The following is a 144,179-nucleotide window of genomic DNA, read 5'->3' on the forward strand; positions in this document are numbered from 1 at the left end:
AGTTATTAGCTAGATGGCTTCTTCTCTCTGTGGATCTCAATACAAAGTTCTCCTCGATTCTCTTGGAGATCTATTTGATGTAATTCTTTTTGCGGTGTGTTTGTCGAGATCCGATGAATTGTGGGTTTATTATCAAGATTATCTACGAACAATATTTGATTCTTCTTTGAATCTTTTATGCATGATTTAAATATATTTGCAAGTCTCTTTGAATTATCTGTTTGGTTTGGCCTACTAGATTTATCGTACTTGCAATGGGAGAAGTGCTTAGCTTTGGGTTCAATCTTGCGGTGTCCTTTCCCAGTGATAGCAGGGGCAGCAAGGCACATATTGTATTGTTGCCATCGAGGATAAAAAGATGGGATTTATATCATATTGCTTGAGTTTATCCTTGTACATCATGCCATCTTGCCTAATGTGCTACTCTATTCTTATGAAGTTCATACTCTAGATGCGTGCTGGATAGCGGTTGATGTGTGGGGTAATAGTAGTACATGTAGAATCATTTCGGTCTACTTGTCACGGGTGTGATGCCTATATACATGATCATGCCTAGATATTCTCATAACTATTCGCTTTTCTATCAATTGCTCGACAGTAATTTGTTCACCCACCGTAGAAATTGCTATCTTGAGAGAAGCCACTAGTGAAACCTATGGCCCCCGGGTCTATCTTCCATCATATTATTTTCCTATCAATTTGCTATTTCTATTTTGCAGTCTTTATTTTCCAATCTATACAACAAAAATACCAAAAATATTTTTCTTATTATCTCTATCATATCTCACTCTCGTCAGTGACCGTGAAGGGATTAAGAACCCCTTTATCGCGTTGGTTGCAAGGTTCTTGTTTGTTTGTGCAGGTACTAGGTGACTTGTGTGTTATCTCCTACTGGATTGATACCTTGGTTCTCAAAAACTGAGGGAAATACTTATGCTATTGTGCTACATCACCCTTTCCTCTTCAAGGGAAAACCAACGCATGCTCGAGAGGTAGCAAGAAGGATTTTTGGCGCCGTTGCTGGGGAAATCTACGCACAAGTCAAGACATACCAAGTGCCCATCACAAACTCTTCTCCCTCGCATTACATTATTTTACATTTTCCTCTCATTTTCCTCTCCCCCACTTCACCTTTGCCCTTTTCTTTCGCCCTTCTTCCGTTCGATCTTGTGTTACCATGTACCTTATTTTTGCTTGCATCTTCGCTTGCTAAAAGTTTATCGATCCTCATCCTCTTGCTAATCTTTTTAAAAGATCCAATTATGATGAACCAATTGCTAGTGAGTTGAGTGCACTAGATTATCTTTATGAGGCTTTGCTTGAAATTCGTGAATCTGAAAATTGTGATGAAGTGCTTTATGAAGTGATTCATGATAGATCTTTCAATAAAAAGCATGATTGCAATGATGTTATTATAAATTCTATGAACGCAAATTGTGATAATAATATGCAAAACCCTAAGCTTGGGGATGCTAGTTTTTCTATGTCCGCTACTTGTTGCAATGATCATGATTGGGGTGATTCTTCTTATGATCTTGAAAATTTATTTAAGCCCCGTGATGAATATGAGATTGATAATAGTGGTTGCAATATTATTGAAAGTGGGTTTGGAAGAGTGTCAACTTTAGATCCCACAGATTTGGGGAATGTTCAATCTTATGAATTTTTTGATAAAAGTGGGTTTGGAGAGGTCATGACTTTAGTTATTGTTAATCCCACTATTTTGGAAGAGTGTCAACTTTGCATGCATGTGGATTATGTTGAGAATATTTTATATGATAGCTATATTGTTGAATTTGATTATGATCCCACATGTAATTATTATTATAGAGGGAAATATGGTTGTAGAGATTTTCATGTTGCTAAATTACCTCTCGGTATGTTGAGATTGCTATTGTTTATTTCCTCTTCCTTGCATATGCTAGTTTTTGCTTGCTATGATAATTTATTTGCCTATAAGATGCCTATTCATAGGAGGTATGTTAGACTTAGATGTGCTTTTCACATGCTATATGATACTCTCTTTTTGCTTCAATTCTTGTCTTTCATGTGAGCATCATTGAAATTATCAATGCCTAGCTAGGGGCGTTAAACGATAGCGCTTGTTGGGAGGCAAACCAATTTTATTTTAGTTCTTTACTTTTTGTTCCTGTTTAGTAGTAAATAATTTATCTAGCCTCTGTCATGATTGTGTTTTTTATGTTTTAATTAGCGTTTGTGCCAAGTAAAGCCTTTAGGATCTTCTTGGATGATTGTTGTTTGATCTTGCTGAAAAAAACAGAAAGTATGCACTCACGAGAATAATTTTAATTTTTAACCAGAGAGCGATAGAATACCAATTCCAACTGCAGTAGATCAATATACAAATTATTCAGGTCGTCCTAATTTTGTAGGATTTTTTGAGTTACAGAAGTATTCGAAACCTACAGATTACTACAGACTGTTCTGTTTTTGACAGATTCTGTTTTTTCGTGTGTTGTTTGCTTATTTTGATGAATCTATGGGTAGTATCGGGGGTATGAACCATAAACAAGTTGGAATACAGTATGTTTAACACCAATATAAATAAAGAATGAGTTCATTACAGTACCTTAAGTGGTGATTTGTTTTCTTATACTAACGGAGCTCATGAGATTTTCTGTTGAGTTTTGTGTTGTGAAGTTTTCAAGTTTTTGGGTAAAGATTTGATGGATTTTGGAACAAGGAGTGGCAAGAGCCTAAGATTGGGTATGCCCAAGGCACCCCAAGGTAAAATCCAAGGACAACCAAAAGCCTAAGCTTGGGTATGCCCCGCAAGGCATCCCCTCTTTCGTCTTCGTCCATCGGTAACTTTACTTGAGGCTATATTTTTATTCACCACATGATATGTGCTTTGCTTGGAGCATCTTGTATGACTTGAGTCTTTGGTTTTAGTTTACCACAATCATCCTTGATGTATACAACTTTTGGGAGAAACACACATGAATCGGAATTTATTAGAATACTCTATGTGCTTCACTTATATCTTTTGAGCTAGATAATTTTGCTCTAGTGCTTCACTTATATCTTTTTAGAGCATGGTGGTGGTTTTATTTTATAGAAATTATTGATCTCCCATGCTTCACTTATATTATTTTGAGAGTCCTTTATAACAGCATGGTAATTTTCTTTGGTTATAAAATTAGTCCTAATATGATAGGCATCCAGGATGGGTATAATAAAAACTATCATAAAAAGTGCATTGAATACTATGAGAAGTTTGATACTTGATGATTGTTTTGAGATATGAAGATGGTGATATTACAGTCATGCTAGTTGAGTAGTTGTGAATTTGAGAAATACTTGTGTTTAAGTTTGTGATTCCCGTAGCATGCACGTATGGTGAACCGTTATGTGATGAAGTCGGAGCATGATTTATTTATGGACTGTCTTCCTTATGAGTGGCGGTCGGGGATGAGCGATGGTCTTTTCCTACCAATCTATCCCCCTAGAGGCATGCGCATAGTACTTTGTTTCAATAACTAATAGATTTTTGCAATAAGTATGTGAGTTCTTTATGACTAATGAGTCCATGGATTATACACACTCTCACCCTTCCACCATTGCTAGCCACTCTAGTACCGCGCAACTTTCATCGGTACCATAACCACCATATAGTTTCCTCAAAACAGCCACCATACCTACCTATTATGGCATTTCCATAGCCATTCCGACATATATTGCCATGCAACATACCACCGTTCCATTTATTATGACACTTCATCATTGTCATATTGCTTTGCATGATCATGTAGTTGACATCGTATTGGTGCCAAAGCCACCATTCATAAGTCTTCCATACGTGTCACTCTTGATTCATTGCAAATCCCGGTACACCGCTGGAGGCATTCATATAGAGTCATATTTTGTTCTAAGTATCGAGTTGTAATTCTTGAGTTGTAAGTAAATAAAAGTGTGATGATCATCATTATTAGAGCATTGTCCCAAGTGAGGAAAGGATGATGGAGACTATGATTCCCCCACAAGTTGGGATGAGACTCCGGATGAAAACAAAAAAAAAGAGGTCATAAAAAAGAGAAAATGGCCCAAATAAAAAAATGAGAGAAAAAGAGAGAAGGGACAATGTTACTATCCTTTTACCACACTTGTGCTTCAAAGTAGCACCATGATCTTCAAGATAGAGTCTCCTTTGTTGTCACTTTAATATACTAGTGGGAATTTCACATTATAGAACTTGGCTTGTATATTCCAATGATGGGCTTCCTCAACATGCCCTAGGTCTTCGTGAGCAAGCGAGTTAGATGCACACCCACTTAGTTTCTTTTGTTGAGCTTTCATACACTTATAGGTCTAGTGCATCCGTTGCATGGAAATCCCTACTCACTCACATTGATATCTATTGATGGGCATCTCCATAGCCCGTTGATACGCCTAGTTGATGTGAGACTATCTTCTCCTTTGTCTTATCCACACAACCATTCTATTCCACCTATAGTGCTATATCCATGGCTCACGCTCATATATTGCGTGAAGATTGAAAAAGTTTGAGAACATCAAAAGTATGAAACAATTTCTTGGCTTGTCATTGGGGTTGTGCATGATTTAAATATTTTGTGTGGTGAAGATGGAGCATAGCCAGACTATATGATTTTGTAGGGATAACTATCTTTGGCCTTGTTATTTTTATGTTAATATTAAACTTTTGTCTTGAATCTTTCGGATCTGAACATTCATGCCACAATAAAGAAAATTACATTCAGATTTATGCTAGGTAGCATTCCACATCAAAAATTCTGTTTTTATCATTTACCTACTCGAGGATGAGTGGGAATTAAGCTTGGGGATGCTTGATACGTCTCCAACGTATCTATAATTTTTCATTGTTCCATGCTATTATATTATCTGTTTTGGATGTTTAATGGGCTTTAATTTACCTTTTTATATTATTTTTGGGACAAACGTACTAACCAAAGGCCCAGTGCAAATTGCTATTTTTTTGCCCATTTCAGTGTTTCGCAGAAAAGGAATAGCAAACGGAATCCAAACGGAATGAAACCATCAGGAGAGTTATTTTTGGAACAAACATGATCCAGTAGACTTGGAGTAGCCGTCAAGAAAGAAGTGAGGACGCCACGAGGTAGGGGGCGCGCCCAAGGAGGGCAGGCGCGCCCCCCACCCTTGTGGGCCCCTCGCAGCTCCACCGACGTACTTCTTCCTCCTATATATACCCATATACCCTAAAAACATCCAGGAGAACCATGAAACCGTATTTCCACCGCCGCAACCTTCTGTACCCGTGAGATCCCATCTTGGGGCCTTTTTCGGCGCTTCGCCGGAGGGGGAATCGATCACGGAGGGCTTCTACATCAACACCATAGCCTCTCCGATGATGTGTGAGTAGTTTACCACAGACCTTCAGGTCCATAGTTATTAGCTAGATGGCTTCTTCTCTCTCTTTGGATCTCAATACAAAATTCTCCTCGATTCTCTTCGAGATCTATTCGATGTAATTCTTTTGCGGTGTGTTTGTCGACATCCAATGAATTGTGGGTTTATGATCAAGATTATCTATGAACAATATTTGATTCTTCTCTGAAATCTTTTATGCATGATTTAAATATCTTTGCAAGTCTCTTCGAATTATCAGTTTGGTTTGGCCTACTAGATTGATCGTTCTTGCAATAGGAGAAGTGCTTAGCTTTGGGTTCAATCTTGCGGTGTCCTTTCCCAGTGATAGCGGGTGCGGCAAGGCGGGTATTGTATTGTTGCCATCGAGGATAAAAAGATGGGGTTTATATCATATTGCTCGATTTTATCCCTCTACATCATGTCATCTTGCCTAATGCGTTACTCTGTTCTTATGAACTTAATACTCTAGATGCATGCTGGATAGCGGTCGATGTGTGGAGTAATAGTAGTAGATGCATAATCGTTTTGGTCTACTTATCGCGGACGTGATGCCTATATACATGATCATGCCTAGATATTCTCATAACTATTCACTTTTCTATCAATTGCTCGATAGTAATTTGTTCACCCACCATAGAAATTGCTATCTTGAGAGAAGCCACTAGCGAAACCTATGGCCCCTGGGTCTATCTTACATCATATTATTTTCCTATCAATTTGCTATTTCTATTTTGCAATCTTTATTTTCCAATCTATACAAAAAATACCAAAAATATTTATCTTATTATCTCTATCAGATCTCACTCTCGTAAGTGACCGTGAAGGGATTGACAACCCCTTTATCGCGTTGGTTGCGAGGTTCTTGTTTGTTTGTATAGGTACTAGGTGACTTGTGTGTTATCTCCTACTGGATTGATACCTTGGTTCTCAAAAACTGAGGGAAATACTTACGCTACTATACTGCATCACCCTTTCCTCTTCAAGAGAAAACCAACGCATGCTCAAGAGGTAGCACATCACGATGGTGTACACGCTCAGAAACTCAGACGGATGAGTCTTGCCATCGTACTTCTCCGGGACCTCTGGTTTGAATGTGCGGGTAGTGGGCCAATGGAACTGCCACAGCTCACGGGTGAAATCTCGACAACCTACCTCGCAAGGCAGGTCATCTGAATCCCCCGACGCAGGCCTGTATTCAGTGGGCCCTCCACGCCTATCAGATTGATGGCGCGCTTCTCGTCTCCGCTCGATGGTAGTTCGAGCGTCCTCTTTAACCCGCTTCCGGTGGACTTGACATTGGTTGCGACGAGCTCGTGGATCGGACGACGCCGTGGATCTATCATCACGGCCATCGACCCGCCGAGGTGGCAACCGTTGCTGTCGTGGTGTAGGGGAGTGCACCATAGTTGCGGCTCCCCTGGCCCATCCGCCGCCAGCGCGCGCCGGCTCGATGGACCGACGAAGCGAAGGGCCCGCCTCCTTATATCGATCCTTATTGGTGCGGCCAATAAGGCTTTGGATGGCAGCACTGAATTCCTCTTGCTTCTCCGCGGTAGGAGGGAAGTCGAGGAGTAGCTGCGCTCACGCTAATGCTTCTGCTGGCGTAGGTGGCAGCGACAAACGCGAGGAACGAGAGGTGCTCGGACTTTTAACTATGTTAGAAGGAGCAGCTTCACGGTTCCGCGGCCGTGCGCCATCTTGTCTAGCATCTTGGCATGCATGCCGGCCCGGCGCATCTCGAGAATGACGCAGAGGGCTCTTCCCGTGGCGGCGCCGAGGGTCACCAATGTCGCGGAGCTGCTCATCGCGTGCAACCTGGGAGGACCACGGCGCGGGCACCGTCGGGGGTGTCTTGGAGGTCACCGCGCCGCCCGTAGGGAGCACGGCTCCGCCCTTGGAGGTCCCCGCGTCGCCCGTAGGTGGCACAACTCCATTCTTGGACGCGGCAGCGTGCGGCTCGTCGTCTCGGGCACGAACGATGCCTGTGATCCGCACCTCCACCACCATCCGCGACTATCCCGTCGCCCGTTCGTGCTAGCATGGTCGGAACGGCTCCAGACGAACCGATCGCCGTGATCCCCTTCTTCTTGGAAGCCATGGTGCTCAAGGAAACGACGTGCTAACCGCTAGATCAGGTTTCCCGAACTCTTCACCCCTGCCTGGCGCACCAAAGATGTCGGTGGAAACGACACCTATGGGATCACGTGGATCTCTTCTACGGTTTGGCAGGGAAGAGGGGTGTGAAAAAAGCAAATCTAATGATCAACACGACGGATTTTTACCCAGGTTCGGGCCGCTGAGCAGCGTAAAACCCTAGTCTTGCTTGAGTGTATATTTTGTGTTCTTGAGCTTCGGCTCCCTGCTATGCATGCAAGCTGGGCCGAGAGGTTCAAAAGTATGAATCCTCCTCCAGTACACCGTGGGCCTCCTTTTATATGTCCAAGGGGTGGCCACAGTGGCATACATGAGGTGTAAAGCAACTACAGTGTCTATGTTTATCGGCGTCTTAGGACAAACGCATTAAATGTGCTGCTTACGTGCCCCTCAGCTTTATCAGGGACGGGAACAAAGCCCGTCCCGTCAGTCGCCGCCCCACTCCGTCTCGACACGCGTCTAGGGCAACGAGGCATGCAACACCAAGTTGGTTGGCCAGCTGTTGTGCTATAGAGGCGGGAGGGTCTTCATGAAGATCTGCATGCCACCACACAGGTGCTTGCTAGGCTGGCAGGCCTGCCATCGCGCCAGAGTGGTGATTGGGTGGCAAAGTCTTGTCGTGGCTTTGCAACCGTCCCTGGCGAGGGTCTTGCCAGGGCCTCGCCGTCGTCCCCGGCAAGGACCTTGACGGGAACTTCGTCTTTTAGTCTTCATAAAGATCTCTATGACACTGTGCATGCACCCCTGGGTCTTGGTCTCGACATTGTCGATGGTGTTAGAGCTCCCAACCTCAAGGGTGGTGGTTTTGTTAGTGCTTCGCAAGGCGTCCTGGCAAGGATCTTGCCGGGGTCTCACAAGCCGTCCCAGCAAGGATCTTGCCAGGAGTCCAGCTTGTCTTCTGCTCTCTGGTCTCTGGCTTAGACGCTGCTTCCCTAATGATCTTATTTTTATCTTTGATTGCCCTCTTCAGGCCTCGCCACGGGTGTGGCTACGACTGCCCGTGTACATGTATGGGGTGCTAAAGGGCCCAAACTTTAGTGCACCGACATTCTTTCAGGAATCAAAGCGCAGATCAAGAAGACCAAGACAAGCCAAGGGCATGAGATGTCACTAAGAAAATACCTGCCTTACCAGGGAGGCACTACAAAAAATACATTTCCGTGATGATACGTGTTTGTCACAATAGGTCACGTTTTTTGTCATGCATGTACATCCATAACGATTTTATGACAGAATCAAGATAGTTATACATGTGCTGTCGTAGAAGTGTTCCATGACATTACCAAAATTATCATCACGGAAGTGTCCACTTCCATGATGATAAATCACGCGTCACAGAAATGCTTTCGTCAAGGGTGACCGACACGTGGCATCCACCATAATGGGTCGCTGTTAAGCTACCGGGTTCCGGTTTGGATCCGATAACCCGTTAGCAGCCCAGACCAATGGGGATTTTCCATGTGTAAAATTCACAATGGCTAGAGGAACCACGTGTGGGCTCACTGTTGGTACAGATGTCATCCACTCATTGGACAGAAGTCGCCTATGATTTGTCGACACGTGGCACAGCCAAACAGAGGCCCATTCCAATAAAAAAGTCGGCATGTTTGACTTGGACAAAAGGTAGCGGGCCAGCCCAAGGAAAGCCTGTTAACGGCCTGTTCGCATATAGCCCATTTACAACCCGCTAACATATTACATCCACTGGGCATCAAAGTTCGCCATCAGTGCAAATATAGGGAACAAAGCAGCATATTACATACACTGGCCATCTAAATTGGCCACGAGTGTAAATAAACACGGCATCAAAACAAGTCCATAACTGAAACAACTTCAGAAGAGCTTAAGAAACGTTATCCTAGGTATCCACCATGCTGGTAATAACCTTAGCAAGCTTATTAGCTTTGTCCTATTCAGCGCTAAAATCCTCCAACGCTTGCTGTTGCACCAGAAACTATGCATCTGAATGCTCCAGGGACTTCCGCAGTCCTTTTGCTTCTTGTCGCAATACAGCTGATCGATGTTTTTCAGCTTGTAGTTGAGACTCAAGAAACTGAACTGATTCAAGCAGTGAGTTTGAATAGCTTGTGCCAGTGGTAGTGGCCAGTAACTCGAACACTAAACCAAGACATGACTTTGGGGTTGTCTCACTTTCTTCAAGATAGTTTTCCTTAGTTGTTTTATCAGCTCTGTTGGAGACCAACAAGGATGTCTCACTATCCTGAACCTTGTCTCCATTACTTCCTTTACCATTGCTTAATAAGGCACTCTTCCCTAATATTCTGTCATCATTCTAAAAGAAGAAACAAGCAGACACATAACAGGTTTAGCATGTACTAGTATATGAAATTCATTTCGGTGAACCAGTTCATTAGTAAGGTGGACAAGATTAAACTACCAAGTCTTCTATTTCCAAGTAGTACATTATAAAAGCATCAAACAAACATATATCTATGTCCTATGGTCATAGCTTTGTCTTGCCAAATCAAAATAGAGACACGGTTCAAATCATATCAGTTCAAGACAAAGCAGCACTGAAAGAATACAAAGTGTGGGAAACTACACGGCACAACAAGATTTCAGATGGGTACCATGCGTCTACATGTACAACAATACTATTGGCTCTATTGTGATGCTCGTAATGTGCGTGATATGAGAAGTCAACTGTATACACAATTGAAATTGAAATCAACAGAGGTATTTATAAGAGCAAACATGTTAAAGAAACATGCGTAAACATACCCATTGTGCCGTTGGAGTTTCGATTGGAACCTTCAATTTGAAAATAAGTTACTATGAGTAAATACCATGATACAAGAGCAAAGCAATATGCATGATAACAATGGAATCTTAAATGAGAATAGTTTTTCTTTAGGTTTAAGCACTTGTTCTACATGAACAGAGTACAGTAAGACACAAGCATATAGTACTTTAAAATAAAAATGAGCTAATAGACCTTACCACATTCTTGGTTCGGGAACAGTACAGAACAAGGCATTCCCAGTCACCGTCCAGTAAATGTGTCTCGGGAGAACATAAGGGAATTTGATGAATTTCTTTGCCAGTGAAGTACATTTTCTTCAGGTAATTCCAATACTACCACAAAGCATTATTTAAGATAGCAGAGGTATTAGCACAGGTTACCACATCCTGAGTTTCCAAATTGGTCCTTCTCTATAGAGAAAAATGGGAAAATTTGCTGTATTGTAACCTTCATGGAGGTAGAATGTATGGGACAAAGCAAAGTAATTGCCATGAATAACATTACTTACACATAACTCCTGGACATACACCTGCAACTGGCATTTTCCTTCATCTTCAGTATAATATTTCCATGATGGGAAGATACACACATATGATTTAACAACATCAAATGTGATAGATGCTAAACTACGAATGGCTGGTTGTGCTTCCTCCACAGGAATAGGTGTACTAACCGGTGGAGTTGGGTTTCGACATGGTAGTACTGGCGCTTTGGGCCCTGGATCTGCCGTACTAACTTTTGTTGTTTTGGAGCTCTGTGGTGGAGATGGTGTTGTGTCAACAAGAGCTGGGTTACTGTCTGCTGGGGGTTGGGTTAGATTGGGTGAAGCTAGTTCTCTGTCCATCGTAGTAGAGGTACAATCTGCGAGAGTTTGGGTTATGTGTGGTAGGGCTGGTTCTCGTGCATGTACAACTGGGGTGCTATCTCCACCAAGAGGTAGCACTATTTTTTTTGAAGACTGTGTTTTTACTCCACTAGATACTGCCATCACCTGCTCCAATTCAAATGGCTGATAAACAGGAAACATAGTTGAATGTACATTGTATGAGAGACATATGCAATAGATAGTGTGGAAAAAAGAGGGCATGAAATAGTTGACATGTATATTGTTTAATTAAAACAGATAGCATGACATAATTTCACATATAATATGTCTATCTAAACTGGATAGCATAGCATGACATAATTCAAAGATATGATGTCTAACTAAACATGATGGCATGAGATAATTATATGATGTCTTCAGTAAACAGGTTTGCATGACATAATTCACATACATGTTATCTAAGTAATCAGGGTCACATGAATTAATTCGCATATGTGATTTATATGCTAAGTAGAGGGCATTCGCATATATGATGTCTGAACTAAGAACATGGTGTTGAATATTGTGTATATGATGTCTAAACTATGCAATGCAAGACACCATATGCATGGTATGAGCAGTATAACCATGCCAGGTTAGAGCATACACCTCGGTGGGGGAATAGGACTGGTCATCTGTCTCTGAATCCATCTCTGAGGACCTATCAAGACCCAACAAGAGATCTTCTTGGACAGGTAGCACAGTTTGCTCTAAAGGCCTTGTTTTCACTCTAGATTTTTCCATCACTCACGCAAATGGCCGATTCATAGGAAGAGTAGTTTCATGTACAAACATTGTCGACAAATGGAAATGTAATGAAGAAAAGTATGGGCAAGATATCATTCAAATATATGATGCCTGGTTAAACAGGATGGCATTGCATATTTCACATATATCATGGCTGGCTAAAAGAGATGAGACTGCATAATTCCCATATATGATATAGAAACTAAACAGGTGGCATTATAGAACATGTCCAAACTAAGCAGATGACATATATGATGTCGAAAGTAGGCACTACAAGGCAACATATGCATGATATGACTAACATCATCATGCGAAGTTAGAGCAAACACCTTGGGGGTAAATAGGAGTGGCCAGCTGCGTCTAAATCCGCCTTAGAACAAATATCTTCCTCTGGATTACAATCTGGAGAGGGGGAGGGTTTGTCATTGAATCCACCATGGAGCGATGTCTGCATTTTGTATTGCCACACAAAACTGTTCTCTTTTTCTCTACATGTTCAGCATAACTGTGTACAATATCTGACATGCATATGAACAAAATATAGTGAGATTATGTAAGGAGAGCATGCAGAAATCTAGAGTGATGGTAACAACCACTGGATGGATCCAAAAATAATGATAGCAGGCTGATGATTGCTTAAATTTACTAAAAAGACTGATGATGATTGCTTTACTATTTGTTTCCCACCCAAGATGAACAACACACGCATACCCTAGGTCAACCGGATATTAGACAGAGATACTATTCATTGCTGCCTCGATATGTGCCCCACAACTAATTTTAAAACTCAAGGTTGAACATTAATTTGTACCTGACTTGGAGTCTAAGAGGTGAACATGACCATAAAGTAGCAGGTAATGTTAAGCAATGCATAACATAAGCAGAAACAAAAGAGTGCGACCTCTCTTTTGGAACCGTGTACTCCTCAGGTTCATCTGCTGAGTCGATGATGGTGATGCCATTGCGGTGGGTGCCAGCGGCAGGGGAGGAGATCTGAGGCGGTGATACGTCTCCAACATATCTATAATTTTTGATTGCTCCATGCTATATTATCTACTGTTTTGGACATTATTGGGCTTTATTATCCACTTTTATATTATTTTTTGGGACTAACCTATTAACCGGAGGCCCAGCCCAGAATTGCTGTTTTTTTGCGTATTTTAGGGTTTCGAAGAAAAGGAATATCAAACATAGTCCAAACAGAATGAAACCTTCGGGAACGTGATTTTCTCGCCGAACATGATCCAGGAGACTTGGACCCGACGTCAAGAAACAAAGGAGGAGGCCACGAGGTAGGGGCGCGCCTACCCTCCCCCAGGCGCGCCCTCCACCCTCATGGGCCCCATGTTGCTCCACCGACGTACTCCTTCCTCCTATATATACCTACGTACCCCCAAACGATCAAATACGGAGCCAAAACCCTAATTCCACCGCCGCAACTTTCTCTATCCAGGAGATCCCATCTTTGGGCCTGTTCCGGAGATCCGCCGGAGGGGGCATCCATCACGGAGGGCTTCTACATCATCACCATAGCCTCTCCGATGAAGTGTGAGTAGTTTACCTCAGACCTTCAGGTCCATAGTTATTATCTAGATGGCTTCTTCTCTCTTTTTGGATCTCAATACAATGTTCTCCCCCTCTCTTGTGAAGATCTATTCGTTCTAATCTTCTTTTTGCGATGTGTTTGTTGAGACCGATGAATTGTGGGTTTAGGATCAAGATTATCTATGAACAATATTTGAATCTTCTCTAAATTCTTTTATGTATGATTGGTTATCTTTGTAAGTCTCTTCGAATTATCAGTTTGGTTTGGCCTACTAGATTGATCTTTCTTGCAATGGGAGAAGTGCTTAGCTTTGGGTTCAATCTTGCGGTGTCCTTTCTCAGTGACAGTAGGGGCAGCAAGGCACATATTGTATTGTTGCCATCGAGGATAACAAGATGGGGTTTTTATCATATTGCATGAATCTATCCCTCTACATCATGTCATCTTGCTTAAGGCGTTACTCTGTTTTCATTAGCTTAATACTCTAGATGCATGCTGGATAGCGGTCGATGAGTGGAGTAATAGTAGTAGATGCAGGCAGGAGTCGGTCTACTTGTCTCGGACGTGATGCCTATATACATGATCATACCTAGATATTCTCATAACTATGCTCAATTCTGTCAATTGCTCAACAGTAATTCGTTCACCCACCGTAAAATACCTATGCTCTTGAGAGAAGCCACTAGTGAAACCTATGGCCCCCGGGTCTATATTCATCATATTAATCTTCCAATACTTAGTTATTTCCTTTGCTTTTTACTTTGCTTTTATTTTACTTTGCATCTCTATCATAAAAATACCAAAAATATTATCTTATCATATATATCAGATCTCACTCTCGTAAGTGACCATGAAGGGATTGACAACCCCTTATCGCGTAGGTTGCGAGGAGTTATTTGTTTTGTGCAGGTATGAGGGACTCGCGCGTAGCCTCCTATTGGATTGATACCTTTGTTCTCAAAAACTGAGGGATATACTTACGCTACTTTGCTGCATCACCCTTTCCTCTTCAAGGAAATCCAACGCAGTGCTCAAGAGGTAGCACGCGGCGAAAGACGGTCAGGAGTCATTATGTCTGGTTTGGTGGATGCTTCTATCAATGGAGCAGCTCAGGTGAGGTGGAAGATGTCGCGACAGGAGTAGGACACACTATTGGAGATATAACTATTGAGTATAAACCGCCCAGGAGGGCTGGGTTATACCCATAAGGAGTTATCAATATTAAAAGCCCATGAAGACAAGGAGAGTGATGATTTATTATAAGAGATCTAAAGGCCCAGGGCCCAAAGGCGAATTAGGGCCCGTAGACATAAACCGCCATAAGGCATGTAACTTGTGTTGTAAGATAGGAAAGGATAGAAACCGAGCCGGACAAGTTTATGAGCCGGCCGGGATTCTATAAACCGCCGGGCGTCAACCTGTGTATATAAAGGGACAACCCGGCGGCGGTTCGAGGACAAGAAACAACAACTCGAGAGCCAGGCAAAGCGTATTCGCTCCCTGGTCATTGAAACCCTAGCAATACCATCATAACTGGAGTAGACCTTACCTTCTCCGCAAGGGGCCGAACCAGTATAAATCATTGCATCCTTTGTCCGCTTTAACCCCTTTAAGCTAACTACGTTGCGATGGCTCCACGACTAAGTCCTCACACTAGGACATCTGTCATGAAAATCCCATCACAGTTGGTGCCCACCATGGGGCTATCGCATGATGGTTTCAGGTTCTTAGAGGGCAGCTTCGATGGGCTCAAGGGATACGTTGTGGGCCGGATGACCAAGAGTCGTCGCGGCAAGCTCTACATCGACGATGAAGGCTTGGGCCCCGAGGCCGGTTCAATTGAGTATGGATATCGGGTCCCCTTCGGCGGTATTCACGTCTTCATTGGCAAGATTGGCTAACCGGCCCTGAGCCGGACATCTGCACCGACGTCGTTGAAGCGGCTCAGCATGCGAGATCCGCCTGGGTTCAGCCTGCCATAAAGCGTGCCTTCGTGGGAGTCATCCACAGAGTAGAATCTGAGGATAGATTGGTATCTGGTGGTGAAACTGTCATTTACTCTGATGACGAGTCATCTACTGGAGAGACCGAGTCATTGTACCAATTGCAAGATGGCCGGTTTGGGGGCTCTTCCGATGGCGACAGTATTCCGGACCCCCTTGATCCGCCGAGCCGAGTTGCGATCTTCATGGCCGGTACACAGTCAGCACAACATTCTTCAACTGCGGCAGCAATGATCTCCGGTTCAGCAGCAGCGATAGCAGCTGGGGCAGGAGGCCCTGCTCCACCGGCGGCTCAGGTTTGTCCGGTTTGTTCGACGCTTTGTCAACACTGCTGGCAGCTGAAGTTAATGCGGCGAAACAGGATCAGCATAACGCAGAAATTGCAAAAGTGAAGGATCAGATAGCTCAAGCCAAGGCAGACCTGGCAGCCGAGAACACCTGGATGGCTACGGAGTGGGCTGAGTTGGATGCCCAGGCATATCGGCTTATGCTGGATCAGAACGCATCAAATGATGTAATGAGGAGAAGGTACCGGTCCCACCTACCTCCAGTTTATGAGCCAAGGAATCTCTTTAACACGCCAGGAGCAGGAACCAGTAACCAGCTAGTGGTAAACCGGGTAGAAGCACCTAGAACGGGGGCGCCGGTTCAGCCGCGTATAGTGGATCCGCCTCGTCAGAATATCCCATCCCAGCGCGTGTCAACGCCTCCGGGACATTACTCCAACCCCCTGGATAACATAGTCGCCGCCGCTTCACGATTGGCAGCTCTCCCAGTCGAAGGTGAGTCCCCCGTAGCGGTTGAGACGCGACGGGCTAGGGAGCTCCTTCAGACAGCTTTGACTCAGAAACAGGCGTATTCACACAGCCGCGAGAGGATTCATTCCACTCCCCGCCCAAGCCGGAGTTACAACAGGCACTTTGATGAACTAGCCGTGTCAAGAAGTGCGCGAGACCATAACCCGCCTCGAGGGCATAATCCGGCAGGTGGTGCTAATGCTCAGGATTTGGTGGACCAGGGTAGAGCACGTCAAGAAGCCGAGTTAGCGGTGCAGTATGCGACCCGTCAGCTTACTCCGGTTCGTCCAACAACTTTGGTTGAGCCAGGAGTTACCTCCAGCTCTTTGGGGGTGTCGTGTCTCGTCTCAGCTCTATGTAATGTACGGGTGCCCAAGGATTTCAAAGGTCCCCGCAAAGTGCCCAATTACACTGCCGATTTACCACCCGAGTCATGGATCAAAAGCTATGAGATGGCAATGGAGATGCTGGATGTGGATGATGCGGCCTGTGCTAAATACTTCACCATGATGTTGGAAGGAACAGCTCGCACTTGGCTAAAACATTTGCCAGCTAACTCCATTGGGTCGTGGGCTGCGTTAAAGGCCCGGTTTATCCAGAATTTCAAGGACATGTGCGCCTGTGTCCAAGAAGAAGGTGAATCGACAACTCATTGAGTGCGCCGGGTTTCAGAAATCTTGCATTCATCGAACCGCATTAACATTGATATAGCAGTCTTAACGTTGGAGGGCAATTGCCGGTTCATGCCTTTGAAGCTGAAATTGGGACAGCTCAAGCGTCACTGCAATGACATGGGAACGCTTATGGCGGCTCTGGTTAAGTATGCCGACTCTGATAGTAGCAAGGACCCCGAGTCTGATGATGAATAGTCGGGGAAGGGAAAGAAGAGTGGTGGTAATAAGGGGCAATAACATAACCCGGCGAGTCATGGAAACAATGGTAAGCGTAAAGCGGATAACAGTTTGGATTTTGTGGCTAACACCAACACGCAGAATAATAATCAGCGGCGTAAGGGTAAACCGCCCTCGCGCAATGGAGGATTAGGTATCAATCTGGTGCGTATGTTAAGCCAACCTTGTCCAAGGCACGGGACGCAAGAGAGACCAGCCACACACCTTTGGAAGGATTGCTTTCTAATGCGGGAGTTCAAAAACTCGGATCTTTTCCGATACGATCATGGACCGCCCGACGGTTCAGGAGGCGGTTCTCATGGGCCGGTTTATGGTGGAGGTAGTTCCGGTTCGGGATTTTAAGGCAGCCAAAGCGGATATAGAATCAAGGCAGTCATGGCAACCAGGGTGGTTATAATCATCAGGGGAGTCAGCAGCAGCAGCAATCGGGTTACCAGAGCAATCCGAAGCAGTTGAATAGTGGACAGTATCACGTCTTCACCACTAGCTTATGCAAGCGCGATCAGAAACTTCATAAAAGGGTAGTAAACTCTGTTGAACCGGCAGTGCCCCGTTATCTGTGCTGGTCTGAACAACCGATTTTGTGGAGTCGAGAGGATCACACCCCGGGTTGATAATCCGAGTCATCTGGCATTGGTGGTGGCGCCTCAGGTTGGAGGATATGAATTTACCAAGGTGCTCATGGATGGAGGGAGCAGTATCAATATCCTTTATTATGAAACCTTCCGTCACATGGGGCTGATAGCTAAAAATCTTAAACCGCCAAACACTATTTTCCATGGTGTGGTACCTGGTAAATCGGCATATCCATTCGGTAAGATAGCTCTGGAGGTTGATTTTGGAGATGATCATGATTCAAGATCAGAGACATTGATGTTTGAAGTGGTGAAAATCAAGAGCCCATATCATGCCCTGTTTGGACGGCAGGCTTATGCTAAGTTCATGGCAAGGCCCTATTATGTTTATCTGCAGAACAAGATGCCGGGTCATAAAGGGACCATAACGGTGCATGGGAGTCATCGGATTGGTTTGGAATGTGAGGAAGGTGATGCGGCTTATGCTGAGTCGGTTTGTGCAACAGAAGAGTTGAAGTTCTACAAGGACAATGTTGATCCGGCGGATATGACTTCTTTGAAAAAAGAAACTATAGAGCATGAGCCAGCCTTGAAGTTTAAATCGGCTGATGAGAGGAAGCTGGTTGACTTTGTTCCTAGCGATTCATCCAAGCAGTTTAGCATCAGCACTAACCTGGATCCAAAATAGGAAAGCGCGCTCATCGAGTTCATCCCTGAGAACCGCGACATCTTTGCATGGAAACCTTCTGACATGCCAGGTGGACCGAGGGAACTCGCTGAGCACACTCTTAATATTGATCCTAAGTTTAAACCGGCCAGGCAGTTTCTCTGCCGCTTCAATGAAGAAAGGCGTAAGGCTATTGGTGAGGAGGTAGCCTGGCTCTTGGCAGCAGGGTTTATTGTGGAGGTTTTTCACCCTGAGTGGTTAGCTAACCCAGTGCTAGTGCTTAAGAAGAACGGCACTTGGCGGATGTGTGTGGACTACACAGATTTGAACAAGGCTTGTCCAGCGGATCCCTTTGCTCTCCCTCATATTGATCAAATCATTGATGCTACGGCGGGCTGTGAGCGTTTGAGCTTTCTAGATGCTTATTCTGGTTATCATCAGATCAAAATGGCAGTTAAGTACCAGGAGAAGACATCTTTTATAACTCCCTTTGGAGCCTTCTTCTATGTATCTATGCCTTTTGGGCTTAAGAGTGCCCAAGCGACTTATCAGCGCTCTGTGCAGAATTGTCTTCATGACCAGATTGGGCGCAATGTTCGTGCTTATGTGGATGATATTGTGGTGAAGTCCCGAAAGGAGGTGACGTTCATAGCTGACTTGAAGGAAACCTTTGATAATCTTCGGGTCTATAAGATGATGCTTAATCCGGGCAAGTGTGTTTTTGGTGTTCTAGCAGGCAAGCTCTTGGGTTTCCTAGTGTCTAACAGGGGTATTCAAGCTAATCCGGAAAAGATCAAAGCTATTACGTCTCTGGCTAAACAGGCGTGTATCAACGATGTTCAACGTCTGGTGGGCCGTATTGCAGCATTGAGACGGTTTATCAGCCGTTTGGGAGAGAAAGCAATCCCTCTATATCATATGATGAAGAATACAGACAATTTTGTCTGGAGTGATGCTGCTAATGTGGCGTTTGAGGATTTGAAGAAGCAGTTAGCCGAACCACCTGTTCTTGCTGCTCCGGTCGATAAAGAGCCGTTGTTGTAGTATGTGGCAGCTAATGCATGGGCTGTTAGTGTGGCCATCATGGTAGAACTTAAGGAGGCTGGCAAGGAATATCCGGTTCAATGGCCGGTTTATTATAACAGTGAGGTGCTCATTGAGTCCAAACAGAGGTACCCACATTGGCAGAAACTGGTGTATGGAGTCTTCATGGCAAGTCGGAAGCTTAAGCAGTATTTTCAGGGTCATCCCATTACTGTGGTTAGTTCTGCCCCTTTGGGAGATATCATCCAAAATAGGGAAGCAACAGGCCAGGTTGCCAAGTGGGCTATTGAGCTTGGACCCCATGGGTTAAAATATATGCCTCGCACGGTGATCAAGTCCCAAGCGCTTGTGGATTTTATCAATGACTGGATAGAGTTACAGGCACCGGAAGAAAAGCCGGATCATACTTATCGGACTATTCATTTTGATGGGTCCAGGCAATTGGAGGGCTTAGGGGCTGGAGTTGTGTTAACTTCCCCATGAGGTGATAAGTTTTGTTATGTTCTCCGTTTATGGTTCCCTTGCACTAACAACGCAGCTGAATATGAGGCTTTAGTCCATGGTCTTCGAATGGTGAAGGAGATGAATCTAAGCCGGGTAAAGTGCTTTGGTGACTCAGACCTGGTGGCTCAGCAAGTATCTGGTACTTGGGATTCTAGGGACCCACTCATGGCATCGTATCGTCGAGAGGTAGATATTGTTGCAGGTCACTTCAAGGGTTATCAGGTTGACCATGTGGACCGGCGAAAGAATGAAGCGGCAGACGCTTTAAGCCGTTTGGGTTCCCAACGTAAACCGGTTCCACCCAATGTTTTTCTGGATGTTTTGCATAACCCGTCGGTGAAGCTACCTACGGAGGAGGATTTGGCTGTTCCTGACCGGGAGGCTCAGTTAGTGGCAACTCTTCATGTTATCCCGGATTGGACGGTCCCATATTTGGCGTATATTAACCGGGGCGAGTTACCGGAGGATGAAACTTTGGCCAGGCAGATAATCCGGAGGTCCAAGTCAATGACCATTATCAATTGGGAATTGCATCATTGCAGTGCAACAGGGGCATTTCAGCATTGTGTGTCCCCTGAAGAAGGCTGTGAGATTTTGTGTGAGATCCACGAAGGAGATTGTGGTCACCACGCCGGTTCAAAATCCTTGGTAGCTAAGGCTTTTCGTCATGGTTTCTATTGGTTGACGGCTCATGTTGATGCTGAGGACTTGGTAAAGAGGTGTGATGGTTGTCAGAAGTTCACACGCCGCGCTCATGTTCCGGCTCAAGAATTGAGGATGATTCCAATCACTTGGCCATTTGCAACTTGGGGGCTGGATATGGTTGGGCCCTTTAACAGGTCCAAGGATAAGAAGACCCACCTTCTGGTGGCGGTTGATAAGTTCACTAAGTGGGTGGAGGTAGATCCAGTCAGTAAGTGTGATGCAGCCACGGCGGTTCAATTCATGAAGAAGGTGATTTTCTGGTTTGGTTTTCCACACAGCATCATTACAGATAATGGTACTAATTTGTCCAAGGGTGCTATGGAAGAATTTTGTCAACGTGAGCACATCCGGCTTGATGTGTCATCAGTGGCTCACCCTCAATCTAATGGTCAAGCGGAGAGAGCCAATCAAGAGATCCTAAGAGGCATCAAGCCCAGGTTTATGGCTCCTTTAAAGCGGTCGCTGGGTTGTTGGGTGGAGGAGTTATAATGTAGGGTAGAACCCTAATCAGCCGATCTTTCATGAAGGGAGCGGATCCCACGATGAACACGAAGAACACGAGGAGGGAAATGAGGGAAAACACAAGGGGAAACACAAGAGGACCACTCAAACTAAAAAGAACAAGTCACACATGTGATAGATCCTCGTATACATAAGGAAAGATACATGATCCACGGACAACTAAGGACGATACAAGGGTAGCCAGTCTTCTCCGTGAGGAGGTCTTGAGTTCTTCTCCACGAGGAGGTCTTGAATCCAAAGGCTGCGGTCTCTCTCGAGGAGTAGATCCGATGTGGATGAGCAAAGCTCTATCTCTCAAATGAGCTACACCAATGCTAACCCTAGAAACGAGGAGCGAGAGGTATATTTATAGTGTTAGTGCAAATGGGGGGTGAATTGAAGGGGTCATGCGCTGCGGCCCAACGCATGGCAGCACACAGGCGCCGGTTGTCTGACAGGTACCGGACGTCCGGTGGCTCGCGACGGTTCAGTCATCCGATACTTGTCGGACATCCGGCGTTTTGGCTCGGTTGAGGTGGCGCCGGATTTCCGGGGACGATCGGACGTCCGGACGGTGGAGTGTGTCGGACATCCGGGACTTGTCGGACGTCCGCTCATTTGGCTCGAGTGCGGGATCGCTGGTCGTCCGGTCCAGGCCGGTATTCCGGTGGGTCTTCAGGCGTCGGACGTCCGGTGGCTGGAGCTTCTTCCGCAGCTCTTCTCCTAGTTCCTCGCGCTTGGTGTCCTCGCCTTCTTGTCCATGGGCTTCCTCTTGGTTCCTGGTCATGCATACACACATGTTTGAGGTAGTAGCCATGTCTCACATATGGAAAGTGATGGTTCAAAGAGGAGTGAGTTCACCTTGTGTCCAATGGTGTATAGTTGAGGTCTCGTCTTATGTTCTCTTAGGGCTTGGAGAGTAGTCGGAGTGTACATGGGAATGAACGTGGGATGCTCCGCATCATCTCCCCTCCCCCCTTGGGAAAGATCCGACCTCGGATCATGATTGTCATAACCATGGAAATGGTTGTCGTGGACGGACTTGTAGTTGGACGAAGTGGAAGTCATGGCGCAATCCAAGTACTCCAAGGTGTCGCCGGAGGAATATACATACAAAAAGAGCAAACACAAATGACATTCGGAAATACAATGGTTAGCGCACACAAAGTGTCCATCATGTAAGAATGATTTCGTGAGGCAAGATTGATCATGACAAGGTGCATGAAGCTTATCCAAAAGAGATGGAATAGTATGCAAAGCATTCATGGGATCAAAAAAATTCATTGTGCACACAAATGTGTTCTGAATATGATCAATGCAACCACAGTGCAAAATGATGTCATAGAGAGACGGTTTATCAATATCATGAATATGGCAATGGATGCTCAAGATCAGTATGTGATAATGCAATTGATGATGGGCAATATTATTATGATGTATGAATATGCCATCAAGAAAGATCACAACAAATTTGCTAAGGAAATGCACAAGCTCATATATCATGGATGACATGGGAATACAAGATGCAACAAGGCAATCATGATGTGAGTCAATCCATGCATAAGATGCAAATTTGTCATGTGTATGATATGTCCATCGAGCATGACATGTGTGAGCACAATCAACAAATATGGAGGTGTTGGTGTACCAATGCTCGATGTCATGGCATGAGTGGAGGTTCGAGGGTGCATCCAATAAGTCTGAGCGCTCCTCAACTTGAAGGTCCATAGAGCCAATCTCCCATGCCGCTCCTCCGTTCACGAGATGTATCATGTAGACAACAAGAAGGAGACAACAATGAAAGAATGACCCATCCAATATGCGTAATTGAGGATGGCTCAAAGGGAAGGAGTTCACCTTTAGGAGATTGTCGGAAATTTTGGTGTTGCACATCGTGTATGCCTTCCCATGACCAAGTTGTGTCATGACGGTATCGCCTTGTGAATCCTTCAACATGAAAGAACATGGCAAACACTCGGAATAACAAATGAGGTTAGCGGAGATGCAAAACCTATCATTCGTGTGGTAAAATACCCAACAAGTGGATGCATCATGCTCATCATAAGAAAGGACAAGGGAGCATTTCATAGTATGGAGGCATATGATGCGAGGACAACCAAATGCAATAGGCTCAATCAAACAAGCGTGCATCACAAGTAAAGTGTCCAAGTCTTCATGATCAATAAGCATAGATGCAACAATTGGAGGCAAGCGACAATGAACAAAATATATCATGTGAGAGGCATGAACATATACGTCATCAACCCAAGAAAGCAAGCAATAATGGAACATGGGTGATGCGACAAAGCAAGCAATCATATGAATCAAGGCAAGCAAGCTAGTAGTGCAAAGATGCAACGTACTAGAAGGAATCATGTCAAGTATGTCATGTGTGCAAATAGTGGGCATGAATAATGCACAAGACATATCACAAGCATGAAGGCAAGATATGAGCAAAATAGCATCAATAGCATGAGGCACATGATAAACATGGCAATAGCAACAAGGATCTCTACCAAGCATGCAAATACACATAGGATTAGCATAATGGTGAATCATGGGTAGATGCAAGCAAGGGTCACACTTGCATGGCAAAGGCATAAGCATAGCATGAAAAGTGAACACGGTAAAATGAGCATGAAGCGACAAGCGGTATATAGCCCATAGCCGTGTGAGAGCCAAGTGAGAGAGATGCGCATAGTCGTTGCGTGAAAGGAACAGTGGTAAGGATAGTCCACGAGATCCCAAATCATTGTTGCTCTCAAGAGCTCGTTTCGTCAACTCTTGGGATTGAGAGGTTGACGAGTATACGTGAGTACCTACACAAAACAAAGACAAAGGGAAAATTATGTATGCGTGGTAGATGTACACATCATCCTTCATGATGCGCACGTGCTTGTGTCGGTTAGCACAAAATATCCAATGCTCAAATAAATGAGATGTGTGATATAAAAACATGTCATCCATCATGATTGGTTTGTTGTTATGTATAGCATAATGGAGACTCAAAGTGTGTAATGCATCACAACAAATATGTAGAGCATTGTTATTCATGGAATGCATACGGTGCAAACAATTATGACAACATCCAAAACAAAGCATATTTGGTACAATGTGATCATGGCATGGCATAGTAGATGAATTGCACAAATCATGTAAAGGAAGCATGGCAATATCATCACATGAAAAAAAAGCCAATGACCATCATCTCGTCATCTATGCCATAAGTGCAAATGGGATTTATTGTAATGGGGCATGCATAGCTACTATGTTGAGATTGAAATGATGCAATATGGGATATCTCACTCATAGTATATGACAAGGTTAACGGATTGTCAAACATGATGTGACCAAAAGAATTTTCACATGATATCCTATGTAGCATAGCATCACAACTAGGCAAATCAACATGCTCATCGTCATATTCATCATAAATTGGTAAGTCATGACATGAAGAATTCGCACTAGCATGAAGCATGGGAATATGTGGATCAACATCATGCAAAAAATCATTCATAAAATAGTCCACTAGTGGGACAAGAGAAGCACCATCACCTATGTTACCTTTGGAGCATCGCTCATGTGTTGTAGGTGAGGTGTCGAAGACCAAGTCGTGGTCATCTTCATCTTCGATGTAACCATGTGAGGGTGCATCTTCTTCCACCATGGCCATCATTGTCTCCATTGGAGATATGGACTCGTCGAGGATAGGCATGTCATCATGTAGGAGACCTAGCAGCAAAGAAGAAAACACACTCGGAGTAGAGGTTAAGTCGTTAGAAATCATAGTGGCCTCACGTGCCGTGTCAACTACCTCACTCACTAAGTGTGGTGTCTCCCTCACTCCCTCTTGGATGCTCTCAAGTGTGGGGCTAGTGGTGGTCACACTCATCCTCTCATAGGAAATGCACTCAATGTCACAAATGGTGGAGTCACTCATATCACTCATGGTGGGGTGGCTCTCCTCACATGGGAATTGGGGCATCTCTTTATATGTGGGTGTTGGAGAGATGTTGGTGCAAATGTCTCCATGCTCAATGGAACATCATCACTCTCCTCTAAGACCAAAGATAAGGTCTCATGTGCGGTCTCGTAGCTTGACTCGGAGTATGAGTCCAATATGGGCGCCGTCGTCATGTTGTTGAAGAGGTTCGTGCTCGTCGTCGTGGTCGAAGGGGATGGCCCTTGCTCGATCGTCTTTGTCGCCGTCTTGTTGTTGGAGGCCCATATGATGTGGCACCTCGTAGCTCGTCTCCATGACCGAAGGGAATTTCCCATGCTCGGCCATCTTCCTTGAGAGGCTTCCGAAGATGGAAGTGTCGCCCTCGCTCGTAGGTGGTCGCCTTGTACTTGATGATGTCGATGTAGGCGAACTCACGCGAAGTAGGCAAAGATGCCGTAAGTCCAAAGGCGAACATGCCTTGAGAATACTTGGCAAAGATGATGAAGTGGTTGGTGTAGCCGTAGCTCCGTCGTGGTGGTGCTTGTCTCGCGGTCTTCTCTTGTGCTCATGAAGTTTGGACTTGGCGTGAAGTAGGGCTTGTTGGGACTTGTAGGTAGGTGCTTGGTGAGCATCGTCATGATGATGTTGGCGTTGTCGCACTTGAGCTCGTAGGAGATATCGTTCGTCGTCGTCGTGCACATGTTGCTTGGAGGTGACTTGCCCTTCATGACGAGGTGGATCACGAATGTGATGGTGGTTGCCATGGAGATGTGTATGTGGACGACTTTTTCTTGCATCATTTTTGCGCTCTGAAGACTTATGACTTGAACGTCGTCGCCTTGAGGATGATGATGGGGAAGAATTGTTGATCAACAAGGTCCGAATCTCCTCCATCCTTGCATCTTGCTCCTTTTTTGCGGAAAGCTTGTTGTCGATGTAGTCCCTTTTCTTTGTTTCGGAGTAACGAATGTCGATGGAGAGGTTCTCGATGCGCTCTCGCAATCTTGATTGTGCGCCTTGCATTTGTCATTGTAGATCGAAGATTGGTGCTTCGGTGATGTAGTTGTTCACGCCGTCGTCGTTGTCAAAGACAAGAGATGAAATGCCTTGCCTATCCATCACTCCAAGAGAAAAATGTGAGTGGTAGAAAGAGAAGAACGAATACCAAATGTACATTGACCGAAGTTGAAAGTGGATCAATGATCACTCCAATGTGGACAAGGAAATAGCACAATTGGTACCAATTCTTGTCGGTTTCTCACACCTACACAAATAAGGCTTATGGTGGAGCTCGGTGAGGATAGTGGCACAAAAATTTAATGGAAAATGTTAGCAAGAGTCAATAATGTTGAAAGAGATTCACAAATTCGCAAGTGAAACAAGTAGACCAATAGCTATATGTGGCACACGGAAACACACACACGGATAGATAAATGAGGTCGTGCAACCAAGGAATGAGCTCAAAATGTGGAATCCATAGAAAACGCTCGTGTTGCACAACTCAAGAGAGACGCTAGCACGATTGCTCTATAGGCGGATACGACACTTGTGCACAAACTATAAGATGCAAAATGTATGAACTTTCTATCCCAAGTATGCTATGTATGTGTGGCTCCCGGTGTTATGATCCAAGATGATCTTATATGCAATGTGGTATGATGCTATGGCACTTGCTTACAAGATCTTTGTTCACTCTTTTTCTTTCCTTAAAAGCTTATTCTTTTTCTTGTATGGCCACTTTGCGAAATGCACAAACCAAGATAGTAATTGTGTATATGCAAGAACAAACTTGAGGCACAAGAGATGATATGCTGATACCAATATGATATGGTATGTATGCAATGTATGGTGTAGATCACTAATGTGCACAAGTAACATTGCCGGCAATACTCAAATGGCTAGTCTCGATAGGCAAGTAACGCAAAATGGGCTAGGGGTTATCAATGCAATGGCAAGGGAATAAACAATGGAGGGATACCACGATACCAAGATGATATGGAGGTTACCGTCCTTAACGATGATGATTGGCGGTGATCTTGATGGAGATACCAAGATGATGGAGACTCGTCCCTAAGTAGCCGAAACACCTTAGGAAACGGAAAAACCGCGAACTAAAAATCTCAAATGTCAAATGGTGGTAGCGGAAGATCAATGGGATTGCGGAAATGGATGGTATGGTGGTGGACTATACACGGGTGTCGGAGTTGAAAGCACGGTCCCTAAGTAGCCGAAACACCTTAGGAGACACAACTCACAACACAAACCAAATTGGGTTAAGTTGGGGTGGCGGAAGTGTATGGTGGGCAAGCCTATGCGGAAGTTATGGTGGTGGGGGTGGTGGTTGATGAAGAAGCAATCATCCCTAAGTAGCCTAGACACCTTAGGAGACTCAAATCACTCCTCAAGCAACCACTAATGCGATGGGGATCAATATTGGTTATGTTGCAGAAGTCGGTGGTGGAGTAGCAGATGATGTGGTGGAAGCCCTAGGCAAAGACCAAAATTGTCAAACTTTGATGGATTCAAAAGATATTGGTGGTATTTTTGTGGGAAGGGGGATGTCAAGAGATTTTCAACGAGCTAAAGAATGCAAAAATCGGACTCCGGATGAATTAGTTATGGCCGAAACAAAATTTGAGCGAAATCAGTTTTTACAGCTTACGGACGTTCGGACAAGGTCGGATGTCCGGGGGCTGGACGTCTGGGCGGGCTCGGAAATCCATAAATTCGGCTCAGGTTAGGGGTTCCGGTTGTCCAGAAAAGGTCGGACGTCCGGTCGTTCCAGGGGCTCCGGACGTCCGGAAAGTGACGGTCGTCCGGTGGGTCGGGGTCAACGCGAGATGCGAGTTTCGGGACGCGATTTTGGGCAGAATTTGGGGATTTGGGGGTTAAAATAGAGGGGATTTCGTGGATGAAAGATGGGGAAACTTGGGGATATGCTAGATCCACTTGAAACCAAGCAAATCCATGGATCAAATCCAACAAAACTTCGTCAAACCAACAAATCACAAAAAAATTGGGGCTATTTTTGGTGGGGATTTTCGAAATTGGGGAAGAACACAACAAAATTAGGCTAGAAAACGAAGAGGGGAGGCTCTGAAATCGTGATCAATGTGGCTCATTATACCAAGATGATGTAGCGTAGAACCCTAATCGGCCGATCTTTCATGAAAGGAGCGGATCCCGCGATGAACACGAAGAACACGAGAAGGGAAACGAGGGAAAACACAAGGGGAAACACAAGAGGACCACTCAAACTAACAAGAACAAGTCACACATGTGCTAGATCCTCGGATACATAAGGAAAGATACACGATCCACGGACAACTAAGGACAATACAAGGGTAGCCTGTCTTCTCCGTGAGGAGGTCTTGAGTTCTTCTCCGCGAGGGGGTCTTGAATCCAAAGGGATCTTCTCCGAAGAGGCCACGGTCTCTCTCGAGGAGTATATCCGATGTGGATGAGCAATGCTCTATCTCTCAAATGAGCTACACCAATGCTAACCCTAGAAAGGATGAGGGAGAGATCTATTTATAGTCTGAGTGCAAATGGGGGTGAAGTGAAGGGGTACATGGGCTACGGGCCAACACATGGCAGCGCACAGGCGCCGATCGTCCGACAGGTACCAGACGTTCGGTGGCTCACGAGGGTCAGGTCGTCCGGTACTTGTCGGACGTCTGGCGTTTTGGCTCGGTTGAGGTGGCGCCGGATTTCCGGGGACGGTCGGACGTCCGGACGGTGGAGTGTGTCGGACGTCTGCTCATTTGGCTCGGGTGCGGGATTGTCGGTCGTCCGGTGGGTCTTCGGGCGTCGGACGTCCGGTCCCGACCGGTCGTCCGGTGGCTGGAGCTTCTTCCGCAGCTCTTCTCCTCGTTCTTCGCGCTTGGTGTCCTCGCCTTCTTGTCCATGGGCTTCCTCTTGTTCCTGGTCATGCATAACACACATGTTTGAGGTAGTAGCCATGTCTCACGTATGGAAAGTGATGGTTCAAAGAGGAGTGAGTTCACCTTGTGTCCAATGGTGTATAGTTGAGGTCTTGTCTTATGTTCTCTTGGGGCTTGGAGAGTAGTCGGAGTGTACATGGGGATGAACGTGGGATGCTCCGTATCAAGTTACCTTCTGTGTTATGGAGCATCAATACCACACCCAACAGATCTACGGGTTATACATCTTTCTTCATGGTTTACAGAGTAGAGGTGGTTCTCCCTAGTGACATGCGTCATGACTCACCCCGTCTGGCGGCTTATGTTGAAGCTGACAATGAGATGGCATGTCAGGAAGCACTTGACCTGTTAGATGAGGAGCGTGATATAGTAGCAGCGCATTCGGTGATTTACTAGCAAGATCTGCGTCGTTATCACAATCGTCGGGTTAAAAGAAAAACGTTTAAAGAAGCGGATCTGGTGCTCCGGCTCATCCAGGATCAGATTGATATGCACAAGTTATCCCCTCCATGGGAAGGATCCTTCATGGTCAGCAAGAATCTGCACAACGGGTCATACAACCTTATCGATGTTCGAGAGCACAAAGACTCACGTAAATTGGAGGAGGAGACCCACCGGCCATGGAATATAGTTCATCTTCGGCCTTACTACACCTGAGCCATAGGCTCCTCTTATGTACATATTATTGACAATGTATATATTATATCAATATAATAAACTGGCATCCTTGTTAAAGCGGGGCCTCTGATGTTATTCCTTGAAAGGTTTTCAATTACATGGGGGCTTCTGTTTATAAAGCGGAGTTCTAATTACCCATTGATCCGGCTAACAAGCAACACATAAAAAACACTTGGGGACTTGCCACCCAAGGTCAAAGGAGCCAAAGAGAGTCTGTTGCAAAGCACAACTCAAACATAGGCACCCATTGAGCACAACTCAAAATATTATTAGGGGGCTCTTTGCTTCTATAAGAACCAAGAGTCTATAACCTTGTAATAGGCTATAAAATCCAGGCTTGGAAGCCAGGTGTATTCATCTAAAACCCCGGGTTATCCTGCCTTTTTTAAGTAAGCCACTCCTTCCAGGTAATCCTGGTAGACCCGTCGAATGTTTGACAAGTCAATCTTATAAAAACCCTGAACTTGTCTTAGTTAAAATGATGATTGGTTGATGTGAGGTCCATCTTATAAAGGCTTTGTAAAATGGTTAACTCAGTGGCCTGGCAGCCCATGAAAAGCCTCGCCCTTTTATATATTTTCTTCTGAAATCTTTCTTTTTGATATTTCTTTTGATGAGTTTTATACTAAACCGGTGTTTATTTACCCGGCCTTGCTGTTGACTATAAGTTGGCCAAACAAATTGAGAGTATTATTGGTATCTATTGATCCGGCTTCACTGTCGATTATAAATCATCAATATACAATCAGATATAAACCGGAATTGATTGACCCGGTCTAGCTTTGACTACAAATCACTAGTATGATATACGAATAAACCGGTGTTTATTACAACTCGGTCTGGCTTTATTATAAACCGGTGTAACAGGGAGGAGTTATCAGTATTCAAGATTTAGGTTATCACCTTTACTACAGGAGGTTGGTGAGCCAACGATGTGATTCAATATCATAGGTATGATGTATTTCATATTTGATTGTCATTCAATACATCCTGGTTATAAACCTGGATTATATGTTGGGCATTATGACCCATCCGGCAATAAACCGCTAGGACACTTCAAACTTGTTATTTGCAGAAACAGGTCAAATAGAGATGCGAAAGGATCATAAGCAGACATCACATAATCATAACGGATTAACAGTATCATGCAGAAGTGAATACGCACGATGGCATAGAGACCAAGTGTTTCAACTGGCCTATTACAAGGCGTTTTTGATGCCCAAAAGGATAATTGTCTTTTTAGCAAATATTGCAGTGTGCAGAAGATTAAACTGGCCTCCGGATCATGATTCTTCGCCAGGCTGACTTGACGGCTGCGGGTCATCCTGCGCCGGTTCATCCTCCTCCTCTCCACCCAGCGGCTAGAAGTCAATGGTGGTCCAGTCGATTCCAGTTAGGGCCCTGAATACAGCCTCGTGGCTTATAAGGGTGGAGGGGTCAACGTCAGGGGCATAAGTATGCTTACGGATTGGCGGGATAAGATCTTCCACATCATGAGTTGGCGTAGGAAGCCGTTTGTTCTCAACATCATAAACCGGCTGATAGTGTGAAATATCTGTTTCTTCGGCCAATTTGCTCGCTAATGGGCGCATTTCCTTTGTCAAAGCTCAAAGATCATCATTATCAAACTCTGACCCGTCCTCCTTTATGCTCGGATAGTTGTGTCCTATGTCAGCCGAGTCAAGATCTGGTATCTAGGCCTTAGCCCGGATTAGTGCAGTCAGAGCACCTGCTCTTGCAGCTGATCTTTTTAACTGGTCCAACCGAGCAGGCAGCATTGACAGCTTTTCTAGTGTTTCCTTGATAAGGTTCGGGGGCGGTTTGTTATGAGCGACAGTGCAAATGATCCGTTGTGCGCCGGTATATAACTGCTCTATAAGAGTATAGGCAGCCTTTAGCTTCTTCTGCATATCCGAGCCCAGCTGGGTAATGCGAGATCCTGCATCATTGAATATATTGATAAACCGGCAGTTTATGGGATAATACATGTTGAAGATTATCATAAGGGTACTTACCAAACATAGCAGTGGTCATGGCATTGATTTGCCGCTTCAAGCGAGACAATTCCTCTGCTACCGGTTTAAGAGCGGTTTCAGCGTCCTCTACCCGCTTTAGCAGAATTGCTTTTTCAGCATCCCATCCTGCCCGTTCGCTTTTAAAGCCTTCTTTCAGTTGTTCCATGGCTGTTAAAGCGCCAGTCAGCTCTTCTTTAGCTTTGGAAGTTTCTGCCTGCTGGGACTTAATGTTTTCCTTAAGGTCGGCGATTTGAGATTCTTTTTGGCTCAGATCGGCCTGCAAGCGACATGAAAGGAGTTAGTAGTGCATATTTGAAGTCCTAAGCACATAACAGGTTATACAGTTGGCACTTGGGGGCTAATGCATAAGGCTTTTATCAACTGGCATTCTCAAGTCCCAAGCACATGACAAGTTATACACTTGGCACTTGGGGGCTAATGTATATTTGCTCAAGACACAAGTATGGATTCTTCTTCATCAATCGGTTTACACAGATGGTTATCACGCATTTTAGAAGGTTTATGACAGAAATGTACCGATTTATCCTAAAGGTAGAAACCAGTCCCTGGGGACTACACAAGCAAAAATTGCAAGATTCATCCTTTAAAGTCCCAGTTCATCATGTAACGATAAACCGGCCCTTGGGGGCTACGTAGGCAAAGTTGAAGTATTACAAAGTCCCGGATCATGTTGATATCATAAACCGACCCTTGGGGCTACGGGAGATGATATTAGAAATTGAACAAGAGAAACAATCATGAAGAGTTAACAGTGTTTACCTCATATCGCTCCTTCATCAGGCCTACTAAACCGGCTTCATAGTCGCGGCTGGTAGACAGGCGGTTCAAGAAGCCGGAATGAATCTCTTGGGCATTGAGGTGGGCATAGCTGGATAAATCTGTTTTCCACTTGGCCTTATCCATAGAAGAAAACTCTTCCCTGGCACTATGCTTTGATAAAGTGATAGGATTGCCAGGGGTGGTGTGGCCAATGCTAGTGACAACGACATCATCCGATTGGTCTGCATCTGCTGGATTTGGTGGTTCATCAGCTGCTTTGGCTGGGCTTGGCGGTTCATTTGTAGCTCTAGCCGGGCTTGGCGGTTCAGCAGCCTGACTCATTGGATCTGTCTCCACTGGTTCAACAAAAGTATCCTTAACTTGAGGTGCTAAATCATCTAAGTTAGCATCAGCATTTGGATCTAGTGGTTCAGGGGTCTTCTCCCGTTCAGACGCCGAGTTATCATCAGTCGGTGTATTCATTTTGGCCTTTTTACTGGCTCTGGCCTAGGCCATAAAAGGAACATACATAAAGGTTAGCATAGCAAACCAGTATAAAGCGTCAAGAGTTAAGTTTAAAAGTGCCCACCCAGGAACAGTCTTGACAGGAGGGAGTTGTGTGGCCATTGACTCGCCGGATGATGAATGAGGTGTTCCCTGATAGTTTGAGTCAGACGGATTAAGAGGTTGCCTGAAATAACCCACCTTGGGATAAGAAGTATCAGAAATATATGAGACCTCTGATCGACGTTTCCGGGTTGGCGTGTTCGGTAAACCAGCTAAAGTAACTACTTGGCCGCTGTGCCAGGTTGTGCAGCGAGCTTCATGCTGCTGTTTCTTCAAAAGAAAGTTGCGATCTAGTTAAGCTAGAGGGTGTGAAAATTTTACTTTCCGGATTGCTTGACGGATTTTCTGTGTTGGCTGAGGATCTGAACCGGAGGAAAGAATATTTACCTCTACATATTCAGCCCGGCTAGCTCCAGCGTCCTCCTGATAAGGGTCATTGTCAATGAGGTGTACGAAATATGAACCAAGAGAATCAAGTTCTACCTCTGAGTCTGGATTATCAAGCTCCTCGTCGAGGTTTAGCCCGGTGGTTTCAGCTGTTTTCTTCTTGGCAGGTCTTTTAGTAACCTTGGTCTTGGGGCGAGGCGTCTTTGCCGGTTTATCTGAGGTTTCTTCTTCCAGAACAGATCATCACCCTGCCAAAGATTGACAAAGGTTATAAGAAACAATTAAGAATATCGGGTACAAACAGGAGTTAGGCAATTCTTACAGCTGGCGGTTTATTCAAAACGTAGAAGGGACTTAACCCTGTTTTGCTACAGACAGCCACCGATTCATCCAATATCTTTTTAATAGCTTCAGTGATTTCAGCGTCAGTCAACTGAATGTCAGTGTGTCGTTGAGGGTCTTTGGAGTCCCATGTGTACTCACACATTAAACCGGGGCAACGGCTCAAAGGCAAAATACTCCAAGATATCCAGCAACGAACAAAGTCAATTCCTGTCAAACCATTAGCCACAAAGGCTCTGAGCTTGGCGAGTTGTCGGGCATATTTGGCCCGTTCCTTTGCAGTCAGCCTTTGGGGAAATGGATGTGCGTTGGTAAGCCGGTGAGGACGATAACCAGGCAGGGGGTTCTCATCTTTAGGGGAAGTATCTTTGCAATAGAACCAAGTTTGGTTCCAATCCATAGGATGACTGTGATGCTTGGCATGAGGGAAGCTGACGTCTTTCCTTTTTTGAATTGAAACGCCGCCAAGTTCAGTATTGGGTCCATCTACAAATTCGGTGCGGCAGTTTAAGTAGAAAAAGTCCCTGAACAGTTGTAACGCCCTCGATGCGGCTATATCTCCCACGTGTCGAAGCACGACTTAGAGGCATAACCGCATTGAAAGCAATGTCGCAAGTGAGGTAATCTTCACACAACCCATGTAATACATAAGGGAAAGAGATACATCGCTGGCTTACAATCGCCACTTCACACAATTACATGAATAAAGCATTTCATCATCGAGATACAATCAAGGTCCGACTACGTTACCAAAATAAAAGAAGACTACCCCAAATGCTACACAGATCCCGGATCATCCCAACTAGGCTCCACTACTGATCAACTGGAAACGGAACAACATAACGAACACGATCTTCATCGAGCTCCTCCTTGAGCTCAGTGGCGTCACCTGCACGGTATCATCGACCACCTGCAAACTGGTTTTGGAAGTATATGTGAGTCACGGTGACTCAGCAATTTCACACCCTCGCGATCAAGACTATTTAAGCTTATAGAAAGGGTAAAGGTATGATGTGGAGCTGCAGCAAGCGACTAGCATAAATGGTGACTAACATGCACAAATGAGAGCGAGAAGAGAAGGCAAAAGCACGGTCGAACAACTATGATCAAGAAGTGATCCTAGAACAACTATGTCAAGCAGTACTCCAACACCGTGTTCGCTTCCCGGACTCCGCCGAGAAGAGACTATCACGGTTACACACGCGTTTGGTGCATTTTAATTAAGTTAAGTTTCAGGTTATCTACAATCGGACATTAACAAATTCCCATCTGCCCATAACCGCGGTCACGGCTTTTGAAAGTTCAAAATCCCTGCAGGGGTGTCCCAACTTAGCCCATCACAAGCTCTCACGGTCAACGAAGGATATTCCTTCTCCCAGGAAGACCCCATCAGGCTCGGAATCTCGGTTACAAGACATTTCGACAATGGTAAAACAAGACCAGCAAAGCCACCCAGATGTGCCGACAAATCCCGATAGGAGCTGAACATATCTCATTCTCAGGGCACACCGGATGAGCAAGACGTCGGGTAGGCCAGCCCAGAGATGCCCCTCGTAGCCCCGAACATCGCTCAGTTGGACCAACACTTAGAGAAGCACTGGCCTGGGGGGGTTAAAATAAAGATGACCCTTGAGTCTGCCGAACCCAAGGGAAAGAAAAGGCTAGGTGGCAAATGGTAAAACCAATGTTGGGCCTTGCTGGAGGAGTTTTATTCAAGGCGAACTGTCAAGGGGTTCCCATTATAACCCAACCATGTAAGGAACGCAAAATCAAGGAACATAACACCGGTATGACGGAAACTAGAGCGGCAAGAGTGGAACAAAACACCAGGCATAAGGCCGAGCCTTCCACCCTTTACCAAGTATATAGATGCATTAATTAAATAATAGATATTGTGATATCCCAACAATAATCATGTTCCAACAAGGAACAAACTCCATCTTCACCTGCAACTAGCAACGCTATAAGAGGGGCTGAGCAAAGCGGTAACATAGCCAAACAATGGTTTGCTAGGACAAGGTGGGTTAGAGGCTTGACATGGCAATATGGGAGGCATGATATAGCAAGTGGTAGGTATCGCATCAAAGGCATGGCAATAGAGCGAGCATCTAGCAAGCAAAGATAGAAGTGAGTTCGAGGGTATGGTCATCTTGCCTGAAATCCCGCAAGGAAGAAGAATGAGTCCATGAAGAAGACAAACGGACGTAGTCGAACAGTTCCTCACAAACGCGACGTTATCGGAACCAACCCGAAGAAGCAACACCGGAAAGAAGCACACAACATAGTAAACAACCACCACATAAGCATGGCTTGATGAACAACCAAGTATGATGCATGTCCGATTTAGAGAAACATGGCATGGCAAAGTGCACAAGCAAAACTACAAGTTAAGTGGAGCTCAATATGCAATGAGTTGCATATTGACGAAACACCACATTCGACTATTTAGTTCGATCTCGTTTATGTACCCAACAATATTAAATGTTGTTAAGCATGTCAAGAGGTGAAACATAAAGGAATTATCTATCTAAAAAATTTAAATGGGGCCGGATATAGCAAACAACAAATCGGTAATCCCCATATGCATTTAGCAAATTAATGCAAACAACAATTTTAAACATTCTTGATGTTGTTAACATGATGCGGATGACATATGTAAGTTTATGCAATTTTTATGAAAATGTTGGCATGATAAGATATGAGGCATTTGTCATCATGTCGGAAACAAAAGGGGTGCCACGGCGGTGATAATGAAACGGTGCCACGGCTACGTTCCGGTTCCGACAACTCATTGAGACGTCAGTGCGAAAGAAAGTGTGCGGGACATGCTAGAGATAGAGGGGTGATCCCGGTTATAGGGTGTCCCACATGACGGCGGCAAGGAAAACGAGGAACGTGCAAGTATCAATTCGGGCATGACGCAAACACGAGCATCATCTCGGGGTTATACCTTCCAAGCGTGCAAACGGGACGGTTCGAGTTCATCGAGGGGAGTAGAGGAAGTAGTCGTTCCGTGGTGGTAGTAGAAGTTGTGGTACTATCGGTCCACGCCGGTAGTGGTACACGTTCACGAAGTAGTCATACACGTCATCGGTAGTTTATTCACTCGACGGCCTTCAACGGCAGTAGTTGTTCTCGTATCATCATGGAAGTAGTTGTACATGGTTGCGACGGTAACCGAACTTGGCGATCCGACGGGGTACACTCAAGTCATCGTGGGAACTTGGTGAATCCGAGGTCTTCGGGGTCGACGGTAGTTGTACATCTCGTAGTGGAACTTGACGGATCCGAGGACTCCCGGCATCGTGGAACTTCACAAAAGCCGGGGCGGTCTTGACGCATCTGACCCGAGGGACTTGGCGTGTCCAAAACGTAGCAGCACAACTGTCTCGGTCGAGAGCACTCGTTCGGGCATCGTTGGTCTTGCGGGTCATGGTACTTGGCGGTCTTGACGAATCCAAGGGTACTTGGCAGTTCAAAATTGCTCCTGTCCGGGGACGTTTAGTGAAGGCAGGGTCGCGGGTGGTCGAGGCTGGTCGTGGTCACCGACGAGAAGCAGGGCGTGGGAGGAGGAAGGCCATGGCGCGACTGTAGTTTTTCCGGCGCCGGGAACGAGGTGCAGGAGAGGAGAGGGAGACGAAACGAGGGCGTTGCAGCGGCTCAGAGATCCTGGTGGGGCTCCTTTGTGGGACGGGGCGCTCGCCGGCGGTCACTAGTTGCCGGAGGCGCGGGAACCAGAAGGAGCTCGAGGACGGAACCTCCTCTGCTCGGGCGCGGGATCCATGGAGGCATCTGTTCGAACAGAGAGAGAGAGGGAGCTCGAGGTGAGTTGAAGAAGAGAGAAAACAGAGGGAAATAGGAAGGAGAGGGCGACGGGGTCCTGCACCGGTTGAGGCGCCGGTGAGCGGCGAGGTCTTGCGGGCACGGAGGCCAGATGGCGGGGACGAGGTGCTCGGGCGCCACGAGATGAGCGTGGGACTAGGTGCTCGGGGCCATCCATGGCGCAGTGGCGGAAGCTCCGGCCTGGTTCTCTTCTCCGATGAGGGTGGAGCGCGGTTCTCGCACTGGAGGAACGAGGGGAGCGGGTCGAGAGAGAGCGAAGGGATCGCGGGCGAGAGATGGGGGTCGGGCAGAGGCGGCGCAGAAGGAGAGCGAAGGGAGAGGGAGATGGGGTCGAGGGAGCCCGCTCCCTGGCGGCTAGGGTTGCCTGTAGGGCGACTGGGCCGGACCGGCTAGAGTGGGGAGGCCCAAGTGGGCTGGGGTGCGGTCTGCTGCTGCTGGGCTGCGGCGGCTTGCGCGCAGGGAGGCCGACCCAGGTAAGCAGAGGTGAGCCCTTTTCTTTCTTTGATATTTTCTCCAAACGGAAAATAAACTGAAAAGGCCAGGGTCAAAGGAAACGGGCACAATAAAAATAAAAATAGTCTCATGAACCTGAGATAGTGCTCTATTTGAATAAATTGTCTTGGATATTTTTAGAGGTAAGAAAATAAGTCAAGTGTGAATATAGATCAAACTTGAGCTATTTTAAAACCTAACTAAAATAACTTAAAATTTGATGGAATTGGCAGGGGGTTTAGAACAGGTAGAAAGACTTATGAGGAAGAAATGGGCATTAATGGGGTGAGGATATATGATCTTTCAAAAAAATCAAGGAATGGATAGAAGATGGAGGTGATGATGCAAGATCAAATGCATGAAGCATGCAACAACACAACATGTATGAACTCACACCAAGCATAATGCAACATGTGAGGAGGCCATGATGCAACAATTAAAGACAAGACAAGACAATGCAATGAGAAACAAAACAAAACCCAAATAGGAAACCGAAAGGATGACCACTAGGAATTGATGACGAACAAGATGGATATCTGCCAAATTGGGAAAAGTTACATATGGGGTCTTACAACAGTTCAACAGTCGGTTCTTCTTGCAGGTAAGCCTCGCAAAACACTTGAAAAATACAAATATTGGATACCGAGTTAGGTCCAATATCTTGAGGGTGGATCTGGAAGCTAGCAAGCACATCATGGAATTTTTTTGACCCGGGAGGTTTGAAACCACGGCTCAGATGATCAAAAAATACCACTATCTCGCCATCCTTGGGTGTAGGAGGATTTTCCGGAGCAGGGGTTCGCCAGTGGATTTCATTCTACTTTGGTAAAGTGCCGGTGATAACACATCCTTTCAGATCTTCTTCCTTAATCCAGGATGGAACCCAGTTACAAGCATAGAAGGTCTTGGCCATTTCTTAAACAGCCTGAAGGAAGGTTTGTGCCGGTTTAAGAGTCACGGTTGGCAAGCATAAAGCATTGTAGGTTAAGAGACAAAAGGTTTTCCAGCATGCAAGAATTGTTAAACCGGTGGTTCATGCTAGTATAAAGGATAAAGCGATTGGCAGTTTACAAGGGGACTAATGGCATATGACAAGTTATTTTCTAAACAGATAAATCACCTACATGGAGAATCAGAGTATAGATCTGAAGCCGAAAATTACTAAGTGAAGAAGAACAAGTTTCATAGTTTCATATTAGAATTTCAGATCTATCGCATGTCAGGAAAAAAGAAAATATTTAGACCTAAAATTTGGTGCTTGAGCAGTTCATGAAGTTCCAGATCAAGCTTTTCTGCACAAAGGAGATGATCTGATGTCAAAAGAGGGACTATCATGGCTACCGCACAAGAGTGTATCATGTTTGGAGTTTTTCATACATGCTATAATGAAGAACAAGGGAAGAACACAGTGAAGCTTCCATGAGCCTGTACGAACCCTAAGCGGATCTACTGAGTAAATAAAGAAGAACTCATCGAGGTTCTTGAAGAGCGGAAAGGCGCCGCAGTTCTCTGGTCGAGTCAGGTTGATGCAGCGGCCGTTGTTGGGGTAGATGAGAAGGTCGACGGCGGCGGCAGTGCTCGAGTGCTAAGGCGACGCGAGGAGTAAGAAACACGAAGGGGAAAAGGGAGAAGAAGAAAGGGACCCCGGCCCTATTTATAAGATGAAGGGATAAGCGACGGGCGCAGGAATCGAGGAAGCCCAAAAAATGGATATGTCCTAGAGTTGTCGCCTCGATTTTCGGAGGCTCGTTAATAAAAGTAAGGTATATACGGTTTTTTAATGAATAGGTGATGTCATGACAGTTTATTATAATCACTGGAAGATGACGTCATGGCGGGTTACAAGGTTTACTCGAATGTACTGAAGAGGGAGTTTTTCTAAGTGTTGAAGATTGACATGAACATATTCAAACCAATCTGGGGCCTAATGTTGGAGATATAACTACTGAGTATAAACCACCCAGGAGGGGTCAGGTTATACCCATAAGGAGTTATCAATATTAAAAGCCCATGAAGACAAGGAGCATGGCGCTTTACTATAAGAGATCTAAAGGCCCAGGGCCCAAAGGCGGATTAGGGCCCATAGACATAAACCGCCATAAGGCGTGTATCTTGTGTTATAAGATAAGAAAGGATAGAAACCGAGCCGGACACGTTTATGAGCCGGCCGAGATTCTGTAAACCGCCGGGCGGCAACCTGTGTATATAAAGGGACGACCCGGCGGCGGTTCAAGGACAAAAAATAACAACTCGAGAGCCAGGCAAAGCGTATTCGCTCCCGGATCATCGAAACCCTAGAAATACCATCATAACTGGAGTAGGCCTTACCTTCACCGCAAGGGGCCGAACCAGTATAAATCCTTGCACCGTTTGTCCTCTTTAACCCCTTTAATCTAACTATGTTGCGATGGCTCCACGACTAAGTCCTCACACTAGGACATCTGCCGTGACAATCCCACGACACAAACCACACAAAGTTTCTTCGACACCTACCTATAATTGAAGTAATTCTGTAAGGGCTCCTTTGGCTTGTAGGATTCTAAAAACGCAGGGATAGGAAAAACACCGGAATAAGATAGGAATGCATGTGGGAAACAGAGCATTTCTAAACAAATGATTTCTGTTAACTTGGGTGTTTGGTTCAGAGGCAATGGAAGAGCATACGAATGCAAAGAAACATGGCCAAATTAAAGTGAAACCATATGAAAGTGTGTACAGTTAGAATGTTATTCTCCCACTAATGCACTTGGTCTTGTTTTCATGCATAGGATTTTGAAAAGTAGGTCCAGGTGGATGTTTTGCACCATTCCTTTCAACAAAATGCATGAACAATTGAATAGTAGAGTGCCATAGGAAAATTTCCTATTTCTATGTTTTTCTTCTGTTTTTCCTTTGAACCAACATAGCCCTAATGGATCGACATGATTGTAGATTAATAAGTGATGCGACAAGTGCACAACCTCTTTGCTGTAGTCGTGTCGACCTCGGCATCATTGGGTTGGTTGCTGAAGAAGTTGAGGCAGAGGTGGCTGTCGGAGGTGTGGAGGAAGATCTGAGGAATATGTAGACGGCGTCCAAGGTACTGCTCTCTTATGATGGATGGTTCCATCGTTGGACCAACTCCAGCGAGCCGTAAGACGTCGAGGCTGAAGCAGTACAAGATAGACATCATTAATCTCAAGTGGGATTCTAATAGCATCTCCAATAGATGTTGTAAAACACATTACCACAAAGTGATAGATGTAAAATTTACATCACTAAAAACACCTGACTGCAAAAGATGAGGTAGAAACTGTTGACTCTAGACTTAACTATCGAAACTAAAATTTACTACGGAATCTGAATGTTACTGTCAAAACTCAACGCACTTGTAGCACAAAGGCACTTCACATGTAGTTTAGGCCGCTTGAGCACTAGTAGTAGAGAAAACAGTGACCTAAATCAGCAGGCCATCGGCGGGGAACACGGTAGCAGATAGCAGCTGGAGCAGCAACGCCTGGAGGAGAAGCATGAACTAGAGCCAGAGTAGCACCTCGTGTAGCTGCAGCAGCCCGTGTACTAGCATCAGCAATGCGAGCGAGAGAAAGAGCAGAGCAGCATCACGAGCGAGGGGGAGCATAGCAGCAGCGCGAGTGAGCGAGTGAGAGGCGGAGCAGTAGCAGTAGCGCGAGCGAGCGAGTGAGAGCTAGGGTAGTAGCAGTAGATCTGGCTGGTATGGACGCCGCTGCCGAAGGGGCCTTGCACTGGGGGAGAGCCACCATGGAGATTTAGCCCGTGGTGCCGGCTTCGCGGTATCTGCGCCATGGGGATGCGGGATGGAGCACCGTCGGCACCGGGAGGTCAAATTAAGGAGAAGGCGCGATGCAATGAGTGTACAACCTCTTTGGTGGCACCGAGTAGGCCTCGACTTCGTTCGAGGAATCGGTGAGGATGCTGTGGTGCCAGTGGAGCAGGTTAAAGGCGACACTGTCGAGATGGAGCAGCCGCGATAGACGAGGCGATCGTCCGAGCAGCTCCTTGGAGGTGGAGGACGGGCGGCTGAACCGGCGGGACGACGGATCCTCATCCAAGGAGGTGGATGAGGGACGTCGAGTAGTTGCGGTGGACGATGTTGTCGGGGAAGAGGCTCCGGCTGGGCAGCGGTGAGGTAGCGGACGGAGGAGGGTGGGATTTCACGGCTGGAGCAGAGAGGTTATGGTGGCCTGGGATTTCAATTGGCGAAAAGGATGCGATGGGAGGGGTAACGATGACTTTAGGGACGCGCTTGTCCAAAATGTAAGGTGTGTTACAAAAGTACCCCACCGATTTGAAGTAGCGGCCCTTTCAGCTCAGGGTTAGAAGGGGGATTTCGCGTGCCGGGATTGGGCCGCTGGAGGGATTTTTCACGCACGTTGTAATTTTGGGATAGCAAGGCGCGAGTTTTGGGAGCACGATATCTGAATTTTCTAGATATAACAACATGCAGGTTGAATTTTAGGGACAAGCCTAATGTGTAATATTGTACTTGTACGTACCAAATCAATTCGCACTCCCCTCAACAAAAAGAAACAAAAAATAAAACTATTCACACGACACAAAGAGAGAGTCTTGTCCCGTTTTACTATACAAATGCTATTCAAAGCTATGAATGCATGTTGTGTCCAATAAATTTTTTTCGCTGGCTGTATAATGCATGTAACCTACTCATACCAATATTTTAGTGCATTCCAAATGTCTATACTACCGCTGCAATTCAAAGTAAATTTGAATTTGTTTCTCTATTTGAATTGGAATCTACAATCATGATTGTTGCCAACTTAGACCATCATTCATGTATTACCTTAACAACACACCACATGATTACTATAGAGATAGATATGAACTTTGTGTACTATATGAACTCGAATTCAATTTTTTGAATACACTTGATGTTGATTCCAAATAATAGTACATTTGATGTACTAACTAGATATTCATAATCTAAACCATGTTCCATACGTACACTGTGTTTATCACACAAATTATAGTACCCCAGCCCCTACGTTATGACAAGTATTTAGCCCTGAGATGCAAAAGCTACACATTATAACAAATTATAATCAATGTTCTATATATTATATGTAGTACTAGCAAGATGCCCATGCTTTGCATGGAACATCAAGATGATCGAGGGAAGGCCCTATTTGCAAATGTGGAGAGGGGGTGGGTATCTTTTTTCAAAATTGCCATAGTTTCCTTCCTATCCGTCAGATATAAATCGGGCGACCTATATTGCAGGATGGCAGGCACACCATCATCACCAACTCTGTTTTTTATATATAAAATATATTATATGTAGTATAACATGTTCATAACTACACCATGCGTATCACTGTTATATATATTCACGCATGCATCGGTTTAAAACACTATGATAAATTCTTCAAATATCCGAATTCACTTTTTATAATGAATTATGATCTTTATTCATCTTTTACACCCACACAATCCTCTTACCTTTGTAGCTAGTGCTAACTTTCTCTCGTGCATGCACACGCCCGCCTCCCTCTCACCCTCCCTCAACATTCTCTATCTCCATCGCGCAAATTCATCTTTTCACTTTAGGCCGTTCACCCATGGTGTGTGTAGGCCCCCAGCTCCTTCTTTATGGCACACACTGATCGATATGCCTCTGTAGCCAGGTGTGCCTACCACAAACACAAGCTTTCCCTCTTCTCTTCTCACTGTCCATGCCTCACTCTCGTCCCTCTTTTCATTGATCTCATACTCGCACACTCCTTCCCCCTCAATATAGTGTGCCACTCGCACCACCTCCTAGCTGCATCCCTCTCTCTATATCCTTCTCTCCGGGCCTTATTTACTTCTAACACATACATGCATGTATACCGATCGATCTCCCTACATATACCTAGGTTGACTTTAACTATTTCCCCCACCCATTGATCGACGTACCTCACAAGTTATGTCTATCCTTTCTCTGACAAAGGACGATTGATCTTCCTATGTAGTTATGTCTGCTTACCACAGCCATATTGTCCCCCCTCATCATTCGGGCATGCCTCCTGACCCGTCTCTCACACGCACGTGCACAGATAGACAGGCATCCCTTCTCTTACTGATATTGCAGGCGAGCCCTCCATTTGTCTAGCAAGCCTCTCCCATCATTTGTGAGAAGAAACTCCACCACCAACCCCTCCGACACTCTAGCTCTTTCTCTCTCCCAACCTTATTCCTCTCCTACACATATGCTTGGATGCCGATCGATCTCCCTCAATACATAAGGTAGGTCTCTCTCCTCCTCCTCCACACATATACTAGCCATTGTACCTCTATAGTCAGGTCTCTCCCCCACCCCCCACACACCGATAGTCGAGCGTCGTAGGTAGGTATCCATGCCATAGAGACAAACTGCACGTGTCCCATCTCATATTCCAGTAGGACAGCCACCCTATATCTTTGATGTGGGCACACACAAATTCATGGCACTCTTTATCGATCGCGCGCACGTGCGCACACACACACATCATCCCTCTATTCGATTCTATGGATACCTCATGTCGATGATACCTCCACTCTCTTCTCGTGGACCGCCCCCTCTATATATATGATATATACAGGCCTCTATTTCACACACATTGCATATGTTACATTTTTTGATTGAAACATCATCGACACATATTCCCTGTCTATCCCTCACGCCCACCCCCCGAAAAACACTCATGAACCCACATGGTATATCTCTCTACATTTGTATCTCTCTCACACAACCCCACATAGGTGGTGTATGTACACGAAGAGAATAGGGGCACGTACTCACGCTTCGTGCCTAGCCACACCCGCGCAGGTACATGGTGGAGCTCATTTATGTACGAAATGACAGCCCATGTGCTAATTTGAGCGTGTGTAGCGGTTGTTTACCTACGGATGTCGTGTACCATGTGTGCATGAAACAAAGTTCAACTTGATGCGTTGGCGCGTTATTTTTAAATAAAGTTATATCACCCAATGGCACGTACACAGAATGTAAAACGATTTTTATGGAGAAAAAGGTAGTCCGCTAAACTATATGCAAAGGTTGTCTCTCTTCAAACTATCTCACACAAGATGGCGGTGGCCTCTCTCTCTCACCATTGGTCACTGATCCGGCCGCATCCGTCCGCCGGCGGAAAGGGAGGATGTGCATCATTTCTCCATTCGACAGTGCCGAGGCAGCACATTTCGATCTGTGGTACGCGTCATTCTCTCTAACCAAGCTCCGACGCAGTTGGGCCAACGCCACTTTCTTTCTGCCGTAGAATGGGTAGATCCCACCCACCGCCGCTCTCCTAGTTACATACCGAGGACCCCCAGGTATCCCCTCTAGCCTTGCTCCACTGCCCGTCTTCCCACCTCGCTGCATGTGGAAAATCCTGCATCTGGATCTTCCATAGTTCTTTGCCCAAAACATAGCTCGTCTGGCGTACTTTCCATCTTGCAATCTCATCCTCACACCATTTTAGACAAACACAACCATGTTATTTGTCATCGGATGTGTCATCAACTGTTATTGGCCAGTAATTGTTTCCTTTCTACCTCTTTTTTGCAAACAGGGCTATCCATTTCACCTCGTTGCTATTGCGACTCTTTGGTGAACTGCACAAATCACTTTTTTCTTAAGAGTGTTTTGTGCAGTTGTACTAAAATGTCACACGGGCAACTGATGTCTACTACGAAACTTTATTCTTGTAGACACGTATTGGGCTTCCAAGCACAGAGTTTTGTAGGATAATAGCAATTTTCCCTCAAGTGGATGACCTAAGGTTTATGAATCCGTGGGAGGTGTGGGATGAAGATGGTCTCTCTCAAACAACCCTGCAATCAAATACAAGAAATCTCATGTGTCCCCAACACACCCAATACAATGGAAATTTGTATAGGTGCACTAGTTCGGTGAAGAGATGGTGATAAAAGTGTAATGTGGATGGTAGAAATATATTTTTATAATCTGAAAATAAAAAAACAATAAGGTAGAAAATAGTAAATGGGCACAAAAACGGTATTGGAATGCTCGAAAATGAGGCCTAGGGTCCATACCTTCGCTAGTGCAATCTCTCAACAGTGCTAATATAATTGGATCATATAACCATACCCCAACGCGCAATGAAGAATCACTCCAAAGATCCTATCTAGCAGAGAACATAAGATGGAATTGTTTGTAGGGTACGAAACCACCTCAAAGCTATTCTTTCCGATCAATCTATCCTAGAGTTCATACTAAAATAACATGAAGGTATTCTTTCCGATCGATCTAACCAAGAGTTCGTACTAAACTAACACCAAAGCAAATTCAGATTCATAATATTCAATCCAACACAAAGAACTTCAAAGAGTGCCCCAAGATTTCTACTGGATAAACAAAGACAAGAACATGCATCAAGCCCTATGCATAGATTACCCCAATCTCACCTCGGAGATCCGCGAGTTGGGTGCCAAAACATATATTAAGTGAATCAAGATGATACCCCATTGTCACCACGAGTATTCATATGGAAGACATATATCAAGTGCTCTCAAATCCATAAAAGTATTCAATCTGATAACAACGAAATCTCAAAGGGAAAAACTCAATTCATCACAACAATATAGAGAGGGGAAAACACCATATGATCCAACTATATTAAAAAAGCCCGCGATACATTAAGATTGTGACATCTAAAGAACACGAGAGAGAGAGAGAGATTAAACACATAGCTACTGGTACAAACCCTCAGCCCCGAGGGTGGACTACTCCCACCTCATCGTGGTGGCTGCCGGGATGATGAAGATGGCCACCGGAGATGACTCCCCCCTCCGGCAGGGTGCCGGAAAGGATCAACATTAGTTTTCGGTGGCTACAGAGCCTTGCAGTGGAGGAACTTCTAATCTAGGTTAACCCCGAGGGTTTTCGAAATATTTGGGTATTTATAGGGTAAAGAGGGGGTGCGGGAGGCCACCGAGGTGGGCACAACCCACCTTGGCGTTCCTGGGCCCCCAGGCATGCCCTGGTGGGTAGTGCCCCCCTCGGGGCACCCCCTAGGTGATGCTCTGGCCCATTGGTGGCCTTCTGGTCCATAAATAATCCAGAAAAAGGTTTCACGATGTTTGGACTCCGTTTGATATTGATTTCATGCGATGTAAAAATATGCAAAAAAACAGCAACTGGCAGTTGGCACTATGTCAAGAGGTTTGTCCCAAAAAATGATATAAAAGGATTATCAAACATCCTATAATGATAATATAACAACATGGAACAATAAAAAATTATAGATACGTTGGAGACGTATCAGCATCCCCAAGCTTAATTCCTTCTCGTCCTCGAGTAGGTAAATGATAAAAATAGAATTTTTGATGTGGAATGCTGCCTAACATGTCACCTCATATTCTTTTCTTTATAACATGGACATTTGGACTTTTATATGGTTCAAAGCAATAGTCTAGTTTTGACATGAGACTTAAGTACTCAAACATATCAAAAATCAACCATGTCTTTCACAATATCAACACTAAAATAAGTTATCCCTAGCCCATCATGCTCAATCATTGATCCATTCATGAAACACACTCGCATATTAGCTACACCCAATGCTCAAGTACGATCATAGTGCCTCCTAGTTGGTGCTTTATAAGAGAAGATGGAGACTCAAATTAAACATAAAAATTGCATAAAGTAAAATAAAGGCCCTCCACAGAGGGAAGTAGGGATTTGTAGAGGTGCCAGAGCTCAAATCAAAAACTGAGAGATAAAAAACATTTTGAGAGGCATACTTTTCCCACCAACAAAAATGACTTAGAGCTCCCAACACTTTCTATGCTAGATATATCATAGGCGGTTCCCAAACAGAAACTAAAGTTTATTCTTTTTTCCACCATACTTTCACTTTCCATGGCTAACCATGTCCACAAGTGCCCTCCATACCAACACTTTCCAAGGAATTAATTATTTGACAACATAAAGTAGATTCATTTTTCATTTCGGGACTGGGCATCCCTAATACCTTTGCCTTGCTCTCGTGCAATGACAAGTGAATAAACACTCATCATGAGAATAACACATCTAGCATGGAAAATATTGGCCATGCCTCACCGCCTCGCGAGTGGTACGAGCACACAAAAGAGAAATTTATTTTGAAAATTACAGATGGCACATACAAATTTTCTTAGAACGGCTGACGGTGTCCTGGACTAGGGGGTACTCACCACGTCGTCTCCCGATCTATTAGATTGGGCCGAGGACCCCCATGGCCGTATACTCATGGGCCAGTTCGGATGGCTACCGCATACAAGGAAGATTCCACAAGACTTGGCGATCAAGACAAGGACTTCTCCCCACCGGCGTATTCGGTTAGGACTCTTGTTATCCTAAGCCTCCGGTGCATTATATAAACTGAGGCCAGGCTAGTCAATAGATATACAATATATACAATATATACAACAATCATACCATAGGCTAGCTTCTAGGGTTTAGCCTCCTTGATCTCGTGGTAGATCTACTCTTGTAATAGCCATATCATCAAGAATAAATCGAGCAGGACGTAGGGTTTTACCTCCATCAAGAGGGCCCGAACCTGGGTAAAACTTCGTGTTCCCTGCCTCCGGTTACCATCGATCCTAGACGTACAGTTTGGGACCCCCTACCCGAGATCCGCCGGTTTTGACACCGACATTGGTGCTTTCATTGAGAGTTCCGCTGTGTGATCAACAAAAGGATCGATGGCTCGCCTGCAGATCAACTGCGACTTCGGCATCTTTGTCACCAGCTCGACTGGTCACCTTGGTTCGTGATAGAGGCAAAGGTGTCCCGATGTTTCGATGAAATGGTGGCTATCGTTTTCTATGGGAGTCGACCTTGACGATCCGACTACGAACGTGCGAGAGGTCGCGCCTTAGCAATCGCTAAACCAACTTCCGAGGGGTTATTGACCACGCCGGAGCACGATCAACCTGACCACGAGGGCCTGTTTCCTGCGAGCAAACGAAGAACAAGCAAGAAACTGAGATTGCAATCTGGATATTGCGAATATAAGATGAAAGCTTTATTGATCAAGGTGGGGTTCTGTGACGTCGAAGTACGCGAAGTTGCAGCTATGGCGAACTTTTAATCTAAACAAAACCCAAAGTCTAAACGACGCCCTAAGGGCTGTATATATGGAGGAAGAGAGGGGAATTTCGTGGCCCTTGAGGGTGGGGTCCGAAACCAACCCTAACTCTTGTTTCCCCACACATACGGACTCTAAAAATAGCCTATACTTAAGTATTTCGAAATTACATGGGCCTGGCCCATTAATAAGGTGACGCAGCACCTAGAATAGCCTATGGACGAATATTATGAAGTGGCATCTTGTATATTTCGTCCATGGCTTCATGCACTCCTTATGGCGGCTTCAAAGTCCTGAAATCATCACTTGTAACTCCGTTCTTGATCCCCTTGCGCATGCCATCAACTTCATGCGTGTTCTTGCTCCAATGTTCATCCTTCTCCAAGCTAGGCCCTTCATTTGAAAGCAAAACAAATGTATCCAATTTAGGCAGCATCATAATCTCATGAACATTAGAATCATTACCAAGAAACGAAAGTACCTGGTAATTTAATTGCCATGCGCGAGCTCTAGTAATTGGTCCAGTATATGTAACAGTAGGGGCTGTGGGTGTAACAATGGTATTGATGTCCTCATCATCCTCCCCTTCTTGAAATGAAGTCGTCCTCGACGGAAGCTCATCTCCCTCACCCAAATAAGGCTTCAAATCTGCAATATTAAAAGTGGGACTAACCCCAAAATCTACAGGTAGCTCAAGTTTATATGCATTATCATTTATTTTCTCTAAAACCTTAAAAGGACCATCAGCACGTGGCATTAGCTTTGATTTGCGCAGATTAGGAAATCTATCTTTACGCAAATGTAACCAAACAAGATCTCCAGGTGCAAACACAACATGTTTTCTACCCTTATCTCCAGCAAGTTTATATTTAGCATTCATACGCTCAATGTTTTCCTTAGTTAACTCATGCATTTTTAAAATCAAGTCAGAACGTTCTTTAGCATCAAAATTAACCTTCTCCGAAGATGGAAGAGGCAACAAATCAATAGGTGCACGAGGTAGGAAACCATACACAATTTCAAAAGGGCACATCTTAGTAGTAGAATGCAATGAACGATTATAAGCAAATTCAATATGAGGCAAGCATTCTTCCCACATTTTCTTGTTATTCTTCAAAACAGGCCTAAGCATAGTAGACAATGTTCTATTGACTACTTCAGTTTGTCCATCAGTTTGGGGGTGACAAGTAGTACTAAAAAGCAGCTTAGTCCCCAACTTAGCCCATAAACATCTCCAAAAGTGGCTAAGAAATTTAGTATCACGATCTGAAACAATAGTATTTGGCACACCATGTAAGCGAATAATTTCACGAAAGAACAAATCAGCAACATTAACAGCATCATCGCTTTTATGACATGGTATAAAGTGTGCCATTTTCGAGAACCTATCCACGACAACAAATATGCTATCCCTCCCCTTCTTTGTTCTAGGTAAACCTAAAACAAAGTCCATAGATATATCCTCCCAAGGAACACTAGGTACAGGCAAAGGCATATATAAACCATGAGGATTGAGTCGTGACTTAGCTCTTTGACATGTAGTGCAGCGAGCAACAAAACGCTCAACATCCCGTCTCATCTTTGGCCAAAAGAAATGTGTAGCAAGTATATCCTCCGTCTTCTTGACGCCAAAGTGTCCCATTAATCCTCCTCCATGCGCCTCCTGCAACAACAAAAGACGAACGCAGCTAGCTGGAATGCATAGCTTGTTAGCACGAAACACAAATCCATCGTTAAGAACGAACTTGTTCCAAGTTCTCCCTTCCTTACAATTCTGCAATACATCTTTAAATTCAGCATCATTAACATATTGATCCTTGATGGTCTCCAAACCAAATATTTTAAAGTCAAGTTGTGAAAGCATAGTATAACGACGAGACAAGGCATCAGCAATAACATTTTCTTTACCCTTCTTGTGTTTAATCACATAAGGGAAAGTCTCAATGAATTCAACCCATTTAGCATGTCGACGGTTCAGTTTTGCTTGACTTTTAATGTGTTTCAAAGATTCATGATCAGAATGTATAACAAATTCCTTGGGCCATAAATAATGTTGCCATGTTTCTAAGGTCCGAACAAGAGCATATAATTCTTTATCATAAGTAGAATAGTTCAGACTAGGCCCACTCAATTTTTCAGAAAAGTATGCAACAGGTTTTCCATCTTGTAATAACACACCTCCTAATCCAATTCCACTAGCATCACATTCAAGCTCAAAAGTCTTATTGAAATTAGGAAGTTGGAGTAAAGGAGCATGTGTCAACTTATCTTTCAATACCGTGAAGGCTTCTTCCTGTGCGGTACCCCAAACAAAAGGTACATCCTTCTTTGTAAGCTCGTTGAGAGGTGCAGCAATGGTGCTGAAATCTCTCACAAAACGCCTATAGAAACCAGCGAGGCCAAGGAAACTCCTCACTTGTGTGACTGTTTTGGGCTGCGGCCAACTCTCAATAGCTTCAATCTTGGCTTTATCAACTTCAATTCCCTGTGGAGTAACAACATAGCCAAGAAAAGATACTCGGTCGGTGCAAAAGGTGCACTTTCCAAGGTTACCAAACAAACGTGCATCACGTAGAGCAATAAAAACAGCACGTAAATGTTCCAAATGTTCCTCCAAAGATTTGCTATAAATCAATATGTCATCAAAGTAAACTACCACAAATCGTCCAATGAAAGCACGTAAAACTTCGTTCATTAACCTCATGAAAGTACTAGGTGCATTAGTTAACCCAAAAGGCATGACTAACCACTCATATAATCCAAACTTAGTTTTAAATGCTGTTTTCCATTCATCTCCCAATTTCATACGAATTTGATGGTAACCACTACGCAAATCAACTTTGGAGAATATTGTAGAGCCACTCAATTCATCAAGCATATCATCTAGCCTAGGAATAGGATGACGATAACGAATAGTAATATTATTAATGCCTCTACAATCAACGCACATACGCGACGTACCATCCTTTTTCGGCACTAAAACGATAGGAACAGCACAAGGACTAAGGGATTCGCGTATATAACCTTTGTCGAGCAGTTCTTGTACTTGACGCATAATCTCCTTCGTCTCCTCTGGATTGGTACGGTATGGTGCCCGGTTGGGTAATGATGCACCGGGAATTAAGTCAATTTGATGCTCAATCCCGCGAATAGGTGGTAATCCCGGTGGCACGTCTTGTGGAAAGACGTCGGCGAACTCCTGCAAAATGTTAGTGACAGCAGGAGGCAAAGAGGAAGGCACGTCCTCGAATGAAAATAATGCCTCTTTGCACACAAAAGCATAGCAAACAGATTTGCTAAAATCTAGATCATCAATATCAGATTTGGTGGCAAGTAAACATGCACTTTTCAATTTAATTTCAGAAGCAACACTAGATTGTTTATTATTATTAGGCTGCATTTGTTGCTCAAATTCTTTTGCCACAATCTGATTTTCACTCTTAGTTTTCTCCTGTTTTGCTTTATTAGCTCTATTAATATCATCTTTCAAAATGGAATCAGGAGTCATAGGAAGCAAAGTAATATTTTTATCCTTATGAACAAGAGTATACTGATTGTTTCTACCATGGTGAATAGAATTTTTATCAAATTGCCATGGTCTACCAAGTAATAAGGAACATGCTTGCATCGATACCACATCACAATCAACATAATCAGCATATGTAGAGATACTAAAATGCACATGAACAGTACGTGTTACCTTAACCTTGCCGCTGTTGTTGAACCATTGGATGTAGTAAGGATGTGGATGTGGTCTTGTGGTGAGAGATAGCTTCTCCACCATCTCGATGCTAGCCAAGTTGTTGCAACTCCCTCCATCTATGATCACGCGAACAGAACGTTCCTTCACAACTCCCTTTGTATGGAACAAATTATGCCTCTGATTTTGCTCAGCTTGTGTAACCTGCACACTCAAAACACGTTGAGCAACTAAACATTCATACCTGTCAGCATCTTCAGGAGCCATGTATTGCGTCTCATGATCAGAATCGTCTCCACCGTGTTCGTCACGTGTAATAAGAGCCAAAGTCTCCTCATCATAGTCACTAGCGGACTCATACCCACCATCCTCAGTAACAATCATCACACGCTTAGATGGGCATTCTCTCGCATAATGACCTCCACCCTTGCAACGTCGACAAATAATATCATGTGTTTGCCCTGTTGATGCCATGGATGAAGAAGAGCTCTTTGCAGGCCCAGAAGGTGTGCTCTTGGCAGATAGTGGTGATTGTGCCTGCTTTATTGTATCACGGTTGGAGGTGGCAGCCGACGGAGGCGCCGGTGAAACAGAACGTGTGGAAGTAGATGATGCACGTGGTGTCCATGAAGAAGGTCGACCTGCAGAAAAGTTAGTCCGCGCCAATGCCTGTCGATCCTGCACTTCACGTTCAGCTTTACAAGCAAGATGGAATAAACTAGTGATATTAGTATACTCCTTATACTCTAGAATCGTCTGAATCTCTCTATTTAATCCACCCATAAAACGTGCAAGCATAGCTTCATTCTCCTCAACAATACCACATCTAATCATGCCAGTTTGTAATTCCTGATAATATTCTTCTACAGAATTTTTTTCCCTGTCTTAAGCGCTGCAATTTTTGAAGTAATTCACGTTGATAATATGGTGGAACCCAACGAGTACGCATAGCAGTTTTCAAAGCAGCCCAAGTAGCAGGAATGGGATATAATCTACAATGCTCAGACCACCAAACACATGCAAAACTAGTGAATGCACAAACAGCAGCAGGAACACGTCTCTCCTCGGGATATTGTAAACATGTAAATCGTTGTTCAGTTTCTAACTCCCAAGTAAGATATATATCAGGAACATATCTACCCTCAAATGGTGGAATATTCAATTTTAGTTTAGGGAGATGGTCATGATCTCGTACCTGAGGGTGAGCCCTACCATTGCCATTATTTGCATGTGGATGACCTGATGGTTGCTGTGCTGGTGGTGGCACGTAGTTCTGATTTTGATCAACCTCATCCTCGTAATCGCCAGCAAAATCATCCTCCTCCGCATCAGCAGCAGGAGCCACAGAAGTAGCAACAGCAGCACCCACAGTTTGGCCAGGTGCAAGAGGGAGACGGCTCGCTCGGCGGAGGGCTGTTTCACGATGTGTAGGTAGTCATCGTTGTTGTTGTTGTAGAGGTGCGTTAGGTGTAGCCGGTGGTGGTGGTGGAAGACGCGCGAGCAATTCATTAAACCTGTTAGCGAGCTTTGTTTCGAACGTCTTCTCCATGTCATCTATCTTCTCCATGGCCTCTTCAAATCTGTTTAGCACATCCTGCACCTGTCCATTCATCATTTGCTGAAATTTATCATGCAACTCCTGATTCGTCATGTTCTCCCAGTCAGTCTCGTCGGCTTGTGATCCTGCCATGGTTAGCAACAATAGAAAACACACAAGAATATGATCCTACAGAATACTAACAAGAGGTGGTGGTGGCGGGTGTTACAAATCCGTCAAGCAAATCTCAAATTCTTACCAGTTCTTACCCAGCAGCAGGCGGTGATCAGCAACCGTTGTAGTCAAAACTCTCAAAAGCTTGGATAGAGCGATTGCCAGGGAGAGTCAAACGCACGACGTAGAGGTATGTGGAGCTGGGAAGGCTTATAGTATGGTAGCAAAAAGGGTCAGCAATAATCAATTCAGAGATGCAAAGTTGAATAAACGCTCAACGATGGTACTGTGCTGGTCCTAGGCTAGACCGTGCTAGAGACGCGAGCCTAGAACACTAACAAAATCACGGCGCTGCACGTAAATAAGGGAAAAGCACACTCTGGAACTTTTTTTTCGCTTTTTTTTGCGCTCCTCTTTTTTTTGCGAAAAATTACTATAATGGCGAGTGTCTCAAAACTCTTCCCTCTGCAAACTGATAGGATGGGCACGAAAAAAAAATTTCACTTTTTTTTCGGAAATCAGGGCAGCGACGACGAAAAAGTGCGACAAAAAATCACTATGATGGCACGCGGCTCAAAAGACTCAGAAAAGCCCAAAAATAGGATAGGGAAAAAATATTTTTGCCCGTGAAAATTTTGGCCTAAAAATGGTATTGATGTCCTCATCAGTTCGACCAAGAATTGCGCCCCGTGTTCGGATCACCATGTCCGGACGAGGGCCTTCATCAAACATCAACTCCGATCTCTATCAAGATCACGGAGGAATCATCTATGGAGCTCGGGGGCTCAACGTCAACATTGCCCTCAAGCGACCGTGCTATTTTTCTGGACAGCGAACTCGTATCTGCCACCACCACCTCCTCGAGTATCGCTTTGATGATCGCTTTGGTGGAATTGTGCAGAATTGAGTCTGCAACAACCCTGGAAAATTTCGTCGAGTTCCGATGGAGGAATCTCTGGCAATCCACGATATACCGGAGCCCTGTCAAATCTGGACGAGAATTTGGATGAGTTTAGGGCGTGGTGTCTAGCTTCTAGCTCGGACGTCCTTTGGAAGATCCAACCGTTGATCGTCTGCGGAATTTCTATATCTACCACCTCTCAAAATTTCGGCTCGATCCGGCCGTCCAAACTCCGGGAACCTTACGATTAGTGCATCACTTTTCGGATCTGTTTTCTGCGCGAAAACGAATCCGACCCGAGTTCATCTTTTTTATGAACAGGATTTCGGACATCCCTTTTGAAGGAAGTTTTGTATGGGGTATTGTGTTTTGTTCCCGAACACATCCCACTAACTGTAAGATCTTTTGAACATGATCTTCAATATCATGCTGGTGTCAAACCAGTCCGGCAATATTACTCCATGGCTGCCGACCTGCGCTAGACACGGCGTCACTTTGTTGAGCCGAGCTCAACTTCTTCGGATCATCATCTCGGCAAGCCGAACAAGAGTCCGGCATCGCAAAGGATAAATCATCATCAACATCGCCGCCCCACGGATTACACGGAGCGGGCATACCGGCATCGCCGCACGGTCGCTTCATCAAGCCGGCATCGACCACGTCACGACCTGCATCGACAGGGCCGCACTATTGCTTCTTCAAGCTGGTGTCCGTCACACCAACCTACTTCGACTCATCGGCTGACGTCGAGGCTTCGACATCTTGGCTGGACCGGGGGCTTCGCCATCTCTTCATCAACTTACTCCGGACACTTCGGCGTCACTAGCCGACCAGCTCCGTCACGTTAGCTGAGCCGAGGGCTTTGCCTCGGCGAGTCAACCTTTACCAGCATTGCCATGCCGTCGTTTTATCGCCCATCAGGCAATGGGTGTGCGGAGCGAGTCCCAATTTTGGGAATCACCTTCCTTCGGATTGCTACAACAAATAAACCAGGTGCTATTAATCCCAGTATTTTTTTTTGTTTGGGTTCATTTTTCCCAAGGAATTATTACTCTGGTTTGTCCATGATATGTACACAGGTCTATCAAATGGTGACCGCATTAACGACGGTCATGTGGTGGTTCGATCAGTTTTCGTACATAGTTCTACGAACGCCGCATCCGGAGGTCGGACCGACCTGTGAATTCAGGCTTTGCCACGCCTTTACTACATCACGCCGACGCCCTGCATCGACATTGACTTCGGTGCCAGGCCATATTCTTCTATTTCTCACTTTGCATAAATTATTTATTATGCAACATTTTTTTAATTATCATTATTACTATTATCTCCGGTTTGCACTATTTTTTGTGCACAGGAAAATGATCCGGGGACTTCAGCGTCACCCTGCCGGTCTGCATTGACCGTTCTATGTCACCACTTCGGCGTGTCGAGCTCTCTACTCTGCCATCTTGGGACCAGCTTGGGGGATGGAACCTTGCCCCGCATCAAGCTCGGACCGCGTCATCAATACCGAACGCATTAACCAGCTAAGTCGCTTTCATGCTCAAAGCTTTAATTTCTAACTTGTGTTCGGTTCGACCAAGCATTATACTTTTTTGGAAAAAAGTTGCTTCTAAGAAATTTCCTTGTCCAAACTTTGTTTGTGACACATAAATTCAAATACCCCGTTTACTTGGGGACCCCGTTTACTTGGGGGCTTCCTTTATGAAGCTTTTCCTGTTGCCTATGATTATACTTGTACGGCTTCGTTCCTTGTTCGTGTATTACGCCACAATATGCACCACATTGACTTAAGCGATTTGCAAGCTGGGTTGCCTCGCTCCTGTGTTTACCCCTACGTTCCCGATTGTTCGGCTAGGGAGTAAAGGGAGCACCTCTGCGATTGTTACGATCGGGTCACCCGAGCCAGACCTCAGACTGGGTGAAGCCGAAAGCTAGCGCTCTTATAGTTATTCAATGATGGTCGGCACACAACGGAACTCATGAGTACAAAAAATCTATTGCACAAGTCTCATAATAACAATGAGCACCGAAGAAAGGTATCGGTGGGGGTACTATTTTCTTCGAAGATGCTTCTTACTCTTCGCAGTAATATAGCATAAGTTCCCTGAGCGCGCTTTGTGTGTTACAGCCTTATGGCCTGATTGCCTGGTTATTCGAAACACCGTCGATATTCTCGACCGATGGAGTACATAACACTTTTCGGTCCTTAACCGAAGAGGGAGAAGCCGACGGTTGGTTAAGACGCGTTTAAAGTTCGGTTGAACATAGATATGATATAAGTACTTCGGTACATGCAATCATTCTTCTACCCAAGTCACTTGGGGGCTCTTAAGTTTATTTGAGCCATTTTATAATAAGCGTTCTTCTTCTCAGTCATTGCAAAGTTCTATTATTATTATTTATCACTCCTTTTTTCGACGCGAGTGTGCGGTCACTAGCCGGGGAGCCTAATTTCTCTCTCAAAGTCGCTAGAGTTTAGTTTGCTAAACTGGCCTAATGAGAAGTACTCTGCCCTCGGGATAGGAGGTTGAAGCCGTAGGCTGACCCGCTCGAAGTCTTGAGATAGGATGTGTCATGTTAAAGGACGACAGAAGCACTTCTTTTTTCTAAGACCAATTTTCGGATTGGCACCGAACACTTGATCTTGTTCGGACGTCATGCTTTTACTGACGCTTCTTGGTTTTCCAAGCTTTTTGGCACTTTTAAACTATTTGTGCTTTTCCAGCATTAGTCTCACAGTGCAACGCCGGACACCTTTAGGGATTTGGCAAAAACATTCTCAGATATTGCTATATATGCATCGGTTTCGAATTGTGTCTTTGGTCAATAGTTGGGTTGCCCGGCTCCTGCACTTGCTTCCTATGTTCCGTTTTGTTCGGCTAGGCGTGCAAAGGGAGAACCACTGGGATTGTGCTTCCAGCTCACATGGTTAAGCACCTCAGTGGAGAAAGCCGAAAACTGACTTTCACAATAAGCGTAAACTGGTTAGTGATCCGATGACTATGTTAAATGATGGGCCGTTCATAACATTGGCCGAAGTGTTTACGGCTTGACCCCGACTGTCGCCGAACACTACCGGGGGCTATTAACTGGCCTCCCAAACTAAATCCTCAATATTTTGCTCTTACATTAAAGCTGAGGTGTGGCATAAAAATAAACAAGGCATTGATAAAGGCCGGAAAATTAAAGGGGCTCCTCGGATACCCGACATGTAAACTCGTCGAATGCATTTCGGTGATCCTCAAGATCGAAGATAAAGAAGATTTGTTGAACCAGTTTTGAAGACCGGCAACCGAAGATGAAGAACAGTTCGGAAGAATCGAGGAGCGTCCCTAACTTGAAGACCGGTTCATGGGGCTACTGACGGTGTCCTGGACTAGGGGGTACTCACCACGTCGTCTCCCGATCTATTAGATTGGGCCGAGGACCCCCGTGGCCGTATACTCATGGGCCAGTTCGGACGGCTACCGCATACAAGGAAGATTCCACAAGACTTGGCGATCAAGACAAGGACTTCTCCCCACCGGCGTATTCATCTAGGACTCTTGTTATCCTAGGCCTTCGGTGCATTATATAAACCGAGGACAGGCTAGTCGATAGATATACAATATATACAACAATCATACCATAGGCTAGCTTCTAGGGTTTAGCCTCCTTGATCTCGTGGTAGATCTACTCTTGTAATACCCATATCATCAAGAATAAATCGAGCAGGACGTAGGGTTTTACCTCCATCAGGAGGGCCCGAACCTGGGTAAAACTTTGTGTTCCCTGCCTCCGGTTACCATCGATCCTAGACGCACAGTTCGGGACCCCCTACCCGAGATCCGCCGGTTTTGACACCGACAACAGCAAAAGAATACCGCATATAGGTAGGTATAGTGGACTCATGTGGCAAAACTGGTTTAAAGGATTTAGGATGCACAAGTAGTGACCATACTTAGTGCAAAATGAAGGCTAGCGAAAGATTGGGAAGCGACCAACCAAGAATCAAATAATCTCATAAGCGAGCATTAAGCATAATTAACAAATACCGAATAATGCACCACAAGTAGGATGTAATTTCATTGCGTAACTATTGACTTTCATGCTTGCATAGGGAATCACAAACCTTAACCCTAATATTGTTACTAAAGTATAATTACTCATCAATATGACTCACATATCACATCATCATATCTCAAAACTATTACAAGGAATCATGTTTTTTTGTCCAATGATCTTCATGGAAGTTTTTATTATATCCTTCTTGGATATCTATCACTTTGGGACTAATTTTCATGTGTTGCTTTTGATAAGCTCAAACAAATATAAGTGAAGATCATGAGCATAATATTTATTTCTTTCAAATTAATTTAAGTGAAGCAAGAGAGAATTTCTTCAAAAATACTAAAGCACACCATGCTCAAAAAGATATAAGTGAAGCACTGGAGCAATTCCATGGAAAAGAGCTTCATTGACGGGATGTGAATGCCGCTTACTTAGCCTCCCTGGCAACTATTTGAGGGCTCTATTCTATTAAAGAAACTTTCAGGTCTAAGTATTTTATTAAAACACCAAGCAAAATAAAATAAAATGACATTCCAGCAATAGCACCACTCATGTGGAGAAGCAAAAACTTAGGCTCAATCGATACTAACAGATAATTGTTGATAAAGAAAGGTGGGATGTGAAAGTGCGTTAAGTTGAATAGAGGGGGGTGAATAGGCGATTTTTATGAATTCTTCACTGAGGAAATTCAGGGTGAGGAAATTCCTAAGAGAAGAACTACTTGCAGCGGAATAAGTACTCAGAAGTAAACATAACAGAGCATGAGCATGGTCTTCATGGTGAAATGAAAACAAGCATAGAGTACCGAAAGCGTAAACACAGGATAAACAAAGTGAAGACAAATAGACTGAAGAAATTGAGCTAAGGAAATAGAGAAAGTCTTCAGTCAAAGTCTTCAAACAGATATGAACAGGCACACAATACAAAAATGAGGAAATGGAAGGGTTGAGGAAATGGAACCAGTTAGCTCGGTGAAGACAATGATTTGGTAGACTAGTACCAACTGTTATGATAGTTGTACGTCTGGTTAGGGCGGCTAGATATTTAAACCTGAGGACACACAGTCCCGAACACCCAGTCTTGAACACGCAGCTCAGGACACTTAGTCCTCACCGTATTCTCCTTGAGCTAAGGTCACACAGACCTCGCCCAATCACTCGTGGTAAGTCTTCAGGTGACTTCCAAACCTTCACAAACTCGGTCACTCGGCGATCCAAAATTTCCTCTTGGATGCACTAGACCATGATGCCTAACCGTGTGGAAGATGCACATTCTTCAAAGGTAACAAGCGTCGGATCCACGCAGGATCAATCTCTTCAGTGATGCTCAATCACTTTGGGTTTGTAGGTGTTTGGGTTTGGGTTTTCCTCACTTGATGATTTTTGCTCAAAGTCCTCAGAGGATGGGATGCTCCCAAATGACAAGTGTAAGTTTCTCTCGGAGCAGCCAACCAGCTAGTGGTTGTAGGGGCGGCTATTTATAGCCTAGGGAGCAGCCCGACATGATCAGAGATAAATGCCCTTCAATGATATGACCGTTAGGTGGAAGGATATTTTGGGACAACTGGCGCGTAGCACAGCAACGCTCGGAAATTTGACTATCAAATTCCGCAGGGCTATCATGTTCCTTACTTGTAGGCAATTCGCACTGGCGAATTCCTAACTCCTTAGTCAGAACGAATTCCTCAAAGACCAGAAGAGCTTCATCTCTATCACTGAAGAAATTTGACTGAACTGTATGAGATTTCCAATGGCTTCACTCGAAAGGATTGGTAGGTGTAGGATTTTGAGTTGAGCATCACTTGGAAATTTTTTCCTTAGTATTTCCTCGACCCCCTGTAACAGTACGGTGTTTCCTATGTCTCAAGAAAGAGAAAATGAAACTACGAAAACAAAGTCTTCACGCTTCATGTTCCTTGAATGAATTCCAAGTCTTCGGGATCATACCAATTTCTTCACTTTCAAAGTCTTCCGCATGTCTTCAGTAATCCAAAATCTTCAGTCGAGGAACTTCATTTTTAGGGGTCGACTTTCTCTATAAATATCAAACTCCTCATAGACTTATAGACCTGTGTACACTCACAATCGCATCAGTCCCTTAACCAATAAGTCTTCAATACACCAAAATAACTAAGGGCACTAGATGCACTTATAATCTCCCCCTTTTTGGTGATTGATGACAATATAGGTTAAGTGTTCAACGGGGATAAACATATAAAGTGTAAATACTAATATTGAGGAATTTGATTGCAAGATATAGAAGAACTCCCCCTGAAGATGTGCATAGTGAGGAATTAGCTTTTGAAGCAATGCACACTTGAAGAGTAGAATCATGGAGATCTCCCCCTATATATATCTTGTAATCCAGACACGCCTTTAACAAATAATATGAAGAATTTGAAATGCATGATGAAATATGGTGACTGATGTAATTCAGCATGCGTGCATTAACATATATGAGGAATAAGCATGCAGATGAACACAGCAAAAGTATCGGACCACCATCGGGTTTAAGTTTACAACTCAATCCGGAAAAGTCTTCAAAAGAACGAGAGTTGTAACTTAGAAAAAAATGCCCATATAAGTAGACTCGCTTGAAGACCAACTAAATTTCTCCCTTTTGTCACCGAATGACCAAAAGGGATGAAAAATGAGGACTAACGCCCCGGAAGAATATCATCACTGAGTCGATGAAGGAGCGCCAGCATTCTTGGGGTCGGTTGTTGAAGTAGGGCCTGCCGCAGTGTCGTCCAAGTCTTCATGTTCATATGTCGCGCGTGATGAAGAATATGAGATGGCTACCAACGAAGGAACTTTAGTCTTCTTGAATTTCTTCACCGGTGGCGGCTGAGACCATTCAAAGTCTTGCTTGACACCCATTTGCTTCAGATCATCTTCACCATACAGATGTGACAAAATAGCCCAAGTGTGACCGAAGAATTCATGGAGGTAGTAATGGTTTTTCTTCACTGCATTGTGTGTGGCAGTCATGTTGTGAAGAATAGAACCAAACTGACGCTTAGCCCATTTGTGGTTGCGATCGACCTTCTGGTGAACACTGAGGAGAAGCTCATGACCAGTCATCACCCTTGGAGTTGTGCCTTGAGGATTTTGCTTTGAAGCATTTGCGGCAGGGTCATGAGTGGCAGAGTCATCATTGGTGGAGTAGGATGTAGCTTTTCGGAATAGACCATCCAATGGACGAACGCCTACATCAATAATTGCAGTAGCCTTGCCCTTTTCATCAGATGAGGAAAATGTCCGCTTGAGGACTTCAATGGGGGGCAAGTAACTGACATGATTCTGAAAATAAGCCTTGTAGTTGAGTGAAGACCTTGTTCTGAGGAATCTCATAATCCAAGGAGCATAAGGCTCCAACTCAAATGGAGAGAGGGCAACATTTGCCAGAGTCCTCATGAAGAAATCATGGTAGTTGATAGGGATGCCATGTATGATATTGAATAGCAGATTCTACATGATGCCAACAACGTCTTCATCATTTGAATCGTTGCCTTTGATTGGACTCAATGTCTTCGTCAGAATGCGATAGGAAGTTCTAGGCACAAACTACAATTCCTTCACGAGGAATTTGGTCCTTGGAGCTTGGCCGGGCTTCAGCGGCTTCATCAACACTTGCATGTAGTGAGCAGTGAGTTCAGGTTCATGATAGATGCAATGAGCGCCTTCAAGGGGAGGGCTGACAGGCAGGGCATGAAGTAATTCAGAGGCCGGTGATTTGAAATGTGTGTTCTCTGTCATCCAGTCCAAAACCCAAGTGTTTACATCTTCATCTTCTCCTGTGATGTGCAGCGTTGCATAGAACTGAAGAATTAGCTCTTCATTCCAATCAACAATATTCGTGCAAAAGTTGAGCAGTCCAGCGTCATGAAGAACACTGAGGACTGGCGCGAAGCAGGGCAGTGATTCCATGTCCACATGAGGAATATGCTCATGGTCGAAGACTTTGTCTTTGTTGAACAGCAGGGAAGAATAGAAGTTTTCTTGGCTAGCAGTCCAGATGCTCTTCCTTGTAAGGCGAGCAGAGTCATAGGGGTTGTAGTCTATGAAGAAAACATGCTCGTGAAAGAAGTCATCAGCCTTGAATTTTTGCTTCTTTGAGAAAGGATCCTTTGGCTTGGGGTGAGGAGTGTCAGTCAATTGCATCACAACCTCAGGAATCATGATCTCATGTTCCGCAGGTTGAGGAACTTCAGTTTCTTCTTCAGTGGCAGCCTGGGACTTCAATTCTTCCGCAGCAATGTCATCAGTGCTAGTGTCTGGAATCTCTTCAGTGATGGACAGAGTGTGGTGTGGTTCTTCAGAACCCATTTGAACTTCAGTAGTCACTAGGGACTGAGGAATTTGTTGCAGAAGAGTGAACAATGGAGAATTGGGGTGCTGACTTTCCCAAAAGTCATCATTGAGAACTGGCGTTGTGCACCCAATGTCCACATCCTCATCTTCTCCACTCATTCCTTCAATGTCGGCCTCTTTAGCAGTAAACTAAGGCATGGGCAATGAAACAACTGGGGTTGAAGGGATTGCATCCACTTCAATTTCTTCATCCAACTGCTCTATGGAAGCACCAGAAGGAATGTCTTCATCGGATCCGCTTGGGATCATGTATTCTTCATCAAAAGGAATGAGTTCCTTTGATGGCATGCTTGAGACTTGAACAGCATCAATAGGATTTTCAAATGAGCTGGTCAATTTCTTCATCTTCTTTGGAGCTGAAGAGTCCGATGAAGTTGATGCTTTCCTTTTCTTCACAGATGCACGCTCCACAGCCTTGGTCTTCTTAGCTTCTGTTGCAGAAGGAAGAATTGGACTTGGTGCAGGTGCAGGAGGTGCAGAGGAAATTGGTTCCGTTTCTTCAGGCACAACTGATGCAGTTGCCCTGGTATAAGCAGTTTCTTCAGGCACAACGGTTGAAGCTTCAGTTGGCCTAGCAATTTCTTCAGCGGCTGGAATGCAGTCATCAGCCCTGGTACTAGCATTTTCTTCAGCAGCCTCAATATCATCAGCGGTGCTGGCATTTTCTTCAGTAGGCTGAGTAGATGCTTTAGCCTAATGAATTTCTTGTTGCGTAGGGGCAGCAACATTGGTAGTAAACATTTCAGATATCTTTACAAATCTGACTTCGGCTCTAAGCTAGTCAGGATAGTAGCGATCAAATTCATCACTCAGTTTCTTGATCTCTGATTGCAGAGCAACAAGTTCTTCAAGTGAAAGCTTCAAGAAGTTTTGCTTCAGAAAGCGCTCTTTCTTGTACTGCGCTTTCTTCACCTTCCTCCCCTGTTCATATTTCCATTTTTATTCGTCAATGAAGTGAGTCAGCACATTACTTTGACCAGGAGTGAGGTTGAGCTCAGGCAGAGGTGTGTTGGGGTCCTTGTGCACAAGTCAATGAAGTCGAGGATCAAATTTGGGTCCAGCATCAATGGCACATTACTGCCTTTGGCTCTAGCGGCCCTGTGCTACCTATCTCTGATGATTTCAGTGAGTTCTTCATCATCAGCTTCGTCGTCATCGGACGGTACTTGGAAGGCGACCTGTTTCTTTTGAGGACTTGGTCTAGTGCCTCGTCCTGAAGTAGCCTTGGTCTTCAGTAGAGTGGGGCCAGTTGAAGAGTACAGAGGAACTGATGAACTTGCACAAGCTCCTGAGGAAATAGAGATGCCTGTTGTCCTTTGGAATGAGGCGAGATGCGCAGGTGCTGAGGACTTGGAAGGAGGAGCTGAGGATTTTGAAGGATCTGGTGCGGCTTGAGGAATTGGCCGTGAGGGCTTAGCAGACGTTGGCCATGAGGGCATTGCAGAAGAGCTTGGCTGTGAAGGCATTGAAGAAGAAGGAGCATTGGGCTTATGTGCGGGCTTCTTAGGCATGGCCTTCTTTGGCTTGCTAGCAGAGGCCTCAGCAGTGGCAGCAGCAGTAGCAGAGTTTTCATTGAATTTTCTCACTTCTTCTTTTGCTACTCTGGCCAACTTAGCTTGACGCTTGGCCCATTCATCAGGATAGTCCTCATAGAGCTTGAGGCTAGTGGGATCAGCTTCTTGGCCCGGTGCCAATGGAGGTCTTGGGCAAGGAGGGTGAAGAGCAATTTTCTTCATATATTTTGGAGTGACAAAGCGATATTCCCTCCATTCTCGTGCACATCTCCTCTCTATCCTTTGTATGCGCACCTTGTGCTGATTTTTGTCCTCCTTTCCATGTGTGGCCTCATCAGGAGTGCAATAATCCTTGTAAATGTCATCAGGGATCTCAAAAGCTGTGTTGACTTCCAGTTTCTTCCCTCCCTTCTGAGGTTTCTTGCCATCTGCCATTTTCTTCAGCTGAGGGTTTTGAACAATTGAGTTCTCTGAAGAGGTATGCAACTTTTCTTTGAGGAACGCTGCAAATGAGTTAAGTTGATGAGAACCTAGAGATTCAGTAGCTGACATGAATACCTATGAACAGAGTATTGGTGCGAAGAATTTTGAGAGGTCATATGCGTTCTCAAAAGTTTTTGCAAAAAGAACAAGTCCGAGGAATTTGACTAGATGAGTCTTGAGGAATTTCACTAAGCGTTCTTTGACTTAGGTTCCAGAGTTGTACAGATTTGAAAATGCACACAATTGAGGAATCTTGAAGAAAAATGTTGCTTAGAGAAACAGATCAAGAGAAGATGATATGTGAGGTGTTTAGTGTGTGAAGAGTTAAGGAATAAACACCTTTTGAAGATTTGAGGAAAACAACAGAATCAACAAGGGCAGTAAAAAGTAACTTTTAATTACCCTTGATGAAGAACACGACGAACTCTGAAGTGTAGATTTGAAGCTCGTCAGTTCAGATTTCCACGCCCTAACTTGGCTGAGGAAGACAGCTATGGCGGCGGCGGAGTGAAGAAATCCGCGACCGGCATGAGTACGGCGGCGACGAGGTCGAGGCAGTGAAGCTCTTCCTCGCCGGCGATGATGGAAGTAGCGGCGGTGCTAGGGTCTGAAAGCTCGAGCGAGGGAGTAAGGTCGAGCGGAGTAAAAACAAAGTGAGGAAGGGAGAGGGGTATTTATAGCCAAAGTGAAAAACTGCTCGCCCGGGGAAATTGGACGAACGTGCCCCTGACCCTTCTCATTCGTCTGACATGTGTCACCCACGTATTGAGAGGTGACGATCGTGTGCGATCGTGGGTGAATAGGATAAGTATTATCATGGAATGTGTAACGGTTTGAGCGGGAAAAGCCGAAAATTCAGATAAGATAAGTTTAAAGTTTCGTTCACGGTTTCCTCAGCTGACAAGGACATAGTGAAGATTTTGAACAAGTTTCAAATAGAACGCACATGAATAATTTGTGAATAGACTGGGTTGAGTTTAGCATAGAGGGGGAAGGGTCCGATCACATTCACTTAGCAGAACAAGCAACTTGAATAAAATAGCAATAAGTGAATGTTGTAGAGGACATAAACTCATACATATATATATACATAAACACTATTATGATCACGGGATCAGAATAATATTCTGATCACAACCTGACTTGCCCCGCTAGTAGTACGTTGAACTTCCGTGTGAACTAGGTTGAACTTCCACCTACATTGCCCAAATGGGGCTTGCGATATACCGTTGGAAAGCTATGGACACCAATATCATGACCCAAATTAAATTTTTGGCAAAATATAAACAGTTTAAGAGCATTTTTGAAAACTGTTTTTTCTTCGCACAAAAAACATGAATCATATTTTCAATCGCATTTCTGAACCGTTTATCGGAATGAAGCATATAATATGGCGTTGGAAAGCTGCTGCAAAACCGCTCCTTCCACATGTTGAAAGTTTTCTCTATTTCCCTATGGTTAAAGAGTAATTTGAAAAAACGTAAAATTTCGTAAACCGAATAGCTGAGTTCGTTTTTTCGATGTCATTTCTAAATGGCTAATCCAATGGAAGCATATGATGCGGCGTTGGAAAGCTTATGAAAATGCGCTACTTTTTCATCTTGAAAGTTTTTTTTTTCTAATTTTGTATGGTTTAAGAGTAATTTAGAAAATGGTCCAAGTCCTACCGAGTTTGTATTTTTGAGCTAACTTTTTAACCGTGCATCCGAATGCAGCAAATGATATGGCGTTGGAAAGCTTGAACAAATGCGAAACTTTTTGGTATGTATTGTTTCTCCCAATTCTTTATGGTTTTAAGTCAGTTTCGAAAATGACAAAAAACGTATTTTCACCGTAATTTCTACAAACTTCATCGGAATGGGGCAAATAATATACCGCTGAAAAGCTACGGAAAATGCGAAACATTTTCATGTTGATGGTTTTCTCTGATTCCTAGCCGTTTTCAAGTAATTTCGAAAACGGCGGGATCATGCGTTCTGCCTTTATCGCGAAACATATTCTTCGAAAATGCACAGCGTGAAGAACCTGAACTTCTCGGCGCATGTACCTGAACTTCACTCTGTTTTTCATGTGATTTTTTTGCTCGTAGGTCTCCATCCACTGCTCGTAACTCTCCATCCATTCACCGGAATTGAGCAGGTGATATATCGATGGAAAGCTGATGTAAGCACAGAAGTCTCCCGTGTTGATCATCTTTTCATACTCGCGACAATTTTAAAAGTTCTTCATCTAAACTTCATTCAGCGTAGTAGTTGAACTTCCTACTGTTTTCACGTTGAACTTCTGTGACGTATTTTTGTTTGTAATTTTCTCATCCATTCGTTAGTGTTACACAAATAATATTCCTTTTGTACAAACGTCTCTCACAATAATTTTTTTGAACTTTTTCCGACCGAGGACTTGAACTTACACAAATGATATTCCTGTCGTTTGGAGGTAAACTAAAAAATGGCGAGATCATAATTTATGCGTTCATCACGAACGAAAATGCACTGTGTGAAGTAGTTGAACTTCTGGGGCGTGTTTGTTTGAACTTCACTCTATTTTTTGATGTGTTGTTTTTTGCACCGCGTGAAGTAGTTGAACTCTGGGACATGTCTGTTTGAACTTCACTCATTTTCACTTTATTGTATTTTTATTATATGAAATACACACCATGTAGTACGAGAACTTCCGATCGTTATCACTCTGAACTTCTCTCTGGTTTGAGAGAATTATTTTAAAACACAAAAAACAACATATTTTTTTTGTATTTTCGACATCTAAATACACGGTGAAGCTCTCTCACAAGAATTTTTTAAACTTTTCCTCGCTGAGCACTTGAACTTCTAGCAACCATTTTTTTCCGTATATGAGTTGTTTTTAAAAGTGCAAAAAATATCTTGTGTTTTTTTAACAGGTAAATCCTATGTTCTAATAAACTCTGAACTTCTCTGTTATTTCAATTTGAACTTCACCTTTTCATATTTTGAGTAAAGAATTGTATTCAATTTTTATACGGAAAAAATCGAACATGGAAATACAAGGTGAACCTCTCTCGCAAGAATTTTTGAACTTCCCCAGACAGAGCACTTGAACTTTTTCAACAAACCTTTTAAGCTTTTACTTTTCTATACATTTTATTCTCACCTGAAATGCATTCCTTGCAGTAGTTGAACTTCTCGTTGTTTTCACCTTGAACTTCTGTCACATATTTTTGTTCAACTTCTCTCACAATTTTTTGCACCGCATGAAGTAGTTGAACTTCTGGGACATGTCTGTTTGAACTTCACTCAATTTACCTTTATTGTATTTTTATTATATGAAATACACACCATGTAGTACGTGAACTTCCGATCGTTATCACTCTGAACTTCTCTCTGGTTTGAGAGAATTATTTTAAAACACAAAAAACAACATATGCTTTTTTGTATTTTCGACATCTAAATACACGGTGAAGCTCTCTCACAAGAATTTTTTAAACTTTTCCTCGCCGAGCACTTGAACTTCTAGCAACCATTTTTTCCGTATATGAGTTGTTTTTAAAAGTGCAAAAAATAGCTTGTGTTTTTTATTTTTTTAACAGGTAAATCCTATGTTTTAATAAACTCTGAACTTCTTTGTTATTTCAATTTGAACTTCACCTTTTCATATTTTGAGTAAAGAATTTTATTCGGTTTTTATACGGAAATAATCGAACATGGAAATACAAGGTGAACCTCTCTCGCAAGAATTTTTGAATTTCCCCAGACAGAGCACTTGAACTTCTTCAACAAACCTTTTAAGCTTTTACTTTTCTATACATTTTATTCTCACCTGAAATGCATTCCTTGCAGTAATTGAACTTCTCGTTGTTTTCACCTTGAACTTATGTCACGTATTTTTGTTCAACTTCTCTCACAATTTTTTTAACTTTCTCGGGCCGAGCACTTGAACTTCTAGCAACAAAACTTTAGGCTTTGCATTTTCATTCTTTTTTTAAAACAAAATGCACACCGTATAGTACGTGAACTTCTGGCAGTTATCAACCTCAACTTTTGAGATCATGCGTTCTGCCTTCATCGCAAAAACAAAGTCTCCGAAAATGCACTTCATGAAGAGGTTGAACTTCTGGAGCAGTTCTTTTGAACTTCAGTCTATTTTTTTCACTGTTGTTTTTTACCCGTAACTCCCCAACCAGTTATCCAGAATAGAGCAAATGATACACCGACGGAAAGCTGCTGAAAACACGCAACTTTCACGTGAAAAACAAAGAAAATATGGTTTTTAAATAGGCATCACACAATTTCTTTAAAGATTGAACTTCATACCATTATTTTTTTCTAAAACCGGAAATAATTTGAGTTTTGTGTATACATTCCATAATTCTAAACTTCTTGATTTTATTTCTCTAATAACAAGCAAAATTTAAGTTTTTTTATAAATATCAAACTTCTCTATTTTTGTAATTTGGACTTCTTGGATTATTATTTTGTAACGGAAAAATGATAGGTTTGTAATAAATATTCAACCTGACCATTATTTAAATTTGAACTTCCCGCGTTTCTTTATTTAGAAATGGTGAAAATCCTTTCTTATGAATTTTTGAATTGCTCTATTTTTAAAATTTTCAAGTTCTTGTTTTTTATTTAGAAACGTTTAAGTATCTGCTTCAAAGTTTTATGTTTTTATGAACTAATCATTTTTTTTGAATTTCTTATGATCTGCCAATCAGGAGATTTGGATTTTCCATGATTTCTCAACACACCATTTCCGAACGTACAAAATTTAAATTTTTCTGTGAATATGGCCCTTGTTCTATACACTTGTTTTTTGCACCCACATATACTATTGAACTTCAGAAAGCAATAGCAAAGCTAGAACAAAACACGACCTTTTTTAACTAACAAATGTGAGAGATGGTGAATTGAAGGACGTATGCACTGAACTTCTGTTTTCTCTGCAAATTGACAGATGGCATCCCGATGCAAAATAGCGATGAGAGATGGCTGGTCACACGAACTGCTTGCCAGCGAGGCGGCGAACTTCTTGTGCAGAGGGAGAAGGTTACGATGGTGTCCGCCCCAAAGTGTTGCAGGTCGCGGCGGTGTAGTGGACGACGCACTGGCCGCACGGGAGACATTGGACTTCCTAGAAACTTCACCACCGCCGCCCAACTCCGGCATAATAGCGCCGACGACCTTGGATTGCGATGGCCGCATGTATCAAAATCACGTACTAGTGGCGTTAGGGAGATTCAGTAGCTAGGCAGCCTCCTGCCGGAAGGGCGCGTGCAAGATCCATGACCCAGCCACCTCTATCTTCTCTGCCGGATGTGGCCACGCAACTGCAGGTCGTGCCCTCCCCTTGCTGCAGGCCGAGCCCTCCTCTAGCTACAAGTGTATCGAAGGTAGGCATGGTGGACATCGGGTGGTGGCATCAATAGGGACAGCAAGGCTCGCCGGTTGACAAGCTCGTCGGATTTGGGCTCGGGGATGGAAGAGGGAACGAGAAGGAGGAGGGTGCCATCGCCATGGTCGAGGATGAAGGAGCTCGCCGGAGTAGCACAACCCCCGCGTGAGCATCCGCAGAACTAGTGGCCAGTGCTTAGATCCAAGGCCATTGGCGGTGTCCCGATGCAGTATGGGGTGGGGGTCGCTGGGGGAAGGGGGCGGAGGTGGGCGTCGCGTCGCTGCGGCCGGTGGATCAGGTAATAGGGCGCGGGGGCTTCGCCGGCGGCGGAGGAGCTCGCGAGTTGGGGCGGCGGCTCCGGCAGCCGGAAGCGGGTAGGCGTTGGGTTTGGGTGGCTGGCGGTAGGAGGTGGGCGTTGGGGTCGGGTGGCCGGTGGCAGTAGGTGCATCGGGGTTGGGGGGCGGCGGCGGGAGGCGGGTTGGTCCAGGGGCTGCGGCGGGATCCAGGGGCGATGATGGGATGGTGTGGGACCCAGGGGGAATCGACAGAGGTGGTGCGGGAGGTTGGGGGAATCGGGAAAGGTGGTGCGGGAGGTTGGGTATTTTTTGGGGGGAGTTCGGGATCCACTCCGCGTACTCTATATAGGACACTCCGTGATCCAAATAGTTATTCTAATCCTGGGATTAGAATAGTGCTACTATATATATATACATATATATATATAGACAATGAAGGAAAACGACAGAAAGACTGAAGACAATGCAAGTTGAAGAACAACTGAGGAATTTCAAGGTGAGGAAAAACTCAGATTTAGGATTTTTCAACTTTTGGTGGTGGCGTGACCCATCATATAAGAGTGATTATTTCAGACACTGCGTACAATTGTCGTAGGGTTCTGAGAATCAAATTCTTCGTTAATTTCTTCACACTTAGATGGTTAGTCTTGATTGATTGAAGAAAAACGTTACTTTGTGTGTTGCACATCTAAGTCATCAATTTTGCATAAGTGTTAGGATGTGTGTCCTTTTCAAAGGACATTCGAAGATTCTAGGATATTTAGCTCACACCTGAACTTGCCAAATCTCTTCTCATCCAAGGGCTTAGTGAAGATAACGGCTAGCTATTCTTGAGTCTTCACATGCTCAATAGAGATGTTGCCCTTCAACACATGATCACGAAGAAAATGATGACGGGTCTGAATGTGCTTTGTCTTCGAGTGCTGAACTGGGTTATGAGCAATCTTGATGGCACTCTCATTGTCACAGTAGAGAGGTACATTCTTCATGTTGACGCCGTAGTCCTTGAGGGTTTGTTTCATCCATAGAAATTGAGCATAGCAAGAACCAGCATCAATGTACTTAGCTTCATCAGTAGACAGTGATACGCAGTTCTGTTTCTTCGAAGACCAATAGACCAAGGATCGTCTGAGGAAATGGCATGTTCCAGATGTTGACTTGCGGTCCACACGATCACCAACATAGTCAGAGTCTGAATATCCAATGAGATCAAAAGACGAGCCCTTGGGATACCATAATCCAAGTGTTGGTGTGTGAGCTAGATATCGAAGAATATGCTTCACAGCCTTATGGTGTGATTCCTTCGGTGTAGCTTGAAATCGGGCACACATGCAAACACTAAGCATAATATCTGGCCTAGATGCACATAAATACAATAAAGAGCCAATCATGGAGCGGTATACCTTTTGATCGAAGTCAATACCATTTTCATCAGTGCATAGATGGCCATTTGTGGGCATAGGGATTTTGACTCCTTTGCAATCTTGCATGCCGAATTTCCTCAGTACATCCTTGAGGTATTTCTCCGGAGATATGAATATGCCATTTCGCTGTTGACAAATCTAAAGACTTAAGAAGAATTTCAATTCTCCCATCATAGACATTTGATATTCTTCACTCATCATATAGGCAAATTCATCACTGTAATGTTGGTCTGTACAGCCGAAAATGATATCATCAACATATATTTGGCACACAAACAATTCGCCATCATAAGATTTAGTGAAAAGAGTTGGGTCAAGTGAGCCAGATTTGAAGCCTTTCTTCATGAGGAATTCCTTCAAAGTGTCATACCACTCCCGAGGGGCCTCCTTGAGGCCATAGAGGGCCTTATTGAGTCTGAAGACTTTGTCGGGATGCTTTGGATCTTCAAAACCTGGGGGTTGAGCAACATATACTTCTTCCTCAAGCTTACCATTGAGGAATGCACTGTTCACATCAATTTGATATAAGATGATATCATGATGATTAGCATAAGCAAGTAATATGCGAATAGCTTCAAGTCTAGCAACAGGTGCAAAAGTTTCATTGAAGTCAATTCCTTCAACCTGTGTGTAGCCTTGCGCTACAAGTCATGCCTTATTCCTCACCAAAAGGCCATTTTCATCTTGCTTTTTGCGGTAGATCCACTTTGTGCCAATGATATTGTGCTTGCGAGGATCTAGACGTTTGACCAGGTCCCAGACATTGTTGAGCTCAAATTGATGTAATTCCTCTTGCATAGCTTGAATCCACTCAGGCTCCAAAAATGATTCATCTACCTTAGTGGGCTCTGTGATAGAGACGAAGGCAAAGTGCCCACAAAAGTTAGATAAATGTGAAGCTCTTGAGCGTGTGAGAGGACCTGGAATGTTGATGTCACTGATGATTTTCTCAATTTGCAGTTCATTTGCAATGCGAGGATGAGATGGTTGTCGTTGAGGAATTTGATCAGCATTTTCTGCAGCACCATTTTTCTCAGGTGCATCAGCATGATGTTCTACACGTTTTGGAACGACTTCTTCAGCAGGTTCTTCGGTAGGAATTACATCCTCAGTAGCTTTGAACTTAATAGATTCCTCAGGAGGTATTTCATCTGTCATAGGAGGTAGGTGCTCTCTTTGCGATCCATTAGTTTCATCGAACTGCACATCTACAGTTTCAACAACCTTGTGGTGATGGGTGTTGAGGACTCTGTAGGTGTGCGAGTCCTTACTATAACCAAGCATAAAACCTTCATGTGCTTTCGGTGCAAATTTAGAATTGTGATGAGGATCTCTAATCCAGCATTTAGCACCGAAGACTTTGAAATAACTCACATTGTGTTTCTTGTCAGCGAGGAGTTCATATGCAGTCTTCTCGAGGAATTTGTGAAGATATACCCTGTTGATGATGTGGCACGCAGTATCAATTGCTTCGGGCCAGAAGCGAGGAGGCGTCTTGTACTCATCAAGCATAGTGCGGGCCATCTCAACAAGAGTCCTGTTCTTGCGCTCCACGATGCCATTTTTCTGAGAAGTATAAGGAGCAGCTAACTCATGAGTAATACCAAGTTCATCAAGATAGTCATCAAGACTAGTATTCTTTAACTCGGTTCCATTATTACTTCTGATGTGCTTGATCTTCACACCAAAGTTGGTTGAAGCCCTCGAGGAAAATCATTTGAAGACTTCCTGCACTTCAGTTTTGTAAGTGATGATATGCACCTGTGTATATCGAGAATAATCATCAACAATGACAAAGCCATATAAAGATGCAGCATTAGTAAATGTGGCATAGTGAGTAGGGCCAAAGAGATCCATGTGAAGCAATTCAAATGGACGAGTGGTAGTCATGATGGTCTTTGAGGGATGCTTGGCCTTGGTCATCTTTACGGCTTCACAAGATCTACACAAATGGTCCTTGAGGAATTTGACACCCTCGATGCCAATGACATGCTTCTTCTTCGCGAGCATGTATAAGTTCCTCATCCCAGCATGACCAAGTCGTCGATGCCATAGCCAGCCTTCTGAAGCTTTTGCAAGTAGACATGTAGCAGGTTGTGGTCCTGTAGCGAAATCAACAATATACAAATCTCCTCTCCTAAAGCCTTCGAAGACTTTGGAATTGTCAGCTTCCATGATCACAACACAACGATACTTGCCAAAGACAACAACCATATCAAGATCACAAAGCATTGACACAGACATGAGGTTGAACCCTAAGGATTCGACAAGCATGACTTTGTCCATGTGTCGATCCTTCGAGATTGCAACCTTACCTAGACCCAATACCTTGCTTTTGCCTTTGTCAGCATAGGTGATATGCTTCAAATGTGATGGAGATAAAGCAGAGTCCATCAATAAGCTCCTGTCACCAATCATGTGATTTGTACATCCACTATCGAGGACCCACTCAGTGGCTTTGGGTTGATCATCCTGCAGATAAATTAGTGCAACTTATGAACTCATATACTTCATCAGTGAAGAATATGATATCAATTTCATCAGATCAATTTCATCAGGCAATAGAACAGATAAGGCAGTATGAGGACGTGAGAAATGAAAATTCATTTCTTCATGATTAGCTTGCGTCCTTTCAAGCATATTCAGGTCTCCAGTAAATTCTTCAGACGATTAAGTTCATCTGGAGACCTGACCCTGCATAAGAGATTAGTTCCTTCTCTTTACCACCCACATCTGAAGGGGTGTCAAAGAGTTCATCATTCTGCGAGCTCCATAAGAGAAAGGTGGCATAGATGCCAATCCACTTCGCTTCACATAAGAGGGATTAGGGTAAGCATAAGAGTAAGTAGAGAAATTCTTCGAGGATTTATGAACATAATGATTTGAAGAATAATGCACATATCCATAATCCTTAGATATTCCCTGCGAAACAGACGGGTTAGCACAATGATATTCATATGAGGACTTTGATCCTTTGAGGAATTTTATCCTTGTGAGGAGTTTGATCCGTATGAGGACTTGGATCCATATGAAGAATTTGATCTGGGGTTCCTATTCTTCACAGGTGGGGTCATGATGACATTCACCTGAATATTTTCAAGGCACCTTTTGGGAACCCAGATTTTCTTCATAGGAGAGCCGTTCCTGCAGTTAGTGCCAACATAGCTAGCAAATACTTCACCATTCTGATTTTTGAATAGTTTATAGTTGGTGTCAAATGACTCATCAGAAGAATATGAAGATTCACATGTAAAGCCAGATAAAGTAGATGGATCCACTGAAGGTCCCTTTGCAGCAACCCATGAGGTTTTGCGATACTGCTCAGGTTTCCAGGAGGTCCCATCAGCATTAAGTTTCCTCTCAAAGGAAATACCCTATTTCCTAGGGTTCTTGTTGAGGATTTGCTTTTTAAGCACATCACAAAGAGCCTGGTGCCCTTTGAAGCTTTTGTACATGCCTGTCATATACAATTCCTTCAGCCATGCATCATCAGTGATACTAGCAATGTCCTCAGATGAGGAATTAGTAATACAGAGACAGTTGAAGAAATTGCAGCAATGGAAGCATTTGAGCATTCAGGTGAAGAATTAGTAGTTTCACGTTTAATGCACTTCAAACATGGAGGAACAAATTCATCCTGAGTAGCGCTGATTTGTTGAGCAAGTAATGAATCATGCTCCTTCTGAAGATCTTCATAACTCACTCTTAACTGCTCAAGATCTTGCTTTCTTTGAAGAAATTCATAAGAAAGCTTCTCATGATCAGATAAGAGAGTGTTATGATGACCTTGAAGATTGTCAAACTTGGACTGAAGTCTCTGAAGATTTTCAGTCAAAATTTTAGTGCGATCCATTTCCTCGCCTAACATGTCATCGCTTTTATCTAGCATGTTTTGAACTTTTTCCAGAGCCTTTTGCAGTTTCACAGCAATCTTAGCAAGTTTAGAATAGCTGGGTTTGAGGTTTTCATCAGATTCATCCTCACTAGATTCAGAGGAGGGATATTTGAGTACCTTTGAGCCTTTTGCAATGAAGCAATAGGTGGGAGCGTAGTCCTCATCACCGTCATTAGTAGTGTTGGGGAGGTCCTTTTCCTCAGTTGAAAATGGACTTGCTGACGAACGCGGTAGCGAGGGATAGGCTCGCCACACCAGAGTCTGACTCCTCAGATTCCTCCTCTTCCTCATTTTCCTCAAATTCAGCCTCAGAGTCCATTTCCTTGCAAATGACTGCCTGAGACTTCTTGGAGCTGCTCTTCTTGTGAGATGAAGACCTTGAAGGTTTTGATGAAGAGGACTTTGAAGATTTCTTCTTCCTCTTTGAATCCTCAGAGCTGTAATCCTTGTACTTCTTCTTCTTTGATTCCTTTTCCCACTGAGGACAATCTTGAATGTAGTGTCCGGGTTTCTTGCATTTGTGACAGAGTCTCTTCTTGTAATCATGGGATGAGGAATCTGATCTCATGTCACCACTTCCTGAGGATCTTCCAAAACGACCACGTCTTGAGAACTTCTGGAATTTCCTCACGAGCATTGCTAGCTCCTGGCTCAGTTCTTCAGGGTCACCAAGGCTGCTACCAAAATCTACACATTCTGATTCATACACCGCCTTGGCCTTCAGAGCTCGTGATCTGCCATAACTTGGTCCATAGAGATATCTCTTCTCAGCAAGCTGGAACTCATGAGTGTTTAGTCTCTCGAGGATATCAGTGGGATCAAGTGACTTATAGTCTCCACGTTCTTGTATCATCAATGCCAAAGTATTAAATGAGGAATCAAGCGATCTCAGAAATTTTTTCACCACCTCATGATCAGTGATATCAGTGGCACCAAGTGCTTGAAGCTCATTTGAGATGTCAGTGAAACGATCAAAGGTTTGCTGAACATTCTCATTGTCGAGTCTTTTGAAGCTGTTGAAGAGATTGCGAAGAACGTCAACTCGAGAGTCACACTGTGTTGAGACTCCTTCATTGCCTTGGACAGCCTGTCCCAGATAAGCTTTGCTGTCTCCAAAGCACTCACTCTGCCATACTGCCCTTTGCTCAGATGGCCACATATGATGTTCTTCGCTTGAGAGTTGAGTTGCTTGAATCTCTTCACATCAGCAGCATTGATGGTAGGAGTGACAGAGGGAATGCCATTTTCCAGAACGTACTAGAGATCGTTGTCAATTGCCTCAAGATGCATGTGCATCTTATTCTTCCAGTAGGGGTAGTCCGTCCCATCGATCGAAGGTAGGACACCCAGCAGAAACCTTGATCATATCTACGGTCGACATAACTAAAACTCCAGGTGGTTAAACCAAAATCACACAGAACAAGGGAGTACCTTGCTCTGATACCAATTGAAAGTGCGTCAAGTCGACTACAGGGGGGTGAATAGGAAATTTTTATGAATTCTTCACTGAGGAATTTTAGGGTGAGGAAATTCCTAAGAGAAGAACTACTTGCAGCAGAATAAGTACTCCAAAGTAAACATAACAGAGCATGAGCATGGTCTTCATGATGAAATGAAAACAAGCACAGAGTACCAAAAGCGTAAACACAGGATAAACAGAGTGAAGACAAACAGACTAAACAAATTGAGCTGAGGAAATAGAGAAAGTCTTCAGTCAAAGTCTTCAAACAGATATGAACAAGCACACAACACATAAATGAGGAAATGGAAGGGTTGAGGAAATGGAACCAGTTAGCTCGGTGAAGACAATGATTTGGTAGACCAGTTCCAACTGATGTGACAGTTATACGTCTGGTTAGGCTGGCTAGGTATTTAAACCTGAGGACACAAAGTCCTGAACACATAGCTCAGGACACTTAGTCCTCCCCGTATTCCCCTTGAGCTAAGGTCACACAAACCTTGCCCAATCACTCGTGGTAAGTCTTCAGGTGACTTCCAAACCTTCACAAACTCGGTCACTCGGCGATCCACAATTTCCTCTTGGATGCACTAGACCATGACGCCTAACCGTCTGGAAGATGCATAGTCTTCAAAGGTAACCAGCGTCGGATCCACGCAGGATCAATCTCTTGAGTGATGCTCAATCACTTTGGGTTTGTAGGTGTTTGTGTTTGGGTTTTCCTCACTTGATGATTTTCGCTCAAAGTCCTCGGAGGATGGGATGCTCTCAAATGACAAGTGTCAGTTTCTCTCAAAGCAGCCAACCAGCTAGTGGTTGTAGGGGGCGGCTATTTATAGCCTAGGGAGCAGCCGGACATGATAAGACATAAATGCCCTTCAATGATATGACCGTTAGGTGGAAGGATATTTTGGGACAGCTGGCGCGTTGCACAGCAACGGTCGGAAATTTTACTATCAAATTCCCTAGGGCTATCATGTTCCTCCCTTGTAGGCAATTCACACTGGCGAATTACTAACTCCTTAGTCGGAACAAATTCCTTAGAGACCAGAAGAGCTTTGTCTCTGTCACTGAAGAAATTTGGCTGAACTGTATGAGATTTCTAATGGCTTCACTCGAAAGGATTGGTGGTGTAGGATTTTGAGTTGAGCATCACTTGGAAATTTTTCCTTAGTGTTTCCTCGACCCCCTTTAACAGTATGGTGTTTCCTATGACTCAAGAAAGAGAAAATGAAACTACGAAAACAAAGTCTTCACACTTCATGTTCCTCGAATGAATACCAAGTCTTCAGGATCACACAAATTTCTTCACTTTCAAAGTCTTCGGCAAGTCTTCAGTAATCCAAAGTCTTCAGTCGAAGAACTTCATTTTTAGGGGTCGACTTTCTATATAAATATCAAACTCCTCATAGACTTATAGACATGTGTACACTCACAAACGCATCAGTCCCTTAACCTATAAGTCTTCAATACACCAAAATCACTAAGGGGCACTAGATGCACTTACAAGATGCCTATCGGGCCATCCCCTGCTTTGATGCTTGAGACTTCTTGAAATATTATCTTGGGGTGCCTTGGGCATCCCCAAGCTTGAGCTTTTGTGTCTCCTTAATTCTTCTCATATCACGGTTTTCCTAAATCTCAAAAGCTTCATCCACACAAAACTCAACAAGAACTCGTGAGATAAGTTGTTATAAACCAATGCAAAAACCTTACCATTCTCTACTATAGCAAATCACTAAAATTATTATTCAACATTGCATACTAAATGCCTCTGCTTATTTAATACTCATATCCTAAAATAGAATCATTAAACAAGCATACATATGCAAACAATGCAAACATAACAGCAATCTGCCAAACCTGTACAGTCTGAAAAGAATGCAAGAGTATCAATACTTCTTAAACTCCAAAAATTATTTCTAAAATGCCAAACTGTATAAGATTTATCAGAGCTTATTTTTCAAAAAGTTTCAACATTTTATCACATTCTAGGGAATTTTTGCAACATCGATAAACTTCCTGTTTTAAAACAACAACATGTAGACTTTTATTGCAGCATAATAAAGGCTATCATTGCCATTTTTATTGAAATAAAAGACGCAAAACAATATTCTAAATAAAATAAAGCAAATACTAACAAAATACATTGATGCTCCAAGAAAAACTCATATCATGTGACGAATGAAAACATAGCTCCAAGTGAGGTTACCAGTAATGTTGGAGACGAAAGAGGGGATGCCTTCCGGGGCATCTCCAAGCTTAGTTGCTTGGATATTCCTTGAATATTACCTTGTGGTGCCTTGGGCATCCCCAAGCTTAGGGTCTTGTCACTCCTTATTCTCCTCATACCGACATCTCACCCAAAACTTGAAAACTTCAATCACACAAAACTTAACGGAACTTCGTGAGATAAGTTATTATGATAAAGAGCAAACCATTTTACTTTTGGTACTGTAAAAGACAAGATTCATAATTGTTATCACACAATGCCTACTGTATCATATCATTTTCACAATGTATATTGAGCAATATAAGCCATGGAAATTAGAAAACAAGCAAGCTATGCATTGAAAACAGAATCTGTCAAAAACAGAACAATCTGTAGTAATCTGTACACCAACCATACTTCCGTTACTCCAATTTTTTTGAAAAATAGAAAAATTTGGGAAATTTGTCTATTAATCTTGTGCAAAAAGAACCAGCATTTTATCAGCTTCTGTTAAAAATGAGAATTTTTTTCCTCAGTGCAAAAGTTTCTATTTTTCAGCAAGATCAAATCAACTATCACCGTAATCCATCCCAAAGGTCTTACTTGGCACTTTATTGAAACAAAAAGCAATAAAACATGATTACTACAGTAGCATAATCATGTTAACACACAAAAATAATAGGTAAAAGTGTTGGGTTGTCTCCCAAAAAGCACTTTTCTTTAATGCCTTTTAGCTAGGCATGATGATTTCAATTATGCTCGCATAAAAGATAAGGATTGAAACATGAAAAGAGCATCATGAAGCATATGACTAGCAAATTTAAGCCTAACCCACTTCCTATGCATAGGGATTTTGTGAGCAAACAACTCATGGAAGCAAGAATCAACTAGCATAGGAAGGCAAAACAAGTGCAACTTCAAAACATTACCTCAAGTAGACACGTGTTGGGCCTCCAAGTCTACTACGCAACTTTATTCTTGTAGACATGTGTTGGGCCTCCAAGCGCAGAGTTTTGTAGGATAGTAGAAATTTTCCCTCAAGTGGATGACCTAAGGTTTATCAATCTGTGGGAGGCGTAGGATGAAGATGGTCTATCTCAAACAACCCTGCAATCAAATACAAGAAATCTCTTGTGTCCGCAACACACCCAATACGATGGCAATTTGTATAGGTGCACTAGTTCGGCGAAGAGATGGTGATAAAAGTGTAATATGGATGGTAGAAATATATTTTTATAATCTGAAAATAAAAAACAGCAAGGTAACAAATAGTAAATGGGCACAAAAATGGTATTGCAATGCCTGAAAATGAGGCCTAGGGTCCGTACTTTCGCTAGTGCAATCACTCAACAATGCTAATATAATTGGATCATATAACCATCCCTCAACGTGCGATGAAGAATCACTCCAAAGTTCCTATCTAGCAGAGAAGATAAGAAGAAATTGTTTGTAGGGTACGAAACCACCTCAAAGTTATTCTTTCCGATCAATCTATCCTAGAGTTCGTACTAAAATAACATGAAGCTATTATTTTTGATCGATCTAACCAAGAGTTTGTAATAAAATAACACCAAAGCAAAATTTAGATTCATAATATTCAATCCAACACAAAGAACTTCAAAGAGTGCCCCAAGATTTCTACTGAAGAAACAAAGACAAGGACGTGCATCAACCCCTATGCATAGATTACCCCAATGACACCTTGGGAATCCGCGAGTTTAGTGCCAAAACATATATCAAGTGAATCAATACGATACCCCATTGTCACCACGACTATTCATATGCAAGACATATATCAAGTGCTCTCAAATCCATAAAAGTATTCAGATTCCGATAACAACGAGATCTCAAAGGGAAAAACTCAATTAATCACAAGAAGATAGAGAGGGGAAAACACCATATGATCCAACTATATTAACAAAGCCCGCGATACATCAAGATCGTGACATCTCAAGAACACGAGAGAGAGAGGGAGAGAGTTAAACACATAGCTACTAGTACAAACCCTCAACCCCGAGGGTGGACTACTCCCTCCTCATCATGGTGGCCGCCGGGTTGATGAAGATGGCCACCGTAGATGATTCCTCCGTTCGGTAGGGTGCCGGAAAGGGTCTAGATTGGTTTTCGGTGGCTACAGAGCCTTGCGGCGGCGGAACTTCTGATCTAGGTTAACCCCGGGGATTGTTGGAATATTTGGGAATTTATAGGTTAAAGAGGGGGTGCGGAAGGCCACCGAGGGGGCACAACCCACCTGGGCACGCCTGGGCCCCCAGGCGCGCCTTGGTTGGTTGTGCCCCCCTCGGAGCACCCCCCCCAGGTGCTGCTCCGGCCCATTGGTGGTCTTCTGGTCCATAAAAAATCTACAAAAAGTTTCCTAGTGTTTGGACTCCGTTTGATATTGATTTCCTGCAATGTAAAAACATGCAAAAAAACAGCAACTGACACTTGGCGCTATGTCAATAGGTTAGTCCCAAAAATGGTATAAAATGACTATAAAACATCCAAGAATGATAATATAACATCATGGAACAATCTAAAATTATAGATATGTTGGAGAAGTATCAGAAATGTCTCTACATTTCAGTGCGACTGCACAAAGGGAGATTGGTTTTTCTCTATCCTCCTCATCCAACTCCGAGCCTAATATTCTCCAACTATTTGCATAATCTTCTCCAACTAGTTAGTCTTAAGAGAGACTGCAAAGGTGACCGGCTTCTATTTGTGTGTTTATTGTTTCATCAACAGTCCTTTATTATTGTAATCACACTTAATATTCTTGGAACAGGGACGCTCAGCTCTATTTTAGTGGAACTGCGCAAAATGATCGGAATGTTGCATGCTCCAGACAGCTACTTTTTTCCCAACATGCCTTGTTGATTTAGACAGAGCTAGGAGGGAAGTTGCTGCCAATGAAAACATGGATAAATTTTAATGTAACACCATCTCACAACTTTGTCTTCAGTTGTGATGTAAATATTAGCTCTAATATGCTAATCATTGAGATGCATTAGCAAGGAAGTTAGCTTTTTATTTTTTTTCCAAAAGAGCATGGATGGCAAGACACACGAAACAAAAGCTGAAAGCTCAGAGCATTGTACAATTTCGTGTCACTGGAAAATTATTTGTATAGTACGTCAATTATGTAAACAAATGCTGGAAGCTTGATAGCATTGCCAGAAGCCTCTTCAGCATCCGGGTCCGTGTGTCATGCACAAAATTATACTCCCTCTATTCTTAAATATTTGTCTTTTTAGAAATTTCAAATGGATATATTTTAGAGTGTAGATTCACTCATTTTTCTTCGTATGTAGTCGCTCGTTGAAATCTCTACAAAGACACATATTTAAGAACGGGGGGAGTAGTGCACAACCGCATGGGAGACTCAGCCCGGTCGTTGCGCCGCGCTAATAGTGAGTAATGAGCAGTCAAATCATAAGACCCACCTTTCCCACTGTAAGTTTCTCGGAAGAAGCAACCATCCATACGCTCTTCTTTGAACCCGCTCATACAACTCCCTCCGTCACTGTTTCTAGAGCACGCTTCAACAATCTCTGGGACCAAGGCGACTAGCGATCGGCCGGAAAAATAGCATTGGTAGTTACAACACGGTGTCTATTACCAGAGGAAATAATGCATGCACACATGCATGTAGTGCTTCCACCCCGGATACACACATGCATGCACTTACTCCACTCCGCGTACACACCTAGTACTCCCTCCGTCTAGGTGTATAAGTCATCTTAAGTTATGCACCATGACCAAGAAGGAGGGGAAAACGAGAGAACTTAATGTTTTTTGCTAATTAATAGCTTTGCATGTAATGAACTAACCACTGCATGTCATGTTTGGTAGTCGCAAGTCATTTAAAGCATGCGCGGGTCACATCTCTTATTGGTTGACATGTCATAAAACAAGAAACGAGGTGAGAGGTAATGTACCGTGCCTAAGTGTTTTTGGATTATTTGGTTTTCGTAAGGTGACTTATACACCTAGACAGAGGGAGTACATCGAGAGAAAATTGTGGACTTGATTGCGGTTATCATGCCCGAATTAACTCAGCATTAAACCAAACGCGTCTAAAGTCTCTCTAGTGGTGGAAATGCATGAGAATGAAGCACGCCCTATAAACTGTGACGAAGGGAGGAGTAGTATGAAGGTGCAAAACCAAGTACGCATATGGCCAGTCGGTCAACTTACTTCCTCTTGACATATCACTGACATGTGGGACCGGAGAGTGAGCAAACCGATCTCAATTGACGGCAAAATGGCCAACCCGTCGTTCCTTGAGGCAGACGAGGAGCGAGAACACACAGACGGGCTCGCACAGAGGCCAAGATATATTCGAGCATGGTTGATCGATATCATCATTACATGTTCGATGTTTCTTAATAGTACTATTGGGCTGTCGTTTTCCGCACTTCTCCCGAATAAATGTGTACTTTATCAGAGATTAAAATAAAATAAGAGTATAGAAGCTCCACCATGTGGTTCCTAGTTCCTATATACTAGTAGTAGTACTACTACTCGTACTACGAAACCTTGCGCTTGGCTCTTCGCCTCTTCGTGAAGTCGAACAATGATGGTACTATAGTGTATGCATCTAGCAGTTTGACACCGAATGAATTGCTCCAGTCCACCGCCTGGGCGAGGGTAGGTTGCATTAGTCAAAAGCTTCTCCTCATCTTGCGAGCCACCAGGCTTGAGGCAGACGGAGAGGGCGTAAGCGAGCTTCACCTTGTCCTACAAGCTTCTCCTCGTTCTACGAGTTGACGGGACATGCCAAAAAGTAGTGCTGGTCCATACTCCCTCCTTTTCGGTTAATATGGCTTAACATTTTTTGTGGGTAAATGAGCGAGCTTTATTCATTCTTAGGACGACCAGCCAAGAGACTGGTCACTAGTAAGTGAGGTACCCCGCAAAAAAAGAAGAAGGAAGCGAGGTGTTTCATCAAGCGAGCTCTTGGTCTCGTTCAATGTGCGGCAAGCACGGTTCCACAAAGATGCGTCGCAAGGTTTGCTGACCTGTTTACATGCTGAATAACAAAAAAACAGAAAATATTACCATGCGCTCCTATTTGTAACAGGATAGGAGCCAGAATTAAGCGAGAATTGTGGTGAGTGTTCCATGCAATCAACTTCCATTATCACATGCGAGAACCCTCGAAGAGAACCAAATGTGTTGAAGATTTCTTTATCACATTTTAAAATAAAATAAGAGTGCAGATGCTCCACCATATGGTTCCTAGTAGTGCATACCTCTATAGTAGTAGAACTAGCAGTGAACTTTGCGCTTGGTTGTTCGCCTCATCGGCAAGTCAAACAATAATGGTACTAGTATAGTGTATGCTTCTGGCAATCTGACGCTGAATTAGCTGTTGCACGTTCACCACGTGAGTGAGGGAGAGGTTGCATTAGTCAAAAGTTTCTCCTTGTCCTGTGAGCCACCGTGCGCAAGCTTCTCCCATCCTGCAAGCTTCTCCTCGTTCGGCAAGTTGACAGGACACAACAAAGTAATGCTAGTCCATACCGCCTCCTTTCTGGTCAATATGGCTTAATTTGAAATGATATAAATACACTATTTGTCACTGTATATTTATAGAAATACGGTTAGTGGACTTCATAATACGCTCATTGCGCTCAATATATACATTTCCGGTGTTTATACGGTCACTAGCTCACCCTGGCTGAGTATATGTGTGCATGCACATGTAGGTTGAGCACTTGAGCGTGACCGTGTGTGTACCGTCGTGTGCTCGGACATGCATGCATTAGGGCGTCGTGCACATTTTTGCGTCCATGTGTACGTGTGACTGTTGCATGCATGCATGAGGTTGTAGTCCCACACATTCACATGTTCATAAGTCAATGCTTTGTCAAAACGTTGCATGCAAGGTTTTATCATTCGTTGTTCATGCATGCATTCCGAATATTAATTTGTTGGTAAAGACAAGTTCTTAAGGAAAATGAGCCCATGAATTGAGTACAAAGGGGACCAATAAGCCAGGAAGGAGGGAGTACTAGTAGTGAACCGGAAGGAGGGAGTAGGTACTAGTAGTACTATGTAACAACATGCAGTAACAAAATTCCTCTATGTGCATCCTATCTACGTGTCATGCAAGAAAATAGACATAAGTACAAGTGAGACTCAGGAACGGTCATACACGTAGGGGGAGTGCGTGTAGGGGCCACTGAGGAACAGTCAAATTACACAATAAGTTAGTCGGCAGAACCAACAATCATTTCACTCTTCAATAACACATACACAATATAAAATGATTGATATGGAGAGAAAAAGAAAACCGCTCCACTATATATACACTAGCAGGAGCCTAAGCTACAAGCCTACTTTCTTGGGTTGGTCTCTTCACAAGCATAGAACGACGGTGGCCACACCGCTGGTCAAAGATCCAGCCTGATCCCGCCGCTGGGGGAAGGGGACGATGTTCTGCATAAATGCAGTTGACAGCGGTGAGGGAGAAAACCCGATCAGGGTCCCCGCGGTATGGGATGATGCCGCCTCCCAACCACCCTTCTAGCTACAACCCGACGTCCCAGGTACAACTTCCTTTTGGAGCCATCTTGCTCCACTACCGCAGCTCCCCATGTAGCTCCATCTCCATGTGGATCTTTCTCTACTTCTACCGGCTTGTATTTGTGATGAGTTTATGTCTGATGAACTAGTGCCAGTACTATTATTCTAATCACACTTCTTCAATATCTTTGCCAATAGGGATGCTCAACTCGATTTTAGTGGAACTGCACAAAAGCATCGTATGATCCGAGGGTGCCAGCCTTCTTTCCTTTGACATGTTTTACCTAGCCAGGAAATTAAATCTTGTTTAGGGTTTAGTGTTTACGGCATAGAGACCCCATGACTAGTTTTTTTGTACACGCTCTCACAACTTTTGTCTTTAGTTGTGAAGTAAATATTGGCTATGATCTGTGAATCATTGAGATGTGTTAGCATGCGTGTTAGTTTTCCTTTGTATTTGATGGAATGTTGTAATGGGGCAGCCTTGGAGTAGGAATGAAAATGGAGTGGAAAGTTTCTGCTTTTCCGGAGACAAAATGGAAATGGAGAGAAACCAACGTTTTGTTTTGTTGGATCATGCCATCGAGCAAAACCAACGTTTAAATCATGTATGTCGCATTACGTGTCCCACCCTCCTCCACGGCTCCACCCCACACGGTCACTCGACATTCCACTCACCGCAAACCGAGTATACGATAACTTTCCCGCCTGCTTGTCGATAGATCGCGCCATGGAGTACTAGCACTACTAGAAGAGATTAACGAGGAGGGGAGGACAGCTAGCTGTAGCACGGACTCCCAAGAACTTTTTACATGCGTGTTGTGGCCGGCTATTGCGACCTTTGCACGCGGAGCAGTCGCGTGCACCGGGAAGAGGAGCGTGCTACGCTCTCTTGGCTGACATGCACTTCAATGCTGGCGCCAGTGAGAGGTCGCGTCCGCTCTGGCTGGGCATGAATGCGACACTGATCGTTTCAGGCGGCAAGCACGCACGGGTCATGAAGAGGGCTCGGGTTGGTCAAGAGCGGGCGTGGCAGCAGTCCGGACGCCCGCAAACAAGAGATGATGTACGTAAATATTACTGCGTATATAATTAACAACGTAAATAATGTGCAAGTTGGACAAATATGATTGGAGATGGAGATGGAGATGGAGATGGAATTTTACGTAAACACGGATATGCATGTCTATGTCTATGTGTGTGTGCGCGATGACTCTCGCGACTACTCGTACACACCATGGATTTCTTGTTCTCTCTACACACACACAAACTTAGTACCACCTCATTTTTCCCCTAGGATAGGAATATCATAGGAGTGGGAAACAATATGAAGTGAGATAAATGTAGTAGGACATACAAGAAGAAATGTACATGCACTCACTCTGGCTCCGAGATACCTGTGAGTACACGATGGAGCACATTTGTACACGAAGAGGTAGCTTACGTACATAATAATTTGACCCTTTAATTTGTTCATGTAATAATGGAGGGTCAGGGACCACTAGTGAGCGATACAAACTGCGACCTGTAAGCGGGGGTGTGTTTTTTATCAACTTTTCTTTCTTGGTATGTTAAAAAAATTGTACGCCCATTTTCATTTATTTTTTTCGGGAACACGTGTATTCTATTTAAAACCACTGCTACAGAGAGAATTTTTTACTCCATTGTATATTTAGCCTCTTGTTTGATAGGGTTTCTGGCATCTCGCTCTCTCACCCTCTCCATATCTAAACAAGATGATAGTGTCCACTCTATCTCTCTCATCACCGGTAGTCACCGATCCGGCCGAATCTCGTCCGCTGCGGGAGGTGAGGAGGTGCAGTGTTGACGTTGTCGTCGTCGGCGATGGAGGAAGCCGATGCGCACCATCCTATCTGAGCCAGCACTGGCACAGACAAAGGTCCTCCCGCGTGCCTAAGCGACATCTCACCCACCTGAGGTATAACTTCTTTTGGATTTCATGCTTCATTGTACTGGTCCAGCTCCCCAGGTTGCTGCATGCAGGTTTTCTTCTATGCTACTACTTCCCAACTCCCCATGTACAGTAGCTAGGGTTCATCGGCTGGTCCAACATCACCTATTTTTTACTATTATAGAGGAAAGGTCACTCGAAAAGTTGTCCTAGTTTATGCCTCGGTGGAGGTAGACATGTTGTTTCGACAAAAAGTAGGTGGTGGTTGTGCGGTCATTGTCCATATGCCCCTATTGTTGCTGCTAATCTAATACTATCACTGGTTAAATGAAGCAATGCCCATGGTAAAGTGAGATCCCTTCTAAGTACTTTTCATTAATGCTTCTGTCCTGCTTTCTTTCTCGGGTATCCTGGTTTAGTTCCCATCAAGATAATCATGATGCTTCTGTTTGTTGGTGTACTTTTCATTAATTCTTATTGACAATTGAGATGTCACTATTAATCTTGTACCACTGCCAAAACAATGTAATAACACTATATCCCTTTTTTATATTCTTGCAAACAACGATGTGTATCTCCATACCCGGGCATGTCTTCCTCAATTTTAGTGGAACCACACAAAATTGGATGGCCATTGTTGTTCCGCCTCAGTGTCCTCTGCCACGTGGTTCTTCCTTCCTCGAGCTCGATTACTGAGAAGAAACAGACCACAGTGAGGATTTGTTGAACTTCATTGGTGCCTCTCCCAAACTTGATGCCAAATAAATGATGCATCACCACGATGACCTATCGATGCTCATGGTTGCATCGGTTGGTGATGCTGATCGATTTTCCATGAAAACAAGCTGTCTTCCATCAGTGCTCTTTTCTTGTTACCAACAAAGATGATATCCTTCATCACTTCACCTTGGTTGTGTTGGAGATGTAGTCGTGTTTCACATTGGTGCAATTTTATCACACAATTGGCTATGAACCAAATGTTTCCTCGAAGAAGGATCGACGTTGGTACTAACAGCATAAGTTTTGTATTGATCTCTAAGCCTTCTCACAACTTTGTCTTCAACTCCCATGTAATTTTATTTGTCCAGCTATTAACTAAATATGTGGTCAAACTTTGATTAAAAAAATGGTGTGGACTAAAAACCCGGATGGACGTAGTAGCGGTGTGTTTTTATTTACTCTGAAACTTTGTAAAGTTTAACCAAGTTTAGGTTAAACACAACAAACCATAATTATCGAGAAAGGGCAAACTGTACATACTCTCAAACCTTTCCGATAATTGAAATTAAAATTCTTTATTTGTACACACTCTCACACCTTTTCGATAATTTAGCGCATGTGTGGTCGTTCACTTAACAGAGGGTAGTGTACCGCTCGTGAAGGACAGGAAGTGCGACCAGGACGCGTGCATCGCTAGTTGATCATAAGTAGTTTTCTTCACTGGTACGTTAAATAAAGAGTTTCATTTCGTACATACACAATTTAAAACGATTGTTATGGATAGAAAAAGAAAACCACTCTACTATATATTAGTAGTATACACGAGTACTATATAAGTACTATATAAGTTGGAGCCTCATCGCTTGTTCGCTAGGGTTTGCACTCTCCACCCTCTCGCCGCACTACATATATGTGTACATGCTGGAGGCTCAGAGTTCCTTTGCTAGGATTTGCTATATTCACAATCTCTCACCCTCTTCACCGGATCTAAACAAGACTGTGTTGGCCTTTGTCTCTCTCTCCCCCCTCACAGCTGGTGAAGGAGCCGTCCGGATCTCGTCACACCGGGAAGGGGAGGAGGTGCAGCATTCACTCTGTCGCCTTCAATGAGGGAGGCCATTGACTGCCGGCTGCGTTGTTCTCTTTCACCCAGCGCTTGTGTGTGGGGGGCACCGACCCCTTCTTCCACATCCCGATGACCCTAAGGTAGTGTGGGCAGATCCGGCCTCCCGCCGCACGCCTAGCCACATCTCGATGACCCTAAGGTATAACTTTCTTTGAAACCGTCATTGCTCTAGCTGCATGCGGATCTTTTTTGATTCTGTAGTCGAATCTAGGTATTGGTTCACAGAGGAAAGAAGGGTGGGGTGGGGTCGAGCATGAATCTAGGATGTGGTTCAATGAGGAAAGGAGGGAGGGAAAGTAGTATAGACTGGCTATCCAACCACTTTGTTGGTTGAAAAGGGAAAAGGGGGGTAACCCAGTACACACATTTGTAAGGAACCGATCTCTTTGTTGGAAAAGGAAAGAAACTGGGGGGTCAGGTAGTTTGTGCAGGACTAGATTTGCTGCCCTCACATAGGAAAAATGTTCAAAGAGAACAAATATGGGACCAACGCAGATATGCTTCTTGGCAACATACTCTGCATCACACATTTATACATGTGGACGCACATGGTGCTGGCATGTCCCATGTCCCATACAACTATTTTTCTATTGCTAATCTAAGAATGCCGCTAGAAAATTGAAGTAATGCCACTGTTAAAACTAAAATACATTTTTAATGAATGTTGTTTTAAGAGAATGTCTCTGTTAATATGAATCAATGCAACCGTATTAGAAATGCTACTGTCCTACTTTGTTTTCCATCAAGATAAGTTAGATGCTTATTTTTGTCGCTGTATGTTTCATCCTCCTTTATTGGCCAGTAATTGCTTCCTTTTTTGCCTCTGTTAAAACAGGGATATCTATTCAACTTGTTGCTATAGCGAACTTAAATGTCACACCGACGACTTTGCTTGATTTAGTTCAACTGCACAAAACGAGATTGGATTTCATATTCATGTTGGCAGATTCGTAGGTGATTTTGTCTGTGTCATGAAAGGTCAGTACCTGCCTTCATCCACATGCTCGTGTAGTGTGCTTTGAGATGTTGTGCTACTTGTATTGGTACTGTTTTAAATAAACATTGAATTGAAGCAATTGAATTGCTGTCTTTTCCCATTAAGTGAATAAAAATTGGACCAACCCAGACATGTTGCTTGTTGCTTTGTTACAACAAACTTGCCGTCACCCCCTTTATAAGTAGATGGAAGCACATGGTGTTGTTGCACCCACTCTCCCATGGAACTGTTTATGCTTTTTGTTAATCTAATGATGCCGGTAAAATTAAGCAATGCCACTCTCAGAATTGGCTATGGAATCTTAGCTCAAAACTACAAAACTTGTTAGGGATCAGCGGGAGTACCATTTCTGTTAGGGATCGGCCAGAGTACATATTTAAGAAATGTATTGTTGAGCTAACGTCTCTTTTATTATATATCAGTTATAGTGTTTTACAAATGGTACTATCCTGCTTTGTAGTTCTTTCTACATGTTTAACCAAGGTATTGTTAAGATAATGTCTGTGTTAATATGAATCAGTTGCATTGTTTTAGGAATGGTAATTTTCTTCTTTGTCGTTATTTATACACATTGAAACAAGGCATTGTTAAGATAATGTTTCAATTAATATGAATGAATCACACTGATTGAGAATTGCTACTCTCCTGCTTTGTTTCCCATTAATATAAGGTAGATCAGTAGATATTTTTCTTCCCGTAGTATAAGTCATCAACCGTCATTTCTTAGTAATTGTTTCCCTTATACCTATTATTGCATACAGGGATATCAAAACTTCTGCTCGGTTTTATTTCGACTTTGATTTTAGTTGAACCGCACAAAAGGAGCAAATGTCTTTAAGGCAAACTGTTGCATTAGTGGGTCTAGTTGGTCTTACCACTTTGCAGAAAGAAGCAGTCGCTGTTTGCACTACATTACAGAAGGAATGATCGAGAAGCTTTAGAGTACTGTAGACGCTGGTGACATGACTAGTCTGCAGACCAAGGAAAACTCAAGTCAACAACACGTGGGGTGCAAAATTCACTCAACAAGGAAAGGTATGACCAAGTCAGTCACCGGCGCAGCTGTAACAAACGAGATTAGTAATGGCCTTCATCCACATGATCGTGCTTTGTTATGTTGTGATGATTATATTGTTGTATTATTTTGAATAAATGTTTAATTCAAGCTATTGTATTGCTATGTTTTCCCGTTAAGATAATGAAGATGATTATAGTTGTAAGCGTATGTTTAATCTACTAGTACCACTATTATATTCATCATGCTTTTTCTGTATTTATGCAGACATAGATGCTCAGCTTGATTTCAGTGGAACTGCACAAAATGTTCAGATGGTTCGTGTCCTCCATAATACTTCATCATGCAAAATTCATCGAATGGTTCTCTAATCATTCGTCCTCACCTTGAGCCACTGGACAATCTACTTGAATGGAGCTACCAACGTGTTTAATGCTTTGCAACATATAAATACGAAATCCACCATGCTACTCAAGACATTGTTTGATTTCAGTGGAACTGCACAAAAATATACGCTGGTTAATCCGGCTCCATGTGCCATTTCAATGTGCAAACTGATGACAAATCATGCCCGTCTGAATGGAGCTACCAACGTCTTCAAGGAAGAAGAATTTCCACAAATTCAAGGGAAAGGACTCTGTCCAGCAGAATACTACCTTTAATAAGGGTAAGAAGAAAGACAAAAAGAGAGATGGCTGCTTTACTTGTGGTTCATAGGAACACTGGGCAAACAAAGTGCCCAAACAAGTACAAGAAGACAGGACATGACTCCAAGTCTGTCAATGTCACTCTAAGCAACAATGATGTGGCATATGGGTATGGTAATATGTTTACTATACTTTCAGTTTGTCAGTCCATCGATTGGTGGGTTAACACTTGGGCCAATATTCATGTGTGTGCTGATGTGTCTTTCTTTTCTTGCAGCATATAAATACTAAATCCACAGGGATGCTCAGCTTGATTTTAGTGGAACTGCACAAAATCTTCAGATGGTTCGTGTCCTCCATAATAATTCATCATGCACAATACATCGAATGGTTCTCTAATCATTCGTCGTCACCTTGAGCCACCGGACTTTCAGATAAAAACCTGATGACAAACCCTACCCATTCCACAATCATAGGCATTACATATTTTGAATGGGAAAAGCTTGTCAAAGTTTAATCAATGATGTTAGCGAGAAGACATCAGTTTAATATACTGGAATTGGAAAACTTTGTCAAATTTTGCTCATTAACATTAGCCAGAAGACATGCATTTGATATTTTTGAGTGGGACGCCCTTTGCTATGAGCAACGTCAATCATTTTTTCCTATTCATGTCTTCAGTTTAGAAGTAAATATTTACTCTCCTGAGATGCATAGTCACATGAATGTTAAATTATGTAAGGTATTTTAAGAGTTTGTTCTGAATGTTGTCTATGTAATGCCAGGCCTTGTGAGTTTGATCGCAAAGTTGAGTTTGGAATGCTATGGCATGCGGCATCACGAGCTGTTCACCATGCCTCCTGAGAATAATGCTTCATATTGTTTTGCATGTTGATCAAATGCCTCTGATTTGCATGTTAAGAAGATCATCATCTTCTGTTGTTTCTATGCTTAAGAAGTTCATTGTGTTATGTTTCATTCATAGCCTATACGACAACTCGGGTAGGTTAGAGGTGAAACCATATGATCTTCCAACCAACTCATCATCTTAGGCTGTGATTGGATCGTCGTTTTCCAACCAAAACCGCTTGTAAAATAGACGCTTGTAAACAAAAGAAGATAGTCTTGGGTGAAGTGCTTGGTTGGTCGATTTCGACTAGTAAAATATACACTGGTCTCTCAAATTATACGCATAACTCGCCAGTATTTGTTACAAACCTCAGGCCCTCGGTTTCATTACGCCTATATTTTACACGTTGTTTCCGATTACGAGTAAATTACACTGGTATCTTAATACAGGTGTGAAACAATCCAGAGCTCCCAAGCGCGGCCTTACCATTTGATGTCGTCTCAGTCTCTCGAAGGTGCTCATAGGTGTCCGATGATCCTGGCTTCCTGAATGAGCAGCGGGCGCTGTATTAGACCGTCCGTAGGGCCCGTGAGGCCCTCTCCGTCGTCCTTTGAGTTGTTGCACTCGCCGTGGCGCTGAGCATTGTCAACATGGTCAAAGAACATGAGGAATCAGGAGATGACTTTACTTGGAGAGGATGACAGTAGGGACCCACTAGGGCCATAGCTGTACATACGCAAGTTTCTCCTTATTATATACAACTATAATTTTTTTTCTTCCTCCTGGTTTCCTGACATCACGGTCCCACACCATCGTCAACCTATATAGTGAATAAACAAGGGAATTGCACAAGGAGTGGCCGACAGTTGGGACCCAGCAGCTCGAGCAGTATTTTTTTAGGTGTAAGAGGCATTTTTCTTGAGCGATGTTTTTTTTTGTTCATAGGGGCAGGGTATCAACTGGGCGGGCTATGGCCCATCTAGCCCAGGCTATTATTTTACGTCGACCAAATATCCAACATAGATATTATTTTTTCAAGGTGAAGATGGCTAGCCCAGCTATACTTTTTTTGCGGAATACCAAACCCAGGTCACGTTGTTATTCTCTGCCCCGCTGGGCTGTAAATCTTTCCTATGACGGATGCATTAGGCCTAACAAGAAAATGGGCTTTAAGAAATAATAAATGGGATGTAATTATAAAAACTGGGCTGTAAATATACAAAAACGCACCAAAGAGGTAATTAGTTTCAAAAATATATTTTTTGAATTTGGAATTTTAATTCATTACTTATTGCGCGTGTAATATTTCTTTAGATTTTTACCTAATACAAATTCATTTTGAAATTATATTAAGTCTAACTCGAAATTTCAGGATAAAAATATTTCAGATCCCATCAAAATGTGTGATTTTTGGTTGAATTCTGCTTTGAGAGGTTGGTTGAAATTATTAATCATTGTCCTATCTAGAAAATGGGTTGTAATTTTAACAGATTGTAAATGGGTTGTAGTATATTCTATTAGAATTCAAAAATGGGATGTACATTATTACAAATAGCAAATGGGCTATATGTTATGTGCCACAGATGTGATGCTCACTTGTGGGCCTACTATTTTTTTTAGAATTATAGTTAGTGACGCGTACGAAAGTCTTGTGGGCCTACTAAGGCTTACGGAAGGCTTTGTAAATTTATAGTCAATTCTAGCAGCAGTGCCCGTTGGATGTCCATCCAACAGCTGTAGTGCTTCTTCAATCTCGCATATTCTTGCTTCAGCCGCCCAAACCACCGCCGGCGGTACCGCCTGCTACCGCGTCCCGTGGCCGGCTGTGCTGCTGCGCAGGCTTCACCGGCCCACTCCACTCCGAAACAACATCCAGGCCATTCCTCTACACACCAACACCTGTTGTTCTTCTCCGGCGATAGCAGCCTCACAACACAGCCGAACTAGTGAACCCTCGTACTCCTCTCCGCGTGGGCCACCACTTTTGTATCTTCGCCGGCTCCGGGTTGCTCCCTTCATACTACTCGCCATCATTCACTACGTTGGTTTTCTCGGCACGACATGGTCAAGTTTGTCAACAAACGACAGCCATCGAATGAGGCATGTACGTGGAGTGGCTGACAGTAGGGACCCACATGGCCCGTGGCTACACGCAGCAAGTGCCCCCGTATTATGCGAAAACAAATAATTTCTCCCCTGACAGGTTTGACCCACCAGCTACATCTTCGGAGGCAAGGAAGTGCTTCCTTTATTACGCGGAAATAAAAAGTTTCCTCTCCCTGACAGCTGGGACCCACCAGCTTTATTATGATCCTTTTCGTGAAAATATAGATAGTATCGAAGATGCTGAATTGTTTTATTTTTATTATAACTCGAAAAAGAAGAAATAAAAAACCCAGAAAATATCTTCGCATGCAAGGAAGTGCCACCTTATTACGTGAATTTTTTTTTGCTTCCCCCTGCTAGCTGGGACCCACCAGATTTGGAGGCTGACTTGTTGGCCTACTAAGTTAACGCGTACGTAGGGCTTTGTCAACTTAGTCAATAAATGATTCTAGATACATTGACTGTTGGTTGTTAATCCAACAGCCAAGCTGCATCTTTAACCTCTGGTCCTGTTGCTCTAGCCGCCCAAACCTGCGCCCGCCATACCGCCTGCTCCAGCCTCCCGTGGCCAGCTGTGCTGCCACGTAGTCCTCACCGCCCGACCATGCTAATACTGGCCAGGCCTTCCCTCTACTCACCCACACCCCCTGTTATTCTCCGGAGACGACAGCTTCAAACTGTAGCCGAAGCAGTCAACCCTCGTACACCCCTCTACATGGGCATCCACTGCTCTGTATTCCCCGGCTCCGGGTCGTTCCCTTCCTAGGCCGCGCCGTCGTCCACCACCTTGGTGCTCTCGGGCGGTACGGCATCGTCAACGCGGTCAACGAGCGACAACCATCAGAAGAGGACTGTAAGTGGAGAGGCTGACTGCTGGGTCCATGGCCGCACACCAAGAAGTGCCTCCTTATTATGCGCAAAATAATGATTCCTCCACCTGACACCTCGGACCTACCGAAGGGCCTCTGTATTTCACAAAAAAAATGTCCCCCCTGACAGCTGGGACCCACCGGCTTTATCTTCACATGGAAGGAACTGCCTTCTTACCCCTTGACATCTGGGACCCACCAGGTTGAAGCTAAGGTAGCATTATATGTTCGGCCGCAAACTTGTACGTACATAGCGGTCGATCGGTGTCTCTGCAGCGATGTACCGTGACCGAGTAAAGAGCCGCACGTGTTGAAGTAGAGGCGCCAATGTAGCATGTCACGCAGTCCCATCTATATCATGTACACATACGTACGACCATGCTGCATGATAATAAATACGGCTACATACGTACATACGGGCGGGGTCTCTAATGCGTACATCGACTAATCCTATTCATCGGAAGCCAACTAGCTGGGTCAGAACGGAGAAACTACGTCATGTTCATGGGGAGGCAACAGAATGCGTCATGTTCATCGGGAGGCAACGGAATATGTCGTGTTCATCGGGAGCCAACCGGCTTGGACGGAACAGCTGAAACAAGGTCGGGCGTACCGCAGAACGGAGGAAACGGGCCTTCTATTCAACCGCCTACAATTGAAACGGGGTCCTATTCATTAGGAAGGGTCTAGCATACCGCAAAATGGAGGAAATGGACTTGTGTTCGATCGAGTATGATCGAAACGGGGTCCTACTGATCAGGAGGGGTGTGGCGTACCGCAAAACGGAGGAAACGGACTTGTGTTGGAGCGCCTACGGTCAAAACGGGGTCCTCTTCATCGGGAGGGGTGTGGCGTACCGCAAAATGGGACTCTATGGGCTATTGTTCATCCACCGTCGACTTCCTCCATCCTCCACCAACTACTGTTCATCCACGGGGGTCATGTTCATCCAACTTCCACCGGCTACTGTTCATCCAGCCTCCACGGGGGTCCTGTTCATCCAGCCTCCACCGGCTCCTGTTCAACTAGCCCTCCACGGGGTCATATTCAACCAGCCCTCCACGGGGTCCCTCCATCGGGTACTGTTCATCCACCCCCACCTCCTCGATCGGGGTCATGTTCATCCAGCGGTAACGTCCTCTACTACCACGGGATACTGCTCATCCATCCCCCACCGGGAACTGTTCATCCAACCACCACCGGGAACTGTTCATCCAATCCCCACCGGGACCTGCTCATCCAAACCTCACCGAGAACTGTTCATCAAGAGGCAGTTTCGATCGGCTTCAGTTAGCAGTAGTAGCGAAGGAATCACTCGGGTTCAGTTAACAGCAAGGTTCAGTGACGTAGCTAGTGCAATCGCTCGGGTTTAGTTGGAGCCCAACGCCTCGCTCAGGTTCAGTTAGAGCACAATGCCTTGCACTTGCGCGTACGTTTTTGAGGGAAACACGCAAACCTCAGTGCATCGCTCAGCCCTGACCACCCACCATAACCGGGAACTCCCTGATATTTTCCTTACCCTCGCTTCTACCATGAGTTTTTCCATCATGGATGACCCAAAGAATGTCATGCAGTTATGTCTCCAGCCCGCCCAAGACAAAATCCCATTTTTTGTCATAGAAGTAGGAGCCCACCACATCTATGATGATACAGGGTTTTGTCACAAATATCGTCATAGAAGTGTCATAAGCATGACAAAAAAATTCCGTTTGGCCCAAAATGTCACAGATGTGTCTTTTTTTGTAGTGAGGTGAGCCTGGTCAGGTCGAGGCCTCACTAAGAACAAGTGGCAAGATTTCCCTGGGACGCTTGTCGGGGCCGCCAAGGGCAAGTCTCCCCGCCTGATGAGGACATCAATACCATTGTTACACCCACAGCCCCTACTGTTACATATACTGGACCAATTACTAGAGCTCGCGCACGCCAATTAAATTACTAGGTACTTTCGTTTCTTGGTAATGATTCTAATGTTCATGAGATTATGATGCTGCCTAAATTGGATACATTTGTTTTGCTTACAAATGAAGGGCCTAGCTTGGAGAAGGATGAACATTGGAGCAAGAACACACATGGAGTTGATGGCATGGGCAAGGGGATCAAGAATGGAGTTACAAGTGATGATTTCAGGACTTTAAAGCCTCCATAAGGAGTGCATGAAGCCTTGGACGAAATATACAAGATGCCACTTCATAATATTCGTCCATAGGCTATTCTAGGTGCTGCGTCACCTTATTAATGGTCCAGGCCCATGTAATTTCGAAATACTTAAGTATAGGCTATTTTTAGAGTCCGTATGTGTGGGGAAACAAGAGTTAGGGTTGGTTTCGGACCCCACCCTCAAGGGCCACGAAATTCCCCTCTCTTCCTCCATATATACAGCCCTTAGGGCGTCGTTTAGACTTTGGGTTTTGTTTAGATTAAAAGTTCGCCATAGCTGCAACTTCGCGTACTTCGTTTGTGTCCAACGACCAGACCAAGACGTCACAGAACCCCACCTTGATCAATAAAGCTTTCATCTTATATTCGCAATATCCTGATTGCAATCTCAGTTTCTTGCTTGTTCTTCGTTTGCTTGCAGGAAACAGACCCTCGTGGTCAGGTTGATCGTGCTCCGACGTGGTCAATAACCCTCGGAAGTTGGTTTAGCGATTGCTAAGGCGCGACGTCTCGCACGTTCATAGTCGGATCGTCAAGGTCGACTCCCACAGAAAACGATAGCCACCATCTCATCGAAACATCGGGACACCTTAGCCTCTATCAAGTGGTATCAGATTTCCAGGTTGCTCGGTGAGATTTTTTAGTTTTTCGTAGATTAGATCGAGTCTGTTCTTCATACCTACAGTCCACGAAAAAGCCACAAAAAAATTTTAGGGTTAGTTCATCATATCCGAACCAATCTGAGCCTTTGCATAATCTTTTTAGGGTTTTTGCTTTGTTGAATTTGCGGTTGCATCGTCGTGTCAAGTTGCTGGTCTTAGAGTCTAGTCTTTTAGAGTTTCGAGTTCTGGTCATAAGTTGTCACGCCGCCGCCGCACCATCATCATCGCCCATCTACCACTTTTGCTTATCCGCCACCGCTCTGAATCCATATCCATATACCACCACCAATTCGTATCCATATACCACCACCAATCTGTATCCATATACCACCACCGCTACCATATACCACCACCGCTGCCATATACCACAACCATATATCCACCACCAATCCGAGTTCTTCTCATATTAGGTTTGTTCTTGAGATCAATCTAAATTCCGATTCATGTTTCCTTGCCTGCGTAGGTCTCGGAAAAAAAAGAGTCTGGAGACCCCCGGGCAGTTTTTAGGCCAAAATTTTCACGGGCAAATTTTTTTTCCCTATCCTATTTTTAGGCTTTTCTGAGTCTTTTGAGCCACGTGCCATCATAGTGATTTTTTGTCGCACTTTTTCGTCGTCGCTGCCCTGATTTCCAAGTGAAAAAAAAATTTCGTGCCCATCCTATCAATTTGACGAGGGAAGAGTTTTGAGACACTCGCCATTATAGTGATTTTTCGCCAAAAAAAGAGGAGCGCAAAAAAAAGGAGCGCAAAAAAAGAGCGAAAAAAAGAGTTCCAGAGTGTGCTTTTCCCTTATTTACGTGCAGCGCCGTGATTTTGTTAGTGTTCTAGGCTCGCGTCTCTAGCACGGTCTAGCCTAGGACCAGCACAGTACCATCGTTGAGCGTTTATTCAGCTTTGCATCTCTGAATTGATTATTGCTGACCCTTTTTGCTACCATACTATAAGCCTTCCCAGCTCCACATACATCTACATCGTGCGTTTGACTCTCCCTGGCAATCGCTCTATCCAAGCATTTGAGAGTTTTGACTATAACGGTTGCCGATCACCGCCTGCTGCTGGGTAAGAACTGGTAAGAATTTGAGATTTGCTTGACGGATTTGTGACACCCGCCACCACCACCACTTGTTAGTAGTCTGTAGGATCATATTCTTGTGTGTTTCTATTGCTGCTAACCATGCCAGGATCACAAGCCGACGAGACTGACTGGGAGAACTTGACGAACAAGGAGCTTCATGATACGTTTCAAGAAATGATGAGTGGACAGGTGCAAGATGTGATAAACAGATTTGAAGAGGCCATGGAGAAGATAGATGGCATGGAGAAGACGTTTGAAACAAAGCTCGATAACAAGTTTGCTGAATTGCTTTCGCGTTTTCCACCACCACCACCAGCTGCTCCTGCCGCACCTCTGCAACAACAACAACAACACCGACTACCTCCACATCGGGAAACAGCCCTCCGCCGAGCGAGCCGTGTCCCTCTTCAGTCGGGCCAAACTGCTGGTGCTGCTGTTGATACTTCTGTGGCTCCTACTGCTGATGTGGAGGAGGAGGATTATGTGGGAGATTATGAGGATGAGGTTGATCAAAATCAGAACTACGTGCCACCACCAGCACAGCAACCACCAGGTCGTCCACATGCAAATAATGGCAATGGTAGGGCTCACCCTCAGGTACGAGATCATGACCATCTCCCTAAACTAAAATTGAATATTCCACCATTTGAGGGTAGATATGTTCCTGATATATATATCTTACTTGGGAGTTAGAAACTGAACAACGATTTACATGTTTACAATATCCCGAGGAGAGACGTGTTCCTGCTGCTGTTTGTGCATTCACTAGTTTTGCATGTGTTTGGTGGTCTGAGCATTGTAGATTATATCCTATTCTGGCTACTTGGGCTGCTTTGAAAACTGCTATGCGTACTCGTTGGGTTCCACCATATTATCAACGTGAATTACTTCAAAAATTGCAGCGCTTAAGACAGGGAAAAAATTCTGTAGAAGAATATTATCAGGAATTACAAACTGGCATGATTAGATGTGGTATTGTTGAGGAGAATGAAGCTATGCTTGCACGTTTTATGGGTGGATTAAATAGAGAGATTCAGACGATTCTAGAGTATAAGGAGTATACTAATATCACTCGTTTATTCCATCTTGCTTATAAAGCTGAACGTGATGTGCAGGATCGACAGGCATTGGCGCGGACTAACTTTTCTGTAGGTCGTTCATCATGGACACCACGTGCATCATCTACTTCCACACGTTCTGCTACACCGGCGCCTCCGTCGGTTGCCACCTCCAACCGTGATACAATAAAGCAGGCACAATCACCACTATCTACCAAGAGCACACCTTCTGGGCCTACAAAGAGCTCTTCTTCATCCATGGCATCAACAGGGCAAACACATGATATTATTTGTCGATGTTGCAAGGGTGGAGGTCATTATGCGAGAGAATTCCCATCTAAGCGTGTGATGATTGTTACTGAGGATGGTGGGTATGAGTCCGCTAGTGACTATGATGAGGAGACTTTGGCTCTTATTACACGTGACGAACACGGTGGAGACGATTCTGATCATGAGACGCAATACATGGCTCCTGAAGATGCTGACAGGTATGAATGTTTAGTTGCTCAACGTGTTTTTAGTGTGCAGGTTACACAAGCTGAGCAAAATCAGAGGCATAATTTGTTCCATACAAAGGGAGTTGTGAAGGAACGTTCTGTTCGCGTGATCATAGATGGAGGGAGCTGCAATAACTTGGCTAGCATGGAGACGGTGGAGAAGCTACCTCTCACCACAAGACCACATCCACATCCTTACTACATCCAATGGTTCAACAACAGCGGCAAGGTTAAGGTAACATGTACTGTTCGTGTGCATTTTAGTATCTCTACATATGCTGATTATGTTGATTGTGATGTGGTACCTATGCAAGCATGTTCCTTATTACTTGGTAGACCATGGCAATTTGATAAAAATTCTGTACACCATGGTAGAAACAATCAGTATAGTCTTGTTCATAACGATAAAAATATCATTTTTCTTCCTATGACTCCTGATTCCATTTTGAAAGATGATTTTAATAGAGCTAATAAAGCAAAACAGGAGACAAATAAGAGTGAAAATCAGATTGTGGCAAAAGAATTTGAGCACCAAATGAAGCCTAATAATAAACCATCTACTGTTGTTTCTGAAATTAAATTGAAAAGTGCATGTTTACTTGCCACCAAATCTGATATTGATGAGCTAGATTTCAGCAAATCTGTTTGCTATGCTTTTGTGTGCAAAGAGGCATTATTTTCATTCGAGGACGTGCCTTCCTCTTTGCCCCCTGCTGTCATTAACATTTTGCAGGAGTTCGCTGACGTCTTTCCAAAAGACGTGCCACCGGGATTACCACCTATTCGAGGGATTGAGCATCAAATTGACTTAATTCCCGGTGCTTCGCTACCCAACCGTGCACCATACCGTACCAATCCAGAGGAGACGAAGGAGATTATGCGCCAAGTACAAGAACTGCTCGAAAAAGGTTATATGCGCGAATCCCTTAGTCCTTGTGCTGTTCCTATCATTTTAGTGCCGAAAAAGGATGGTACGTCGCGTATGTGCGTTGATTGTAGAGGCATAAATAATATTACTATTCATTATCGTCATCCTATTCCTAGGCTAGATGATATGCTTGATGAATTGAGTGGCTCTACAATATTCTCCAAAGTTGATTTGCGTAGTGGATACCATCAAATTCGTATGAAATTGGGAGATGAATGGAAAACAACATTTAAAACTAAGTTTGGATTATATGAGTGGTTAGTCATGCCTTTTGGGTTAACTAATGCACCTAGTACTTTCATGAGGTTAATGAACGAAATTTTACGTGCTTTTATTGGACGATTTGTGGTAGTTTACTTTGATGACATATTGATTTATAGCAAATCTTTGGAGGAACATTTGGAACATTTACGTGCTGTTTTTATTGCTCTACGTGATGCACGTTTGTTTGGAAACCTTGGAAAGTGCACCTTTTGCACTGACCGAGTATCTTTTCTTGGCTATGTTGTTAGTCCACAGGGAATTGAAGTTGATAAAGCCAAGATTGAAGCTATTGAGAGTTGGCCGCAGCCCAAAACGGTCACACAAGTGAGGAGTTTCCTTGGCCTCGCTGGTTTCTATAGGCGTTTTGTGAGAGATTTCAGCACCATTGCTGCACCTCTCAACGAGCTTACAAAGAAGGATGTGCCTTTTGTTTGGGGTATCGCACAGGAAGAAGCCTTCACGGTATTGAAAGATAAGTTGACACATGCTCCTTTACTCCAACTTCCTAATTTCAATAAGACTTTTGAGCTTGAATGTGATGCTAGTGGAATTGGATTAGGAGGTGTGTTATTACAAGATGGAAAACCTGTTGCATACTTTTCTGAAAAATTGAGTGGGCCTAGTCTGAACTATTCTACTTATGATAAAGAATTATATGCTCTTGTTCGGACCTTAGAAACATGGCAACATTATTTATGGCCCAAGGAATTTGTTATACATTCTGATCATGAATCTTTGAAACACATTAAAAGTCAAGCAAAACTGAACCGTAGACATGCTAAATGGGTTGAATTCATTGAGACTTTCCCTTATGTCATTAAACACAAGAAGGGTAAAGAAAATGTTATTGCTGATGCCTTGTCTCGTCGTTATACTATGCTTTCACAACTTGACTTTAAAATATTTGGTTTGGAGACCATCAAAGATCAATATGTTCATGATGTTGAATTTAAAGATGTATTGCAGAATTGTAAGGAAGGGAGAACTTGGAACAAGTTCGTTCTTAATGATGGATTTGTGTTTCGTGCTAACAAGCTATGCATTCCAGCTAGCTCCGTTCGTCTTTTGTTGTTGCAGGAGGCGCATGGAGGAGGATTAATGGGACACTTTGGCGTCAAGAAGACGGAGGATATACTTGATACACATTTCTTTTGGCCAAAGATGAGACGGGATGTTGAGCGTTTTGTTGCTCGCTGCACTACATGTCAAAGAGCTAAGTCATGACTCAATCCTCAAGGTTTATATATGCCTTTGCCTGTACCTAGTGTTCCTTGGGAGGATATATCTATGGACTTTGTTTTAGGTTTACCTCGAACAAAGAAGGGGAGGGATAGCATATTTGTTGTCGTGGATAGGTTCTCGAAAATGGCACACTTTATACCATGTCATAAAAGCGATGATGCTCTTAATGTTGCTGATTTGTTCTTTCGTGAAATTATTCGCTTACATGGTGTGCTAAATACTATTGTTTCAGATCGTGATACTAAATTTCTTAGCCACTTTTGGAGATGTTTATGGGCTAAGTTGGGGACTAAGCTGCTTTTTTGTACTACTTGTCACCCCCAAACTGATGGACAAACTGAAGTAGTCAATAGAACATTGTCTACTATGCTTAGGGCTGTTTTGAAGAATAACAAGAAAATGTGGGAAGAATGCTTGCCTCATATTGAATTTGCTTATAATCGTTCATTGCATTCTACTACTAAGATGTGCCCTTTTGAAATTGTGTATGGTTTCCTACCTCGTGCACCTATTGATTTGTTGCCTCTTCCATCTTCAGAGAAGGTTAATTTTGATGCTAAAGAACGTTCTGAATTGATTTTAAAAATGCATGACTTAACTAAGGAAAACATTGAGCGTATGAATGCTAAATATAAACTTGCTGGAGATAAGGGTAGAAAACATATTGTGTTTGCGCCTGGAGATCTTGTTTGGTTACATTTGCGTAAAGATAGATTTCCTAATCTGCGCAAATCAAAGCTAATGCCACGTGCTGATGGTCCTTTTAAGGTGTTAGAGAAAATAAATGATAATGCATATAAACTTGAGCTACCTGTAGATTTTGGGGTTAGTCCCACTTTTAACATTGCAGATTTGAAGCCTTATTTGGGTGAGGAAGATGCGCTTCCGTCGAGGACGACTTCATTTCAATAAGGGGAGGATGATGAGGACATCAATACCATTGTTACACCCATAGCCCCTACTGTTACATATACTGGACCAATTACTAGAGCTCGCGCACGCCAATTAAATTACTAGGTACTTTCGTTTCTTGGTAATGATTCTAATTTTCATGAGATTATGATGCTGCCTAAATTGGATACATTTGTTTTGCTTACAAATGAAGGGCCTAGCTTGGAGAAGGATGAACATTGGAGCAAGAACACACATGGAGTTGATGGCATGCGCAAGGGGATCAAGAACGGAGTTACAAGTGATGATTTCAGGACTTTAAAGCCGCCATAAGGAGTGCATGAAGCCTTGGACGAAATATACAAGATGCCACTTCATAATATTCGTCCATAGGCTATTCTAGGTGCTGCGTCACCTTATTAATGGGCCAGGCCCATGTAATTTCAAAATACTTAAGTATAGGCTATTTTTAGAGTCCGTATGTGTGGGGAAACAAGAGTTAGGGTTGGTTTCGGACCCCACCCTCAAGGGCCACGAAATTCCCCCCTCTTCCTCCAGATATACAGCCCTTAGGGCATCGTTTAGACTTTGGGTTTTGTTTAGATTAAAAGTTCGCCATAGCTGCAACTTCGCGTACTTCATTTGTGTCCAACGACCAGACCAAGACGTCACAGAACCCCACCTTGATCAATAAAGCTTTCATCTTATATTCGCAATATCCCGATTGGAATCTCAGTTTCTTGCTTGTTCTTCATTTGCTCGCAGGAAACAGACCCTCGTGGTCAGGTTGATCGTGCTCCGGCGTGGTCAATAACCCTCGGAAGTTGGTTTAGCGATTGCTAAGGCGCGACGTCTCGCACGTTCGTAGTCGGATCGTCAAGGTCGACTCCCACAGAAAACGATAGCCACCATCTCATCGAAACATCGGGACACCTTAGCCTCTATCACCGCCAAGACTCCACCGCTCCACCACACGACGACACAAGTCACTTATCAGTGTGCTGTGTCGAGCCCCCAAGTGATTAAGTGGATGTCATTTGGCACATGGCAGCCATTTGGAAGGGAGATTCCCCCTATATGACACCCGTCGAGAGGCGTTTCATGTAGACATGTAGAAGATCGTTAAGCGGCGCAGCAGGCTTACCGGGCTGCATCCTCAGCGTGACACCTAGCAGTGCATTTAATGCACTTTGTCCTAACTGCCTGAGTTAGGTATGATAGCACTGGTGGCTATCTAATCAGTAGATAATGACTAATTTGCCACCATGGTAACCCCTTAGCCTATAAAAGGTGGGCCATGGCAACCTAAAAGAAGATTCAGAACCTTGTATACCTGTACACACGTAGCTGCTCTCCCCGAGGCGACCTTGCCGGGCTTGAGCATTGTGTGTCCACCATAGTCCCCCCTTCAATCTACCAAAGCAGGAGTACGGTTTAGCACTTCTCAACGGCCCAAACCTGGGTGAAAACTACCAGGGTTACCCCTGTCGTGTTGTTCCATGGCTTCTGCTCTTTGTGCAACGCGATCTCCCCCTACCGAACCACAAGGGGATGATGGCCCCATAGGTGATCGTGCTCCACCACGACATAGAGTATTAGACATAGAGTGCCTATTCTTGATGGGGAGTTTTATGGTTCCAATGCTTACAAGAGTCTTGGTGGTAACCCTTTCGGTTTGGTCATTGTTGATGATTTTTCCAGATTTATGTTGGCGTTCTTTCTTGATGACAAATCGCAGGTCCAAAAGATCTTCAAGAACTTCGCTAAGAAGGCCCAAAATCAATTTGAAGTTAACGTTAAGAAGGTTTGAAGCGATAATGGAATGGATTTCAAGAATGCCAATGTGGATACCTTTCTTGACAAAGAAGGCATTTCACATGATTTCTCGGCTACGTACGCACCTCAACAAAATGGAGTTGTTGAGAGGAGGAACCGCACTCTTGTTGAGATGGCGAGAACGATGCTTGATGAATACAAAACGCCAAGACAATTTTGGGCGAAAGCGGTTGAGACAGCCTGTCATGCTACAAATCGATTATATCTTCACAAGCTTCTCGGTAAAATGGCATACGAGCTACTCACCGGTAACAAACTCCAAGTTGGATACTTTCGAGTATTTGGCTCAAAGTGCTACATTCTTGATAAGCATCGTCATTCGAAATTTTCTCCTAAATCTTATGAAGGTTTTCTACTTGGTTATGGCTAAAAGTCTCACGCTTACCGTGTGTACAATAATTTCACCCGAAAGGTTGAAGAGATGGTAGATGTGAAGTTTGATGAATCTAACGGCTCGCAAGTAGATCAACTACCAATTGATGTAGGAGACAAAGACCCCTCAGAAGCAATTTAGTATTTGTCTATTGGCATGATCCGTACAACTGAGGTAAAGGAGAGTACTTTGTCCATTCAAGTAGAAGCCTCAACTTCACATGAAGGTGAACCACAAGTTGACATGGAGGCATCCACAAATGGAACACGTCAAGACGAAGGGAATGAGGAAGTACACCAAGATGACCCACCTCAACCTCCTACTCCATCTCCACAACTGAACGATGACGCCACCAACAATGGAGAAGAACAAGATTATGATGAGGATGTTCCACCACAATCGAAGCAAAAGCTCTCATGAGTTAGAGAAAGAGTCTCAAAGAATCATCCCATCTAACAAATCCTCGACGACATTCACACCGGGAGAATCACTCGCGCTAAAACTCATTTCGCTAATTTTTGTGAACATTACTCATTAATTTCTAGCATTGAACCTATGAAGGTAGAAGAAGCCCTTGAGGACCCAGATTGGATAAATGCTATGCACGAAGAGCTACACAACTTTGAGCGAAACCAAGTGTGGACATTGGTTGAGAAGCCCAGCGATGATCAAAACGTCATTGTAACAAAGTGGGTGTTCCGGAATAACCAAGATGAGGATGGAAAATTGGTATGCAACAATGCCCATCTCGTTGCTCAAGGCTACACTCAAGTCAAAGGTATGGACTATGGTGAGACATGTGCCCCCGTTGCTAGACTTGAGTCCATTCGCATTTTACTTTCTTATGCCAATCACCATGATATCACCTTACACCAAATGGACATTAAAAGTGCTTTTCTAAATGGTGAAATTGAGGAGGAAGTTTATGTTAAACAACCTCCCATCTTTGTTAATCACAAGAAACCTAATCATGTCTACAAACTTCACAAAGCTCTTTATGGCCTTAAATAGGGTTTGAGATTGGGAAAATTGAGTCTACTCTTTCTACTAAAAGCATTAATGGAGAACTATTTGTTTGCCAAATCTATGTTGATGATATCATATTTGGTTCTACTAACCCTCATTTTAGTGAAAAGTTTGGAAAGTTAATGTCAGAAAAGTTCGAGATGTCTATGATGAGTGAACTCAAATTTATCCTTGGTTTTAAAATCAAGCAAACAAAGGAAGGGACCTTTCTTTCACAAACAAAGTATACCAAGGATCTTTTCAAGAAGTTCCACATGTAAGAAAGCAAAGGTATGAAAACACCCATGCCTACTAGTACATCTTGACTTGACTAAGGATGGCAACCCGGTTGACGAAAAGGTTTACCGATCTATGATTGGTTCATCATTGTATCTTTGTGCCTCCCGTCCGGATATTATGCTGAGTGTGTGCATGTGTGCACGATATCAAGCTGCTCCTAAAGAATGTCATCTTAAGGTTGTGAAAAGGATAGTTAGATATTTGATTTATACACTAAACTTTGGCATTTGGTATCCTAAGAGGTGATATTTTGATATTGTTGGCTATTCTAACTCAGACCATGCCGGCAACAAGGTTGATAGAAAGTCCACTTTGGGTACATGTCAATTTCTTGGTAGATCCCTTGTCTCTTGGTCCTCCAAGAAACAAAAATTGGTATCTCTATCTACCGCCGAAGCGGAATACATTGCCGCGGGATCATGTTGTTCTCAATTACTTTGCATAACCCGAACTCTTGATTATGGGATACATGTGAGACATGTTCCATTGCTTTTTGACAATGAGAGTGCTATTAAGATTGGACACAATCCCATGCAACATTCTTGAACTAAGCATATTGAAGTTTTTCACCATTCCATTCGTGATCCTATTCCTAAAGGAGATATCAATCTTAAGCATGTTCATACCAACAAGCAACTGGCGGATATCTTCACAAAACCACTTGATGAAAAGATATTTTTGTTGCTTGAGGAGTGAGTTGAACATCATTGATTACTTATATTTGGAATAGAGATTCCATTTGGATGCATGCAAGGCATGAGCCTATATGATTAATCATTGATATTACTCTTATGATGCTCATCATTTGTCTTTGATATATTTGCACCCTTGTATGTTATCTAACCCTTGTAGGTACTCGAATGAGCCTCAATATATGAGATTGCAAGTCACTAACATCTTGAGCAACTTCTACATCACCAAGTATCTATGCTTTTGTTGTTGAGATCAGGGAACAAGTCTACACTCAACATATCCTTTGACAATATCTATATGATGAATTTCACTGTTGTCAAGTTGGATACATAAGAGTTATTCCTTTCAAGACTGACCCATGTAGGAAGATGAGCTTGAAATTCATAGGGATGCTCCCAACTCTTGATGGATCACATCAACATTGAGCATCCACCACAAGGTCAACTACATGATCAAGTTCAACAACAAACCCAAGGTATGTATTGTCCATTTTAGAGAAGCTTTACTCCAAGTCATGAGTTAAAGAAAATCAACAAGATAAGATTACATCAAGACACTTAATGGAAAATTGCAACCCTATTTTGAGCTTAACGATGAGTATGACCTATGATTAAGTGATTTCACTTGACTCCTAAGTCAATATACTCTAACATAGGTGACTATGTCTCCTACCACATCTAGATGAAGTTCTCTAGTGTTCCTTTTTTGTTTGGTTCTTTTGCATTTCTTCTTGATATTGTGTTTCTCTTTTAATAAAAAACTTTAAGTAAATTGAACTTTTCTGTTTTGTATCTTTAAGTAAATTCATTGCAAACTCTATCAAATTCCTTGAAATTGTGGAATTCCAATTGCAAGCGAGTTGAGTTGAAAAAAAAATTTTCCTTTGCATTGAACTTGGTCACACCGATCCAAGCATATCGGCCAAACAAAAGCACAAGTTCTACTTGTACACAGTTCGACGGTTCAACCAAAAGGGACAAACTCAGTCTCACCAATGTGCTCTGTCTGTGACTGCCCCATCTCGGAGTCACCAATTGAGTGAATTGGCTCCACCGATTTCATTGCTGAAAAAACACCTTTGCCATCTTAAAGTGTTTATTCCATTTAGCTCCACTCAATGATTCTTTCCCTCTATCTGCATCTTGAGCTGCATTCTGCTTCGCTGTGTCTCTTAAGGACCACACTCACTTGACTAATATCCGTGAATACTACCCTTCATGGAATTGATATCGAAGGGGGGGAGAGCATTAAAACTTACCTTTACAAAAGCTCTTCTAAGAAAGAAAGGGAGATGCACTTTCATAAGAGGAGAGAATTTGCATGTCTTTAAGAGGGGAGAGACATGCCAGTTGTTATTCAGTTATTATTTTTCTCTAAAAATCCACTTCACTCTGATGAGATCTTGATAAGCCCTAGCTTCACTACAACTTTCTCTGATTGTTTCTCACCCTACCTTCTCCCATTTTGCAGTACTAGATTCAGGGGGGAGAGTGAGCCCATGCTTAGGGGAGAACAATCCTTGGAATTGCTTTCAAATTTTTAGTTTTTGGGGGATGTGTCTATAATTAAATAAAGTACCCACCCTGTGATACTCACCTATTACACGTCATCCTAGGCTTGGTATTCTTGTGGATCTCGAAATCTCTTTCTTGTCTGAAGTTCTCTTGTGTTATTTAACCATGTTTTCTTAAATTTGCTTCTTCAAGAGTCAGTTCAAGGAACGCAAGGTAAGTACATGCATCTCACTCATGTGCATGATGGTCTCTTGCTTTTGCACATATTGTTTCCACGAGCGAATCAATAACATGAAGGTACATCTCATATCACTTTCTGCTCTAATGCATATGACCAAGATACATCTAGCGCATTACCTACTCTATCATGTTGTGCATTCACATTTTATTCAACTCTATCATTACATGAGTGCACACATGTAGGGGGAGTTCATGCAAGTTACATGTTCCTCCAAAGCTTTAGTTATTACTCTTCACATTATTCACATGAAGCTTTGTTGTATGTTGTCATAAATTACCAAAAAGGGGGAGATTTAAAGCACAAGTGCTCCCTTGGTGATTTTGGTAATTAATGTCAACATATCTTTTTTTGATCTAATAGTGTTATCTAGTATATTTCAGCTAAGTTCAATAGTGACATGGCAAGGACAAGAGGATGTGGAACTCCTTAAAATTGCTAAGGACAAGGATTGGCAAAAGCTGAAGACTCTACATCTTTGTCCATAGAAAAACCAATCTTTCCCTAATAATAAAGCACATATTGACTTTAGGGCGCTTATACGCGCCGGTCGACCGGCGCATTTCTGGCCGGTCGACTGCCAGCCGCTTGATTTGCCCAATAATAACCATCGGATCTTATCTTCAACCCCCAGCTACCCAACCACCCATCCTCTATCTCTTCTTTGCACGGCCATGAAACAGCAAAAAACTTCTCTCGCACCTGTCCAACTGCCACTCGGTGCTCATGCCATCGTAGCAACTACGACGCACGCCCCCCCCCCCCCCCGCCGGCTGCTTGCAGCACCGCGTCTCACCGCGCCACTCCAAAGGTCGCCGTTGCAGCAAAACGCATTGTGCCCCTCCAGCTCGTTGCCCCATCGGTGCTTCGCGCCGTCGTAGCAACTACAACGCACGTCTCTCTCGCCGGCTGCTTGCAGCACCACCGGTCGCCACCACCGCCGTCGGTGTCCTCGTGAATGGTTGTAGCAATCGTCAAAAACGGTTGTAGCAATCGTCAAAACGACAGTAGCAAAAAACGACACCAGTTGCATCAGAAGGGCGGTCGTCGCCGCTTGCCGGCGCCGCCGTTGGTGTGCTGGTGAACCGTTGTAGCAATCGTCAGCACCGGTAGTAGCAAAAAACAATGTCAGTTGCAGCAAAGCGTTGTCGTGACGTCGCCACCGTCAGTGTACTCATGAACGGTTGTAGCAATCGTCAACGCCGGTAGTAGAAAAAAACGACACTGGTTGCAGCAAAAAACAGCGGCGGGTCTCGACATCGTTGTGAATGGTTGTAGCAATCGTCAAGGTTGGCCGTAGCAAAAACGCCGACGGTTGTAGCAAAAACGTCGTCGCCACTGTCATGTCGCGGCATCATCATGATTGGTTGCAGCAGTCGTCCATTGCTGGTCCCACCATCCTGTAGGCCCGATGCAGCTCCGTATATTGCTAGTTCTAGGCTCTTGCATTCATGGTAGCATGGGGGCATTGTGATGATGGAGCGGGTATGAAGACAACAGAGAGACTGAAGCTGAGGAGAGAAAACGAGTGGAGGAGGATGCATGCGGAAAGAGATAGGCCGAAGGAAAAAATAGATTGCATTGGACCACAAGCTAGCGATACGCGTTGGATTCGATCGGCGGAATTTCGGCCGGTCGACGGTGTACGAATGTTTACCTTGACTTTATCGGGTACACCGTTGTGGTGTTTTCACACAAAGGTCCATGTGGTTTTTATGAATTAAACCCACCATCCCTATGTAAGTTGATATGGGAAACATTCTAATTTTGCAAATTCACCCCTGCATTTTGCGCTCCTTTCCACATCTTATCCGCCGGCTGGAAGGCCTCTGTCACGCACGACTACACCCGCCGCGGGGACGCTGCGGCCGACATGGCCGCCTTTGATGTGGCCATCTCCGGCCCGGACACGGCGCCTGACCTCTGCCTCGCCGCGCATCAGTACAACCATCTCCTCCACCTGCTCGCCTCCGCGGACCACGTCGTGTTCCCCGTCCACCCCGCCGCCGCCACGGGCCGCGTGTTCGCGCACATGCTCTAGGCCAGGGCGCCCACCTTCGAGGCCACCATCACCTTGCTGGCCCGCATCATCACCGTCGACGTCGAGGGCGCCAACGAGGCCTTCGACCTCGTAGGAGGGAGAAGTATGGCCTGGCGGCGTGCCTCCGGTCCTACAACCCCATGCTTAGCGCTTTTCGGCGCGCTGGGGAGGCCGGCATGGCCTATGCGATCAAGCTCCACATGGCGGCATTCGCCGTCTTGCCGAAGGAGGCTGAGGAAGTCGCACTCCTGGAGGTGAGTGCCAAGGTGGGGGATGCAGACAATGTGTATGAGTATATGCACAAGCTACAGTGAGCCATGGGCTGCGTGACAGAGGAGACCGCTAAGAGCATCTCTAGCCACGCCCCAACAGGCGCCAAGGCCATTTTTTAGCGCCGACGCCGAAAAATCGGCCTAGTCGCGCCCCCACGAGCCTGTTTTTCGCCGGATTGGGCCGAAATTGGCACCGACGCACCCAACCCGAACCCGGCACGCTGGGGGGCGCCCGGGGGCACCGACACGAACGTTTTGGCACGAAAGAGTGGCGGGACCGGCGCGGCAGCGAGACGAAGGCTGGTCGTCCTCGTCGTCTCGGTTTTCTCATGGGGAATCAATGCCAAGGCTGCCGCCGGTCGGCCTGCCATTGATTCACGGGCGGCGAAGTGCGGCGACGCCACCCCGCCTTCCGCCAGGCGTTCGCACGTGGCCGCCCCCGAGCCGCTATAAAAGGCGAACCTGGCCGCGCCGGTGAGGCACCCATCTCCCCCTCCTAGCCGCCGCACTTCCTCCCCTCTCTCTCTCTGCCGTTCGAGCCCCTCTCTCTCCCCCGGCAACCATGAGCGGGAGGTACCCCAGCGACGCGGCGGCAGCCAACGGTTTCGGCCGCCGCTTGCTGCATGAGTGGGAGGCCTACCTCCTCCACGAGGCCAACTACCCCGCGCCGCCCGACGTACGCGCTCCGTCGCGGTGGAGGCTCAGCGCCGGCGGGGTCCCTGTCCCCCCTCTGCCCGTCCCCGAGACGCCCGCCTATTTCCACGCCGAGATCGAGCGTGCGCGGGCGCCCCTGACGGCCGAGGAGCGGGTGCTCCCGGAGTACGCCACCGGTAACCAGGCGGCGTGGGCCGCGTACTTCAGATGCCGACAGGAGGAGCGGCTCGCCTCCACCAACAACGCACCGATGCCGCGCGGCCGCAACAACAGTGAGGGCCGCCGCCTATGGTGGGGCGTCCTGGGCCGCACGCTCAGCGGCGTCCTCGCGCACCTCGAGGGCGGCAACGAACCACCGTTCGAGTACCCGACCGCTCGGGGTGGCGGCGCGTGGCTGCCGAGGAGGATGATGGGATGGTCATCTCCTCTTCCTCCTCCCGCTCACGATCCTCCTCTCACTCCTCCGGCGCGCCGGCGTTGGTCAGCGTCAAGCCAGAGTCGTCCGAGACGCCGCTCGGTAGGCGCACCCACGGCGCCGGCCTTGTCATCAGCGACGGCGGCCGTGGCTCCTCCTCCTCGGCCCCTCCTCGCATGGTCAAGCCGAAGAGGGAGCCAGGGTTGGCGACGGTGAAGCAGGAACCGGGGCTCGCCGCCGTGAAGCCGGAGCCTGCTCTCGCCGAGGAGGCCGACGAAGAAGAGACCGCCTTGAAGTGGGCGTGCGAGGACTACGAGCGCGTGGAGCTGGACCGCCAGCACCGTGCCCTGGAGGAGATCGCCGAATGCCGCTGCCGTGAAGCAGCGCGTCGGGGCGAGGGGTCGAGCAGCGGCGCTGGCCGTGTCAAGGAGGAGAAGCAGGAGGACGACGCCGGCGACGACTACGCCCTGCTCAGCGCCTACTTCGGCCCGTAGTTTAGGGTTTTTTCTGTCCACTTTATTCGTGTAAAAAACGTCTAAATTTTGGCGAAATATGTCATGTTTGTTGAAATGTGGCCGTGTTTGCTGAAATTTGGCCGAACTGTGGGGACGTCTGGGGCCCGACCTGGGGGCGACGGCTGGGGATGTGCTCGCCCCCACGCCGAAAAAACGCCGGCTCGCCCTCAAGCGGCGATTTTCGGCGCGTCTAGGGGGCGCAACGGCTGGAGATGCTCTAAGGTGTTGGAGGGCTGGTTCCAGAGTGAGGAGGCGATGACGGCTGGTAAGGCTGGTGGCCCTCGACCGCAGCACGACGCTGGACCTATCCCATGGCGGCACTGGCTGCCGGGGACAAGGTCATGGTTGATGCTTTACCACCTAAAGCTGTTGACCTGGAACAAGAGGGCAAGGTGGATGTGAGGGGATTTTTTATTTTGCCACTACTTACTTCGCACTTTGACGATTAGCCACTCGTTACTTTGTATTTGCTTACTTGCCACTACTTAGTTTGGAATTGAGTGTTTTGCCCCTATCATTTGGGACCCACGTGGAAATCACCAGAGTGCCCCTGCCCGTTCGATTCACCGAGGAGACGAGCTCATCTCCTCCCTCGTTCCCCATCTGGCTCTCGTCTGTCGCTATTGGTGCTCGACAGAAGACAACGGCGGTTCGTCCCGGCAATTCCCGGTGGTCCTCGACAGCGGTGACTAGGTCTCTCTCTCTCTCTCTCAGCCCGCCGCCTGTTATGACGCAGGTGGTGCTGTTTGCCGCCGCTGGTCCCGCGTGCACGTGCGTCGCCGTCGCTCTGTTTTGCCTCTGCTGCTTCTTGTCGGCCTATACAGGTGTTGATGTTCATGGCCGGCCCATACTGCTGCTGTTTGTTTGTGGCCCTGTGTGTTCTTGCTGCTTACTCGTGGTCAGCGGCAGACGTGGTGGAAGCGCTCGCTGCTGCTCGGCTCCACTTGGGCTCCGTCGTTCAGCCTTGGCGTGGGCCTGGGCGCCGCTGTCTTTACTGCTGCTCCCCGCTGTTCCCATCAGCTAGCTGGTGCCGGCCTTGTCCGCTGCTCATAGAGGAGCGCCACCGTCTACTGTCGTGCAAACAAGGGATGAGATTGAGTTCTTCGCGTGCGTCTGAGTTCGTGGCAAATAGGCACACAAGGGTATACTTGTCCAGTGCATTGTGCATGTAATATGTTTGTCATTTGAAATTATTTTTTGTGTAGAAAATGGCAAAAAATCAAATGGCAAACAAAAGAGTGGCAAAAGATCAATTACAATCTAAGCAGTGGCAAATTGTCAAAGTCCAAAGTAAGTAGTGGCTGAAAATCAAATCGCCCGGATGTGAGGGTGGAGGCGCATGCCGTGGTGCAGGATGTTGTGGTGTCTGAAGCATCTGAGGTGTCGGAGCCAGACGTGAAGAGCGAGGAGGTGGTGGTCCAGGACACAACCAAGATGCATTCTGCGCATCAACCAGAGACCAAGGCCGAGGAGGTGCTGATCCGGGATACGGACACAAATGTTGTGGTGTCAGAACTACAAGCAAAGAGTGAGGTGTCATGGTCTCGTGAGGCAGGTGGTGCGCATACTACAGAGGCACAATGTTTCTGCTTGTTTACCATCCATCCCCAACATTTTGAAGCTGCGATGTCTCATTACGCGTGGTGTAAAGAGGTAAATAGCACTGAAAGAGATCATCAATCAATCACTGGTTTCTCATCTTAGATTCCACCAAGCAACTCCTAACCGTTGCTATCCGTTCTCAGATGTATTCAGCAGATCAACAAGGCGAACAGAGGCAAACTTACCCCGGAGGAACTGAAAGAGAGACAGGGCAAAGCTATGCAGGACCCTGAAATGCAGAACATCCTGACGGACCCTGTGATGCGGCAGGTAAGTTCATCATCAGATGTCTATTTCTCCTCTTTCTTGGGCCAGATCTTCCTTTGGCGAACGGTGCGATTCCGTTGAGGTGTTTGTTGTCTGTAGGTGTTGATTGATTTCCAGGAGAATCCAAGGGCTGCCTAGGATGGCTCGGGAGCACGAACGCAACGGCGGACGCGATTGGGCATCGTTGGGTTCAGTGATTGGAGACGTGGCCATTCATCCCCGACGGATCTATGCTGCCACAGCCTGAGAAAGCGTATAGAAGGGAGGGTACGGACGAGCACCTATAGGACAACCCGCCATCACGACCAGCGATTGTCCACTCCGACAATATCCCTGTGGTCATAGTCGAATCCTCCTGTCCTCTCGCGCCGTGTATAGTCAGACTTATTTGCATGCACCATAGGTTTTATGAACATGGAGGTGTAGTCACCCGAGGTGCAGAAGCTCCATCACCTAGCTCTACCTCCTCCACTACGCTGACAAGTAAGCTAGGCCCTTCTCATCTACATTGCTTCCTCCCTGCCTGTGATTTATTACTTCGAGCCTGCTGTTGTTTTATCATATATACAGACCTATCTATGTTTAAGTGTGACCATTAGCTTATGGAACAGGAGAAACAAAGTGTTCTTTAGCAGATGCAAACCTTTCCATGCTAGAATTGGACCAAGAATTACTTGTGTTGCCTGTTTGGTATGTATAAACATAATTTTCTTGGATGTCATAGAAAAATCATGCTATAGCATAATTTTTAATATTTGTAACTTGGAATAAGATCATGAAAGTAATAGAGCGCTTCTTGAATGCATGGAAACAAAAAAAGGATATCTCAGAGTCCATATGTCATATATTCTGAAACTAGTGCACATGGATATGTATATTCTTGGTTAGTTTTTGTTCTGTTTCTGTTGTATATGCTCTAAGAGTCTAAAAGAAGATGGGGTAGCGCTACTTGATTTCCTGTAAAATTTCAGTAACAGTTAAGCAATAGTGACCATTGAGTCAAAGCTCATGTCGATGGTCTATTATTGACTGTTGCACTTATATAGAGTGCACCCATATAATATCTGCTGGTTTATCTGACTTATTTGATCTATATGTTGTTTTTACGAGCAACATGAAGATAAAAACAATCTCAATTAAGTTCACACAATTATATAATTTTGGTTTGCTGAAAGGTAATGCCATGTCATTTCAATACTACTTATCTGGTTTGCGTCTGTTATTTACTGGTCTGTCTTAAATAAGGAACTAAACTTTTGTGTTGATTTACTTTTTGAGGACATTTAGTTAATGATTTTCCTTATGATCCTTCTCCTTACCATAAATTCAACTAATTTAAGTTTCATCTTCCAAAGTTGTATATACCCCAAAAAGTACCTAGCGAAAAGAAAATCAGAGAGATAGACATTTGAAAATCAAACCTTTCTGGAAAAAATTCCATGTCGACAGTAGGCTTCATATAAATGCAATAAATCCATTAGCTGATGCGTCCTATCATTAGCTCTTATCAATAATTCTATTAAATTTTGAAGCTGACCTGTCCGCCCCTTGGCTTTGGTTGCCACAACAACGGATTGCTTGGAATACTAATAGGATGGCTTGGGATTTGGGAGTACGATTCCCAAACGTGTTACTATCATATTTGGCTTGCAGTGGTTGTGCAGGAGGAAGATGTTGGTTGATTGGAGTCCCTCGGAGCCTAGCAGTGCTGCTCAGCCCTATGCATTCCATTGGTCGCCTCGGTAGGTAATTGGGATCCTCACGCTACCAATTTGGTCATCCCTGGGAAACATCAAGGAGATGATGAGACTGCATCTTGAGAAGAGGCATTATTTACAACTCAGTATTATGTCATGCATGGAAGAAGCACTCGATCTTATTACTAACTACTTCCTCTGTACACAAATATAGGATGTTTTAGACTGAACATAGAAGTCTCTAAAACCTCTTATATTAGTGTACAGACGGAGTAATAACATGTAAACAGTGTGTTGCGTTCCTATTTGATCGTGGATTTCAAGCATACTGCTAACAAAATGTTGGAGAGCTTGGCAGGTTTCAACTAATTCAAAACATACCAATACTAAATTTCTAGCCTTCATATTGCCATGTATATCCCATATAAATTTCTAATGTTTATGATTAGTATAACTACATTTAGCAGTTGTTGCGAGCGAAAAACAATTCGGTAGAGAAAATTAGTTGTTGTTGGACTCAAAATAGTAGGCGCCAATTTGCTTTTGTGCAGTGGGTGGGGAGAAATTATATATGGTAGAAGCCAACCTGGTCGTTTATGTTATTTGTTGGATGACATTATTTATCTGTTTGGTTACTTGTGCAGAACTTTATTTGATTGCTGAAATTGAGCTTGCATTAGCAGTTTTTCTTTTTGAATGTAGTCCCGGTAATTCTTTCAGTTGGGAGATTAAACCCTAAATGAGTTATTATATTCTTCAGTGATTGTTGCTTGACTTTCGCTAGAGATTTTTTTCACAAGAAATGGGTGTTTAAATGAAGGATTCCATTCCCCACTTTAATAATATTTGAGGGACTATATATATTCATGGTATATATCAATATCATAGAACATGTTATATATTTTTTGTATATATGGAGATACTATTTTCTATACACATAGTGGTACTACTGGAGAAAAAGAGTGGTGAATGCTACATATGTAGAGCAATTGTAATTTTACCTGAGAATTGCTTTTCTATTTAAACATGAAATCTGATTGTTGACAAAAAATTCTACAAACCCCTTAATTTATGGTACACTAATTTTCCTGCCTGTTATTTGGTAGGGATGAGGTGTTCAAGTGTCAATACTAGATGTAAGTACTACAAACTACCAAGATAGCACATTTTCTGAATAAAAAGTACATGTTATAATACATGAATAAAAGTGTCATCATTTCAAACCTAACTGGAAAAAATTTGCGCATATATTCTCTAAGAGAGAATGACCTAATGAGATCAAGAGTTTCCATTCCCACCATTTGAACCTTGATTTCTAGCCTTCCCCAAGTTGCTTTCCACTCAAATCCTTCTTCCACCATAACCAAATCTGTGTGAGAGAGTTGAGTGTTGGGGAGACTATCGTTTGAAGCACAAGAGCAAGGAGTTCATCATCAACAACCAATCTATTACCATTTGGAGAGTGTTGTCTTCTAAATTGGTTAGGTGCCGCTTGGGAGCCTCCGACATGATGTGGAGTTGAACCAAGAAGTTTGTAAGGTCAAGGAGATCGCCTACTTCGTGAAGATCTACCCGAGTGAGGCAAGTCGTTCGTGGGCGATGGCCATGGTGGGATAGACATGGTTTCTTCTTTGTGGACCCTTCATGGATGGAACCCTCCATGGATATCAGAATCGGGGCTCCGCGGACCCAAGAAGGTTCAAACTTTGGGATACGCTTGCTACCTTTGCTAAGCCCCGCCTCGCGACCCACAAGATCACGACGATGCTTCGGCGTACTCGAGCGAGAGGAAAGGTGAACAATGGGCAAAGCAGTTTACCCAGGTTCGGGCCACCTTTGCGGTGTAATACCCTACTCCTCCTTTGTGGTTGGATTGCCTCGTGAGGTAGGATGAACACGAGTGTACAAGGGGGGAAGGTTGTCTCCGGGGGATATTGATTGATATTCCTCTATGGCGACACCCCAGCCTTACTTATACTGGCCTTGGTCCTCTTCCCCCGAAAACATATGGCGGGAAGGGTTGCCACAACGGCCAGTTTGAAGGGGGCCAGGGGTGCAGCTTATCCCGACTAAAGGTGGTCTTCTCCTCCAAAATCCACCTACCAAGATGCGCTGGTGGGATTGGTGACGACCTCTGTCCTGGTGAGCCCGTCGTCCTCGTCTTCTTGCATTGAATGGGTAACCTTTGGGAACCGCTTTGGGAACCGGTGCACCATCCTTGCTTCCTTAATTAGCATGAAAGAGGAAAGCCTCCTTATCCTCACCTGTTGGCGCCCCTCTAGCTCCGCCTGTCTCCACGCACGTCACCCACATGAGGGCACCGGGCTGCGTGAGTCCTCTGAATCAGCTCTTGACTTGCTCGCCTGCGCGAGGAGCCTTGGGAGGCCGCCCCGCGAGAGGGCCTCACGAGGATCATGGTGACACCTGATGACACACGCCCCGCAAGGCAAAGCCCTCGCGAGGTTCTTGCTTCTGAGGTTCCGGCGGTGGGTCTGCGCCGGGCCTTCTGGTGGCGCCACACACTAGGCCATAGGTAGACGTGCCTGGGTACCCCAAGTCCGATGGGCCAGACAGTAGCCCCCGGGACCGCAGCATGCATGACTCCGCCTATGAAGGGAGGGGGTGAAACGACACGGGCACCAATCGACTGCGGTCCTGGCTCGATGCTACCTCTTGAGCACTGCGTTGGTTTTCCCTTGAAGAGGAAAGGGTGATGCAGTAAAGCAGCTAAGTATTTCCCTCAGTTTTTGAGAACCAAGGTATCAATCCAGTAGGAGATCACGCTCAAGTACCACACACCTACACAAACAAATAAGAACCTCGCAACCAACGCGATAAAGGGGTTATCAAACCCTTCTCGGTCACTTACGAGAGTGAGATCTGATAGATATGATAAGATAATATTTTTGGTATTTTTATGATAAAGAGAAATAAAGATGCAAAGTAAAATAAATGACAAAGGAAATAACTAAGTATTGGAAGATTAATATGATGGAAGATAGACCCGGGGGCCATAGGTTTCACTAGTGGCTTCTCTCAAGAGCATAAGTATTACGGTGGGTAAACGAATTACTCTCGAGCAATTGATAGAATTGAGCATAGTTATGAGAATATCTAGGTATGATCATGTATATAGGCATCACGTCCGAGACATCTAGACCGACTCCTGCCTGCATCTACTACTATTACTCCACACATCGACCGCTATCCAACATGCATCTAGAGTATTAAGTTCAAGAGAACAGAGTAATGCTTTAAGGTAGATGACATGATGTAGAGGGATAAACTCATACAATATGATATAAAACCCATCTTTTTATCCTCGATGGCAACAATACAATACGTATCGGTTCCCTTTCTGTTATTGGGATTGAACACCGCAATATTGAACCCAAAGCTAAGCACTTCTCCCATTGCAAGAAAGATCAATCTAGTAGGCCAAACCAAACTGATAATTCGAAGAGACTTGCAAAGATAAACCAATCATACATAAAAGAATTCATAGGAGAATCAAATATTGTTCATAGATAATCTGGATCATAAACCCACAATTCATCGGATCTCGACAAACACACCGCAAAAGAAGATTACATCAAATAGATCCCCAAGAAAATCGAGGAGAACTTTGTATTGAGATGCAAAGAGAGAGAAGAAGCCATCTAGCTAATAATATGGACCCGTAGGTCTGAAGTAAACTACTCACACATCACCGGAGAGGCCATAGAGTTGATGTAGAGGCCCTCCGTGATCAATGCCCCCTCCGGCGGAGCTCCGGAAAAGGCCCCAAGATGGGATCTCTCGGGTACAGAAGGTTGCGGTGGTGGAATTAGGTTTTCGTGGTGCTCCTGGATGTTTGGGGGGTACATGGATATATATAGGAGGAAGAAGTACGTCGGTGGAGCAACGGAGGGCCCATGAGGGTGGAGGGCGCGCCTAGGGGGGTAGGCGTGCCCCCTGCCTCGTGCCTTCCTCCCTTGTTTCTTGATGGCCACTCCAAGTCTCCTGGATCACGTTTGTTGAGAAAATCACGTTCCCGAAGGTTTAATTCCATTTGGACTCCATTTGATATTCCTTTTCTTCGAAACCCTAAAATAGGCAAAAAAAACAACAATTTGGGATGGGCGTTCGGTTAGTAGGTTAGTCCCAAAAATGATATAAAAGTGTAAAATAAAGCCCATTAACATCCAAAATAGATAATATAATAGCATGGAGCAATCAAAAATTATAGATACGCTAGAGACGTATCAAGCATCCCCAAGCTTAATTCCTGCTCGTCCTCGAGTAGGTAATGATAAAAGAAGAATTTTTTATGTGGAATGCTTTCTAACATATTTCTCAATGTAATTTTTCTTTATTATGGCATGAATGTTCAGATCCATAAGATTCAAGATAAAAGTTTAATATTGACATAAAAATGATAATACTTCAAGCATATTAACTAAGCAATTATGTCTTCTCAAAATAACATGGCCAAAGAAAGTTATCCCTACAAATTCATATAGTCAGGCTATGCTCTATCTTCACCACACAAAATATTTAAATCATGCACAACCCTAATGACAAGCCAAGCAATTGTTTCACACTTTTGATGTTCTCAAACTTTTTCAATTTTCAGGCAATATATGAGCGTGAGCCATGGATATAGCACTATGGTGGAATAGAATGGTGGTTGTGGAGAAGGCAAAAAAGGGGAAGATAGTCTCACATCAACTAGGCGTATCAACGAGCTATGGAGATGCCCATCAATAGATATCAATGTGAGTGAGTAGGGATTGCCATGCAACGGATGCACTAGAGCTATAAGTATATGAAAACTCAACAAAGAAACTAAGTGGGTGTGCATCCAACTTGCTTGCTCACGAAGACCTAGGGCATTTTGAGGAAGCCCATCATTGGAATATACAAGCCAAGTTCTATAATGAAAAATTCCCACTAGTATATGAAAGTGATATCATAGGAGACTCTCTATATGAAGAACATGGTGCTACTTTGAAGCACAAGTGTGGAAAAAGGATAGTAACATTGTCCCTTCTGTCTTTTTCTCTCATTTTTTTATTTGGGCCTTTTTTTCTTTTGGCCTCTTTTTTCTCTTTTTTTTTCTTCGTCCAGAGTCTCATCCCGACTTGTGGGGAATCATAGTCTCCATCATCCTTTCCTCACCGGGACAATGCTCTAATAATGATGATCATCACACTTTATTTACTTACAATTCAAGAATTACAACTCAATACTTAGAACAAAATATGACTCTATGTGAATGCCTCCGGCGGTGTACCGGGATGTGCAATGATGCATGAGTGACATGTATGAAAGAATTATGAACGGTGGCTTTGCCACAAATACGATGTCAACTACATGATCATGCAAGCAATATGACAATGATGAAGCATGTCATAATAACGGAACAATGGAAAGTTGCATGGCAATATATCTCGGAATGGCTATGGAAATGCCATAATAGGTAGGTATGGTGGTTGTTTTGAGGAAGGTATATGGTGGGTTTATGGTACCGGCGAAAGTCGCGCGATACTAGAGAGGCTAGCAATGGTGGAAGGTGAGAGTGCGTATAATCCATGGACTCAACATTAGTCATAAAGAACTCACATACTTATTGCAAAAATCTACAAGTTATCAAAGCAAAGTATTACGTGCATGCTCCTAGGGGGATAGATTGGTAGGAAAAGACCATCGATCGTCCCCGACCACCACTCACAAGGAAGACAGTCAATAAATAAATCATGCTCCGACTTCATCACATAACGGTTCACCATACATGCATGCTACGGGAATCACAAACTTCAACACAAGTATTTCTCAAATTCACAACTACTCAACTAGCATGACTCTAATATCACCATCTCCATATATCAGAACAATTATCAAGTATCAAACTTCTCATAGTATTCAATGCACTTATATGAAAGTTTTTATTATTGCCATGTTGTTCTAAAACAAATCCACCACCGTGCTCTAAAGGATATAAGTGAAGCACTAGAGCAAAAACTATATAGCTCAAAAGATATAAGTGAAGCACATAGAGTATTCTAATAAATTTCAAATCATGTGAGTCTCTCTCAAAAGGTGTGTACAACAAGGATGATTGTGGTAAACTAAAAAGCAAAGACTCTTCAAGCAATTTTGTCCTTTCCTCCTCCGTCATACGACGGTCTTCACAACCTTCCACCGGATCCGGGGCAACCCCAAGCTTAGGCTTTTTTGGTGTCCTTGAATTTTACCTTTGGGTGCCATGGGCATCCCCAAGATTAGGCTCTTGCCACTCTTTGTTCCATAATCCATCAAATCTTTACCCAAAACATGAATACTTCACAATACAAAACTCAAAATAGAAAATCTCATGAGCTCCGTTAGCGAAAGAAAACAAAACACCACTTCAAGGTACTGTAATAAACTCATTATTTATTTATATTGGTGTTAAATCTACTGTATTCCAACTTCTCTATGGTTTATAAACTCTTTTACTAGCCATAGATTCATCAAAATAAGCAAACAACACAAGACAACAGAATCTATCAAAAACAGAATAGTCTGTAGTAATCTGTAGCTAACGCAAGTTCTGGAATCCCCAAAATTCTAAAATAAATTGCTTGGCGTGAGGAATTTATCTATTAATCATCTTCAAAAAGAATTAACTAAATATCACCTTCCAAATAAAAATGGCAGCAATTATCGTGAGCACTAACGTTTCTGTTTTTTACAGTAAGATCAAAAAGACTTTCCCCAAGTCTTCCCAACGGTTCTACTTGGCACAAACACTAGTTAAACACAAAAAACACAACAAGAAAAGAGGCTAGATAAATTATTTATTACTAAATAGGATCAAAAGGCAATGGATAAAAATAAAATTGGCTTGCCTCCCAACAAGCGCTATCGTTTAACGCCCCTAGCTAGGCATAAAAGCGAAGATAGATCTAGGTTTTTCCATCTTTGGTAGGCAATCCATAAGTGGCTCTCATAATAGATTCATAAGGTAATTTAATTTTCTTTCTAGGTAAGTTTTCCATGCCTTTCCTTAACGGAAATTGGAATCTAATATTCCCTTCCTTCATATCAATAATTGCACCAATCGTTCTAAGGAAAGATCTACCAAAAATAATAGGACATGAAGGATTGCAATCTAAATCAAGAACAATGAAATTTACGGGCACATAGTTCCTATTTGCAACAATAAGAACATCATTAATTCTTCCCATAGGTTTCTTAATAGTGGAATCCGCAAGGTGCAAGTTTAAAGAACAATCGTCAAAATCACGGAAACCTAGCAAATCACATAAAGTTTTTGGAATCGTGGAAACACTAGCACCCAAATCACACAAAGCATAACACTCTTGATCTTTAATTTTAATTTCTATTGTAGGTTCCCACTCATCATAATGTTTTCTAGGGATAGAAACTTCCAACTCAAGTTTTTCTTCATAAGATTGCATCAAAGCATCAACGATATGTTTAGTAAAAGCTTTATTTTGACTATAAGAATGAGGATAATTTAGCGCCGATTGCAACAAGGAAATACAATCTATCAAAGAGAAATTATCATAATTAAATTCCTTGAAGTACAAAATAGTGGGTTCATTGATATTTAAAGTTTTAACCTCTTCAATCCCACTTTTAACAGTTTTAGCATCAAGATCTAAAGACTCCGAATTTTTGGAATGTCTTCTAGGTAAAGGTGGCTCATCTTCAACCCCATAATTATCAATATTCATATTGCAAAACAAAGATTTAATAGGAGACACATCAATAACTTTTAGATCTTCATACTTATTATCATGAAAATTTTCTGGCTTAGCGCCCATCTAATTAACTAAGGTGGCCTGCTTATCCGAGACTTTAGCAATTAATTTTTCGAGATGAGCAATCTGAGATTTCAAACCATGAAATTCTTTAGACATATCATCGAGCTCTTTATGCATATAACCCATAAAGCTTTTTCTTCTTTAAGCTCGTGCCCAAAGAAATTATTATGCTCAGATTGTAAAACCATAAAACTCCTGATATTCCTTTTGATCTCTTCTATCCTTTTAAGGTGAAGATCACCAAATCTAGGTAGAGTCATCGTGACAAGCAAGCAATCCAACACACAAGAAAACAAGAAATGGGCAAAAAGGGCAAATAGGGAAAGACAAGGGGATGGAGAGAGAGAGAGAGGGCAAATAAAACGACAGGGGTGAAGTGGGGGAGAGGAAAACGAGAGGCAAATGACAAATAATGTAATGCGAGGGATAAGAGTTTGTGATAGGTACTTGGTATATTTTGACTTGGTAATGGAGCCAGAAATGACTCATTGTGGGAGTCAAATCTTGACTTGACTTGGCGTGAATCTCCCCGGCAACGGCACCAGAAATCCTTCTTGCTACCTCTTGAGCACTTCGTTGGTTTTCCCCTGAAGAGGAAAGGGTGATGCAGTAAAGCAGCGTAAGTATTTCCCTCAGTTTTTGAGAACCAATGTATCAATCCAGTAGGAGATCATGCTCAAGTCCCACGCACCTACACAAACAAATAAGAACCTCGCAACCAATGCGATAAAGGGGTTGTCAATCCCTTCTCGGTCACTTACGAGAGTGAGATCTGATAGATATTATTTTTGGTATTTTTATGATAAAGAGAAATAAAGATGCAAAGTAAAATAAATGACAAAGGAAATAACTAAGTATTGGAAGATTAATATGATGGAAGATAGACCCGGGGGCCATAGGTTTCACTAGTGGCTTCTCTCAAGAGCATAAGTATTACGGTGGGTAAACAAATTACTCTCGAGCAATTGATAGAATTGAGCATAGTTATGAGAATATCTAGGTATGATCATGTATATAGGCATCACGTCCGAGACAACTAGACCGACTCCTGCCTGCATCTACTACTATTACTCCACACATCGACCGCTATCCAGCATGCATCTAGAGTATTAAGTTCAAGAGAACCGAATAGTGCTTTAAGGAACATGACATGATGTAGAGGGATAAACTCATGCAATATGATATAAACCCCATCTTTTTATCCTTGATGGCAACAATACAACACGTATCAGTTCCCTTTCTGTCACTGGGATCGAACACCGCAAGATTGAACCCAAAGCTAAGCAATTCTCCCATTGCAAGAAAGATCAATCTAGTAGGCCAAACCAAACTGATAATTCGAAGAGACTTGCAAAGATAAATCAATCATACATAAAAGAATTCAGAGGAGAATCAAATATTGTTCATAGATAATCTGGATCATAAACCCACAATTCATCGGATCTCGACAAACACACCGCAAAAGAAGATTACATCGAATAGATCTCCAAGAAAATCGAGGAGAACTTTGTATTGAGATCCAAAGAGAGAGAAGAAGCCATCTAGCTAATAACTATGGACCCGTAGGTCTAAAGTAAACTACTCACACATCACCGGAGAGGCCATGGAGTTGATGTAGAGGCCCTCCGTGATCAATGCCCCCTCCGGCGGAGCTCCGGAAAAGGCCCCAAGATGGGATCTCTCGGGTACATAAGGTTGCGGTGGTGGAATTAGGTTTTCATGGTGCTCCTGGATGTTTGGGGGGTACGTGGATATATATAGGAGGAAGAAGTACGTCGGTGGAGCAACGGAGGGCCCACGAGGGTGGAGGGTGCGCCTAGGGGTGGTAGGCGCGCCCCCTACCTCATGCCTTCCTACCTTGTTTCTTGATGGCCACTCCATGTCTCCTGGATCAAGTTTGTTGAGAAAATCATGTTCCCGAATGTTTCATTCCGTTTGGACTCCGTTTGATATTCCTTTTCTTCGAAACCCTAAAATAGGCAAAAAAACAGCAATTTGGGCTGGGCCTCAGGTTAGTAGGTTAGTCCCAAAAATGATATAAAAGTGTAAAATAAAGCCCATTAACATCCAAAATAGATAACATAATAGCATGGAGAAATCAAAAATTATAGATACGTTAGAGACGTATCACTCGACGCGTGGCGCACGAGGTGGTGCAGGACATCTCCACTTCCCCATGATAGCTTGGCAACCGCCCGGGCCAACATAAAGCCTGTCGGGCGCGGTGCGGGGCCATCGTTGCTCTTCCTCTGTTCTGCATCCATCTTCCCGCTCCTTCTTGCCGCCCTTGACTCCTCACAATCCAATATCAAGTGCATCTCCTTCCCCGTCTCGCTTGCAGTCACGACGCTCAGATGGCACCCACCTACAAGAAGGCGAAATACGCGGCTACTAGCACGAGCCTACCCGTCGTCGTGCCGACGCTCCGGCCTTCCTCTATCTCCGAACAGGACTTGGGCCATGTACTACCTTTGGTTGCCGGTGACTAGAATGAAGGACGGTTAACCAAGATCTGGCCGGGCTCGCGAGCGTGGAGCAGCCTGGGGAAGTCCGCCTACGGCTTCTTCCTCCACAGCGTCTACGCCGAGTTGGTCCTACCGTTCTTTGATTTTTTTTTCTATGACATCCTCTCCCATTACTAAACCCACGCCCTCCATCTCCAGCCAAACTCGATTATCTTTCTGGCTATATTCACCTTCTACTGTAAGGCTTTCGTGGGCGTGAGGCCCTCGGTGGCGCTCTTTCGCCACTTTTCAGCATGCAGTTTACTACACAGGACCAACACTTCGTGTGCGTCTCCTTCATCGATGTCACGAGCGAGATCGTCCGCCTTAAGGTGGGGAAGAAGGTGGAAGGCTACTGGCAGTGCTGGGTCTTCATGGATGCGTGCCGACTGGTGCTAGAGTGTTGCTTGCCGCACCCACCGGAGAACACCTGAAGTACATGGTTCAAATGCATTTCCCATGGGAGGAAGCTACCAACATCAGTTCAGAGTATGAAGGACTGCTCGTTGGCCTCAGGATTGCAGTGGAGTTGGGAATCAGAAAGTTGATCATTCGAGGAGACTCACAACTTGTAATGAAGCAAATGAACAAGGATTACCAGATCCCATTGATGAAAGCATATGTGGATGAAGTGAGGAAATTGGAAACATAGCACATCCCCCGTGCGGAAAACATCATTGCTAATCAACTATCAAAGTGTGCTACCCAAAATCTTCCTCTGGAACCAGGAACTTTTGTGCTCAATTTGAATCAACCAACAGTCACCCCGTCAACAAGAGCCAAAAAGAGAAGAAAGCTAAGCGCTGACAAATATTTCCTAGCAGAGCTCCCTGAAGCCGCCAACGAACATGTTGCTGGGAAGGATGGTGTGCTTGCCAGTGAGCACCGGACTCAAGCAGAATCTCAGATTCGGTTAGCGCTCCCACGGCCGAAGATATTCCTTTAGTCCTTGTCGTTGAGCCACAGACCTCGGCATGGGCCCAACAGATAGTTCAGTTTCTCCAAACAGGAGAACATCCCGAGGAACAAGAGAAAGCTGAAAAAGTAGACCATTAGTCAAGTATGTACCAGTTTGTGGACAACATCCTATGCGGAAAGACACCAAATAGAGTGAAACTGAAGTGCATTTGCCGGGAAAATGCACTGAAGTTGTTGGCGGAGATACATGAAGGCATATGAGGTTGCCACATATGATCAAGAGCCCTTGTTTGGAAGGCTTTCCGGCAAGGTTTTTATTGGCCCACTACCTCGAAGATGCAACTGAGCTAGTAACAGGATGTGAAGAATGCAAGTTCCATTCAAAGAATATACATCAGCCGACACAAGCCCTCCAAACAATACATCTCTCCTGGCCTTTTTTGGACTTGGACTTGATATCTTGGGCCCTTTTCCCCGTGCTACCGTGGGCTTTGAGTTCTTGTATGTTGTCATCGACGAGTTCACAAAGTGGCCGGAAGTACAACCAGTGAGAAAAGTGACTCCACAGTCAGCTGTCAAGTATTTCAAGGGACTAGTTTGCCGTTTTGGGGTTCCAAACAGAATCGTCACTAACAACGGCACACCGTTTATGATCCGCACCTTCATGCAGTACTGTTGGGAACATAGCATGCAATTTCAGAAAAATTCCTACGATCACACAAGATATATCTAGGAGATTCATAGCGGCGAGAAGGGAGAGTGTGTCCTCATAACCTCGTAGACCAAAAGCGGAAACGTTAGATTAACGCAGTTGATGTAGTCGAACGTCTTTGCGATCCAACCGATCAAGTATCGAACGTACAACACCTTTGAGTTCAGCACACGTTCAGCTCGTTAACGTCCCTTGGACTCTTGATCCAACAGAGGGTCGAGGGAGAGTTTCGTCAGCACGATGGCGTGGTGATGGTGATGGTGATGTGATCCGCGTAGGGCATCGCCTAAGCACTACGTGAATATAACCGGAGGAGTAAACCATGGAGAGAGACGCCGCACAGGTCTTGGAACATTTGGCGTGTCTCCAAGGGGTGCCCTGCCCATGTATATAAAGGAGGGAGAGGAGGAGGTCGGCCACCAGGGGGCGCTCCAAGAGGGGGGAGTCCTACTAGGACTCCATTCCTAGTAGTATTCGCCCCCCTTTTTCCCTCTCATGGAGGGGGAAAGAGGGAAGGAGAGGGAGAGGGGGAAAGGAAAGGGGGGCCGCGCCCCATTCCCCTTGTCCAATTTAGACAGCCCATGAGGGGAGGCACACGCCACCCGTTGTGGGCTCCCCTCTCTCTGCCGTATGGCCCATGATGGCCCATTACTTCCTTGGGGGGTTCCGGTAACCCCTCGGTACTCCGATAAATATCCGAAACGCCCCGAAATCATTCCGGTGTCCAAATACCATCATCCAATATATCAATCTTTACCTCTCGACCACTTCGAGACTCCTCGTCATGTCCGTGATCTCATTCGGGACTTCGAACAATATTTGGTTACCAAAACACATAACTCATAATACAAATCATCATCCAACGTTAAGCGTGCGGACCCTACGGGTTCGAGAAATATGTAGACATGACCAAGATACATCTTCGGTCAATAACCAATAGCTGAACATGGAGGCTCATGTTGGTTTCTACATATTCTATGAAGATCTTTATTGGTCAAACCGCAATGACAACATACGTTGTTCCCTTTGTCATCGGTATGTTACTTGCCTGAGATTCGATCATCGGTATCCCCATACCTAGTTCAATCTCCTTACCGACAACTCTCTTTACTCGTTCCGTAATGCATCATCCCGTAACTAACTCATTAGTCACATTGCTTGCAAGGCTTATAGTGATGTGCATTACCGAGAGGGCCCAGAGATACCTCTCCGATACACGGAGTGACAAATCCTAATATTGATATATGCCAACCAAAAAACACCTTCGGAGACGTCTATAGAGCATCTTTATCATCACCCAGTTACGATGTGACGTTTGGGAGCACACAAGATTTTCTTCCGATATTCGGGAGTTGCACAATCTCATAGTCAGAGGAATATGTATAAGTCATGAAGAAAACAATAGAGATAAAACTTAACGATCATTATGCTAAGCTAACGGATGGGTCTTGTCCATCACATCATTGTCCTAATCATGTGATCCCATTCATCAAATGAAAACACATGTCTATGGTCAGGAAACTTAACCACCTTTGATTAACGAGCTAGTCTAGTAGAGGCATACTAGGGACACTTTGTTCTGTCCATGTATTCACACATGTATCAAGTTTCCAGTTAATACAATTCTAGCATGAATAATAAACATTTATCATGATATAAGGAAATATAAATAACAACTTTATTATTTCCTCTAGGGCATATTTCCTTCAAGTATGTCCAGAGGCTTGGAAGCAAGGTTTTCTTTGCTTCCGTTTCTCACCCAAGGAGTAACGCACAAGCAGAAATGACGAATGCTGAAGTGCTGTGCGGGCTCAAGAGAAGAACTTTTGACAAGCTGCACAAGTGCGGGACATGATGGATTGATGAGTTGCCGGTGGTTCTTTGGTCACTCAGAACGACACCAAATCGAGCTACTAGCTAAACACCCACTACTGCAGGATGCTACTAACGCGACACTACGATCAGAGACCCTTTGACAATATTGTGTGCGATGCATTAATCGCAAACGGTGATGTAAAAAAACCATCAAAAAAGAAGCAAAACATTTGCGAGGAATGATGCATCAAGCATGGTTCAGATTTTAGTTGCGTGTGGAATGTGGGGCGTACGGTTGACCACTCGAACTATTTACGATGAGATAGAACAACAGAAACACGCAGCCAGATCAAGGTGTGTGCGATACACGACATATAGTTCACTCCGATGAACCGTTTACGATGACCGAGGTGAACACAAACGATTCAGTGTAACAAGATGTGTGTGATACCCAGCAAATAGGTCGGTAATCAGAATTGTGTGCAATCATTATATACAACCCATACAGTCTTTTTTGTGAATTGTGTGCTTGTCAGGGCACACAGTTCAACAAACCAACCCGTGGGTGATAATGTAGAAGATCTCTGCCCAATACGTATTACTAACCATCTGCGATGAGATTGACAGGATAAACAGAGATAAAAAATTAATATGAGCCAACGAAAACAGAGATATATACAGTCTGCTTAATTTAGTCCTTCTTGTTGTTGTTGTTGTTGTTGTTGTTGTTGGATGGCCCTGTGACATCGTCTTGGCGAGGACGCTTCTTGCCGCTGACCGTTAGCTTTTCATCGGTGACGCCATCATCATCATCGTGGCTGTCGTCGTCGTCCTCCACCTTGTTCGACCAGTCCTCCTCCTCATCATCGTCGTCCTCTTCTTCGTCCTCCGACGGCTCATCATCCATCTGGTTGTCGTCTGATGACTCCGGAGGCGGCGTCCCTTCCATGATCTGGATATAATCAAGGTCTAGGCTCGATGCTGGACTCATGGAAGACGAGTGGGATGGTTCAGATGTTGACCTATCATCGGGCGCCAGACTGTTGGCTGAACTATTGTCCTCGCTGTCGCTTGACATGGTTGTGGTCGTATAAAAACCACGAGAAAGCGAGATTGCAAAGATGTGTGCAAGTGTGTAGCGCGGCCTGCCATGGACGAAGAAGATGGTGGACACTTAACTGGGGTATGCAGAGAAGAGGAAATGCTAATTGAAGCTGGGGGTGACGTATTATCTAACTACTGATATAATCAACAACAATTATTTGTACCCAATCGCTCCAAATTCCCGGTATTGCGCAGGACTCCTATTGGCTGATTTCTTTTTTCACGACAAAAACAAGGAACGAGTTTTGGGATTATGCACCGGTACCGGTACGAACGGAGTAGGAAAGTTGGCAAGCAATACATTGAGCTCTTCTTATTGATGAAGCCAGTAATAATCAAACTACAAAGCAAAAGAAAAAAAGACAAAGGAAAATATCTGCACGAATCTTCGCGTAAAATCAATGGCATAGGACCTAGATATACATTACTTAGAGCACATCTAGATGTGCTTTAGCAATACTGTCAAACAAAACCCCTAATCATCATTGCAAACATTCCATAGAACATGGCTAACACGACAACCACAACTACACATGCTAGTTCCTTCTTGTCTCTTGCTTTCATCTATTGCTTGTGATTGATTCTTTCTTGCTTCATTGCACTGATTGTACATTCCAGATCAGGGAGTTTCTTCTTTAGCTTTACGTTATCTTCTGCGAGCTTGGTGATAACAGTCCAAGCCCTACAATTCCATTCTTCATCTAGCCAGTTAACAAAGGCACAAGCCGCATATCCCTGCCAATGTTAAATACTATTCAGGATGAGCAATGGCATTAACTCAAGTAAAATGATGAACTTAGCACTAACCTCTAAGGGGCAAATGTGAAAACGCCATCCATACACATCGAGCAGGAGTGTGCCTGTGGACACAACTCAGCTTTTGGTACTTCTCGGTGGCGTAAACTCGGAGTCGAACTCGTGTTGCGGGAGTCCGGAGTCATGCTCCGGATCTGGCGGCAGATCGCTTTCCTGGTAGTGGGGGCTTCATTCAGGAAGAATTCAGCAAGGATATACTTTGGACATGCTAAAAAAGGTCAGGATAGATGGAACCTGATAGGACGATTCGGATCCGTAGTTAACCTGCCTTCTCATGACCTCAGGCAAGTGCTCGCCGGCAACCGCTGTCGATGCGGCGATATGAGCAGGAGCAGTCGCACCGTAACCATAAGCACCACTCGTCTGCATTCCCCCAATCTTAGCGCCATGCGAGGGAATTTGGAGGCTATCTAGGGATTTGGGGAAATGGCCAACTGTGGGATAAGCTAAGGGTCGGGAACTACTTATGGCACTATATGTTATATACGGCACACGATTTATACATGTTGTTTGTGTTAGGTATTACAATTTGACACACGATTTCCGCACCAAACCATGTGAGAATACAATGTAGGTGAGACACGGTTCCCGATAAATAACTGTATGTGATGTACTACCATGTACATGTAATTGAGTTACAATGATACCGTGTAAACAACTGCTCTGTGGATATTCGTCAAAAAATAAAATAGCTGCTCTGCATACAGAGATGGCGGCGGCGGCCTAGGCAGCAGCTATCGGAGAAGATGTCAATCCTCGGTCGGTGGGTGGTGGCGGCGTCATAGGAGGTCAATCCTCAGTCTGCGGCAGGAGATAGGGGGAGCTCGGTCAACAGCGGCGTGATTCGAGCACATCCATCGTGGTCGACGGCGGGATAGTGGAGGTCGAATTTTAGGCGACAGCCGCACTAAGCTTTGCTCCTCGACCCTGCTGTCTTAGCGTGCCGCCACATCGCGCTTCTCTGTCTGCTGGGTGGAGGTCACCGCATGGCTAATTAATTAAGGTATTATTTTTGTGAGTGGCTTAATTAAGGTATTCAATTCCTAAGGGTAGTGATGTACTAGTACTTTGCATGTAAATTGACTAGCCATTAATTTTTGCACTGCACGTCTGGATAACAATATGGAGCGCCCTCGGTAATTATGAAAATAAAACCTTGTGATTTATGCACGCATCTTTGGGCAGCAATTAATCCGTGTATTAATGTTGTTATTTTGTTTTTAGTTACCATTCATGTGGTGCAGATGGAACGATCTAAATGTATGAAGAATTAGAGAACCGTAGATTTTGTTAGTGGCATGGCAGAGTTCATGAATTTGGCTGAAAGTACAAAGAGGAGAATTGGTGATGCGGATTACATCATGTGTCCATGTACTGATTGTGCCAATATAGAGTCACGTGAAGTTGCAAATGTCTAGTGGTACTTAGTCTCTCAGGGATTCATGTATGGATATACACGTTGGACCAGACACGGCGAAGAGCAGGTCATGTATGAATATACCCACGGCTGCGAGATGCCAAACCCTGATCAGTGTCACATGGATGTTGAATCTAACATCAGGGCAGAGGCGTCAAGTTACCAATGGAACACGGGAAAGCCGAAATGCCCACTGGAAAACCAAGACATCAACTCAGATGAAGACGATCTTGATATGCCAGATTTTGCTGGTATGATTGCAGATTTCAAGGGCCCCAAAAAGGATATGATTGGGTACAAGGATCTGCCAGCCATTGATGTGGACTCCAAGAAAGAATTGTATCTAGGTTGCAAAAAGAAATATTCCAAGTTGAGTACCGCCCTGGCGCTTCTCAGATTTAAAGAAGCAAACGGTTTATCAGACAAGGGCTTCACAGAGATGTTAAGTATTTTCAAAGAAATTCTTCTGGAACATAATGTGCTCCCCAGAAGCATGACTGAAGCGAAGAAAATTGTTTGCCCATTGGAACTTAAAGTACAGAAGATACACGCTTGTGTGAATGATTGTATATTGTACCGTGGTGAGTACAAAGATTTACCTGCATGTCCCACATGCAAGCATGCACGATACAAGCGCAGGAGAGCAAAGGACAAGTACAAATTAGATGACGAGATCAAGACAGGAATCCTGTTCAAGGTTGTTTGGTACTTTCCTTTAATTCCAAGGTTGAGGCGTTTGTTTGCAAACCCTAGAGAGGTAAAGAGGTTGCGGTGGCATCATGATGAGTGAAATGTCGATAAGTATATGAGGCACCCGAATGATGGAGCTCAGTAGGAATTAATCGACAACAAGTTTGAAGATTTTTCCAAGGATCCTAGAAGTATAATGCTCGGGGAGTGTACTAACGGGATTAATCCTTTTGGCGATATGAGCACCAATCACAGCACATGGACAGTGCTTCTGTGCATATATAACCTAGCTCGTTGGTTGTGTATGAAGAAAAAATACATTATGATGTCAATGACTATCCAAGGCCTGAAGCAACATGGAAATGACATCGACATTTACTTTTGGCTATTGGTAGAAATCACCATTCAAGATATGCCAGCATTAGGCAACACATAGAGGCAGAAAACAAAGGGAGATGTAGGGTGTGTCACATGCATGGATAGGACAGCTAGAAAATTTCTTCCCAACTCGTGCAAAACCGTGTATTTGCATCATCGTAGGTTCTTACGGAGAAATCACCCATACCGAAAGATGAAAGATGAATTTGATGGTACGGCAGAGGTAGATGTGGGCCCAAGACCGTATGATGGGGAGGTGGTCCACAACATGGCTAAACAAATTAATGTTGTGCTTGGCAAGAAGCACGCTTTGACGGTGAAACAAACACCCAAGGGTCAAGTGTTTAAGAAGAAATCAGTGTTGTGTAAATTACCTTACTGGGACATTCTACGTGTATGTCACTGCATCGATGTCATGCACATAGAGAAGAATGTATGTGAAAGAATCCTTGGTACTCTTCTCAAGATTAAAGGTAAAAGAAAGGATGGTGATGGTTCACGGCTCGATATGCTTGGTGATCAATCAAAACGCAAGAGTGAAGCAGAAGATGATGACAAATTCATCAAAGCTCACTAGAGTTACAATTTCAGTACAAAAGAAGCAACACAGTTCTTCACCTATTTGTTGTCAGTTAAGACACCCTCTTCCTACTCCGCAAAGATCAGAAGTCTCGTGCATGTGAGCTTAGGAAAAATGAAGTTGGGACACATGAAGCCACATGATTGCCACATAATTTTGACACAAATATTCCCGGTGGCCATCAGGAATCTGATGGATAAATATATAACAAACACACCAATTGAGCTCTGTGATTTCTTCAACCAACTATGGCGGAAAGTTGTAGATCCTGAAGAGTTGGATCATATGCAAGATGATATTGCAAGAATATTGTCAAACCAAGAGATGTTTTTTCCCACCGTCATTCTTTGATGTCATGGTCCATCTCACTGTGCACCGTATCGACGAGCTAAAGTATTGTGGTCATGTGTTTCTTCGCAACATGTATCCCTTTGAGCATGTAACACCCATAATGTGGCTATATCTCCCACGTGTCAGGGCATGACTTAAAGGCATAGCCGCATGGTAGTTTTGTCGCAAGAGGGGTAATCTTCACACAATCCCATGTACTGAATAAGAAAGGGATAAAGAGTTGGCTTACAGTTGCCACTTCACACAATACATAAATAATCCATTCATCATCCAAAGTACAATCAAAGGTCCGACTATGGAACCAAAATAAAGGAAGACAACCCCAAATGCTATATCCCTGATCGTCCCAACTGGGCTCCACTACTGATCATCAGGAAAAGAAGCATAGTAACGGCCCGAATCCTCGTCGAACTCCCACTTGAGTTCGGTAGCATCACTTGCACTGGTATCCTCGGCACCTGCAACTGTTTGGAAGTATCCGTGAGTCACGTGGACTCAACAATCTCACACCTGCGAGATCAAGACTTTTTAAGCTTATGGTAGGAGAAGGTAGTGAGGTGGAGCTGCAGCAAGCACTAAGCATATATGGTGGCTAACATACGCAAATAAGAGCGAGAAGAGAAGCACGCAACGGTCGAGAAGCTAGAAGTGATCCTGAAAACAACTTACGTTCAGGCATAACACAAGACCGTGTCCACTTCCCGGACTCCGCCGAAAAGAGACCATCATGGCTACACACGTGGTTGATTCTTTGTAATTAAGTCAAGTGTCAAGTTCTCTACAACCGCATATTAACAAATTCCCATCTGCCACATAACCGCGGGCACTGCTCTCGAAAGTTTATACCCTGCAGGGGTGTCCCAACTTAGCCCATCACAAGCTCTCAAGGTCAACGAAGGATATTCCTTCTTCCGGGAAGACCCGATTAGTCTCGGAATCCCGGTTACAAGACATTTCGACAATGGTAAAACAAGACCAGCAAAGCCGCCCGACTATGCCAACAAATCCCGATACGAGCTGCACATATCTAGTTCTCAGGGCACACAGGATTGTCCAAACTTCCGGTAGGCCAGCCCAGAGTTTCCCCTAGTGGCCAACGTCGGTTGATAGGTTGGACCAACACTCAGAGGAGCACTGGCCCGGGGGTTTAAAATAAAGATGACCCTTGAGTCCGCGGAACCCAAGGGAAAAAGCCTTAGGTGGCAAATGTAAAACCAAGGTTGGGCCTTGCTGGAGGAGTTTTATTGAAAGCGAATTGTCAAGGGGTTCCCATAACACCCAACTGCGTAAGGAACACAAAATCAAGGAACATAACACCGGTATAACGGAAACTAAGGCGGCAAGAGTGGAACAAAACACCAGGCAAAAGGCCGAGCCTTCCACCCTTTACCAAGTATATAGATGCATTAATTAAAATAAGAGATATTATGATATCCCAACATAACCATGTTCCAACATGGAACAAACTTCAACTTCACTTGCAACTAGCAATCCTATAAGAGGGGCTGAGCAAAAGCGGTAACATAGCCAAACAATGATTTTCTAGGAAGGTGGATTAGAGGCTTGACATGGCAATATGGGAGGCATGATACAGCAAGTGGTAGGTAGCGCGACATAGCGAAAGAACGAACAACTAGAAAGCAAAAATAGAAGTGATTTCGAGGGTATGGTCATCTTGCCTGCAAAGTTCTCGGAGTTGTAGAAAGCTTGATCCTCGTTAGCATACTCAACAGGTTCCTCGGTCACCTACTCATCTCCCGGATCTACCCAAAGCAATAACACAAGCAATGGAACAACAATCAATCATGGTGCAATGCACAAGCAACCTGATGCAATACATGTCATGATATGCAAGATGTGATATGCAATGCATATGCGTGCTCCGAAAGGGAAAGAAAGATCAAGGCATCAACTTGTCAAACCAAGTATGCCGCTAGAAAGATGAGATTATTTTGATCGAAAACGATATAAAGATCACCGGAAACGAATGCACGGTTTGCAAATGGCAAGGAAAACAAGAATGACACAATTCTGCGATTAACAACATGATGCCAGCTAGAGTGCAACAAGATACTAAGCTACTGCACTCCAACATAGCAACAAAGCATATGGCCGTGATGTACAAGAGATGCTTGACAAAACATGAACACCAAGATACGGCTAAATCACACTATAACAGGTTCAAACAAGCATGGCAAAAGTGCAAAAGATATTAGGTTCACAGACTTAGTGAAATTACTAACATGTCAAAAACAACATCAGCAAGCATTGTTTAGAGCAAGCAAACAACATGCTACAGGAACATATCATAGCAAAAAAGGCATGGTATGATTCTACTAAAAGCATAGAATAATAGTCGCTTACTGATCATGAGCCTAAAATGTACAAAAGATATGATGGCACCCGTTTAAACATGGCAAGTTTTATTAACAGCCTCAGACTTAGCAGAAAACAGAGCATGTCATAAACAGATTCACGACAGCAACTTTACGAGCTCATACCACACACCACAAAGCATTAAATGACAATATAAGCATACCAATAGTAAGATGACATGTTCATGAAGCTAACTATGGTAATAGCAGGTTCATAGGATGCATGTATCACTAGCAACAACCATGGCAAGTTTGATTAACATGTTAACATTCTACCAGGAACATTTTATAGGAAAAGTAGAGCAATAACAAGACTTGTTAGGTCACTCCATAATTTCAAACAGGGGCATGAATGGATAGCGCATAACCACATGTTCAACACATGCTTAGTGAAGTATCTCAAAATAAGCATGGATCTCAAAGTAGCATCAAGTTTACATGGCATCAAAATAACACCAGGAAAAAGACTTGGCAAAAACCTAAGTCCCTGAAAACAGCAACATTATGAATCCTAGTTTGCATGCTTATTCTAGTACCCACATAGATCACAAAAATACAAGACTTGCACCCCTAAATATGGCATGTTGTAGTTCAAAACACATGTAGACCTCATGCTCATATGATGCACACATCAAATGCAACAAGAATGACAAATCATCATGATCTGATAAGTACCAGCAGCTAACATTTTATAGCACTGTTGCATCAATGCAAATGGAACCATAATGAACTGTAACATGCATGGAAATGCTCCTAGCATGAAGAGCTCAACGACGCGAACAATTTGACATATCATATGCAAGATTTGGAGCACCGAGCACCGAGATATGACATGATGAAGTAGGCATGAAAATGTCACAGAGAAAAAGATAGACGAAATTGACCTCCCGAAAATGGATCTAGGGTTTCGGGGCATGCGGGTCAAAGTTCGTCGGAGCTTTGCCGGACTTGACGGGGGAAGAAGGGGACGGCGGCCGGCGGCATGGGGGCTCGCGGGAGCTTGTGGTCGCCGGATCCGGTCGCCCCTCGACAGGATCTGGCCGGAGGCGTCGGTGGCGGAGCGTGGAGCCGGGGAGCGGCGGCGCAGTGGTCGGCATGCGGGGTCGGCGCCGGAGCGGAGGACGACGGCAAGGCAGGCGGCGCCACGGGGAGGCGGGCGCGACCGGGCGGTGGCGGGCGAGGCGCAGGCCAGGAGGGCCCCGCGCGGGCCTGGCGGGCCGACGGCGGCGGGCGGTGGCGGAGGCCACGTGGCGGCCTCGGATTTTCCCAGCGGCGGCGGCGGACGTGGCCGGCCGTCGCGGACGCGTCCGGTGGCGGCGGGGGAGGCTAGACTAGGGTTTTGGACCCGAAGTTTTGAAGGGGATCACATATTTTTAGGTAGAGGGAGTTTGGCGTGTCCAAATGAGGTGCGATTTTCGCCCACACGATCGTGATGCAACGATGGAGGACATGGAGATGGTTTAGATGGGTTATTGGGCTGTTTTGGAGGGGTGTTGGGCTGCAACACACAAGAGGTTTTGGCGGTTACCCGGTTAACCGTTTGGGCACCAAACGGCCTCCAAATGGAACGAAATTTGACAAGCGGTCTACCGGTGGTGTAGCAAGGCCACTTGACCAATATTGACCCATTCCGAGAATGGTTAACTCCCACTCACGAAAAGAGACAAGAGGGGTGCGCCGGTGCATGTGGGAGTGTCGGAGTGCGAAACGGACAATGGGGAAAATGCCCGGATGCATGAGAGGAACATGAATGAAAATGCGATGCACATGATGACATGCTATGAAATGCATGACATGAACAAAATGCAAAACAAAGACAAAAACCCAACCACGAAGGGAATCACATAACTCAAAGCCAAAAATTGCATGAGTCGGAGTTACAAATATGGCAAGTTACATCCGGGGTGTTACAACACTCCACCACTACAAAAGGATCTCGTCCTGAGATCTAGGACTGAAAGAACTCTAGATATTCGGAACGGAGGTGCTCCTCGCGCTCCCAGGTGGCTTCTCGGTAATAATGGTGTGACCACTTCACTTTCAGGAATTTGATAGACTTGTTGCGAGTCTTGTGCTCGGTTTCTTCAAGAATAGCAACGGGATGCTCATGATAATACTGATCTTCTTGGAGATCAATCTCTTCGAAGTTGATGGTGCGCTCAGGAGTTTTGAAGCACTTGCGAAGCTGTGACGCGTGAAACACATCGTGCATATTTGCGAAGTTGGACGGAAGATCAAGTTGAGATTGCCTCTTTTGCCAATGATCTTGAAAGGACCCACGTATCTAGGGGCAAGCTTCCCTTTGATACCAAAGCGACGAGTGCCTTTCATTGGAGAGACGCGGAGGTAGACAAGGGCTCCGATCTCGAAAGCCAAGTCACAGTGCTTACTATCATAGTAATTCTTCTGGCGTGATTTCACGACTTTCAGATTTTCATGGATGACTTTACACATTTCTTCAGCTTCTGTGATTAAGTCGTTGCCAGGAAGTTGGCGTTCACCAGTCTCTGACCAATTGAGAGGAGTACGACACTTTTTGCCATAGAGAATTTCGAATGGGGCCTTGCATGAACTTGCTTGGAAGCTATTGTAGTAGGAGAACTCGGCATATGGAAGACAATCTTCCCACTTCATACCGAAGGAAATGACACAAGCCCTGAGCATATCTTCAAGTATTTGATTGACTCGCTCGACTTGGCCACTAGTTTGAGGATGGAAAGCTGTGCTGAAGCGAATGTTGGTGCCCATGGCCTTCTAGAAGGAGTCCCATAACTTGGAGGTGAAAATGCTTCCACGATTGGAAGATATCAATTGCGGAATGCCATGCAAAGAGACAATCCTGGAGGTGTATAGCTCTGCCAACTGAGCTGCTGTGATAGATTTTTTGATTGGAAGGAAATGAGCCACTTTAGTAAGCTTGTCGATGACAACGAAGATAACATCATTTCCATGCTTGGACTTAGGAAATCCAGTGACGAAGTCCATTTCAATATGGTCAAACTTCCATTCTGGAATAGCAAGAGGTTGGAGGAGACTAGCTGGCTGTTGGTGTTCTGCTTTCACCCTTCGGCAGACATCACATTTAT

Source organism: Triticum urartu, chromosome 2A (genome assembly GCF_056163025.1).
Source record: "Triticum urartu cultivar PI428250 chromosome 2A, HENAU_Tu73, whole genome shotgun sequence".
NCBI lineage: Eukaryota > Viridiplantae > Streptophyta > Magnoliopsida > Poales > Poaceae > Triticum > Triticum urartu.